This window comes from Cibotium barometz, chromosome 35, assembly GCF_041138505.1.
Source record: "Cibotium barometz isolate CiBa-2024 chromosome 35, ASM4113850v1, whole genome shotgun sequence".
Classification (NCBI taxonomy): domain Eukaryota; kingdom Viridiplantae; phylum Streptophyta; class Polypodiopsida; order Cyatheales; family Cibotiaceae; genus Cibotium; species Cibotium barometz.
Genome location: NC_141080.1, coordinates 6,503,841 through 6,648,019, shown reverse-complemented (window position 1 = coordinate 6,648,019; position 144,179 = coordinate 6,503,841). Strand labels below are relative to the sequence as shown.

Here is a 144,179-nt window from a genome sequence, read left to right as displayed (position 1 = left end):
GCAATACACACCCATCCATTGTGGAATAAGCTTATATGGAGATCGTGTAGGAATTCACGCAAACACCACCCATGGAGAAGGAAGCAGCCCCTACCTTGGTCATTCCCTCAACGACCATACCTTCAAAGGCAACAAGTGAGGGGGTCTACCCAACCCAAGGTTAGTAATTTACGTCGGGAGGCAATGTTGGCAGGGGCAAAGGTGGAAATCACCCTTCCTCAATTATGTGGTTTGAGCTAAGAAATAGGAGAGAAACTGCTAGGCTTGGTGAATTCCCATGACAATTGGAACCTAATCCTTAAATGAGGAAAAGAGAAATTTTAGGCTTATTTAAAAAAATGGATAATTGTATTTAATTAAAAGAATAATTTTTATGATATTTAAGTAGAGAAAGATTTGATTAATTTTTAATGACAAAAGAAGAATTTTCACCATAATTCCACTTAGGGAATTAAGGTTGAGAAATTAAATGGTAGAAAGAATATCTTTAGATATTTTGTGTGGTTAAATCACCAAACTGCTATTTACCCTTGAATAATAGATTAAATGAAAGAAGAGTATTTTCATTAAAACTTAATATTCTCTAATAAAACCATTTCTTAATCTTCTATGGAAAAGAAAGAATGAAATTCACAAAGTTGGAATTTCCTTATGACGATTAGAAGTTCAATAGTTGTTTATCTGAGACGATCTGAATCAAGAAAAAACTTCGTGACCAATTACAATTCCTAAATACAAAGAATAGACTACAGTTGAACTAAACTAGTTTTCCTTTGACCGAAATCACCAAGAATCTAGTTGGACAATCAGTCAAATGATGGGTAGATTACCCTGATGAGAGATCAAGGATTCTCATTGCAAAATTGGGAATCAAGGAAAAAGGGGTTTTGTGGAACCAATCTCAAACTATAAGTTTAATTGCATAGAACCTCTATTTTCATTTAAAGAACTGTTTTACGCCAGAATGCTAGAGGAAGCATTTGGCATTTGTTTTTCTAAGAGGACCTGTGTTGTAATAGCTGGCGGTGGGGAGTCATCAAGGGACGTCGCTCGCGGGGGCTGACAAAGCCTGTCGAGGTCTTGATCAGCCTTGGTATGGTTAAAATGGTGCACTTCTGGTACGATGGGCAAGGACTGAGAAGCGATCCCTAAGTGAAGTGCTAGGACACCTAAGTAGGATCTTAGAGGGTTCTGACTAGGTGATGCATGGGCTCGTGGTTGCTAGGACACCCATGCGTGTGTCGAGGAAGATTCGGATGGACTAAGAAGAATGACTTTTGTGAATCAAATTTTGATATTGGATTTCGTTGGTTGGCCAGCTAGTCTTTAATGGAGAGTCCAGAGGACACATTTTGTAATACAATGGACTCATAAATTTGGACGATGATGAGTAATATTTTGATTTATATTGAAGGATTGTTTTAAAGACAACCGAGTCTGTTATAAATGGCAATTTCATATTGGGTGTGTATGTGGAATGCCGACTAGGGGGCCTGGGAACTCTTTTCCTCGGTACCTGGGCAAAACATAACCAAATCTTTATAAAGGAATCCCACCAATATAGTGGTCATGTGGTTGGCTAACCCATGGGCCACTGATCGGAGGATTCTTGCGATTTCATTAAGATAAGAATTGTTGCATTAGTTAGATTAAGTCCTAAGAAGACCCTTGTTTTGTGGGAGGGAATCAGCGGCGGCTGTGCCTCGTTAAAGCAGGAAAAAAGCGATGATTCTATGGACCAAGTGCAAGTCTCTTCTTTGATTTGACCATGTGACTTCAAGTTTGGTCGGATCAGTTTGAATAGTTAAGACCTTGACTCGTTAGATTAATTCTCCCGTTCGAAGATTTTTGCTAGAGAGGAATCACCCATGCCTTTTGGGCAAGGGAAGTTTTTCCAGGCTCAATTTTGGAGGAACTGCCAGACTAGTCTCTTGTTCGGATATCCACGGGGGCGAGGCCCCGAGTGTGGATCCCTGCCCCATGCGAGAGGCTGACGCTGCTTCCACTGCCAGCACCTTGGAAGGGGATCTCATAGCTGTTATCAGAGCTTTGTTGAAAGCTAATAAGGACAAATGAATTCTTATCAGAAATTTGTAGTAAAAACTCACCAAGAGCATTTACATATTGTATTTTCATTCCTTAAGCTTCATTAACGAAGAATTTTAATCAAAGAATTTGGTTTTATAAATGGAAGTTCCGCACTTATCTGGTGTTCCCGAGACCTCACCCAGTCACAAGACATAACTACATTCGCCTTCGAGCATCTCATCTCTTCCGCTACAACTCAAACGAGACGAGCCAGACTCATAGGCCATTTCGAGGATCTTTATTTTATTGACAGATGGCAGCACAAGTGGTTTGTAGGAGGGCAGTATGTCCACACCTCTTGCAACCAATGTGTGCGATGTTGAGGCAGAATCTTTCATTGATTATGATTTTGATGAAGCTGCAAGTGATACATGGTGTTATTTTATATCACTCAAGGCCTCAAAATTTTAGACTTTCCTGCCAAATCTATAGACTCCTTAGTCGCTTTATTCCTAATGAGAAGATAGTAGCTCCCTTGGCAGTAAGGGAACATTTGTATCAGGGCATGTTTATAGCCTAATACCGTCATCTTATACGTCTTCCAAGGAGATTTTGACTTCTGGAGCCAAGCTGCTCCATGTACATATTGCAACCTTTCTATAAATAAAGAAATGTTTTGTGCAAAAATTCCCTGTTGTATAAGTGATTGTGAATTGATGAAGTAAAATCTATTACCGAACATATGTCATAGATCTCCAATAAGATCATTTATCTTGTTTAAAAATTAATTTTTTGAACCTCTTAAGTCTTAGGATCTCGTGGACGATATCAAAATAAAAATTTAATAATATATCATTTTTGGCATAATCATGAGGCGAGGAAACCATGGCCATTAGCCAGACCTCGGGGGGGGGGGGGGGGGGGGGGGGGGGTCACTATATGTAAATCCTCTATATCACGTGCATTCAAGGCCTATTTAAAAAGTCCCTTATCTGTGAATTTTTAAGTGAATATAATGTATCCGTTCCTATTCAAATCTGTAATTTTTTTTAAAAATACAATAAATAAATCCCCTCTGTGAATATATTTCTGTAAGTTTTAAATATTTAAAATGTCCTTCTGTTGAACCCACATGATACTTACATATTTATATGAGTGACCCCCCCCGAGAGCCAGACCCTCTCTTTGAAGAAGAAGAGCTTGATCAAAGACAACCACGTCGCCCGATCAATTGGATATATGAATTCGACATGTAGCAGTTTGTCCAGATCCTCCTTGACCCATTTTGCATAGTTAGGATTCATCTGGTGTCTTTGTTGTCAGATGGGACTACATCCTCCCTAAGATTGATCCGATGTTGGTAGAATCAGGGGCCAATTTCTTTCATCTCGATGTAGCTCCATGAAAAAACATCCTTGAAGGATGTGAGAAATACCATAATCACTTCCTAGAATGGAGCATCCAATTTAGCACTAATTCGGACAATCTTTGGGTCGACATTTGTACCCAGATTCATTTCAATTAGCTCATCTTCCTTGGCTCATTTGGATTGCTTTAGGTCCCTTTCAAAGGCCTTCTATGCTGCAATGATTTGTTGGAGGCTCCGTATACTGCCATCATCGGCGGCTAAGTCTTCATAACAATATTGGGGCTCATCACTCAGGAGATTCCCCTTTGCTCAACAGATTTGCTGATCTGCCAGCTTCATTCTTGTGATTATGGACTGGGTGGTATTTCTCCATGATACGGACCACATCAACCTCAAACAAGCTAATCAAGTTTGCATTCTGGCTGGAGATATTCCTTTTCTTTATATCAAGTCGAGTCCCTCCAACATGTTTACTCCATCTACTTTTGGTCGAGAAGAGTTCACTTTCCTACGGCCACTGAAATCCTGACTTTCTTCTTGTCTCTTTGGATGGTTATTCTATTTGCATCCTAGTCTTGCTTAATATGTGCCTACCTGAGCCATGGTCTTCCCAATAACATCAGGTAGGCACCTTTTATATCCTCCATGCGGAGCACCACCACTACAATCTGGAAGGTGAATCCAGATACTTCCATTGTGAGCCCACGAATTAATCCAAATGGCTGGACTCGCCCACTGATCTACCATTTTTATCGTGAACGGGGGTAGATCCTAGCTTCTCAATCCAAGCTTTTGGCATGTCGTATCCGACAAAATGTTGACTCTAGATCCACCATCCAGTAGTACTGTTGCTACGTCCCCACTCCAGAGAGCTTGACTTGTATCATCGAGATGGCTTCATCATAGATTGGGGCTTCCTTTGTCAGAGTCTCTGTCTTCTCAATGTGCATGGCTTCCAGAGTCTGTGATGGCCCCTTCCTCTCCTCCTTAGGCATCAAACAGTGTACCAACTACTCTCTGAAGTTCGGCACTAGTGTGAGGAGCTATTCCACCAACATATGGATTATTTACTACTTTAGATCTTCCCATAGATCATATGGTAGCATTTCATCCTCTACGAGCCTGATCCAACCTTCCTCCTTCCTCGGTTCCTCTGTAATCTCTAAGTTTTTCCTTTGCTCATGTTGATGACACTTCTCCTCCCTAGTTTGTGGTTTGTTGGATTATAGTAATTGGTTGTTTGGTGACTTCTCCATCTTACCAAACGGATCGGCCGGGGACTTTCTGGCCCCTTCTTTTGGAGCACTTCCCGAGCTTGCTGCTTCTCCACCCAATCGGACACCTCAGTGCAAACCTTGTGTTGCTCCTCTTAGGTGACCACCTTTTGCTTCCCCTTCTTATCTGAGGTCACCGCCTTCAGAGTCTCAGGTTGCGTGGACCAGGTCGCTTACCATGGCTAATGATTCCGCCACCTCTATGGTTAGCCTAATTCCTTTGTTCTCATCCAGAGCTAGGATTTTCATGGCATTAACTATCGACGACGGTAGGCTTCGTGTTGAAGCTTAAGCTTCTTCCACCTCGGCCCTATGCTTTCTCTAGATCTCATATTTTGATGACCTGGTGCTTGGCAATAGAAGCATGTGAAAGAGGGATATTAAGCACTTAGTACATCATTGACAGGGAAATTCCCATGTGGGCGGAATGGTGGCCTTCTCTGCAGATCCTGTGAAGCCATCAATGGGGCGGGTTGAACTACGACCCACCACTAGGGCTTGTATCGCAGGTTGCTGAGGCGCTCTCCTCCCATTGTATCCGCATGCATCGATGTTGTGTGTGGATGTCTTGCAAATGGCACATCAAAGCTCATGTAGGCCATATTCTGCAACTCCATGTCCATGATTCCAACACCTCGAGCACCAAGTGCCTGACCGGACTTTGGGAGGGGACTTCGCTCCACTGGTCAACTAAGTCATAGCTACAGCCATCTTCTTGGCTATTTTTCCTGCCTTCTTGCTCTTTGACCTTGTTTTGTGATCTCCATCCTCCTCTTCCAATTCCTCACTTGAATTTGAGAGAATCATCGTCCTCCTCCTTGGAAGAGTCAAAAGTGGACCTTTTTGACTTCCTCTTGGTTTTTTCTCTTGCCTTTGCTCTTGACAAACCCCACCAACACTCTCTCTACCCTTAGAGTTTATTCAACCAGTTGCTCTATGTAAGATTCCTCCCTCTAGCCTTTGAGGTGTACTGGTGTAAGAACCTTCCCTCTTGATCTTGTAATTATTCCCTGAAAAGATGCAGGGGGAAGAGAGCTTGAGCTCTTGCAAGCACACACACACACACACACAAAACCCTAATAGAGAACACACAAGGTGAGAGGCTGAAAGTCTTCTTCTTCTTTACTCAACACTCAACGCACCATTTACAAGATAAGAGTTCTCATAATATGAAAGGTACTCAACCAATACATACACAGGTTCTCTATAGTGTGAACCCAACTAAATGAGCTGGCGCTATAACTATGCCAGTCTCTAGAATGGCTGTCACACAACCTGTCATCCCACTGGCCACATATCACCCACGATCTCACCAACCATGCCAGTGGTGTAAGTGTGGGGCCTATCCCCCAGGCGGGTCATCAGTGTCCACCGCCTCACTAGACGAGCTTGATATCTCAACACTCCCCCTCGAGCTCAACTCCATCTCATGTACACCAAGTGAAGCTCTAAATCTGCAGAGCTTCTCTGTACACCCAATGCTTTGGTGAAGATGTCAACTACTTGATCCTCTGTGCTGACATAAACAAGGTCAAGGTCTCCTGCCAATACCTTCTCTCTGACGAAATGGTAATGGACCTCTATATGCTTCGTGCAAGCATGAAAGACTAGGTTCCTAGCCAACTGTATACTGCTAATGTTGTCACAGAAAATGACAACTTGTCTATCCACTGATAGACCCAAATCTACAAGTAGCGTTCTCAACCAAGCTACCTCACATGATGCCATAGCAGCTCCTCTGTACTCGGCCTCTATACTCGATAGAGCAACCGTGAGGCAACCGTAGGCTGTTTCTTGCTGCTCCAAGTCACAGCAGCACTCCCCAAAGAAAACATGAATCCACTAGTAGATCTTCTATCTGAGATACTACCAGCCCAATCAGCATCTGTGTACCCATGTACACATATCTCTGTCGTCCCAGTCTCATAGAATAGTCCACAATGCAAAGTAGACCTCACATACCTCAGTATGCGTCTCAATGCATCCAAATGCGGTGAGGCAGTCCGGGGCGGGCAACAAGAAGAGCGGCCTCTAAGCATTCCTCAAGGCTCCCGTGTTACTCAATGGGCTTGGGGCACAACGCAACATAAACATAAGAACCCCAAAACCACACACTCAACAAGAAAGGGGCACCACCTAGTTATGTGTGTGAACTAGGACACCAAAGATCTTTCCTTGTAGCAAATCAATACAAGCTAACCATATACATCAATCAAAAGGCACACACACCTTCAACAAACATTCAAAACATATGGTATTGTGTGTGGAGGAGACTAGCATAACACAAATAGATGCATACCAAACTTGGAGAAGAATTTAGAGAGACAATATAAGCTTGATTTTGTTGTCGGCATACGCACGGTCTTAAGGTTACGGGAGCCCTCTCACCATACAATCCTCTTACCATGGAATGAAAGGCAACAAATCAAAAATAGGCCCTCAATCTGCCAAGCATAAAATCACACCACAAAATACAAGGATCAAATTTACCTTAAATCAAACATCGGACTGCTTTGCTAAATCAACTTTGGAGATGTAGGAGTCCAAGATTTTGTACACAATTGCACCCAAACTACTAATCTTATTTATGCACAAAGGTAAGATACAATTATGATATGGAGTATGGCATCACTCAAGCCCTCACAATAACATAACTAGCTTCAAGCTTCAAGCTTCTCTATGCAATCAAAGGTATTGATGTATAGAGACAGCTCACAAGTTCACTATCTCCTTACACACTAAAGTTGGGAGTGGTGTACAATGTGTGTAATCTCCTCCTTACAAAAGGAATGGAGGGGGCTCTATTTATAGGTTTGAGAAGCCCCAATTAGGATTAAGCCTAATCAATCTTATTATGAAAAATCATAGATTATGGATTTTTTATTTTGAAATGAGAGTGGGCCTCTTCTTATCCCTTGAGTCACATGGATGTGGGCTCAAGGTGAGATAATTATTGAAGATGAGAGGAGAGTGTGAAGTAGAGGTTTGAGCAAATAACTTGTAGTAATGCTTACTCCAAAAGTAGTAGAGTGGGTGCTTATTTACAAATGTTAGTGGTTAGTAGTTAGTAATCACTATAAGAGGTTAGTAGTACAATGTACAAATGGGTGAGAAGGGCTGAGAGGTTGAGTAAGAAGAGTAAAGATTTGGAAGGATCCTTTGTGTGGTTGAAAGCTCGAAGAAGCTTGGATTCTCCCATGTGTAGATCTTTAATTTAACCGCCGATCTCCTTCTTGCATTTGATGCCACAAAAGTTGAGCTGAAGAACATGGGGGTTTTTGTAGATGGAAACCCCATATTTGCAGAGGTTAATATGATACATTCATGCTAAATTTTTATGTATTTTTTGAGATTGGGAAAATAATTTAGTAATATGGGAGTAGTAGGGAAAGAAATGGAGATAAAGTATGGGTGTAGAGTAGATATGAGAGCAAATGGAGATGGAAGGAGAGGGGAAGCATATGTACAATGATGGTTCGATCCCATTAAATCAAAGTATCAGAGTATTGCTGAAGCTTTAAAAAGGAAAAATAAACCTTATCAGAATTTTATAGTAGTAAAAACTCAAAAAGAGCATTTACGTATTATGTTTTCATTCCTTAAGCTTCATTTAATGAGGATTTAATCTAAACTTCCGTCTTCTTATTGGATCCTCCCAGGGATTCTAGATTCCCTTTTCTGATTAAGAAATTATCTAAATTTTCTCGATGGATACTTTCACATTCTTTCTTAAATTTCTCAAATAAGATATATTCAATAATCTTCTTTTTGAATAAAAGATTCATGGGATTTACAAAAATCAATTCTATCCATATTTCTCAATAAAATGATAATACTCACAATTTCACTTTTGATAAATACTCATTTTTTGAATTATGCCAAAAATTCCTCTTTTAACATTTACTCGTTTGGATCTCGAATATCATGGGAATTCCTCTTTTACATAAAAATATATTTATCAAAAATTACTCTTTTCTCTTAATTAAATATTTATGCATAAATACTAAAAAATTATTTCCCATGAATATGATGAAAATCATTCTTTCTGCATAAGATGTCTAATCCTAGAATATGGTAGGAATTCCTCTTTTAGAATTATGCATAAAAATAAGATATGTATTATTTTCTGAAAAATTTACCTAGCTTCGCTGCTATTACTAATAATTCTCAATTTTTCTAAAAGAATAAAAGCTTGTAATGCAAATATGATAGAAGCTCTTCTTTTAAGCTTAAAATCAAACTATGTATACATATCATAATTTTAACCATAATTATAAGCATAATTATGATTATTCGTGTAGGCTAACTTAAACATTCCTCTTTTTCCAATTTGTTGGGATAATCCTCTTCTCGTTTAGAATGAGTTAAAGTAACTTTTTATCTACTCGTAAACAATCTAAAAAGAAATAACCATATTTTTACTAACTCAAAATCATGAAAATATCAATTCTTATTCTCTAGCTCATCAAGCCTAGAGTTTAGATTTGAAATAAGAGACTATCATTGAGAAGCATCCTTCTCCAAAAGATTTAGCCATAAAGATGACTACTCTTTTTAAGAGAGAGATTTACTTAAGGAAAGCATTATAAATAAGCATAAAGATTAACTTAATTCTAATTAGACATTAAAAATCTTAGGAAAAGCTTGATTTGAATAAAAACCATCATTTTGAAAGCTTCTCAAGCTCGAGAGGGGTTGAGAAGAAGAAAGTCATTGAGATAATTGAAAAACCATAAAAAGTAGTTTTACCTCCAAGTTTGGCTTGATTGTTAATTAGCAATGAAGCCCCCAGCAGCCAATCGATTGATCCACCAGAGGAGAAGAGGAAACTTCAAGAGCTATTGGAGGGAGAGAGAAGCTCCAAGCTCCCAAGAGAGGAAAATTTAAGGGATAATAGAATTATGATTATTTGAAGATAATACTGGAATCATAATACTGTATAGCTCCAATATGAAAATACAAAGGAATGAGGGTCTATTTACAGGTGAGGGAGGCCACTAAGCAAATCCAACTGGGTTCTAGAATTTTTCAGCTTCAATTTGACTCAATTTGGACAAGATTTGGACCATTTTGGCTCCCTTTTTGATGTAGTTTGATCCAGGAGAGAGGAGAGATAAAAATATCATATTTTTTTTATTAAAAAACCCAACCATACATGTGAAAAGGCACCTACCTCAAGAGTCTCCCTCTCCTTACCAAGGTGTAAAAAATGCATCATTTCTCCAAAACATCTCACTTTTTTATTAATATCTCTTAATTTTTAACTAATAAACCTTGTACTCAGTCAACTCTTCATCTTATGTGAGCATTTACTCAATTTTGGATATTTTCTTGTATTCTTTGGATTTATCTTATCCTAACACTTGGATTAAGTCCATTGGAACCTTAATTGGAACATAATCCAAAAATCTAAAAATGTAGACTCTTAGGCTAAGGTCCCTTATACACATTTTCAATTAATTTCCAATGCACATTGAAAGATCATTTTTGAACTTTTGTTTCAGGGGAATCCATTTAATACACTAGCAAAATTTTTGTATCCAAAGATATCTCAATTTTGAATTATCTCTCTCTAGATATTTTCTCTCTCTAGGCCAAAACAATGTAAAACAAGATCTTTCTTCTATTTTAGAGAGGGGATGATTACAAGAACATAAGGGGAGGTTCTTACACCTTTACATCTCAAAAGCTGGAGGGAGGAATCTCACAGATGTTAAGTGACGTCGTTCAATGGTCTTTGTTCCTCCCAAAGGAATAAGAAAAGTTAGTTAATGAATGAATAGGTTAGTGGTGTATTGGGAATTCCTAACGGGGTGGGGGTGGGGTTTTTTACGAATGATTGCATTGTTACATTTGTGTGAGTCCCTTTTTTTAGCTTAATTTATTTTTAGAAATCATCAGCAAGGTTACACGTGATTTTTGTTAGTGGGGACCCTAAGAGATGTTAATAATGGGAGAGAAGAGAGAGAAGGATACGGAGGAACGTAGACTTAATCATTAGAATGAGATGGTGATTCTCAGTTTCTCATTTGATTCATTGAAGCGATATTTATCATTTGAAGTAATTGGCTTGTGATGATGTCCCTTTGTGTGGCAGGATTCTTGTCAAATGTTATTAAGTAGGATCTTATCATGTCTTCTTCTATCCATGTGCTTTTTATGTTTTTATGCATATTTAAGTGCTCTTATGAAGCAAATTTATATGAAGTACAAGAATTGAGTCATATAGACTCTTATTGAACTGCTCTGTGTATAGATATCTTTACTAAGGATGGAAGATCATTGATTTGTGATGGTGGCGTCGTTTGGAGAGGTTTGTAGTTTGAAGGAAAATTCCAGGCAATGGGTTGTACCATTGACCAGGCTTTCACCCACCATGGCCCCCCATCCACGGATGTACCTGGAAGGTGTTGATGGTGAGGCTTTGGTGCATATGAGTAGTCGAAATTGGTGTTTTTGATTGTTTTGAGAGCATCTAGATGCATCAAAACACCTAATCACATCAATTTTTTCATCGATTGGAGAAATTTGACTTTCTTTGCTTAAATTTTTCTTAAAAGAAGAGACTATAATCAAGAGTCTAATTAATCTCCTACTTTAAATTAATTTACACAATTGTTGATGCACAAAGATTAGCATTCCCTTGCTCTATCCAATGCTATGTGCAATTGTGTGAATTAATTAGGGATTAATGGTTAATTAGAGTCCTTGATTAGTGTAAAAAGAGAGAAAAAGATTAGTGAAATAGTTAATCTTGGATTAATCTTTAATCACTTTTTTACATAACTCATTAAGGCTAATGAGCATTCAATGAGTAGATGCTCATGAGTTGGCAAAATTGTCCATTTTGGGGATCATTTATGAAGGGTGTAAGGGGTGTCATTAAAAGGTTGACTTTTTTTATTCCCACTTACTTTTTTGGAAAAATGTCCATATCCCTTTCATTTTAAATTCAAAAATATTCCCCTCCAAAAAGGAAAATTCTTATTTCCCACTAGACTCAAAAAAAAAATTTTGACTGTGCCAAAAAATTCCGTCGTGAACTGAAATTCGACCGTGAACAGAAAAATTCTAGCCGTGAACGGAAATCCCTGACCGTGAACGGAAACCCAGCTGTGAACGGGAAAATTTCGACCGTGAACGGAAATCCGGCCATGAAAGTTCAGACGTGAAAAAAAAATTAATATTCCATGGAGTCCGGTTCACGACATGAATCATTTTCTGTAATTTCATGGAACTAGAGTTCACGCGCAAAAAAAATGAATTTAATATTTCGTAGAGTCCGGTTCTCGGCGTGAACCATTTTCTACAATTTCACAGAACTAGAGTTCATGCGCAAAAAAAAATGAATTTAATAATCTGTGGAGTCCGGTTCACGACGTGAACCATTTTCTGCAAATTCACGGAACTAGAGTTCACGCGCCCAAAAAAAAATCAAAATTTGTAAAACTCGTGAAGTCCGTTGATGTGAAAAGAGGTCCGTCTCGGCCCAAAAAAACTCTTGAAAACACCCCTGTTTGGAGGCCTGTATCTCCTAAACCGTATATCCAATGAAGGCGCTCTAGGGCTCATCGGAAAGCTGACATTGAGCTCTTCGACTTTGGACTTGGTCATCCGAAGTTAAAATTGACTATTTTGGCCTCTGACCAATAGTCTCAAAATTCAGCCCGAAAATCGAGGTAAAAAACAACTCAAAACTACGAAAAATCGTTTTTTAAAAAAATAGCGCGAAAACAACGACGAGCCATAACCGGGTTACTTTTTGAGAGTCTAAACGACAAAATCATGGACGACTCAAGGAAACAAAGTTGTAGTACTCCAAAAATACTACAACTCCCTCATACAAAGTTTTTCAAAATTCCTTTTGAAACACCCTCAAAAACATTTGGTCCCTTGCCTAGCATTCCCGTAAGTCCTATAACTACCAGCCCTTTCCTGGATGCCCACACCTTGGATATACTAACTAGTCTAAGAAGGGCGGTGGCCAAAGGACTCACTGAGTATCTTCCAACAAGAGCACTCCAATATGCCCTCAGTGACTCATATAGCAATACGACCGTACAAATTTCTAAAATTATAGGCAAATATGACGAAACAACGTTCCCTGTTCAATTCATTCCAATGTTTGAATAGAGATGTGAAGCCTTTGGAAATCCCAACTGCCCCACTAAGGTACATGCGTTGAGCTTATGCTTAGAGAGAAAAGCTAGTCGATGGTTCATCACATTGATGCCGACGATCAAGACCAACGTCAAAACCTTGAAATCAACCTTTATACATGGCTTTTCCAGACAAGGTGATTGGTGGAGTGCAATAACAAACCTCTATTCACAATTGAGCGTCAACCAAATGAATCCATTAGATTTTTTATCCTTAGGATAAAACTCTTGGACTCACGTTATGAGTCATGGGAAAAATTAAACGATGTTTAATTGAAGAGATGTTTCATGATGGGCTTAAAGAATAACAGCTTATAGAACTTGATCATTGTAACCAATCCGGAAACATTTGATCAATGTTGCACAGAAGTAATATGTTTAGATGACAACAAGCTAGAAGATGATCATGCTATGAGGTGTTCCTCATCTAGCAAAAGAAAGATCGATCTCAGAACTGACATTCCCAAAATTTTATGCAGCCTTGCTTAAAACCTTACAACCAAAATCTCTAAGAGAGGATGAAAACCTTCAAAACTAGACATCCTTAATGCCTCTAAAAGTAAGGAGCAAAATGCCTTGTGTTTAATGCAATCACTACGACCATCCCAATCCTCATTTGTGCATACAAAGCACCTGTTCTTCTATACTGCATATATTATAAAAACTTTGACCATGATACAAAAAAATGTCCCCCTTCATCCACAATGTACTCAAAACCTCCATCTCCCATGCACCAAACAGAAACAATCTAAGAGGTAGAAACTGCTCAAGAAGCAGTTAATTGAACACTTTAGTGTTTCTATTGTTGTAGACCTCACAAGGTGGCAAACTACACAGTTTGGAATACTTTCATGCTGCCCAGTGTCATGCTTCAAAATAGAACCCAAAAGAAGGAGCAAAACCTTCTAAAACCAAGAAAAACAAAGGACAACAAACTATTGAAACCAAGGTCGAATTAAAAGACAAGGAAAAGGAGCATGCTAGTGAGTGTGTGAGTGATGTGAGGTGAGAGGAGGGACGAGTACCCATAATGCAACGCGACGATGTGACAACGCTCACGGGAGGTGTGGTGAAATCGCTTCTCAAGGATTTCTAGAGCTTGGAGACCTCAAGGGTTACGAGCTTGGTCATTGGAAAGATCCTCACGATAGTTACGGTTCACTAGAGGTAATCGCTTGTTGGATGTGTTTCAACAAGGGGGGTTAGTGTGAGCCATATCATTTTTGACATCGCTTGTTGGATGTGTTTCAAGGGGGGTTAGTGTGAGCCATAACATTTTTGACAGTGTTGTTCGAGGGAACCATCCCTTGGCTTTTTCCATCATTTTTTCTTTAATCTGTGGATTACCCATTGCCTATTATCTTGATTGGTTTCCCATGAAAAAGATGTGGATTTGATGGTGATTTGTGTGGCTCTTTTTTTTTAATTATAAAGAATGCTTTTTGCTTAATTTGTTGTTTTTGTTGTTGTTAATGTTTTTAATGTTCTTAGGGTTACACATAGTTTGTATTAGGCTTAGTTTGCATCCATTGCATCAAACAAGGCAATAGATTGTAATTTTTAGTGAATATTAGCTCTTTTTAGTGTTAAACATAGAACTAAAATCATTAATTTTAGTTTAATTTGTGTGTTTTTTGTTAAAAATTTTTGCATTAGAGTGTTAGTAAGCATTATGAGTAGCTTAATTCTTTAAATTTTTGTTCAAAACCATAAAAAAACCCTTGAATTCGACTTATTTCTCTTAATGGATTGGTTTTTATCATTAAAAGTGATTAATCTTGTTGAAAAAGTAAAAATTTTAGAAAATGTATTGATCAAGGTCCAAATTGATCATGTAAGTAGTTGAAATTTGTATTTTTGAGTGTCTTAAGAGCATCTACATGCTTTAAAACACCTAATTACATTAATTGAAGGAATTTGACTCTTTTTGCTTAATTTTGCCTTGAAAGAAGAGACCAAAATTAAGAGTCTAATTAACCTCCTATTTTAGATTAATTTACACATTTGTTGATGCACATAGCTTAGCATTTCCTTGCTCTATCCAACGATGTGCTTAATTGTGTGAATTAATTAAGAATTAGTGGTTAATTAAAAGGCCTTGATTGGTGTAAAAGAGGGAAAGATTAATCTTTGATTAATTCTTAATCACTTTTTTAAATAACTCATTAAGGCTAATGTGCATTAAATGAGTAGATGCTCGTGAGTTGTCAAATTGTCCATTTTGGGGGTCATTTATGAAGGGTGTAAGGGGGTGTCATAAAAAGGTTGACTTTTTGATTCTCATTTATCTTTTTGGGAAAATGCTCATATCTCCTTAATTTTAAATTAAAAAAATAACCCCCCTAATAAGGAAATTCATATTTCCCACTAGACTCCCAATTTTTTTTCGAAAAAATGGTTCACGTATGAACCATTTTATGCACTCTCACACCTTAAGGTCTCACAGCCTAAGGGTTCACGCCTCCCAAAAAAAAATTCAAAAAGGTTCATGCGTGAACCATTTTCTGCACTCTCACACCTTAAGGTCTCACAGCCTAAAGGTTCACGCCAAAAAAAAATCAAAAAAATGGTTCACACCGCGTGAACCATTTTCTGCAATCTTATGCCTTAAGGTCTCACAGATTTACGCCCAAAAAATAAAAATAAAAATCGGTTCACGTCCTAAGTAGTTCACGACATGAACCCTTAAGTGTGTCACGGCATGAAACACTAAGCATTTTACGGTGTGAAGCACTAGGTATCTTACGGCATGAAACAGTAAATTTAAAAAAAAATCCATAAAGTTCGCTTCATGCTGCGAACTGCACTCTACTAGTTCACGATGTGAAAGGTGGTCCGTTGGCCCAAAAAAAAGGACTCTAGAAAACACCCTTGTTTGGAGGCTCGTATCTCCTAAACCGTGAATCCGATGAAGATGTTGTGGGCTCATTGGAAAGCCGACGTCGAGCTCTTTAAATTTGGTCTTGGCCGTCAGTCAAAATCGATCGTTTTAGCCTCCGACCAGTAGCTTCAAAATTCAACCCAAAAATCAAGGAAAAAAATAGCTCGAAAAGCACTAAAAATTGTAAAAAACGGCGCGAATACTTCGAACCATATTCGGGCTACTTTTTGAGGGTCTAAATAACAAAATCACGAACGACTCAAAGAGACAAAGTTGTACTTCAAAAATACTATAACTCTCTTATATAGACTTTTTCCAAATTTCTTTTGGAACACCCTAAAAACGTGCTGTGAAACAGGGGGAAAAATTTCCCAGAAAAATTTTTCATCTTGAGACAGTGATGGAAAATAGGTTTTAGGACCTCGTTTTCCATTTGGGAAGTTACTAGCATGCACTTTTTCTATAAAAATATCCCTAATAGGCCATTCACGTGCGTGTAGCGTTTAAGCTAATTAGGAGAGTTGGCATAAACAACTTATTGAACTCCATCAATGTAGATAGACAGAATCCTCTGCAAAAATGACATCCCTAACATTCCCACAAATCCTATAGGTACCAACCCTTTCCATCCCTTGGTGGATACCCACACCTTGGACATACTAACTAGTCTAGGAAGGGGGGTAGCCCAAGGACTAAGTGACCATCAAGAGCACTCACATATGGCCTCAGTGACTCTATTATGGCTCACCCTAACCCCCCTTGAAACACATCCAAAAAGAGATTACCTAGTGAACCGCAACTGTCGTGTGAGGATCTTTTCAATGGCCGAGCTCGTAACCCTTGAGCCCTCCAAGCTCTACAAATCCTTGAGAAGCAATTCCATCGTGTCTCCTGTGAGCGTTGTCACAAGGCTGCATTACACTACGGGTCCTCGTCCCTCCTCTCACCTCACTTCACTCACACACACTCATTGGCATGCATTAGGGAGAGAGACTAGCAAGAGTAAGACTCAATTGCACAATGGGAGAGTATATTGTATTATGAGATAAATTCACTTATATACATGGCCATAAGTGTTCACACTCACTTAAACTATGGTCGGCCAGGCACTTTAGGCTCATAAGAGGCCTAATTCTATTACAATGACTACTCTCATAATATATCCATGAAGTACATCACTCAGGACTTCATCCTATCTTGCTACCACTCGCTCTTGAAGCGAGAATCGTCATAAATACTTCGTCACACCATTACGGGAGCTGTTAATCCTAGAAATGGATTAACATCCCCCCTTCCTGATGGCGACCGCATACTCATGATCACGTTGAAGACCTTTGTGTGGGGAGAATGAACAAGATTTGTCGATGGCGTTGATGTTGAGTGACGTTCAATGGTCTTTGTTCCTTAGGAAGGAATAAGAAAAGCTAGTGAAAGAATGAATAGATTAGTGGTGTATTGGGAATTCCTAACGGGGTGGGGTTTTTTACAAATGATTGCATTTTTACATTAGTTTCTTGATTGCTCTATGTGGTGCACTGAGCAAAGCGTAAGAACTTGTTTCATTCTCACTTAGTGATATACTAGAACTTGTTTCATTCTCTTACTTTCTCTGGTTTGTTAGTTTTTCATTATGTTTACCTATGCAACGAGATTGAAATTTCTTTTGGGTTTTTATATCCTGTGTCGCACGTATGGGTGTTGTGGTTTGCGTGGTGGTCTTTAATGTGGCTTTTGCATCCACATTAAAGTGGTGGTCTTTAATGTGGATGCTTTTGCATCTTGTATAGCTTTTGGCTCTTTTGTGTTTATGTCCCCTTTTGGGTTTATTTCTCTGCTCGTCCAAGTTATAGCTTTGGACACCATTGCTTTATATCTTGAATGTATGACCCTTTGGTGTATCTACCTTGACTCCTTGTGATGTAAGATAATGGCAGTAGCTCTTGTTAACCCTAGGAATGGGTTAGCAATCCTTTGCCAACTCCAAGGACAGACTTGAATTAGGGAGGACAGACTTGAATTAGGGAGGGGGATATGTTAACTACTCTTATTAACATCATTTTTTAAACGTGGTTACGCTTCTTGTAATCTACCATTTTTTAACCATGCTAAGTGCTTATTGATAAATGATATATGGGATGATAGAGCTTACGGCTTGTGTAATGGCGGTCATAGTAAGCTAGATGTACATAGAGCTAGGAAGTCAGTTTTGGGCCCCTAATTGTAAATGGGCGGTCGGCCATTGTAAAAAGTGAGCTCATGTATATATATGATTTTATGGAATATGAAAAGAGACAATCCCATTTGTCTCAATTGAGTCTCTCTCTTTCTCTCTCTCTCTCTCTCTCTCTCTCTCTCACCTTATGGTTGCATGCTGTGTTTGTGAATGCTTGCTTGCTTGATTGTTGTGTATGCTTGGAGTGGACGGTGTTAATCTAGCTTCTCTTCTCTTGTCTTTCTCTTAAGATCCCTCTTGCATGCACATTGGCATTGAGTGGAGGTGAAGCTCTCCATAACTCCCTTCTTCTTTACTAATTACCTAGCTTGTAGATCTCCACTTGGGTGACATAAGTGGTGGTAGAGTTAGCCCTTAGCGGCCTCACATAGGGAAGAACCCCCTCATTAGGGTTGGCTAAATGCAAGTCTCTAAATCAACCCTTGCATGGCTTCATTCTCTTCTTCTCTCCCTCTCTTGTTCAAGGTAGTATGTTTTGGTTAAGGAGGAAGGGATGATGGTGCAGCTTGTAACATGGATCTATTGGCCCTAACCCTTTGGAGGAGTGGCAGGTGCAATTGTGCCAGGGCAAGGTTCATCACCACTTATAGGACCCCATAAGCCCTTTGCAACAAGGACATTTCTGACCATAAAACTCTATAAGGAGTAATTAAACCCATCTAATTTATTCTTTTAAGAAAGAATACCAAACAAATCACTTGTAGAGTTGTTGGCCATACTTGATTTTACTAATGAATTTAAGAAGGGAAGATGCATAAAGTAGGATTGAATTTAAATCACCTAGTATTAAGATGAACCATTTACAAACTGCTAAAAATTAGCAGTAGAATTGGACGATCCTTAAAGATGTAACTAGATAACCTGAGAAAGTGAAATCGAACAATCCACAAGAAAGTCGAACGATCCTTGAAAGTAGAGTTAGGTGATTCAAGAAGTTAAATTGATCGATCCAAGAAATAGAAATGGATGATTCTAAAAAGAAAAATTGGATAATCCTTGAAAGTGGAATCAGTTGATCCCAAAAACTAGAATCGGTTGATCTGAAAAGTTGAATTGGTTGATCTAAGAAAGTTCAATCAGACGATCAAAAAAGTGGAATCGCCAAGGATCGTCAAAAATGGATCACTGGTGTAGGATCATTGAAGTAGGATCACCGAGACAAGGATCGCTACAGTTGGATCACTGAACGATCTGACTTTTGGAATTGACGAAAAGTAGAATCGATCAATTTGACCAGTTGGATTGATCGATTGTAAACATAAAAATGATCACAAAATCAAACAATCATAGAAACAAAGAAGATCACACAGTTGAGCATTTCCAAAATCAGGCGATTCTATCTGTCATGTGTCACCTGTAGATGAAGCGCTGGAGAACTGGAGTCACATCGTTTGGCGACTGCACTACTGAAACGATGTGATTAAGATCAAAACGATCCAACTATGAAAAAAAGGAGTCAACTACTGCTGGCTAAATTTCTTGGTGAGGAGTTGAATCCCTTGTATAAATCGACTACAATGTAGTTGTTTCTTGAAGTGGAAGAGTCGAATTAAGATGTAGAAGCCTTCTTCATCACTACACAGAGAGAAAGAAAGCTCCAAGCAGCACCTTAATTAGCACCTCAAATGGGCCGGATGGGTTGGGTGTGGAATCAGTGGAGTTTTAATAATTAAATTGAAATACTAGGAATACGCTTAGAATCCGAGTAGTTAAATAAAAACCTGAAGAATTTCTCAAATGAGTAGATCAACGGCTTTGCTTGATTTCGGTTAGGAAAAAAGCGTTGATTTCCTCAAATGATTAGATCAACGGTTGTGCCTGATTTCGGTTAGGAAAAAGCGTTGATTTCTTCAAAATAAGTCAGTGTTAGTTTTCCTTCTATCTAGTTTAATCAGGTGAAGGATAGTTTAGTCTCTTAACCCCGTTAAAAAATTCGTTAAGAAGATCAAAAAGGTGGAATCGTCTCTGTTTTTTGGGCAAGGAAAAATTTCCCGGTTTCGGTTTCAAAATGACCACCATATTAGCCTCGTGTCCGGACATTCGAGGGCGAGGCCCCAAGTGGGAAACCCTGCCCCGCACAAGAGGAAGCTACTTTCGTTGCTAGCAACTAGGAATTCGGTGCGTGGAGGGGGCAGAGGGGTCTCACATATATACTAGCTAACCCTAAGGTGCTTGTTCACACACTTGGATGGCCATGGGGAAAAACCTAGTGGGACAAAAGTGCCCATGGGATAAGTGCACGACCTCATAGAGTAGTACTACCATATGTCTAATAAATGGTAGGTTCCTCTAATTAAGAGATTGCTAAAACTTCTAAATCTCCCACCCCTCCTAGCACCAAGGATTCCCCTCATTCTCTAATAGAGCCTAGCTGCTTAACTGAGGTACCTTATAAGCCCAAGTTGACTCCATGCAGTCTAGATCTCTAACAAAACCATAGTATTTAGGAGGAAGATAGCCCCATGAAAGACAACTTGCTCTTTGAGTGATTAGGATCTTGAAACTTAAAATATTTTCCTCCCCTAAACTAGTGCTCCCAGACTCCTCTGATCTTACCTACTCAGGGACATGATGCTCCTTGTCACGTAGGCTGTAATGCCTGTGAGACCGACGGGCAGACCGGATGGCCATGTCCGGGGTTCAGTGGGAGAGGACGCCCATGCGGAGACATGGGCGGCCAGGCTAGTGTGGACGGTAGGCCACACACTATATAGCCCGGGGGATGAGGGGCAATCCTCATTCTTCCTCTATGTGGCTGGGTGGTGAGCCAGAGGTCGTCCCCTCTTGTGGTAATGCCCGTAGCGGCGTTACGGATATGTAACACTGGTATCAGAGCGTGGTTCGATGGGATTGTCAGAGCCCGCGCGTGACCGGGGGACCGGAGCCCACTCGATGGTTTTCGACCATTCGTCTCCTTATCCTTATCTCGAATGGAGGGTGTGGAGCGAGGCGGCCATGGAAGAATGGAGGGGAAGAACTCTATCTCTCTCTCTCTCCCCGTCACACACAGCAAGCAAAATCAAGTAAGCGATTTGAGTTTTGCTTTTTTTTCTATGCGATTGAAATTGTCTGCAACTATGGAGCGGCCGAAGACAGTGAAGGTGGAAGTTGGGAGCGAGGACGAGTGGAAGGCGGCGAAGCTGTTCATGGCCAAGGGACCCTCGGCCACTCTGCAGTATCTCAAAGAGGATCCCAAGGCCATTCTGTACTCGCTCGTCGATGCCCAGGCCATGGACGGCCCCCTCTCACACCAGGCAACGCCCGTCACCGCCTCCAGCACGCTCATGGACCCGGCCCTTGCCAGGAAGCAGGAAAGAGGAAGCCTAAGGCTCCACACGTGTCTCAGCCATGGCTCCCTCACCCATGAGGAAAGGACGCTCCGAAGTGGTGGTCATCGTCTGAGTAGGGCGAAGACCTGCTGGCATTGATGGGCGGGTAGGCGGGCGGGCGGAATTGAACGCCCTGCTGAGGCCCAGCCAGGCGGCCAGGCCAGCCACCAGACGGCGGCGGCCAGCCAGCCAACCAGCCAGCCAGCCAACCAGCGGCGGCGGCCAGGCGGCCACCAACGACCACCAGGCAGCCGACCAGCGCACGAGCAAAATATATATATATATATATATAATAATTATTCATTTTTTTTATTAAAAATGAAACGGGCGGCTAGCCCAGCAGGCGGCAAACCAGCGGTGGCGGCCAGACTCGGCCCTAAGGACACTCCCGGCGGGCGGCCACGCCCGAAGCGGCGAAGGCCGGCCCGGCCCGTTATTATTTTATTTTATTTTATTTTTTAAAAAAAACAAAACAAAACAAAACAACGGCACACCCCACGAAACAAACCCAACACGACCGTCGCGCCGTGTGGCCGCAATGCTTATTTTCCACGAAAGAGACCCACCGCACACGACCGTAGCGTCGCGTGCTAAGAGAGAGACAAATCCCACGGCCGTAGTGCCGAGTCCTTTGAGAGAGCCGTTCTATGGCCGTTGTGCCTAGTGGACACGTCTATGACCGTAGCACCTCGAGGGTAGCACATGTGGTGATTACACATTTGGTTCAGAAACTAAATTTAAGCTGAGCATAGACTTAGTGTTGACCATCAAAGTCACGTAGTTTGGCTAGTGTAAATCTAAAACTGAGGTGTGTTTTACTTGGGCTAAGAGGACCGGCAATGGTGTCGGTTGTGCCCAAATTAGACGAAGTGCTTATCACGAGAATTCAAGGTAAGCCTAATTGAGCCGTAGTGCTCATAACCCTTCACAATCTTTTAACAGTTTCTAGAAGATTGTGATAAACTTTGGCAAATGAGAACCATGTACAAGCGTAGTCTTGATGTGGTTATGCCTTGTATCCAAACAAGTTGCTTACTGTTTGTAGCAACAAGAGAGCCTTGGCCCGTAGAGGCAAGCTGGCCCTTTTTTTGGTAGTAACAAAATAGTGTCACTACTTGGGCCTAGAGCGTAGTGACTAGTTTGATTTAGTCACGTAGATTACCTTGTAAAAGTAATCCCTAAAGTGTGTATTACTTGGGATAAAGGGGCTAGCAGTGCTGCTAGCAGTACTCAATTAAATGGTTTATCTAGGAGTACTAATCTGAGGGATTAGCATACGCCTAGATAATAATAGCAGATTTAAGATTGATTTGTAGAAATCAAAGGTAAATCTGAAGGGGTATAGTCTTGAGATGTAATGCTCAATACCCTTATAGAAATTGATCGAAGAGAACTGTTCTTAAATTTACTAGCATGGTTTTCTCTTCTTTTTGTTGCCATGCGTCGAACAGAGTAATTTAGTTCCTGTTACCATATTATAGTAGTGATGTGTGTGAACACACTTAGGACCGCCGGGGCACTTTTTCCCTCACTAGGAGGTTTTTTCCCCCGTGCATTGTATATACGCCCATTATCTTCTAGGGCTTGTTATCTTTCTTTTTTGGCACTCATAATACACTACTGTGTTGTGCTCAAGCTTCCTCATCTTCTTGAAGTTGTGTGTGCATTCCTGCAACCCTAATTCCAACAATTGGTATCAGAGCAGGCTTCCTCCTCCCGGGCAGCATCACCGGCACCTGCCGCTTCATCTCCTCCGATTGCGACGAGGTTTCACGAGCGTCTACAGGTTAGTATATGCCGTGGGACAGCCCGTAGGGCTTGTTCGTTTCAGAATTTTGATCTGAAGTCATTTCGCCCTCCGTTTTTGCATTCCAAGTACTGCGCAGGCAAAATCGTCCTACTGTGCAGATTTTCTGTCAAGATTAAAATCTGCAGGACAAGTGCCCATTCGTCTGTTTTGGGCTGTGCTACATAGCACAGGTCGATTTTATACAGGTTTACCTCTTACAGACAGCATTTACATCTAGTAGTACAGTCATTGGCCATGGCTGACAACAATGATGTATTCCGCATGTTGGCTGCTGAGGATAAGTTGGATGGCACCAACTATCCATTGTGGGCATATATGATGCGACATGTATTGGTAGCAAAGGGGTTATGGAACATTGTGCAGGGTATTGATGCACGTCCTATTGTGGCTGGGAATGCTGCAAACACATCGGAAACAGGTACTGTTGATGATGGTGCAGGCACAAGTGCTATAGCAGCTGTTCGAGAACCACCACTTTCAGCAGAGCAGATTCGTTGGGATGGTAGAGATGCGCAGGCTCATGCCTTGATTGCGCTGTCTGTCAAACGTACCATTATCCCACATATTCGCTCCTGCAGGACTTCTAAGGATGCTTGGGATGTACTTGCCACATTGTATCAGGCAAGAAATGAGGCTCGTGTTGCTTATCTCCGAAAACAGTTGGAGAGTGAGCATATGAACGAAGGTGATTCTATGGATAGCTTTTTGACAAAGATCAAGGATTTCAAAGAGCAGCTCATTTCTGCAGATGAAATCCTGTCAGACAGTTCACTTGTGCAGACTGTTTTGAATGGTCTACCAGATTCTTATCAGGGTTTTGCTTCCACTCTTCGCTTGATGATGAAAGGCAATCCCAATGCCTTATCATTTGAGGAGTTAGTTTCTGTTTTGCTGCAAGAAGACCAGTCAAGGCAAAACAGGAATATTATGCGTGTCGCTGATCAAGCTTTTGTTGCTAGTCAGAGAAGCGGGAAAGGTAAAGCTGGCTTTTCTTCTAGTAAGCAGAAATCTGCAAATGCTGCGCAACCAAAGAAGGAAGACAAAGATGAGAAGAAGGGTGACAAACAGAAGACATTTTGCAAGTACTGTAAGGGAAATGATCATGTCATCAAAGCGTGTCCTAAGCTGGCTGCGAAAGAGGCTAAGAAGAAAGAGGCTGGTATGGCTGTTGCAGATGCCTCTCCTTCTAACAATGAATCTGCTAATGTTGTGCTAGATACAGAATGGGCATTCAATGCGCAGTGCAGTTATGACCCATCTTTGCATGACACATGTATGTCTGCAGTAGATTCAGATGTATGGTACTTTGACAGTGGTGCCACTAAGCATATCACCTCGCAGCGCAGTTTATTCACTTTCCTTGAGTCTGCTCCCACAGGGAATACTGTCACTTGTGCCAATAACTCCTCTTATCTCGTTAAAGGAGTTGGAAAGATTGTGCTGAATGTTGCAAATGGCAACACCTTTACACTTTTTGATGCATTGTATGTGCCAGGGATCAAAAAGAATCTGCTGTCAGTCTCCGCATTTGCCAAAACAGGTTTGGTTGTAAAATTTGTGGATGACAGATGTACTGTTCATGATCTCTCTTGTGGTGACATCATTGTAGCATCTGGTTCACTATGTCGAGGGCTGTATAAGCTCAATATGGATGGCAAATGTGTAGAGGATTCAGCATGTGCTATTATGGATACGCAGGCTATTTCAGATGCAAAACTGTGGCATGCACGTTTTGGTCATCTGAATTTTGCAAGTTTGCTGCGCCTGCAGAAATCTGAAATGGTGTCTTCTTTGCCTAAGCTTGAGGCACCTGTCAAGCATGTTTGTGAGGGCTGCATATTGGGTAAAATGCAGCGTGCTTCCTTTCCCAAAGATGGATCAGTGAGAGCTGAACGCAGATTGCAGCTTGTTCACAGTGATGTTTGTGGTCCCATGCAAACTCCATCATTTGGAAACTACCTTTACTTCGTGACTTTCATTGATGATTTTACCAGGCATGCATGGGTATATCCTTTGAAGGCAAAGTCCGAAGTGTTTTTGTGCTTCAAACAGTTTTTGGTTATGGCTGAAAATGTGTCAGAAAGTAAGATGGGCACCCTCCGTTCAGATCGAGGGGGAGAGTATATGTCTTCAGAATTTAATGCATTTCTGGCTGAGCGTGGGATAAAACACCAATGTACAGTGCCGTATACACCACAGCAAAATGGTGTGGCTGAGAGAAAAAACAGGTCTCTCATGGAAATGGCAAGATGTATGGTTAAGAGTCAAAGTCTACCACATGGTTTTTGGCTTGAGGCTGTCATGTGTGCCACTTATGTACTAAACAGGTGTCCCACCAAAGCATTACAGGTTGTCACTCCATATGAGGCTTGGCATAGCCGCAAGCCATCTGTTGGCCATTTACGTGTTTTTGGTTGCCTGGCATATGCATTAGTGCCTGTGCAACATCGCAGAAAATTGGATGACAAAGCTGTCAAATGTATTTTTGTTGGATATAGTGCTGAGAGCAAAGGCTATCGTTTGTATCATCCACAGACAAAGCGCATTTTGGTTAGCCGTGATGTTGTATTTGTGGAAGATGCAGTTCAGCCCTTGGTTTCATGTACTAAGGAGACAGATATCAGCTCACGTGATGTCTATGATACATTGTTGCCTCTTTTCAGTGGTGCACAGTCAAGTGCAATACCTCATGAGGCAGTTTTTCAGCCTATGCAGGTTTTAAATGATGGCACAGATCAGCCTATATCTGATGCAGATGTGCATGATGCACTTGAGGATGAGAGACAAGAGATTGAGGGCTCTAGGAATATGCCTAGATGGCTGGTGCAGACTTTGCGTGACAGCAAGTTGGATGCCCCTTTGTCTAGTCGCACTCGTTCTGGCTCTCATGGTGCCTCTTATGCGTCAGATTGTTATGCATTGGCTGTTTCTAGTATGTGCGATGAAAGTGAGCCTGTTTCATTTGATGAGGCACAAAGTTCAGAAAATTGGATGGCTGCTATGCAAGCAGAATACGATGCTATTATGAAGAATGGTACATGGTCTTTATGTGACTTGCCCCCTGGCAAGAAGGCCATTGGCACTAAGTGGGTATACAAATTGAAGCGTAAGCCTGATGGCACAGTGGATCGCCATAAGGCTAGGCTTGTTGCAAAAGGTTATGCTCAAGAGAAGGGCATTGATTTTGATGAAACTTTTGCTCCCACATGTCGTATGACCACTGTTCGTAGCATCTGTGCATTAGCAGCTCATAATGGTTGGAATGTACATCAGCTGGACATAAAGACTGCGTTCTTAAATGGAGATTTGCATGAGGAGGTGTATGTATCGCAGCCTCGTGGTTTTGTTCAAAGAGGGCAGGAAAACAAAGTGTGCAGGTTAAAAAAGGCTTTATATGGTTTAAAGCAAGCTCCACGAGCTTGGTATGAAAAAATACATGCATATTTGACTGCACATGGGTTTCAGAATAGTCCAACAGAAAGCACTTTGTATGCTAAACGTGTGGATGGTGTACATCTAATCATTGCTCTCTATGTCGATGACATGCTGCTCACAGGACCAAATGAGAGTCATATTGCTGATTTTAAGGCTGATTTGAATGCCTCTTTTGAAATGTCAGATTTGGGGCATTTGCATCATTATTTGGGGATACAATTTAAGCAGTGTGATGGAGGTATTGCTTTGTGTCAAACAAAGTATATTGAAACATTGTTGCGGAGATTTGGCCTTGAAGACTGCAAGCCTATTGCTACTCCAATGGAGACAGGTTTGAAGTTGAGTCTTCATGATGCTGGAGATTATTTTGATGTCACACTCTATCAGACAGCTGTTGGTTGCCTCATTTATGTATGCATTACGAGGCCAGACATTCAGTTTGCAGTCTCACAGGTGAGCAGATTTATGCATAGCCCAGGCATTAAGCATTGGCAGGCAGTGAAGCGTATCTTTCGCTATTTGAGTGGTACTCGGCATCTTGGGTTGTTTTATCCCAAGGGGGGATCATTGCCGCCAGATTTACATGCTTTTTCAGATTCTGACTGGGCTGGTTGTTATGACACACGCGTGTCCACGAGTGGTTTTTGCTTCATGCTTGGAAGCTCATGCATATCATGGTTGAGCAAGAAGCAGCCTACTGTGGCCACTTCTAATTGTGAAGCTGAGTACAGGGCAGCTTTCACAGCTACGGTTGAGTGTGTGTGGCTCAGACGCCTTATGGCTGATTTGGGTGTTGGGCAGCCATCTGCCACCACCATCTTCACTGACAGTCAGAGCGCATTGGCAGTTGCGCGGAACCCAGTGTTCCATGCTCGTACGAAGCACATTGAGGTGCACTACCATTATGTCAGGGAGAGACTCTCTGCAGGAGAGATCAGTTTGGCTTATGTGCCAACACAGGATAACCTTGCAGACCTTTTCACAAAGGCTCTGCCTCGTGAGAAGTTCGAAGCTTTTCGCAAAGCTTTGGGCTTACTCCCTTTTGTGGATTCGTCCACATAGCTAGACACTTCCCTATACATGAGTGCTAGCTCTTGTTCACCGCATCACTCCAGGGGGGATTTGTTACCATATTATAGTAGTGATGTGTGTGAACACACTTAGGACCGCCGGGGCACTTTTTCCCTCACTAGGAGGTTTTTTCCCCCGTGCATTGTATATACGCCCATTATCTTCTAGGGCTTGTTATCTTTCTTTTTTGGCACTCATAATACACTACTGTGTTGTGCTCAAGCTTCCTCATCTTCTTGAAGTTGTGTGTGCATTCCTGCAACCCTAATTCCAACAGTTCCGGAGTGATCTAAATCTAGAGGTTAGCAGTAAGACTAGTTTGGTTGGACAGTTTCATGCATGGGGGACGCCCTATAGCATTTTGCAAGCGTAGTCTTGCCTATGTTCAACATAAGTGTGCGATTGTGAGCACATTTTAGTTGCTACCATATGAATTTGGGAAATATATTACTTTCCTACATAAGCAATTGTAATATTGCATGACCGGCTATTTTGCTTACAAGTTCATGTGCGTGTAAACCCTATAAGTCGTAAGACCCCTTGGGAATGAGTGGAGCATTCCATGGATTTAATAAGGTTTTACATGGCAATAGTGAGTAGTATCTCACTCCAGATGAGCCTGGTTGTTGTTAGTATCGGATCCGACATATGTAGTGTACATAAACTCGGGTTGAGTTAGGATAGAAGGCTAAGCCGGAGAGCTTAGTGGTAAATCCTACTATATCTGGTGAGTTTTGACTTAACCGGAGTGTTAAGAAGTAAACTCAAAGTCTGGGGCTGAACTGGAGTGTTCGGAGGCAGACATATCTTTTGTTAGATCGGAGAATTTAGCAAAAGATGAGCTTGGGGTAAACCATGGTACCCAGGAAAAAAGCTCTTCACACTAAAATAGTGCACAATGATTTTAGGGTGATAAATATCCATCGCAGGAATGTTTTACAACTTTCCATAGATGATAGTAAAGACCATGTACTTTACGGAGTTAAAGTACATAGGTGGTGACTTCGGCGCCACATTTTTTGTAGGAAGTCACCAGTGGTGTGGTTAGGTCAGCCGAGACTCCACAAGACCTATGCACTACTTTTTAAGTTGAACTCTATGATAAGGACGTCCAAAAATTCGTGTTGTAATACCAAAAATTGTACTGCAATGTGCAATGGAGGGGTCAATTTGTGTAGTCACTTCTTAGCAGCAAGTGACTTAAGCATCTTGTTATAGATGGTTGTATATGGTACTCCCACTCGGGGGAGGTACGCCATTGGGTACGGAGTTACTCACAGACTAGTATGGAGCTACTAATGTGATGATAGTGGGTACGTAGTTACTCACTACTAATACATAACTGCTAATAACATTAAGATCCTTGAGTGAAAGATACTCTAGATCAACGTTTTAAATTACCGAACCACATTCATGAGTATCGAGGTACTCATAAATATGTTGACGTTGCTCAAATCGAGGGACCGATTTGTTCGATGGTATGGAATAAGCAAGGAGAATGGAGTAACTTAAAAGTTGCACATCACTAGTCCTAGTGAGTTGTCGGGGTCATCCGTAGTTTGATGATCCCCTCTACCTATCAGATAACATTCAATTTTGCAAGCCCTGGCATTTAATCCGTAGTGATTATGAGTTTGGTGCGAGATATGGTCATGAAGAACTTACAAGAGTACTCATTTATTTGCTTGTCATTGGTTATAGCTTGGTAGAGATTGCCACCTGTGATGAGTAGGTAGCTTTGCCGCTATAATGAGGAGGCAGCAAATAATGTTCTCATAGTTATACTTCATACCAACACCAAACAAGGTTAGGATGAAATTCCTAAGTTCATCATCACGAAGTACTGTGATGTTTGCATTTATATTGAATGTATGATGTAATGAGACATTGGGCTTGCGTAATTACCATCAATTATCTAGCAACCTATGGCTTCGCAGCAAGCTCAGTCATTATCTGTGGATTGATAATGTGGTTATTAGTAGTTTGGAATTTTTCTTGATAGATAATACAACCCACCCAAATGATTCATAAGTGTGTAACCGCTTATGAAGGGTAGTAATATGCAACAATGAAGCACTTTGTTACAAGTGTGAAACCACTGATCTGTTGCAAAGCAGTTTATCAATAGTACCACCATATGTGCGTAGACACTATACCACATCTTCGTTGCAAGATGTTTAAAAGTTTCTTGGAAGGACTCAAGAATATAACATATGATACTAAACACGGTCTAGATTTGTTCTTGGACCTATGACACTAGCGCGTAGTCCGCTTGAGAGTAGAGTTTTTGAGGACAAAAACCTTTCTTGAGGGAAAGGAGGGATATCCTCAAATATCACATAAACTCGAATAGTTGAGTGAGTCCAGACAATACTTGAAGGGATGTGTCTGGTAATAGCAACAAAGAGTTGTAAGTGATTGGATGTAATTCCAGACACCCGTAGTGGTGCAAGAATCTTTATCAAACATCTCCACATACTATATGGTCTACCCACATATATAGTATGGCATAAGAGATAGGAAGTTTGATTGTTATATTTGAAGGGAAATCTTCAAAAGTTACATTTACTCTGAGTTAGAGTGGAGTTTAACCATCCGTAGATTGATGGTAGTTAGAAACTCAACAAGATTCTAGAGCATATGCTTGTGCAAAGATGTTACTCTAAGAGAGAAAGTATCTCTCAGCTTTGGAACTAATCCTTGTGATGCATGATTAGATTGACTCTAGTTTATTTCTCCTATGGCCGTAGAGCTTTCCAAGGAGAAGTTTTAACAAGTTGGTGATGCAACATGGTAGCGTAGTCTACAAATATCTAGTAGCATAGTCTAAGAACTTGCGCTACTAGAGTGCTCTCCAGTACATTAGCTTCTGTGCTAATGACATGATGCAAAATAAGGCATGAAATTTGCCTTAAGATTTTGGTTGAAATACCAAATCATGGCTTGTGTGAGCATGATCCTGTCTTTACAGAAGTCTAGCGTGCTGTACGCGTACGCACTTTGTCATAGCCGTGCCCACCTTCCTCGCCGGCACGTAATGCTAGTCCGCGAAAAAACTGGCCGTAGGTGCGGTGGGTAGTGAGGCGAGAGTTAGTCCGGAGAGGCTAGCCGAGTCTTCGGGGTATAGTTTTGATAGTCCAAGTGTGGGTCATTCTAGGATTCAGAAGACCTATGCACTAGTAAAAAAGACAGTTTTATTGGCCTAGTTTGTTTAAGGACATCCAGACTTACGTGCTCAAATGCAGTAAGTGCCGAGCAATAAACATGAACGTCTTAAGTTGGAAAACTACTCCATCCACTGGAGATTCCTCAAGGGAAATGGGAAAGCATTTCCATGGATTTCATTATCGGTTTACCCAAGACGAGTCGACGGAATGACTCGGTGTGGGTAGTAGTGGACAACTAAAATGGCAAAGTTTATTGCCACGAAGAAAACTGTAAAAATGCCAGAGTTGGCAAAACTCTTTATTGAACATCTCTACAAGCTATATGGCCTGCCCGCAGATATAGTGTCGGATAGAGATAGAAAGTTCAACAGTCATTTTTGGAGGGAAGTCTTCAAAAAGCTGGATACTACTCTGAGTATGAGTACGGCAGATCATCCGGAGTTTGATGGTCAAACTGAAAAAGTTAACCAAATTCTAGAGGATATGTTGCGTTCTTATGTTAGTAAGAAGCAATCTAATTGGGAAGAGTACTTGCCCTTATTGGAGTTTGCTTATAACAGCTCCAAGCATTCAGCGAACGACTGGATTTACACCATTCATGTTAATGTATGGATTCCAGCCGCGATCTCCGATGGCTGTAGGCCTAGAAAAGGAGAAGATTCAATCTGTTAAGGATTTCCTTGAAGATATGAATGATATGCTCAGAGCTGCACGCGAGAGCATTCGTAGCGCACAGGATCGCGCTAAAACATTTTCCGATAAAGGACGCAGACAAGTGACCTTTGCAGAAGGTGACTTTGTATTTTTAAAGGTTCTTGCGCAGTCAGTAACCATGAAAACGGGAAAGTGTGATAAACTTTCTCCTAGATATTGCGGTCATTTTAAAATCCTTAAGAAGATTGGGGACGTAGCTTACAAACTTGAGTTACCGGAGAGTTCTCAAGTTCATCCTGTCTTCCATGTCAGTAAACTGAAGAAATCAATTCACGGGTTAGAGAACGCAATTTCTCCAGAGATTTTGGTGGACTTGATAGAGCCACCAAAGATACCACATGAATCTGAAAAGATTCTATAGTATCATGACAGACAAACCCGACATAAAGTGTACCAGGAGGTACTTGTTAAATGGACAGATAGGGATGAGGAGTAACAACCTGGGAACGCCGTAGTGCAATTTCCAAAAGGTTTCCCCAGCTTGTTTTCGAGGACGAAAACTCTTCTTAAGGGGGGGGGGTAATGTCACGTAGGCTGTAATGCCTGTGTGACCGACGGCAGACCGGATGGCCATGTCCGGGGTTCAGTGGGAGAGGACGCCCATGCGGAGACATGGGCGGCCAGGCTAGTGTGGACGGCAGGCCACACACTATATAGCCTGGGGGATGAGGGGCAATCCTCATTCTTCCTCTGGGTGGTGAGCCAGAGGCTGTCCCCTCTTGTGGTAATGCCCGTAGCGGCGTTACAGATATGTAACACTCCTCTTACCCTTCTCTCAAATCTTTTATTGAAGTAGAAATGTAGCAGTTGATGGCGAAAATATGGGATGATAGTTTGGACGAGGGGGGTTCTAAGGAGGCTGACATCCTCAAACCCATCCCCCCCTTCACCTATCAAAATGGATGTGGATGTGGACAAAAGTAAGAATAAAAGACCTACAAACTAGTCCACGAGATGTTTCTTTGAGCAGTAGGCTCTAGGCAAGAAGAAGTCTAAGATCATCAAAACCAAGAAGCCTAAATGATCAAGATTCTATCTTTGAATTAAAGGGTTTAATGACCCTCTCATCTTTGTAAAATTAGACAATGGATAATGGTTTGTATAACCATACACTCCTAGAAAAAAATTCTTTCCAAGAGGGCACGATTGTTATTAAACCTCCTAAATGAAAGCGTTAGTCCTTTCGCCCCATGATTTATTCTTGTCACCTCCAAAGAAGAGAGGGTGGTTTTGGGAATTAAAATTTATCTAGTTATTCTAAATGTGGAGGAGGATATACATCCTTAGGTAAGAGACAACACCTCTTTTATAAGCCAAATTATCTATCTTCCTAGTTATGTCCCTAACACTGTACCGACTTTTGCTAAACTTTGAGACATCATCCTCTTAGCAAGTTCCATCATAATGGGAGACTTCGAATCTTGCATTAGAACTGTGATTGGGGTTATTTGACCTTGCACTAATAAAATCCTTTCTTTGCACAACTCTCTTAAATGATACCTCTCACAAACATGCTAGATTTGACTATCTTTACATCTCTTGTGAATGCTCTACCCACTTCCCCTTTACCTCATCGTTTACTTTAACTCCTTAGCTTTTGTCTAATCACTCTAGAGGATCTTAACAAATCCAAGGAGGCATACTTCAATGCAATACTTCTCCCTTTAGATACTCTTGGGTGAGGAGAAGGATTCTTTAGATATGGGCTAACCCAAAGTTTTCTCTCCTCGCTCTCTTGAGGATTTATGGGCTACTTCCATCTATTACACCTAAGAAGCTCTCAAAGCTTGTGGGCTAAGAGGTGGTAAGCTAGACCCTATCATATCGAAGAGATATTCTTCAAATGCAATACTTCTCCCTTTAGATACTCTTGGGTGAGGAGAAGGATTCTCTAGATATGGGCTAACCCTATGTTTTCTCTCCTCACTCTTGGGTGACGAGAAGGATTCTCTAGATATGGGCTAGCCCTAAGTTTTATCTCCTCGCTCTTAAGGATTTCTAGGTTGCTTCATCTATTACACCCAAGAAGCTCTCAAGGCTTGTGATAGAGAGGTGGTAAGAGCTAGACCCTATCTATAAAGGCTTGTGATAGAGAGGTGGTAAGAGCTAGACCCTATCTATAAAGAAGCTCTAAGAGGAGATCCAAAAATTACAACTGGATATTGAGCGAGGAGAGCGGAGGAGGGGGGGGGGGGAAATTATGTTGTTTAGGAGTTAAACTAGTAAAAATCCTAAGAGAAAACATTGGAAGCAATTGCACTTTTAAAAAAGAGGGTCCAAGGTTAGAGATTAGTGGAGTGGAATTGGAGATATGCCTATAAGCTCCTCAAACAAAAAACCCAAAGAAATCACATTCCTCTCCTATCATTTCTGTTCCTGCTACTCCCATAAAGAATCCAAACCTTAATTTTAAGCATTTTTATAGCATCTAGCATCTTAAGTAAAAAGAAAGAACTTAGTTTTCCTAAGGTTAATACTAAAATTCATCGTTATAGGATAGAAGTTCTATAATACTTGGATACATCAATAGAATATCAAATAAGTATGTGCCCTTAATGGAGTTGGAGCACCTGTTCACTCCTTAGCTCTCATAAGAGGACCTTGGGCTAATGAGGTTTTGGCAAATGATATGAATTCCAATGCAAAGAATCATCCCCGATGCCTTCATGAAGACCCACAATCTTGCCTAGAAACCTTATGTCTAGCCTTGGTAACCATGCTCACGTTTCATTAAGGGTGGACATATATTGGAAGATAGCATTGAGGGAGGGAATGGAATCTACATTATAGTCTTGTTAAGGCATTGCATTTATCACACGACATATATTGGAAGTTGTCATCGAGGGAGGGAATGGAATGGGCATCATAGTCTGGTCAAGACAGTGTATTTATCAAGATTGACTTTGATAAGGCCTATGATGATAGGCTATAGTGGGACTTTATTACTTAATCTCCAAAAGATGTTAATGAGGTTTTTGCAAATGATATGAATTCCAATGCAAAGAACCATCCCCAATGCCTTCACGAAGACCAATCTTGCCTACAAACCTTATGTTTAGCCTTTGTAAACCATGCCCACAAGAGTGAAGGATGTTTTGTCCAACGGGTAAGTCTCTTCCATCGAGAGGAGGAGACATATACAAGACTTTCTAAGAACAAGCAATTTCATCGATAGAGGAGACATATAAAGAACAAGCGCAATTTCATGGTTAAAAACCTTGAAAGGAATACAGTTTCAGTTTCCAGTGGATGATGCTAAAATCCTTGGACTCGAAAAGGAATGGTGCAACTAAACGAAAAATGTAAAAGAAAAGAGAAGAAAAAAAGCTATGCTATAAATAAGAAAACCATGTGCAGCCAAACATAATACACAGAGCTATGGCGGAGGGGCCGCCGCCGTCGGCGCTTCGTTCACGACAGCCTTTCCGTCCATTAGAAGAAAGATCCGCTTCTGCTTCTGCTTCTGCGAGTGCAGATAAACAAGCAGCTCAAGAGAGCGCTGATCAATCGCGCGGCGCTTGCCCACCTGATGAGGACTCCGGCCACGCCCCGGCCTGCCTCGGCCTCGCCATTGCTATGTGCTTTGTGGCCATCGTACTCTACTTCGCATCGGATCCCGTCATCCGCCCTGTACGTTGCCGTTGCGCCCCCCCCCCCCCCCCTCCCCCCGGTCCCTCTCCTCTTTTCTCCCTTTTTTCTCTAGTGCGTGTGTGTTGTTGAATTTTTACTTTACCACATTCGCAGAGGTTATGGACCAAAGAAGAGCTCTCAAAGCACAATGCAAGCGATGAAGAGCTGCCCATCCTTCTTGGAATCCTAGGGTAATTGGAAATTAATCGCATGCTTTTTGTGTGTGTGTGTGTGTGTGTGTGTGTGTCTCACACGAAAATGCGTTTACATGGGTGCGGGAGTTTGCATCCTTCGGCCCAAAGAAAAAACTTGCATTTACATCTTCACATGCTGGTGATGTAGGAGCGTTTTTGATGTTACTAAAGGTAGAACGCATTATGGAGTTGGGGGATCTTACCACCATTTCGCTGGAAGGTATGTCCACAAGAATTTCTGTGTTTGTTAAGGTGCTGTTTTGAAACAGGTGTGCGTGCGCACGCATGCATGCGCGTGTTTGCTAAGGTGCTTTTTGAAACATGTCAGGTCATGTAAGCTCTCCATTTAGTATCAGTAGTGCGGTTTTCTAGTTGGATATAATGTATCAACAATGCAAGCGAGGATCGGCTCAAGGAAAGGATTAGGTTGAGGCTAGATTGGGCATCTATCCTATAAATATTGGAAGTGTTCTTATTTAGTTGAGGCTAGAGGATATGCATGGAGCGCCATGTATATTATGTGCATTCTCTCCCGGTTTTGGAGAACCTTCCATGTTGATGGCCTTGTAGAGCAAGCTGTGGGGCTCGTTTGAGTAGTATGAGTTGGATATGTATCTTGAACAGGTATAGGTCCAGTGAGATATGGGAGAGGGCCACTGATTGGAAGCCAAAGAATAATAGACAGGAGATGCTACCAGGAACTTAAGACGTGCATTGCACATGTTGGATTTGTAGTGGGACTGATGTTCATGTGGCTTGTGGTCACATGCTTGTGAGTGCCCTACATGTTTCTACATTCTTGGTTAAACATGGGTATGCTAGGGTGACCTACATGAACTGATTGTTCTCCAAGTGGGTTAAGTGACAGACTCTTACACCTAAGGCTTGGAAAGACCTATGTAGCTCGTGCTTGTCATGTCCCTGGACCAGGGCTCACAATGGGGTCACAATGTATGACAAATAATCCTAAAAAGGGACTAAATCTGTACAGGTATAGTATTGATGATGAACCAGTGTGTCACATGGCGCCTCACTGCATGGGCATGTGACAAGGGATTGATAGCTTGGTGTGAGCATCACCAAAAGGCGATACACTGGCTGAAAAGCAGGACGGTCGTGTGGAGGTGAGTTTATGCGAGTGGGTTGGATGTGCCTATGAGTTCACATGAGTAGGACATAAGTGCGTGTGAGTCCATGTGAGCAGGATCAAGGGGCCTGTGAGTTCATGTGAGCTGGGCGGTGAGCCCAATTTGGGACGAGTCAGCCAGGGTTCCTCTCTATGTGTTCGAGGTCAGGTGTGCATTGGCTTGCACATGAAGCAGTGCTAGTTCGTAGTACTGTGATTCTCTCTCTGGAATGATGTCAGGTGATCTGAGTATATGGTCTGCGAGACCCAGTGCTGGATATTTGTAGATGAATGTAGGTTTGCATGTAGAGAAGGGGCCAACCCATAGGGCTACCCCAGAGTAGAGCCTAAGGCTCTTGCCATGGGCATGGGGGAGGTGTAGAACCACCCCCAAGGGGCCAGGAGGGCCCTAGGTTGTGCCCACCAGCCTTGGCTTGGGCTGGAAGGGCTGTTCGCCAGCCGTTGTGGCCAGGCAACCGACAGGGTCCTAGGCCCTAGAGAGCCTGTCGGCTGTCAGAATATGCAGCGGAGATGATGACCAAATCTGGGAACACAAGAGCAAAAACGCAGGCAGAAAAAACAGCACAAAAAGAGAGAGATGTAGGCGTGTAACTCTGCTCTGATATACACAAGAAGATCCCGAATATGATACAAATGAGGTATGGGGGCTAAGGGCCTATATATACTCCCCCTAGAGGGCAGTCGGCCAGCACTGGAAGAGGCCCACGACTGGACAAAACCCACGATTGCTGAAAAACAGCAGTCGGCCAGCATCTGGTGCCCCATGTCTGCACAGAACAAGTCGGCCAGCACTCAGACAGCCCACGACTGCTACAGATGCAGTCGGCCAGCTTCAGAGTGCTCCTGGCATCACCTGGCAGCCCTCCCAAGCCTCAGAAAAATGGGAAAAAATAGGGGAAAAATACGGAGAGTGGGGAAAAATGGGAAAACACCTCATAAGGGCGGGCACACCCACAACAAAGGCCCTGGTGTATAAAACTGGACAGGAGATGACTTCTAACACCCCCTCTCAGCTCCTGGCTGTGTGACCAACCACTGGGAGCTGGGGTGCCGCCTGAGCAAATCCTGAGAGCGACTTCGTGAAGAGGTCCACCGTACTGTCCTCCGTCGAACAGAACTCCAGCAAGATGTCATCAGCAACAATCTGTTCACGAACAAAGTGCCTCTGGATGACCAAGGGTTCCTCCAGTGGAAGCCCAAACCTGCAATGTAACCTCCTCATGCTCCGTAAAACTGCTCCTCGGGCATAAGTAGATCTCCTCGTGTCCGGATCTCCTCCCCAAACCGAGTCACTCCAACCGTGGAGTCGGACTCCATCCAACAATCCCCCTCCTGTGTACAAGAGTCCATGATCCTTCGCATGCCGCAGAAACCACAGGAAACGCAATCCTGCCTCACAAAGAGACATCTGCAACCAAGAGCTCAACTGCCTCATCAGGAAGCTCCCGTCCAATCCGGTGTCCATCAACCAGATCAATGAACCATACAACTTCTGAGTCACAGAGACATCACACTGCTCACAAGGATCAACACCTGTTACGGTGCACAAACAAGTCCTGGAAGCCTGATGAAACCTGTCAACAACCCCCTCTGAATCCGGAACCACAAAGCCTGGAGTAACCACCTCCTTCTGCAAGTAAGCACCTGTCACCTGCCTGGCTTTCCGAAAGGTCCCCGTGGAAAGAACATCCTCAACTGCTGGAAGTTCTATGTCCCGAACACGACGAGACATCAGAGCATAAGTGACCTGTTCAGCTTCCTCTGACTCACGAACACAAGAACTACCAACCTCAGTACTGGAAAGTTCCTGCCAACTGCTGCCATCTACTGGTAAGCTATCCACCATCTGGTCTCGGAAAGCCCGCACCTGCAGCGTATCCACACCTGAGTAGCCATTACCACACTGCCACTCATCACAATCCTGAGGACCTGGGAGAGAGAGTGCTGAAAGCCTGTAGACTCCATTCTCCACTCCACCTTCCCAAACCACTTGGCCTGTTGCTTTGTCCCGGAGAGCAACAAAATGCTCATCAAACTCCACCCGTACGCCAGTCTTGCAAACCTGATGCACTGACAACAGATGAAAACCAAGTGCCGGAACATACAACACCTGGGAGGAATGCTTCCCCCCTCTGCCATCGGGAACTATCTCCATCCTGCCCTCACTGTGAACTGGGATAGTGGACGTATCCCCAGTAAGAATATGACCAGAAAGCCTGCAGAGATCCTGTAAACCGGAACGGGAAGGAGTCATGTGCCTGGAAGCACCACTATCGAGAATCCACTCCCGAGTATCCGTTGCGGAGAGTCCTCCAATCTCCTCCCTGCCTGAAGAAAATGAAGCATCGGTGTCCATCACCTCCAGGTGCACAAAAGCCGGAGTCTTCATGATTGCTGAGGAGTCTTCACCCTTCTCGGTCTTCCGCTTGGGACACTGCCTCCAATAGTGGCCTTTCTTGCCACAATCATTACAGGTCCTCTCTGCCTTCAGTTTCTCGCGGTCAGCGTCGGACATCTTCTCAGAAGACTTCTCCGATGAAGCCTTCCCCTTGCCCGAGTTACGGCCTTTCGATCGTTGGCCAGTTAAGGCCTCCGAACCTCCACCCTGAGGAGGGTTCGTGAATCGTTCCTCCTGGTCCAGGACCATGGGCACAAGCTCCTCCCAAGTAATGGTGCTGAGCCTGCCACTGGTAATCAACGACGAGTAGAATGCTGAGTACGAAGAGGGCAAATGTGACAGCAACGTGATGGCCATGTCCTCTGACGATATCTCCTTCCCAGCCTGAAGAACCTCCTGCTGAAGAGCCTGCAGCTTGTTAATATGCTCCCGCATCGTCGACGACTTTGCAGGGCTCATAACCCGCATCTGTACTTCCAAGGAAATCCTCTTCATGGGCGATACCCTGTTATAAAGTGAGGCCAAATGCTGCCATATACCTCTGGCCAGCGTCATATGCTTTATATGATTAATTACCTGTGGTGTGCAGTTGAGGAAAATAAACGAACGGACCCTGGCGTTGACACGATCCCACATCTGTGTCTGGGCCTCCCGGTCCTTTCGGGTTGACGGTAACTCCCCTTCCTCTACTTCCGGCCGTGGAACACCAACAACGACGAAATCGGCGAGATCGTAGGACTCCAGAACGGATTCCATCATCACCTTCCATATGCCGTAGTTGCTCCCGTCCAACTGACGGTCCACCGGGAACGTGGGGAGTGTCGGGATCTTCACATGTCTCTCCGCCATCTCAAACAGATCTGCCATAGCGGGGATGTACTCTGAAAAAGGGTGGGTGGGTGGGAACAAAGAAGAACTGATACTTGCAAGTGGCTGTCCAGCAAATCAGCCCGCCTTCCTCTTGCTTCTCCTCTTCCCGATCAGCCCGAAACAGTCCACCAATCAGCCACAAAACAGCCCCCTCTTGCTCACACAAATCCCAAGACCTATCTAGAGCCTAGGCTCTGATACCATGTCAGAATATGCAGCGGAGATGATGACCAAATCTGGGAACACGAGCAAAAACGCAGGCAGAAAAAACAGCACAAAAAGAGAGAGATGTAGGCGTGTAACTCTGCTCTGATATACACAAGAAGATCCCGAATATGATACAAATGAGGTATGGGGGCTAAGGGCCTATATATACTCCCCCTAGAAGGCAGTCGGCCAGCACTGGAAGAGGCCCACGACTGGACAAAACCCACGACTGCTGAAAAACAGCAGTCGGCCAGCATCTGGTGCCCCATGTCTGCACAGAACAAGTCGGCCAGCACTCAGACAGCCCACGACTGCTACAGATGCAGTCGGCCAGCTTCAGAGTGCTCCTGGCATCACCTGGCAGCCCTCCCAAGCCTCAGAAAAATGGGAAAAAATAGGGGAAAAATACGGAGAGTGGGGAAAAATGGGAAAACACCTCATAAGGGCGGGCACACCCACAACAAAGGCCCTGGTGTATAAAACTGGACAGGAGATGACTTCTAACATCGGCCAGCTGTGGGACATGCCACACAGTCAGCCCAGATGCTACCTAGTATTCAGTAGGTATGCTTGGGGTGGCTAGCTAGCACATGGTGCGAAAGCAATGGATATTATAGCATTAAATGCTATTTTTCCTGGTCATGGAGGAAACTGCTATTGTAATAGGCGGAAGCTTCGGAGAAGGATCGGTACTTCAAAACTCAGAAATCAGCACTCTTTTCGTGACGGAATTAACGCACAAACTGAAAGACGATGTGCAAAAAATAGAGAGAGAAGGGGGAGATGGAGAGGACACAGTATTGGGTCCCAATTACCCTCTGTAGGGCCCCCACCACGGATGGTGTATTTGCTTTATTAGAATGATGTAAATCTGAAAACAAATACAGAAAACTTGACCTTTTCTTGCCCTTGACCTTCAGTCCTTCACCCCTTTGCTTTAGCAAGTTCTTGGCTGTCCTGGCCCTTGTTTGCTTGGAGCACTTGGTGAATTATGAGATGAGATCATTGAGATCTTGGCTGGGCTTTTATACCCCACATAGCATCCAGTCGGCCTGTTTCATGAAGCCCCACGACTAGATATTTTCCAATAAAATGCTTGCACACTAATAATAAATGCTTTCACACTATGCCACCCTGCTGTCCAGCCTGCGCATGCTTCTGGGGCAGCATCCTGGCTGCTGGGCAATCAACGCATGGGTGTGGGACTGCCCCCCACACCTGGCCGCCTGGCTGGGTAGGGTTTTTGACCCTGTCGGCTGCCTGTCCAGCAGCAGTACAGCTGGCCGACAGCCCCTCCAGCCCATGCCATGGCTGGTGGGCACAATGTGGGCCCTCTTGGCCCCTTGGGGGTGGTTCTATACCTCCCCCATGCCCACACTAAGAGTGCAAATGCAAATCCTCGCACTGGGGTAGCCCTATGGGCTGGCCCCATCTCTACATGCAAACCTACATGCCTACAGAGGTCTGGCATCCAGTTGCAAACCAGATACTCAGCACATCTGACATCATTCCAGAGGGAGACTCACAGCGCGGACTGGCACTGTTTCATGTGCAGGACAGTGCACACCTGACCTTAGACTTCTGTGCAGGACAATGCACACCTGACATCGGACATCTGAGATGGATCCTTGGCTGACTCGTCCCGGACTGGGCTCACATGGGACCAGTTCACCATCCCAGGTCCTGCACCTTCTGTACAGAAATGTCTACGTGGCATCCAAGTGCGGGATGCACGTGACATCCCCTTCTGCTTAACTTGACGGAAGTTGCATAGCCTCCAAATAATCCGTCAATAATGCCGTATAGTCTTCGAAAAATTCTTTGTCGAGCCATACCGCTTCATGAGTTCCTCGGTCCTGAAACTTCGTGAGAAACTGTCGTAGTCTTCGGCTTGAGCCATGCTTGAAACGGTGCAGAAGGATCTGTTCTGGAACCATTACTTCTGCTTCATCAATAATGTCTGGTTCCGCTTCGTCTTTGACCTCTGAAGGGGGTGGACCTGCATATGGCTTTAACCAACTGACATGAAATACATCGTGCATCGTCCAACTCGGAGGTAGCTTTAACTGCATAGACACCTCATTAATCTTTTTCCGGATGGGAAATGGTCCGAAGCTCCTGAAAGACAACTTTGTCATCGCTTGCCCACCTGCTTCAATCTTTGCTTCATAATCCGAAGATACACCCAATCCCCTTCCGAAAACTTCATGTCCCTTCGGTCTTTATTGGCCTGTCGAGTGTAGGCCTCTTGCGCTTTAGCCAGTCTGTCTTTAACGGACTCTAGGATCTCCTGGTAAGACTTCGTCACTCTGTTCGCCTCCGGTACTGAAGACGAAGTCCTGGTTAACAACGACTGGAAAGGCCTTCCAAACGCTGCCTCATATGGAGTCCTGCCAATAGCTTGCTGATCGTGGACATAACACTTCAGCACATCAAAGGCCAACTGGTTGTATATCTCTGTCTGGCCATCTGTCTGTGGATGGAATGCACTGGAAAAATTCAACTTAGTACCAAAATTATCAAACAATGCCCTCCAAAAATGACTGGTAAACTTGGCATCTCGGTCTGACACTATGGTCCTAGGAATCCCACCAATCGGGTACCAATGCCGAATGAATAGCTGGGCAACATCTTCGGCGGTCACATTGGCCCTGCAAGGAATAAGCATAACAAATTTGCGGAACCTATCAACAATAGTTAAACACTGTGTATTACGCTTACTCGGACTGGGAGGCAGATTTGTGACAAAGTCCATCGAAATGTCCTGGAAAGGACCCTCAGGAATTGGCAAAGGCTGTAACAACCCTATCTTCTTTCCACGAGGAGCTTTCACCTTTTGACAAATGTCACAGCGTTGTACATATGTAAACACATCACGCCTCATCTTTGGCCAATAGTATTGCCGTTCTAATTTCTCCAGAGTCGAATTCATGCCCCTATGACCACCTATAATGGCGTCATGGGCATCATGGAGAAGAGCTGCCCGGAATGATTTCATGACACACAGTCGGCCTTTGTAGAAAAGCCAACCATCGCGTATCAGAAAATGGCATGGTCCTGTGGCATCCAATGCCTGTTCCCACTGTGTACCGAATTCCTCGGAATCCGCGTACGTGTGCTTCATGTCTTCTAGTCCTGTACCAACAAGGTCAAGTCTAGTGGCATGGTCCTGTGGCATCCAATGCCTGTTCCCACTGTGTACCGAATTCCTCGGAATCCGCGTACGTGTGCTTCATGTCTTCTAGTCCTGTACCAACAAGGTCAAGTCTAGTGGTTTGAATCGCAGATACTTGTCCCTTCCTGCTCAAAGCATCGGCCACTGGATTGGCCTTTCCTGGAAGGTACTCAATCATGCCACTGAATTGCTGGAATATCCGACTCCAGCGGTGTTGTCGATCACTCCACTGTGCACTTGGCATCGTCTGAATCCAGCGCAATGCCTGATGGTCAGTGCGAACCTCGAAGTCACGGCCATACAGGAAATGTTTCCAATGTTTCAAGGCCTGTATAACTGCTAGGAGTTCACGATCATAGACTGAGTAGTTCTTTTCGGCAGGTAGTAACTTACGAGACATGTAAGCTACTGGATGACCATTCTGTTGTAATACACCTCCAATTGCGATGTTACTCGTATCGGTGATCACCTGAAATGGTTCGTCCCATGAGGCAAGGGCTAAACAAGGCGCTTCAGACAAAGCCACCTTGAGGTTCTGGAATGCCTCCAACGCTCTTGGAGTCATTCGAATCTTTTGTCTCCTTGTTTTCACTCCTTTTAGCAGATCGGTGAGGTCTGCCGAGAGATCAGAAAACTTGTCAATGTGGGTGGAATATGCCTGGCATATACCCACAAATGATCTAATGTCATAAGCGGTCTGAGGTACTTCCCAGTTGACAATCTCGGCCACTTTAGCCGGATCAAGTCGAATTCCTTCGGCACTGATTATATATCCCAAGTAATGTACCTGGAACAGATAAAATTCTGACTTCTTTTCATTGACATAGAGCTCGTTGCTTTCCAGCAACTTAAGGACTTTCTCCACATCAATGTCGTGCTGCTCAACTGTAGCTGAAAATATGAGTATGTCGTCTAGAAATATGAACACACACACTCCAATCAACTCCCGGAAAATACGCATCATCATGCGGTTAAAGGTAGCTGGGGCGTTCGTCAATCCAAATGGCATAACCACAAATTCATAGTGGGCCCGTTCTGTACGGAAAGCTGTCTTGGGGATGTCCCCCTCAACAATCCGAACCTGGTGGTACCCACTCTTTAAATCCAGTTTGGAGAACACCTTAGCTCCATTCAGCCTTTCGAGAATATAGTCAATCCGAGGCATCGGGAATCTGCTCTTGATAGTCAGCTTGTTGAGTGCACGATAATCGACACACAACCGAGAAGACCCATCTTTCTTCTTGACAAACAAGATCGGTGCTGCAAATGGCGACACACTGGGGCGGATGAAGCCAGCTTGCAACAATTCTTGGAGTTGGCGGTCCAACTCCGACTCCATTGCCTTAGAAAGGCGATACGAAAACTTGCTCGGGGGTTCCGAGCCTGGGAGGAGGTCAATCTTGTGATCCTCCGGTCTGGACGGGGGAAGCTGGGGAGGGAGACTGTCCCGAAGAAAAATCTTCTGGAACTTTTCATGGAGAACCGAGTACTTCTCGGAAGCACTGGCCACCGTCTGGGCTGTCTGGATGTAAATCATCGCACACTGTGCGCCTTTCCTGACTGCTCGCTTAGCCTGCAAGTGGCTTATGAGCGGAAAATTTGGAATACCTGGCTCACACTTAATGGTCACAGGGGTGTTTGACACATTCTGATCGATCTGGAACGTGTGCTTGTCCCACTTGACATCAGGAAGAAACTTGTGAAACCACTGGATACCCAAAATTATGTCTGCTCCTACAAGAGGGGCAACCATAAAGTCACACACAAACTCTATGCCCTGAATCACTAATTTAGCACCTAGAGCTTCATACTTGACGCTCGTAGTCATACCTGTGCTAAAACCCTCCACCTGTTTGTCCATCGGAGTCAGCTCGAAACGGGCACGCCTAGCGGCCTCTTCCGTGATCACATCCTCCGTGCTGCCGCTGTCAAACAAGACGACTCTCTGGCCACCTATGTAGCCAAAGGACTTGAGCAATTCGTTGCGCTCATACTCCTGGTCATGGGCGCTCTTCTGCTTATCTTCAAGCTCCCGGCTAATAATTGCTCCAACTGAAGCACCGGGGGCTGAAGAACTAAGGGTAGCCGCTGGGGTCTGTGTGGGAGCTGTGCTCACCACGGAAGCTGTGGAGGCGGCGGCGGCCTTTGGAGGCTTCTTCGGACAATCCCGAGAAGTATGTCCTTTTGTGTGACAAAAGTAACATCTACCCTCCTTCCTGTACTGAGCAAGCTCCACAGCACTCAACTTGCCACCTGTCTTGCCTGCCTCCGCTTTCTGGTCTGGAGTAAGCTTAGACGCATTGTTCGAGTTCTTGGAGCCAGAGGCTCCCGGGCTCTGTCCTGGGGAAGACCCCGTCTGGTTCTGGCTTTTGCCCCCCGAGGCGTTAGCCTTGGGAGAAGCCGGCTGGGAAGTCTTGGGCTTGCCACCATTGTGTTTCATTTTTGCACTCTGCGCAAGCGAGAGTGCGTCCTCAAAGGTGGCTGGTCTAAACATACGCACCTCTCATTGGATTTGCATGTCCAGGCCATACAAAAACTGCCCTTTCTTGTCCGAATCAGATAAGCCTAATTGCAGACACAAGGTCGAAATTCTATTGGCAAACTGAAGGACTGGTTGCGCGTTCTGACGCGCTCCCTTGAACTCGTCTTCGAGTCGCTCAAGGTAGTGGGGCGGTAGAAACCGCTGCTTAAGGTCACGGACGAACTCGTCCCACACATAAGCTGCCATACCTGCTCTGGTGTGGGCATGAGCCCACTGAGTCCACCAAGGAATGGCCTCACCTTCCAAGTACCAACTAGCTAAGATCACTTTGTCAATATCTGTTTTCCTAACTGCAGCAAAGTAAGCTTCAAATTGATGTAACCATGAATACAGAGTAGTGGGATCGAGTTTACCATTATACTTACTGAAATTCATTTTCTCGGGAAAATGATTCGAGGGCGCCGCCGGTGTCAATCTGGCGTCCAAAGCTCTGAGGTAACGCTCGTGTTCCACTCGTCGCATGGCGTTGTCTTCTCGTTGTCGAATCTCCAATGCACGCATCTGCATCTCAAGCAAGGAGCTTGGCTGCGGCTGTGATCCCGCGAGAGGGTCCCTGTGATGAGGATCTGGTATCTGGGATACGGAAGGAGAGGGAGGAGGAGATGGAAAACGCGACGCTGGAGAGCGAGAACGCTCCTCCAGAGCCAAAATCCGCGCCTTCTGCTCATCCAACTTGGTTGTCTGGTCTGTGATTGCTCGCATCTTCTGCTGGAACATGTCTTGTACACTCAAGCCGGGTGCCCTAGCTGGGCTGCCTGGTGCACTCTGGTCCCATGGTTCTGGTTCTCTCTCGTCGCCAAAGTTCGCCATAGCGGGAAAATGCAATTCCTTTCCGGAACGCAATCTGACCATCCACTATCTGTGTGGGAGACTTCCGGAGGCTTCTGGAGGCTAAAAACCAACCGTCCTTCGAGGGACAGGAGTCACTCCGAAAGGGGTAGTCCACCGGCGTCTAAACACCAACCACACGAGCGAAAAAATTTTCTGGTTTTCTTTGCTGAACCTTTGTCCTTGAAGTGAGCTCTGATACCACTGTAATAGGCGGAAGCTTCGGAGAAGGATCGGTACTTCAAAACTCAGAAATCAGCACTCTTTTTGCGACGGAATTAACACACAAACTGAAAGACGATGTGCAGAAAATAGAGAGAGAAGGGGGAGATGGAGAGGACACAGTATTGGGTCCCAATTACCCTCTGTAGGGCCCCCACCACGGATGGTGTATTTGCTTTATTAGAATGATGTAATTCTGAAAACAAATACAGAAAACTTGACCTTTTCTTGGCTGGAAAACCTGCCCTTGACCTTCAGTCCTTCACCCCTTTGCTTTAGCAAGTTCTTGGCTGTCCTGGCCCTTGTTTGCTTGGAGCACTTGGTGAATTATGAGATGAGATCATTGAGATCTTGGCTGGGCTTTTATACCCCACATAGCATCCAGTCGGCCTGTTTCATGAAGCCCCACGACTAGATATTTTCCAATAAAATGCTTGCACACTAATAATAAATGCTTTCACACTATGCCACCCTGCTGTCCAGCCTGCGCATGCTTCTGGGGCAGCATCCTGGCTGCTGGGCAATCAACGCATGGGTGTGGGACTGCCCCCCACACCTGGCCGCCTGGTTGGGTAGTGTTTCTGACCCTGTCGGCTGCCTGTCCAGCAGCAGTACAGCTGGCCGACAGCCCCTCCAGCCCATGCCATGGCTGGTGGGCACAATGTGGGCCCTCCTGGCCCCTTGGGGGTGGTTCTATACCTCTCCCATGCCCACACTAAGAGTGCAAATGCAAATCCTCGCACTGGGGTAGCCCTATGGGCTGGCCCCATCTCTACATGCAAACCTACATGCCTACAGAGGTCTGGCATCCAGTTGCAAACCAGATACTCAGCACATCTGACATCATTCCAGAGGGAGACTCACAGCGCGGACTGGCACTGTTTCATGTGCAGGACAGTGCACACCTGACCTTAGACTCCTGTGCAGGACAATGCACACCTGGCATCGGACATCTGAGATGGATCCTTGGCTGACTCGTCCCGGACTGGGCTCACATGGGACCAGTTCACCATCCCAGGTCCTGCACCTTCTGTACAGAAATGTCTACGTGGCATCCAAGTGCGGGATGCACGTGACAGCTACATAGTCTGACTTCTAGAAGCTGGCTGACTTGGAGCTTGAGGGGGTATTTAAAGCCCAGCCCGAATTCAGGTTTGCTGTCTCATAATTCACAATGGGTTGCTGCATTTCGGGGGCCAGGACAGCCGAGGGGAAATCTTCAATCAAGGTGAAAATTGCAGGTCAAGTGTCCATAGTGACAGGGGGACGGAGGGACGCCCACGTGGGACGTGGGAACGCCGTCGTGAGCAGAGAGACCTGCACACTGGGCTGGGGACGGCCAGGGGGACGGGACGGAGGGGACGTGACGAGGGGACGGGCGTTCCCCCCGTGGGAACGGGGGGACGTTGTCTACAGGGGACGGGGACGGTTGCAACAACAGCTAAATCTTCAGGCGTTTTTTTTCAAATAAACGACTACTAGCCATTAACACTGGCCATTTGAGAGAGAGAGAGAGAGAGAGAGAGAGAGAGAGAGAGGCGTGGGAAGCTTTTGCAGCAAGGTCGCTAAAACAAGACATGTGGTCTTGGTTGCATTCAGATGAAAGGGGTTACACTTATGCCTCACAACAGTTTCGGGGCACTTATGCTAGATTGGATAGGATGTATATTTTACATCAAGATCTCTTTTTGCCAGAGGTTCTTACTATGATGGTTGATCAGCAACAGGTTTTGTCAGATCATTGGCCGCTTGTGTTTGAAATGATCTATCATCCTGTGGATGCATATAAAGGCTTGTTGGGACGCTTACCTTTGCGCTTAAATCACACTTTTTTGGAGCATGAAGTTTTTGATGTTTATATGCGTCAGTTGATACGACATTTCTCCACAAGAGTGTCCATGGCTGATTATCATGCTTGGCTAGTGTTCCTTACCAACACTCGGAAATTAGCACGGCATTATGGTCTTGCTAATGCCTCTATACAAAAACAGCATGTGGCCCTCCTTGAGTCGCTTTTAAAGGGCTTGCAGGCGTTCATGTTTACTGACTCTATGGATGCAGAAGTTGTGGATGCCATAGAATGGCTGAAAAAGGAGCTATCTAGGGTGCAGGAAGCACAATATGTTCGCTTTAAACTACTTGCACGTCTTGATGCTTTGCGGGATGCTAACTGTCAATCTCATCGCTTCTATGATAAGTTGCATCAAAAACATATGCGTGAGAATATTGTTAGGCTGATGGATGCCAAAGGCAACCTTGTTACTCAACCTTCTGAGGTTATTCAGCATTGCATCAGGTTTTATGAAGATTTGCTTGCCCCTCGAGAGGATGTCTCACCGGCTGTCCTGGCTGCAAGGGAGTCATTGTTTGCTGAAGTACGATATCAAGTTGACCCTGATGTGGCGGTTCAGCTTGATGCTCCTGTTACTCAAGGGGAAGTGGAAGCTGTTCTCTCCAAACTTCCCATGGGAAAGAGCCCTGGTTGGGATGGTTTGACAAATGAGTTTTTCCGAAAATATGCTGATCAGCTTGCAGAGCCTTTGACGCTTATTTGTCAAAGGGTTTGGGATGAGGGATATATGCTTGCCGATTGGAAGTTGGGCATACTTCGTTTGTCGCCCAAAGTCCCTTCGCCTACTTCTTTGGCTCAATGGCGCCCGATCTCACTTATGGGTATTATGTATAAAATCTTTACAAAGATTTTTGTCAATCGCTTGCAGAAGGTGCTTCCTACTCTTGTTCATCCATATCAATATGGATTTGTGCATGGCAGGAATATTTTGCATAATATTCTTAATGTTCAAATTGGAGTGGATTATGCCAAGGCAAAGAAGCAAGAGATTGTGATGGTGCAGCTGGATCTTGAAAAAGCTTTTGATCATGTCAGCTGGTCTTTCCTTTCTCAGTTAATGACAGCCATGGGCTTTGGTCCCAAAATGGCTAATTTGGTGCATTTACTTGGCTCTGGCTCTATCACGCGGATTATGCTCAATGGAGGACTTTTGGATGGTATTTCTCTCACCCGTTCTCTCCGGCAGGGCTGTCCTCTTAGCCTTTGCCATTGCCACTCATCCTATGTTATCTCGCCTAGATGCTATGGCATCGCATGGTGAAGTGGTTGGTTTGCATCTCCCTCATGGCATGTGAATGCGGCTCATCCTGTCCATATTCGCTCATCACACATTTTATCGCATATTCTCCTTTCTTGGCATGAAGTTCTACTGTTGGCTCGGTGGGATCCTGGTCATGAAAGACTACTTTTGAACTCTTTGCAGTTCGAAACATTTGTGGAGTCGCGTGTCATTGTTTGGCCAGACAGAGATGCTTCACGCATACGACTCAACCGCATGGTCAGGCTAGGCTTGGTTAGAATCCGAGATGCTGTGATACCTGGTCGTGACAGGCCATATTCATTTCGTCGTATGCGGCAACACTTTAGGGTTCCTCGGACATTTCAGCCACTATGGGTTGACATCATGCATGCAGTTGAGCCTTTTACTCCATTGCCTCGGCCATCTGCAGATCAGCCTTGGCTTGATTGGGCACTATGTAAATCTGGTGACTTGATATCACTCTCAGCTAACCAGGTCTATCATAAGCTTGTATCAGAGAAAGATTGGGTTTCAGCCAAGGCCAATAAGGTGTGGGGATTGCACAAGTCTAAATCATGGTGGCAGAAAACTCTTATGCGTGGTTGGCAGTCTAAACTTCCTTACCAAGGTAAGGTTTTCATTTGGAGGATGTTGGTGGGAGGGTTACCTACACGGGATCAGCTGAGCCGTCGTAAAATTACACTGGCCTCTTGCTTCTTCTGCACGACATGCACTGAAACAGTTATGCATCTGTTCATGAGTTGTCCAGTGGCCCGTCAGATTTGGTCTTTTGTCTCTCGCGTTTGGGAGGCAGTAGAGAGGTCTACTGTTTCGGCTCATCAGTGGATATTTGGGATTTGTCCTCAAGTCATTACTTCAGACAGCCACCTTGTGATATTCCATTTCCTTAGATGGACAGGACTTTGGCATATTTGGACTACACGGAATGGGTTCATTTTTGATTCCTTGTCTGGAATACATGGGCACATTCTACGTATCTGTGGTTTGCTGCTTTGGCAGTTTTCTTCTCTTCTCTCAGCTCAGCTACTGGATGCAGATGTTATTTCGTTATGGTCTACGGCGGCTCGGCTGGCTCATCTTTGATGCTTTTATCTGGGATGCTTATTTGGCTAGGAGGCTTTCTTATTAGTGTACAGGTTTGCATGGTCATGATCCTTTAGAGGATCTTTTGTGGGGGTTTTGTTTGGGGCCATAGGTTCTGTGTGAGCCATGTGGCTGATGTACATTTTACATATAATATAAAACACCATTTCACGAAAAAAAAAGAAAAAAGAGAGAGAGAGAGAGAGAGAGAGAGAGAGAGAGCAACACAAATATGTAATGGGCTTGGAGCCACTCCTCTTCTACTCAAGCCTTCCAAGACTTGAGTTCCTCTCCACGATCTCCCTCTCCTACTCAAGCTTTCCTCTCCACTATCTCCCTCTCCTACTCCACGGTCCATCACCTTCCTCTCCACCCTCTCCTACTCACTACACCGTCCCCACCCCCCGGTCCCCGTTCCCTACCTTTAGCCGTCCCCGTCCCCGTTCCCGTCCCCCGTCCCCATCCCCGTCCCCGTCCCTTGGTAACTATGCAAGTGTCATGCACTCTGCACTGTAGTGCATGGTGACAAGATGACTCATCATCATCAGTGCAACATTGTACATTATTAGTACCCTTTAGGATGATATTTGTCGTACGCCGTGACCCCATTGTAATCCTCAGTCCAAGATAAGTCAAGCACAAGCTACGTAGGTCATTCCTCAGCCTTAGACAGCTAGTTAGTCAGTCCCAAATCCCTTAACCCACTTGAAGAGATGCATTCATGTGTGTAGAGTCAGTAGAAACCTTAGGGTTTGCATTAGAAAGCACTCTGCATATTGCATATCATTCATCCATTGCATATAGACCATTGGAGAAGCCTTCAAATAACATCTAGTATTTATTAGTATTTATCTGGCATTTTTTCCATAATTTCCAACATTTAATACCATTTATTTATCATGAACAAGTCGTGTAGAGCATTTAGTGTCCAGTCGGCCAGTCCTTTAGCCAACCGACCAGCCACTTAGAAGCATATAAATAGGTTGCTTTTGCACCATTCACTCATTCATATCATTATTCAGCCAACAAGCCTTCAACGCTTGGAGCCTTCAGCCCAAGGAGCATAAGCGATTGGAGCATTCAGCATATCAGCCATCAACGTTTCATCCATCAGCATATAGGAGCATCAACGCTTGAGCATTCAGCTTCATTCATCAAAATGCAGCATCTATAGCATTCAACCCTACAGATCACCTTGCATTTTCAGCATACATACAATTTTCAGCATCCTTATCTACATCGTTTGGCTACAGCTACTTGGTGAAGGTAAAACTCAGCATTCATATTCATTTTCAGCATTCATACATAGCCTAGAACAGTCCCAAATAGTCCACACCTCAGCCTCAAATTTGTAGCCTTCCCTCATTCCATTGGGAAGAGTGCATAGGCTCGAGATTGGTCATCATTGGTGCTTCTACAGCCGTGTACAGTTCAACTCAACTCTTGGTCCTCAGTGATCTTGCGTTTGGCTTATCGTAGTGCTCAGTCAGTTGCTTCAAAGTAATAAAGCAAATACTATTCCGGTAATAGGATAGGGGACCCTTCAGTGGATAATTTAGGACCCCATACGGTGTATAGTTTCTCTCTCTCTCTCTCTCTCTCTCTCTCTCTCTTTCTTTCTTTCTCTCTCTCTCTCTCTCAAATCTCTTAAAGTTTGAAGCATAGTAGCACGAAACGGCGTTTCCGCCCCCAGGAAACGGTTCGGGCGTTTCCGGAAACGGCAGGCCGGCGGAAACGCCGTTTCCGCGTATTTTTTTTTTTCAGGTTTTGACGGGGGGGGGGCCGCGTGCGTTTTTTCATTTTCGCTCTCCTTTCCTGCAGCGCTGCGCTTCTTCGAACCTTGCGCCTTTTCACCACAAAGGGCCAAGGCTCAAGGCCAAGGCCCTAAGGCTCAAGCCTTTGCCCCCAGTGCCCCCCACAAGGCTCCAAGGCCTGTACTCTGCAGGCAGCTTGCTCCAGTGCTCTCCAATCTCACAGGTGGCTGCCCATTCTTCAAGGCTTCAAGGCCCAACTTCCAAGCCTCCAAGGGCAAGTGTTCTCGAGGGTAAGTGCTTTCAACTTCAAGTCTCACTATGCCTACAGATCCCTATTGGCAGTATGCAACAAAAGGGGATGGATATGTCGGAGGTGGGGGTTCCCGCAAGTGGAAATGTAATTTTTGTGGATATGAAAAAACAGGTTCAGTGACCCGGGTAAAAGACCATTTGGGGCATGTCCCAGGCAGAGATGTCGCTTTATGTCAAAATGTGCCGCCCGATGTATTGGCATCACTTGAGGGTTGGAGAAAGCAACGCCTTGGTTTGGATGTTGGTGAGCAACATATGGCAGCACATGCAACAGGTGAAGCATCCTCGAGCCAAGTGGCCTCTTCAAAGAGGACTAGAGTTGAGAGCCAGACAGATGTATCTTCGAGTGTGGGTGAGGGCCCTAGTGCAAAGAGGACACCTTTACCTAGTGTGGAAGTGCCTGCAAAGGGTTCATTGCAAAGAGCAAGCATTACAGCAGGCTTGCAAAAGCAAGCCATGAAGGAGGCAACAAGGGAGGTCACGCGCTTGTTTATACGGTGTGCTATCTCTTTCAATGTGGCTCGCACCATACAATGGAAGAAGACCATGCGGGCCGTTAGCCGCATTGGCTGTGAGTGGGAGGGTCCCTCGGCTGAGACAATCCGCACACGAGAATTAAAGAAGGAGAAACTCAACGTAGAAGGCCAGCTTGAGTTTTTGAAAGAAACATGGAAGAAATATGGCTGCACTATCTTATGTGATGGATGGTCAGATGTACGCAAGAGGAATGTGTATAATGTGCTTATCTCCTCTTGCAAAGGCACCATGTTTTACAAGGCCATTGATGCATCGGCTGCGGGTCTCACCGTTACAGGTCTCTTTATTTGGACACACATCAAGAAGGTGATTGAGGAGATTGGCCCACAAAATGTTGTGCAGGTTATTACGGATAATGGAAGCAATTGTGTCTCCATGGGGAGTATGTTGGAGGATGCATTCCCAACAATTGTGTGGACCCCTTGTGCCTCCCATAGTCTTGATTTATTGATTGAGGATTTGGGGAGAATTTTTTGGGTCAGTGAAATCTTTGCCACCGCGAGGAGCATTGTCAAATTTGTGACACAAAGACCAAAGGTTTTGAGCATGTACAGGGCTAATAGTACCTTGGAGCTTCTCAAGCCATCCACTACGAGGTTTGCATACATGTTCATAGTGCTTGAGCGGCTTCTTCGTGTGCGGCCAAATCTGATTCGCACTATTAGTTGTGATGCATGGATCCAGTCGGGTAAGAGTATGACCCCAAAGTTTGTGGATTTTAGACGCAAGATCCTCAATGAAGCATGGTGGGAAGAGGCAGAGGCATTAGTGAAGACCTTAAATCTCATCTACACGGTCTTGCGCATCACGGACATGGAGGGGAGTACACTAGGCCTCATTTATGAGTACATGGATAGGATCGGGAAGGCACTAGACAACAATGCCTACCTATCTGTAGAGAGGTACGTACTTCTTCGCTCATGACTCATGGCTCATGAGCCTTTGCCAAATTGCCTTTTTGTCTTGGCTCTTTTCTAAGTTATAACTTTAAAGTCTTTCTTTGGTTTTGTTTGTTACTTGTAACTTGTAGAATCGCGGAGATCAAGCAGATTTGGCAAAACCGTTGGGTTTGGTTTCATAGACCAATCCATGCTGTGGCTCATGTGTTGCATCCTCTATGGCGTAGCGAGGATCAGCTTGAGTGTGAGGAGCTAAACGATGACTTCCAAACCTATGTGGAGAAATGGTGTGGTGGCAATTTGCAGATGTTGCGATGCTTAGAGGATGATCTCCTTGCTTTCCGCAACAACACTGGCTACTTCACAAGACCTACTGCAAAACTTCGAGAAACGCAGCTTCAGCCGGTCTCATGGTGGGAGAAATATGGACATGGTGTGCCTACGTTGGTGAGTAAGAAGTCCCTCCGCTTAAGCTTTAACGGCGACACCTTATTTGTATAATGTACTAATCCTAAATCTGCTCTTTGAACAGAGACGTCTTGCCATTCGAGTCCTCTCACAAGATTGCAGCTCTGGAACTTGTGAGAGGAATTGGAGCACATGGGCGCTCTACCATACGAAGAGGAGGAACAAGTTGACTACAGCCCAACTTGAGCGTCTTGTTTTCTGCAATTGTAACTTGAAGCTTCTTGAGCGGGCAGCTATGGGTCCTGAGCCAATGCAAGTGAATGTCGACAAGATTGACATTGAGAAGGTGCGGGATATTCCCACAATTCTACAAGAGGACCGAGATCTTTACACTTTGCTTTACGAGGAGGCCACAACACCAGTTCACGACACACGTGGTGGTCGTCGTAGGAGAGGGAGGCCGGCTGCAGCTAGTACTAGTGCTGCTAGAGAGGAGGCTACTGGAGAGGACTCATCTTCTTGCAGTGAGGACACACGCGAGAGCCATGAGGACTCTCAGGAGGATTCAGACTCCTCGGGTGCTTCAGATGAGGCTCAGCAGTGATCACTGATTCACTGATGTTCCATGTTTTTTGTTTAGTTCTTCTTATCCTTAGGGATTATGGACAGCCGGCATGTCGGTTATTTTGTAGTTTTTGAACCTCTGACTCCCAAGTTTGATGATCATTGCTGATATGTATGATGTATTATGATCACAATTTGCAGCTTGCTATGTATGCTTCGGCCTTCAGCCTTTAGTTTTTTATGGTTCACATGAATTTGCCGCGACATCATACATGTCCATTTGGCATTATCTACATTCTGTTAAGTGTTATGATTCTAATGTCCACTTGAGTCTTTGATGTGTCTTGTTTGAGGTCTCTATGCATGTTTTTTGCATCTCTTGACATAAGTTTATTTAATAGGATGTCTCTATGCATGTTTTTTACATGTCTAAAATAAATTCAAAAGAAACTCCGTTTCTTGCCGTTTCCGACCTCGCGGAAACTCGGAAACTCCGTTTCCGACCCGGTCCGAACCGACCGTTTCTGCCGGTCCAGGTTACTATGGTTTGAAGTCATAAAGTGGATTGCTAAACTCGCGAAACTTAGGATACAGAAGATGGTGTGAGAATTTGTGTGACAGGATCCTTAATTACGAATACTTTCGTTGCATGTTACATTGGTATTAGATTCAGCTTGTCCACACACACCGTATTCTAGTGTGAGGGCATCCTTGGATGGTCAGATTGCGTTCCGGCACGACCATCGACTTCAGCATCATGTCGACAAAGGAGAGTATCCATCAGCCGGAATTCGTCTTCCCCGAAGGAGACCTTGCTCTTCCGACTACAGCAGACACCATAGCTCTACTCAGAGCTCAGAATGAGCTTCTCATGGAGTGTCTCCAACTCTTGGAGGCAACATCAGCACGTCCTCCTCCGCCTCCAGCGACCCCCAACTTCATCTCCCTCTTCTTTCAGATGGAACAACAAAGAAGAGAAGACGAGGCTCGACGGAGAGAAGAAAAAGTAGAAGTTGAAGCAAGAAAGCAACAAGAAAAAGTAGATAGACGGGACTATGAGGAAGCCCAACGCAGGATCAAAGAAGACCAGCGTCAGGGTGAACTTGCCGCTCGGAACCACCAACGAGAGCTCGATCAAGAACGTTTGTTACTCGAACACCAAAGGGAAAAGGAGGCCATGCATCTTAGATATCAGCACCTCTCTTCAGTTTCCCCACCCTTAGGTGCCACCGGTCAGCAGCCCGCGACATTGACTATCGTCATTCGAAGTCAACCAAATTTTAGTAAGTATGATGGTGAGTGATCATTTAGGAGTTAATCAGTTTATTCATCAATTTACTGCTCATTTTTCATTAGCTAGGATTACAGATCCTTAGGATAGAGTCCACGTAGCAGCTCCCCACCTTACGGGTGAGGCTATCACTTGGTGGCAGCATCGGTCTAGTCTTCATACAAACCAGACCACAGGTGTCACAGCTTTTAGCTGGGATACATTTGTTGATGACCAGATTTCTCCCGTCCAAGTATATGATCGGCCTGGTAGATGAGTTCTATGGACTCAGACAGAACGGGTCTCCAGTGCTTCAGTTTTCCAGAAAGGTTATAACTTTAGCACAATAGTTAGGGTTATCTGAGCAGGCCAAGATGGATCAATTCATTCGAGGATTAGATTCTAACATCCGGTTCACAGTTTGCAACTTTGAACCCAGTACATATGACCGGGCTTTGACTCTTGCTCAAAATGAATATGAACGGAGGCAAGCCCAAGCAATCGTCACAGTCCATTACCAAACCCCAGCAACAACAATCTGCTATGTAGCCAGGGAAAGATAATGTATCTTCTAAAGATGCTAAGAAGGATAGCAGTAATAGCTCTAGTTCAGGGGGGGTAAGAAGGATAAGAAATCCAAGCCTAAGAAAACCCCCGAGGAAAAGGCTAAAGTAGGCATCACTGGAGGCTATCTTCCTCCAGAGGAGCAAAGGAAATACCAGTTAGAAAATAGATACTTTTTTTGTCATGCCATAGGGCATGGTAAGAAGGATTGCCACAAATGGCAAGCGGAGCAAGCCTCCAAAGCTCCTTCTGCCACAGTTGCCACAGAATCTCCAGCTTCTCCAGCCCCACCTACTACCACAAATGCAGTTCAGCTTTTACCTTCTATGCATCTTATGCCATCCGTGGTATTTGATGCTAAGCAGGAGGGTGAGAGTGATGCCGCACTGAAAAGCCTCATCCGAGCTTATGGCTCTGCCAAGGGCCGACAGCTTGTAGTCCTATTCGACATGGGCAGTTCTGAGGACGCCATCTCTTCCGAGTTGGCTAACAAGATGAGCTGCACATTAGTGCCATATCATTTGGATGTGGACGGGTTCACACCTAGTCTCCGCATCCACATATCTCAGAAGGCACAACAATTTGCCTTTGAAGTTCAAAAAGCCTCATTCCAATGAGATTTCATTCTTGCCTCTTCTGGGGTGTGACATGATCTCAAGAATCCAGTGGTTTCGTCATAGTCACAGGGGACGGAGGGGACGGAGGCTTGGAACGTCGGGACGGCGCACGGACGGGGACAGCGCACGGACGTCCCCCACGAAACCTTTCTCACAGGGGACGGCGCAGGGACGGGGACGGCGCTGTGCGGGGACGACAGAGAGCTGTTGCGCCTGCCGTTTTTGGCTGTTGCGCCTGCCCGTTTCTAGCCGTTTATGGTTGTTGGCTCTTTGAGGCTTGGCCCTCTCTCTCTCTCTTGCCCTTGAGGCTTTCCTCTCTCTCTCTCTCTCTCGCCTTTCTATATAAGAACAAGCCTCTACAAGGCTACAAGCACACACAAGTTCACAAGTTTCAAGGCTCAAGCTTTCAAGGCTCAAGCTTCTTCTCTCTTCCAACTTCCAAGTTCCAAGCTCTAGGGCCTAGGCTCTCACCTCTCCCTCAAGCCTCGAGTCTTGACTCTTCCAACTTCCAAGCCTCTAGGCTCTCTCTCAAGCCTCGAGTCTTGACTCTTCCAACTTCCAAGCCTCTAGGCATTTGACACAGTACCACGAGAGAGGCTCTTTCAGCGCCTGCAGTCTCTTGGCATACCAGCAGATATGACATGGGGCATCTATGCATTATATGAGCAGGTTTTTGGGCGAGTCAGATGTCCAGGAGGTATGTCCGAGACTATTGCTAGCACCATTGGTGTGAAGCAAGGATGCCCACTTTCCCCCACGCTATTTGGGTTATACATTGATGAGGTGGCTGACTTCATTACACGGGGAGGCGGAGATGGAGTTGATTTAGCAGGTACCTCAGTACATATTATGCTCTATGCTGATGATATTGTATTAGTGTCTGAGTCCCCAGGTGGTCTACAGCAGCATCTACATGCACTCCATGATTTCTGCACACAGAGGGGTCTTACTGTGAACCTAGGGAAAACCAAGGTTATGGTCTTTCATACATCGAGACAGGGCAGGAGTCAGCTGACATTCACTCTCGCCGGATGCCAGGTGGAGGTGGTGACATCATACGTGTACCTAGGGGTTACCTTCTCTGCAGCAGCCACACGCTTTACCATGGGTTCAGCAGCCAGAGCTAGATTGACACGGGGATATGCAGCATTGGCTATGCTAGAGAGACAGTGCCACCAGGCGCATTTTCAGGAGCCCCGGACGAAGGGGTGGCTATTTGACACATTAGTCACACCGGCATTGATGTATGGAGCAGCAGTATGGGCGCCAGGCCTTGCTACCCATTGGTGGACACAGATAGAGAGACCACAGGCTCTCATGATGGCACGCATGATACGCAGCAAACCGTCAGTACCTCATGACATTATCCGAGCAGAGTTTGCTACGCCTCCTATGATGGTAGAGGCCATATTTCAGACTATATGCCTGCTAGACAGATTCAGAGAGATGCCACAGGACAGATTATCATACAGAGCTTTTCAGGCATCTAGACAGTTGGCTGAGGCAGGAGACAGAGGATCATGGTATGCACAGGTCACACATTGGTTCTCACAGCATGGCCTAGACATGGATCATCTACCACCATTCCAGTATGACAGGGATGCACCACATATCCGTCTCTCTCATAGTGAGAGGAACAGAGTATTGAGACAGGATCTATGGCAGCTCTATACACGAGAGACATGGATATCGCCTACACAGCCTCTTCCACCAAAGATGCTATACTACAGAGATCACTTCATGAGTATCACTGATGATGGATTTATAGAGAGGCCTAGATACATGGAGGGCTTTTTACCACACGGCTCCCGAGTGGCTATTGGTCAGCTCAGAGTTTCATCACACCGATTGGAGATTGAGACTGGCAGAGCAGCACGGATCCCCCGAGAGGAGAGGGTATGCAGATTGTGCAGAGAGGAGGTGGAGAGTGAGGAGCATTATGTATGCAGATGCAGAGCATATACAGCCATCAGAGAGAGATATCCCATTTTATTCAGAGAGCCACATTCCCTACGCCAGATCTTTGAGACAGCAGACCAGCGCATACTGGGGAGATACATTCTAGACATACAGCGCCACAGAGAGACATTATTGCAGGCTCAGACAGCTCCAGAGGGGGGGCGACAGACACAGATTACTACATTTTTTCAGAGATCCATACCCCTCCCAGCCCCTACACGGCAGGGAATTACTCTCCAGAGAGCAGAGACACTTAGAGCCCGCAGGAGACAGAGGACACCTGGCTTTCGGACACCACGCCTATACCAGAGAGAGATGACAGAGATCAGAGCTCAGTTTCACAGAGAGGGTGCGGAGCGACTGGCTCGCTTCAGAGCACACCCAGGCATGTTCTTCAGGGAGCTGTGGACACCCCCTTCACTGATGTATACCATTTTATACCCCCAGTATGGTACAGGATGGGGCTAGCTAGGTTGCATATCATGATTGTATACTCCATGCATATAGCTTTGCATTCTCCTAGTAATAGAGCTCCATCCCCTGCACACCCAGATTCAGCTTTTTTATTCAGTACTTTTTCATTTTGTTGGGATGACAGAGGATAACCCCATACAGGTACTCCGATTTGTCTCATAGGCCGAGTTCGGTCTTTTGGAAGACGTTAATAAAATCTTTCTTTCTTTCTTTCTTTCTCTCTCTCTCTCTCTCTCTCTCTCTCTCTCTCTCATTCCTCAAGGCTCTCTCTCTCTCTCTCTCTCATTCCTCAAGGCTCAAGAGTCAAGCCATCTTCAACCATGGCATCCTCCTCACGTGCCGGGTTTCTCGTAGAAGGACAACGGGATGGACATGGTGGGAGGAGGTTAACTACACCACATCCGTTCATGGAGGCGGTTCTCGGCCATGGGTATGCAAGCTTTGCCCGTGCCGGCGAACGGGTGGCGCCGACAAAGTGCGAGCCCACCTCTTGCATGAGAGTGGGCATGAGGTGAGGTTTTGCACGAATGTCACGCCTAAGAAGAGACGGGAACTTCTTGACAAGCTTAGCATCTACGAAGCGGTCGAAGCGACAAGAACGACACCACGAGTGGCCGTGGATCCTGCGACGATGGGGAGAGGAACTCAAGCCTCTACAATGGAGTCGTGGTGGATCTGGATCATGCACACCATCACCTTCACCACCAAGTCGGAATGTTACTCCATCCACGACACCGGCACCCTCCATCTCCACGGCCTCTCAATCATTACGTGGCCCACGACGACAATCTACACTTGGGGAGAATTGGAACCCCAAGTTGAAGGAGGAGGTGGATATGGCGGTGGCCCGCTTCTTCTTCCACGACCACATTGCCTTTCAAGCGGCTAGGTAAGTGCAATCGATCATTGCCAATTCATCATTCATGTTTTCATCATCCTAGTCCCCTTCTCATTAGTAAATTACTTTCTTGAATAGGTCGGAATACTTCAAGGTCATGGTTAAGAAGATTGCGCACTACATTGCTCGAGAAGGAGAAGCGCATTGTAGAGCAAGCGGTCGACAACACAAAGCGGCAATGGGAGAGGAACGGAGTCTCCCTCATTATGGATGGATGGAGTGACACTCGCAAGAGGAGTATTCACGGCATGGTTGCATATTCCCGCGGAGAGATGTACTTCATCTCATCTCATGATGCATCCGGCACTGGGAAGAGCGCGGATGTGCTTGCGGCGGAGTGGGCTACCACCATGGAGATCGTTGGCCCCGAGCATGTAGTGGGCTTTGTTGCGGATGGGGAGCCTTCCAATAGGGCGGCGGGAGCTATTCTCCAAGGTATGTATGGACATGTCACGGTGTCCTTTTGTATGGCTCATTGCCTAAACAACCTCCTCAAGGACATCGGGGCATTACCATGGATCAGCCCGCTCATTGAGGAGGCCAACACCATGGTCTCCTTTGTCCTCAACCACCAAAGACTTCGGCATGAGTTCAACAAGAGGTCCTGTCTCTCTCTCTCCTCAAATATTCCGACACCCGGTTTGCCTACAACTTTCTCATGTTGGGCCGGTTGAAGGATTGTAGCGGTGCTTTGAGGGGGCTTTTCCTTAGCGACGAGTTTGTCGCCATGCAAGAGTCCCATACAAACACTGGCCAAGAGTGTAGGCTACGGGCGGATGACGCCTCTTGGTGGGAGCGTGTGAAGACCACAGATGCTATGGTGAGGCCCATAGTCCACCTATTGAGGATTGTAGACGCTATGCAACCATGCATAGGCAAGGTCTACGAGGCCATGGATCGCATGATAGAGAAGTTGAAAGACTTCGTGCCTGACGAAGACAGATACGAGGAGATCCATGCCTTGTGTCTAGGAAGGTGGAATTCCTACTACTCTCCATTGCATGCAGCAGCTTATGTGGTGGACCCAGAATTCCAAGGCAACAAGCAGGAGAGCGACCGGGAGGTGAGCGCTGGATGGAGGATCATCTTGGATCGTCTTGTGCTGCCTGATGCATCGGTTAGGCGCAAGATCAGCTACCAGCTTTGGATGTACAAGTCATTTCATGGCTCCTATGGCTGTCATGATGCACAGGTTGACCGCTCCAAAGTTGGTGCTGCTCTATGGTGGGAGGACTTTGGTTCAGATGGACCGGAGCTGCAGCAGCTTGCCATCCGCATACTTAGCCAGGCCGTTAGCTCCTCTTGCTTGGAGCAACTTTGGAGTACCTACAGCCACATTGCCTCTAGGAAGAGGAACCGACTCGGGGTAGAGCGTGCCAATGACCTTGTCTTCGTTAGCATGAACTTGCGAATGCTTTGCAAGAGCGTGACCAAGAAGGCAGATTCCTTCACTGAGTGGGAGATGAGTCAACAAGAAGAGCAACAAGAGGATGAGGTGCAGGAGCAGCATGCCAGTGAGGATGAGACTGAGGATGAGCTTGATGCTTCTTTGGCACAAGCTACCCATGACCATGAGGCGAGCACTTCACGTGGATGATCATTCATGGATCATGATTCATGGGCCTTACTACTTAGCTCTAGCCTCTAGCCTCTAGCCTCTAGTCTTCAGCACTTTTTTGTCATTGACTCATTTGAGTCCGTCCATGTATTTTGCCTCCTTAAGGCTTAGTCTTGACTCCTGAGTCTTGACCGTTGAGTCATGACTCATTTTGTATCTACCTAATTATTAATATGACTCAAAAGCTTACCATTTTAGTGTAAATTTGTGCTCATTTTGATGTACTTCCAAAGTAGAATAAGTGTAGAGTAGAAAATTTAAAAAAAAAAGGTACTTTTTGAGTGTCGTTCCCTTCCCTGTCCATGTTCCCTACTTATGGCCGTCCCCCGTCCCGTCCCGTCCCCGTCCCCCGTCCCTTGTGACTATGGGTTTCGTCAATTGAGCCTATTTCCGATCAGGGGCAGGACACTTTTACTATCTGTAAAGGTTTTCCTGAGCCCGTCATGATTCGTGGGAATAGAAGCATTCTTGGCATCCCATTGATTTCGCATCTCTAGGCCCGACGAGCTATCCACAAGGGAGCGGAAGGGGCACTACTTTATGTTCGTGCTCAGATAGCCTCTACCTCATTGGTAGCACCTATCTCATCCTCAGTCCCACAGTTAGTAGACCTCCTGTCTAGACATCATGACATCATGCTCAGGGACGATCTTCCACCCAGTCTCCCTCCATCACGTCCTGAGGACCATCATATCGATTTGGTCCTTGGATCGGAACCTCCTAGCAGGTTCCCCTATCGTCTTTCCAAGACTTTAGAGGGCGAGCTAGAAAGACAGCTATTTGAGCTCCTCCGAGCCGGATTTGTTAGGCCTTGTTCCTCACCATTTGCTGCACCTATCCTATTTGTCCAAAAGAAGGACAAGTCTGCACGCCTTTGTGTAGACTATAGGGCATTGAATAAACTCACCATTAAGAATAAGTTTCCTATGCCAAGGATTGATGAGTACATTTTGGAGCGTTTAGATGGTGCAAAATTTTTCACCAAAAACAGCTTTCCAGACAGAGTGTGGTCACTACGAGTTCGTAGTCATGCCTTTTGTGCTTACCAATGCACCCACAACCTTCTATAAAACGATGTCTAGGATTTTCGTAGTCCTCATTGGTAAGTGTGTCTTCATCTTTTTTGATGACATACTTGTATTCTCAGCCACTGCGGAGCAGCATGAGAAAGATGTGGAGAAAGTCTTTGTCAAATGCACTCTGCACTCAGTGCACGGTGACGAACTGGCTCATCATCAGCAGTGCAACAGTTGTACAATATTAGAACCCAATAGGATGATATTTGTCGTACGCCGTGACCCCATTGTACATCCTCAGTCCAGGATAAGTCAGGCACTTCATGCATGTAGAGTTAGTAGAAGCCTTAGGGTTTGCATCAGAAAGCACTCTGCATCTTGCATAATATGCATTCATATGCCTGTGCATCATTTAGAACATCCCAGAAGCCTTAGGAAATTTATCTGGTATTTTTTCCATATTTTATAGTATTTATTTAGCATTTATTGTCATTTATAAATATAAACTTTATAAAATGACCAGCCAACTTGACCAGCCTCTAGTTAGTATAAATAGGCTTGAATAGGGCTTAGTTTCTCATTCAGTCTTCAGTGTGCTAAGAGCTTTCCTCCTCAGCCCTAGGAGTTCCCTTGCCTTCAGCACTAGACTAGTCTCATCCAGCCCTTGGAGTGCTTGAGGTTGCTTCAGCCAGCCTTGTTCATCCAACACCTGCAAGTCAGCAGTCCCTACAGCCCTAGGGGCCCGCATCCAGCATCAAATCAGCCCTGATTCAGCATACAGTCCAGCCTCAGTTCAACGCCAGAATTCAGCCAGTGTTTTCTGCATCTGTCCAGCCGTACACCTGTGCGTTTACAGTTCTGTCCAGCAGTAGTACACGCCTGCGTTTCTGTCCAGCAGCAGCAATACACTTATGCGTTTCTGTCCAGCAGCAGAACAGCCTGCGTTTTCAGTCTTGCAATTCACTACTTGGGCTATATCATCGGTTCCGATGGGATTCGATTGGACCCCTCAAAGGTTAAAGAGATATTGGATTGGGACATCCCTCAGACCGCCCAAGAGATCCGTTCTTTCGTAGGTCTTTGTCAAGCCTACAGCACCCATGTTCACCAGTTTTCCAACCTGGCAGCACCTCTCACCGACTTGCTGAAGGGGGTGAAGACTTGTAAACAAAATGTCTCAGTCACAGGCAAGGCGCTTGATGCATTTTGTGCACTCTAGAAAGCTGCCTCAGAAGCGCTTGTTTTGAAGTTAGCATCTTGGAACCTTTTGAGGTCATTACCGATGCAAGCAATGTAGCCATAGGTGCAGTTCTCCAGTAGGACAATAGATCCGTGGCCTACTACAATCGAAAGTTGGATGTCGCCGAAAAGAATTATAAGTGGCTTCAAACCATGCCAAGTGCCCCGTGGAGTGATCGGCAAGCCAGGTGGAGTCAACTCTTCCAACAATTTGGAGGAATGATTGAGTACATCTCTGGTAAGTATAACCCAGATGCAGATGCTCTTAGTCGAAAGCCAGCATCCAGGCAGTGCAGGGGTCTACCATTCTCGAAATCACGGGGAAGGACTTAGATAGCATGAAAGACCAGTATGTCGACACCCCTGAGTTTGGTACTCAATACAATTTGGCCCTCACTTCTGAGCCTGGCTATTATTCAGTGCATAACGGTTGGTTGTCTTCAAGAATCAACTCTATGTCATTTGGGAAAAGCGATCAGCTCTTCTCCATGATGCTCATGACTCCTTAGTTAGAGGACATAGAGGTATCAACAGGACCCTCGAGAAACTACAACGGTTCTTTTATTGGCCAAAAATGAGGTGTGATGTGTATTCACATGTTCAAGCCTGTAAGATTTGTCAAAAAGTTAAGGTTCCACATACAAAGAAGGTTGGGTTACTTCAACCTTTACCTATTCCCGATGGACCTTTCATCGAAATTTCTATGGACTTTGTAGGGCCTCTACCAACATTCACCGGATCCCGTAACACTCAGTGTTTTACCATTGTGGATTGCTTCAGTAAGTTCTACATGCTCATCCCATGTAAGCATACGGCCACATTTGAGAACGTAGCTTGTCTTTTTCTCAAACAATGGTAAAACACTCAGTGTTTTACCATTGTGGATTGCTTCAGTAAGTTCTACATGCTCATCCCATGTAAGCATACGGCCACATTTGAGAACGTAGCTTGTCTTTTTCTCAAACATTGTTACCCCATTTGTGGTTTGCCTAGCACCATCACCTCACACAGAGATTCCAAGTTTACCTCGCATTTTTGGAGTGCATTATTTGAAAACTTTGGAACTAAGTTACAATTGTCTAGTGCATTCCATCCATAGACAGATGGCCAGACAGAAATCTATAAACAGTTGGTCTTTGATGTTCTCAAGTCATATTGTCATGACCAGCAGTCCAAATGGGAACATTATGTTCCGTTGCTACAAGCCATCTTGAACGATACTCATTCATCCAATGTCGGACGGACTCCGTATGAAGCAGTCTTTGGTCTTTGTTTCTCTTCTCTTTTGATGAGATTGGTGTCTCCATCTCTTGAGGCTAACAAAATGACGGAAGCATTTTCTGAAATCATTGAGTCAGTTAAGGACCGCTTGACCAAAGCACATGAAGCTTATAGCAGACAGGCTAATAAGTCTAGACGAGATGTCCACTTCAAGGATGGGGATTGGGTCTATCTACGCATCATGAAACAGAGATTGAAACAAGTGGGCAAACGTTGTCCCAAGCTTTCTTTACGTAGTTTTGGACCCTTTCCAATAGTTAAAAAGATAGTGATGTCTCCATGAAGTTGAAGTTGCCTAACAGTTGGACAATGCATGATGTTTTTCATGATTCTTAGCTAAAACCATATGTTGGACCAGAAGTTTTTCATGTTTCAGATGAACAGCTGGTAGGCGAAGCAGAAGTCATTGAGCCTGAGCAGATTCTTCTTCATCGTTGGAAGCATGTTTCCAATCGAAGAATATGTTAGTTCTACATGAAGTTTCGAGATCGAGGTATCCACGAAGCCGTTTGGCTAGACGAGGAGTTCTTTCAAGAGTATCCCCAGTTGTTGGCTGACTACTTGGAAGCCACGAACCTGCCGCCAAGCTAAGCAGGAGGAATGTCACATGCACTCTGCACTGTAGTGCATGGTGACAAGATGGCTCATCATCATCAGTGCAACATTGTACATTATTAGTACCCTTTAGGATGATATTTGTCGTACGTCATGACCCCATTGTAATCCTCAGTCCAAGATAAGCTAGGCACGAGCTACGTAGGTCATTCCTCAGTCTTAGATAGTCAGTCAGTCAGTCAGTCAGTCAGTCAGTCCAAGTCCCTTAACCCACTTAAAGAGATGCATTCATGCGTGTAGAGTCAGTAGAAACCTTAGGGTTTGCATTAGAAAGCACTCTGTATATTGCATATCATTCATCCATTGCATATAGACCATTGCAGAAGCCTTCAAATAACATCTAGTATTTATTAGTATTTATTTGGCATTTTTCCCATAATTTTCCGCATTTAATACCATTTATTTATCATGAACAAGTCGTGTAGAGCATTTAGTGTCCAATTGGCAAGCCCTTCAGCCAACCGACCAGCCACTTAGAAGCATATAAATAGGTTGCTTTTGCACCATTCACTCATTCATATAAGCCTTCAACGCTTGGAGCCTTCAGCCCAAGGAGCATAAGCGATTGGAGCATTCAGCATATCAGCCACCATCAGTGTTTCATCCATCAGCATATAGGAGCATCAACGCTTGAGCATTCAGCCTTCATTCATCAAAACGCAGTATCTACAGCATTCAGCCCTACAGGTCACCTTGCTTTTCAGCATACATACAGTTTTTAGCATCCTTATCTACATCGTTTGGCTACAACTACTTGGTGAAGGTAAAATTCAGCATTCATACATAGCCTAGAACAGTCCCAAACAATCCACACCTCAGCCTCAGATTTGCAGCCTTCGCTCATTCCATTGGGAAGAGTGCATAGGCTTGAGATTGGTCATCATTGGTGCTTCTACAGCCGTGTACAATTCAGCCCGACTCTTGGTCCTCAGAGATCTTGCGTTTGGCTTATCGTCACTGCACAGTCAGTCTCTTCAAAGTAATAAAGCAAATACTATTTCGGTAACAAGATAGGAGGCCCTTCAGTGGGTAATTCAGGACCCCATACAGTGTATAGTTTCTCTCTCTCTCTCTCTCAAATCTCTTAAAGTTTGAAGTCAGAAAGTGGATTGTTAAACTCGCGAAACTCAGGATACAGAAGATGATGTGAGAATTTGTGTGACAGGATCCTTAATCACAAATACTTTTGTTGCATGTTACATCAAGATTTTGTCTTTATTTTTTGATTTACATCATTCTACTAAAGCAAATACACCATTCGTGGTGGGGTCCTATAGAGGGTATTTGGGACCCAATACTGTGTCCTCTTCTCCCTCTCTCTCTCTCTCTCTCTCTCTCTCTCTCTCTCTCTCTATTTTTTGCACATCTACTTTAGTCTTGTGCGTTATATTCGTCGTGAAAGATTGCGGAATTTGAGCATTGAAGTTACCGATTCGACCATGAAGCTTCCACATGTTACATTGGTATCAGAGTCTTCTTCAAGTGTGAAGTTTCAGCCAGAAAAACTAGAAAAAAAGAAAGAAAGAAATTTTGACGCTTGTGTGGTTGGTTTCTGGACTCTGGTGGACCGCCCCTTTCGGTGTGACTCCTCTCCCTAGCGACAGTTGGTTTTTAGTCTCCAGAAGTCTCCCACATGCATAGTGGATGGTTAGATTGCGCTTTGGAAAGGAAGTGCATTTTCCTGATATAGCGATCTTTGACGAAGAGAGAGAGCGACAAACTTCGGAACAAAGTGCACCAGGCAGTCCTTCGAGGGCGGCAGACATGTGTACAAGAGATGTTCCAGTAGAGATGATGCAAGTAATCGCCAAACAGGGTACCAAATTGGAAGAACAGAAGGCGTAGATCTTGGCCTTGGAAGAGCGCATCCATTCTCTAGCTCCTCTTTTTCCGTCTCCTCCTCTCTCTCCTTTCGTTTCCCAGATTCCAAATTCTCTACAGCATGACCCTTTTGAAGGGGTATGACTGCAACCGAGTTCCATGCTTGAGTTGCAGATGCAAGCAATGGAGATTCGACAAATGGAAGACCGTGCGACAGTATCCTGTATTGTTGCATGCCAGGCGACGCGTGGAACACGAAAGATACCTTGTTGCTTTAGACGCAAGAATAACACCAGCGGCTTCCTCGAGTCATTTTCTTGAGAAAATGAACTTCAGTAAGTATAATGGTAAACTCGACCCCACAACCCTTTATTCTTGGTTGCATCAGTTTGAAGCTTATTTTGCTGCAATTAGAAAAAGTGATAGTGACAGAGTGATCTTGGCTAGTTGGTACTTGGAAGGTGAGGCCATTCCTTGGTGGACCCAGTGGGCTCATGGCCACACCAGATTAGGTATGGCGGCTTATGTTTGGGATGAGTTTATCCTAAACCTTAAGGAGCGGTTTCTACTGTCCCATTACCTTGAGCGACTCAAAGACGAGTTCAGGGGAGTAAGTCAAAACACGCAACTAGTCCTTCAGTTTGCCAATAAAATTTGAAACTTGTGTTTGCGGTTGGGCTTATCTGACAAGGACAGTTTCTTTATGGCCTTGGCATGCAAATCTAGTGGGAGGTTGTAACTGTTTGGCCCTCCTAGGTCTATTTCACATGATGAAATCCATGCCCAGACACTAGACAGGTGGAAGAAGACATGGGGACAGGGTCCATAAGGTTTGATTAAGAAAAAGCACGATTCTTGGTCAAAAAGCAAGAAAAAACAAAAAGTCAAACAAGCTTGACCGCAAGCCAAGGGCACCATTGGAAAGAGGAGACTGAGCCGGACCAAAAAGCTAAAAGGCGTTCTCTCAAAAAGTAGCTCTAAGGCCAAAAGCAAGGCCTTAAAGCCAGAAAAACAAAGCACCAAAAGTTGAGTAATATTTTATTAATAAAAGTAAAAAGAGCAAAAGCAAAGCATAAAAAAGGCAAATCAAAAGCATGAAGGCTTTTTGGCAAAAAGCAGGGTCTCTTACAATTTTAAAAAGGATTGGACTTCTCTTGTAGTACCATGAACAAGATCATTGAAGATTCAAGGAGATCGTGGAGTGTGTGTGGGCATCATTATGATCATGGAGAGTTTCTTCTTTGCCATCAACACCTTCTCCAACTTGCTTTTCAGACGTACAGTTTGTCCTAGACTTGTATGGACATATGCATGGGCAATACAGATGCATGTATGGATATGTACGGACAGAAATTTCAGAAATCCTAAAAAATTCAAAAACCCTAAAATTGCTGTAAAAACCCTAAAAACTACTTTTTGAAGGTTTTTATTGCCCAAAAACCATTAAAACAGGTTTTATATCAGTTTTCTTGCCAGAAAGAGCTTTTTCATGGTTTTCTTCATTAACAAGGTTGTAGGAGTTGTGGAGATTACTCATGGGAACTTGGACTACTTGAACTTGGATTTGAACTTGGATATGAACTTGGGCATAGAGCTTGGACATGGAACATAGAACTTGGACATGAACATGGAGAACTTGGACATAGAGCTTAGGCATGGAACTTGGACATGAACATGGAATCTGGACTTGGATCTGGATCTAGACTTGGAATTGGACTTGGACTTGGATTTGGACTTGGACTTTGGATTCATTGGATTTGGATTTGGATATTAGATTTGGTACTAGCCCGGTGAGAGATACTTGTGGGTCATCCCCGTTTGTGGTGTACTCGGCATCAGAGATCTCGTGCCTTGACATCGACATTGATTTGGATATCCTACATTGGCATATTTGTTTGTTTTGTATTCATTGAATGTATTGATTTTGGCCATCGTGCCCGTGGATTGTTCCTGAATAAATTCATGAAAGGGGGCGGGACCTGTTTCCCGCTCAGTGTGGTGTATTGTGCAAGATTCCCATTCCTTTTTCTCTCTCCTCTCTCTCTCTCTCTCTTTATATCTTTATCTCTTGGACACATGGTTGAGTCTATCACTGCACGCCTTGCTGGGCTTACAATGGTATCAGAGTAGGATTTCCCTTGAAGAAACTTTCTTGGGGTGCCAGAGCCATGTCGAGAGCAGAGGGAGAGTAAGGGCCTAACGAAGGGAAAAACTATAAGGCCAATACAAGACTTCAAAATGGGACCCAAGATTGTCAATCTATTTATCATGAAACCACGAGCATGACATCAGAAGAGTACCATGACTTTTAGCAGATCAAACGACCTCTCAGAGACGAAGAATTTCTTTCTTGGAGAACCAAGAGAGAACAGGACCAAAGAAGGGCTTAAATGTTTGTAGATTTAATCAAGGATTGAGCCACTGAAGTCGAAGGGGTTGAAGCTGCTAAAGCCTATCTTCGAGTCACCATTGGAGAAGGATCTAGAGCCAGCCGTTCTATTTCTTATGGAGGAAATAGGGAAGCTACTCCTAGGCTTGCTCTCTCATTTAGCTTCCTCGAGACAAGTAAGGGAAAGGAAGGCAAAGATGCCAGAGAGATTTGGAGATCATTAGATTGACATCATGCCAGGAAGTTCGACGAGTGGTTTGCAGTGGTGTTTAGCCCATTGCATATTTCGACAAATAAAGCCATGGAATCTTTGTGGACCAAAGTTGAAACAAAACTCTTTTGAAGCATTGAGGCTTTATGCTAGCAAAGGACCGGTGTTGTTTATTCTAGATCTTTTTGTGGTTGAACATGATGAGATTGCATTGGAGTAGTCTTGAACCAAGTAGGCCATGTTGTGGCCGATGAATGTCAAAGACAACAAGGAAGCAGATGCATTATCTCGGGGACCCTTGAGCCATGCGGTTTCTATGGGTTACCATATGGATTTCACTTTGATGAAGGATCCTTATGCTACCAAAGAGGATTTCAAAGATGCTTTGGAACAAATTGCAGATAAGAGATTTGGTGACTTTTTATGTCATCAAGTAGGGTTTTCTTATGATGCAAACCCAAGTTGTGTGTGACACAAGGAATTGAGGCCAAAGGATTGGAAGAGTGCCATGCTCCTCCCTACATGGGACATAGAGACAGCTTGATTACACTTCAAGCTTTGGAGAGCTGCTTTTTATTGACCTAGTATGAGAAAGGGCATTGAGTTATATATTCGAGAATGTTTGGTTTTGTCAGATGGTCAAGTTTTGATCGACAAAAGCTAGCAGGATTATTGCATCCATTGAAAGAGTATTGCTATGGATTTACCTTTGGATTACCAAAGTCAGGAAATGGAAATGATGGTATATGGACCTTTTCAGGATACCGAGAAGATTAACCATGTATGTCATCAGTTGGACCTTTCAGATCATAGGAGGATATATAATGTTTTCCATGACAGTTTATTGAAACCATGTACAGGTTTACCCCCCCCCCCCCCCCCCCCCCCCCCCCCCCGCGCCCTGCCCCTTCCTCCAGAGGAACTCGTTTTGAAGGATCCACCAAGGGTGGAAGAGTTGGAACAGATTGGGTTTCATTTTGTGAGAAAAAGAGAAAAGACTGTGGTCAAAAAGTTCCTCTTGGAATTCGAGAATTATTTGCTATTGAATGCCAAATGGATCCCAGAGACGTGCTTCAAGGACTATTTAGATATACTTCGAGCTTATGAGGAAGTGGTTGGTCCAGATGTATTTGAAGTACATATATAGACGTCTTGCCATCAAGACATATTCAAGAGGAAGGGATTGTGTCTCTAGCTCCCTTCATTGTATATATATTGGACTAGAATTGATCATTGTTTTGCTTATGATGATTATTTGGACATGCTCTAGTTTGGTGGCAATGATGCCAGATAGCCCAAGGAGTGAGATTTGTATATGGGAGGCAATGATGCTAGATATATTGGACTTCGTAGTCGGGTAGTCATTACATCTTCGAAGACGCACTTTCGCTTGCACAAAGTGCTGAAATGAAGCACAATGGCAGAAAGCCGAAGACTTCCTAGCCTACCACTCCCAAGGCAACTGCCTCAGGGGAAAAAGGCTAGAACTAGACGGGGTCTCTCCCAAGACAGAGCACGGGAGCCTCTGGCTCCAAGAACTCGACCAATGCACCCAAGCTTACTCCAGACCATAAAACTCAGGCAGGTAAGATTGGTGGTAAATTGAGTGCTGAGGAGACATCTCAGTACGAGGAGGAGGGTAGGTGCTTCTTTTGTCATACAAAAGGACACACTTCTAGGGGGTGCCCTAAGAAGACTACCACTCCATAGACAACCATGCCAACCTCCATGGCTTCCATGGTGAGCCCAGCTCCTGTCTCTAGTTCTTCGGGTCCCAGTGCTTTGGTTGTACAATCGTCAGCTGGGAGTCTGCCCATGATGAGGAGTATGAGTGCAACGAATTGCTCAAGACCTTTGGCTACATATGTGGCCAGAGAGTCATTGTCTTGTTTGACAACGACAGCACGAAGGATGTGGTCACGGAACAGGCCGCTCCGCGAGCCCGTTTCGTCACGCAGGGGGTTTATGGCTGATGGCCGTCGCGCTTATGATTCTGCTCCTTTGCATGCACCCCAGCATGGGGACTATGTTGATATGGGTGATGCCTTGCCCGTGCCACCGAGCACTTCCTTGTTTGATGCCAGGCCGCCATTCGGCTCACAGATTTCATTGGCTGAGCCATCCATTCTGGGCCGGCCTACTGGCACATTTCCGCCTACGGCGAGCATGCCTGGATTAAGTGTTGGTTTTCAGGGCAGTTGGGAGAGAGGCCATTCCTCTTCTCAGCCTTTTTCTATGCCACCCAGTCACCGTGATGTTTTTGGCAGGCAAACTCAGCAGGGTCTGCATGCTTCGATGACACCTCCTGTGAACACATTCAGTCAGACTCAGCCTGCGTATCAAGGAGGTCATGCTTCCAGCCAGCCGCATTTTGTGCAGCAGGGGAGTGTTTCTCCTAACCAGCAGGATGCTGGAATTGGGCAGCATGCAAACATGGATGATATGCTCTCAGATGCCTTACATTCATACAGGGCCTTGCCTGAGGATGTACGTGAGGAAATGCCCTTTTCCCAGTATGTGAGCTTTAAGCGTGAGGATGCTAGATATGCTGGTGGTCACTCCAGGAATAATGCAGCCAAAGATGTGAAAGACAAGCTCTCTGTGCACAAGTTCAAGGGGGACACTCGCACTCGCAATGAGTTGGAGGAGTGGCTCACGAAGCTGGAAGATTATTTCCGCTTCTACCCTAAGAACGATGAAGAGAGGATCATTTTTGCTGGTATGCATTTACAGGATTATGCACACACATGGTGGCGTTACATGAGAGAGTCACCTCAGAAGCCGACCACATGGAAACAGTTCAAGGAGCTTATGGTCACGACTCTTGTCTCGGCCCTAATCCTTGAGCAATACCTTGCTGATTTTTATGCACTCTCTCAGACGGGTACGGTCCAGGAGTACTTGCAGCGTTTTTGGAGACTTTCCTTGTTTGTACAGGATATTTCCGAGAAGGGGAAGTTGCTGCGTTTCATCCAAGGCTTAAATTCCCCTCTGGCTGCTGATGTGAGAGCTCACAACCCTCAAACCATTGAGCGAGCAGCCCAGCTTGCTGAGGTGTTTGAGCCCAAATATGCTGGCAAGTACAAGTACGTGTCAGGCAACTCTTATGGTACTGTTTACGAGGCTGGCAGGAAGCCAAAGTTTGCTGATTGGGCAGATAAGAAACCAGCAGGTACCCCCTTTCCACGATATCCTACGGTTACAGGGAGTAAAATGCCTTATGCCAAGCCATACAGGCCCACGGATGCAAAGCCAGGTGTCAAACCCAGTGCTGGTTTTGACAAATCAGATGTTAAACAACACTCCAGGGCCATAATGGACGGTAGGAAGAAGGCTAATTTATGTTTCAGATGTGGAGAGAAATGGACACCTGAGCATCGAGAGTTGTGCAAGATGAAGAATGTCAACTCAGCCAAACTCAGCATGATAATCGAATTCTCAGACGATGATGAAGTGGCTGACGTGACAGACTCCCATGATGCCTCTCATGAGGAATTGACAGGAGCTCATGATGCAGATGAAGCTCCTGACACAGGTGCCGACTGCATTTCCCTTTGATCCGGGTGGGGCTACTGAGCAAGCCACTCATGTGATGCATGAGATTGACATTCAGCTTGCATGTGACAGGAGAGACCGTAAGTCAACACCCTCTCGGGTGGAACATCAAGTCACAATGCCTTTTCATGTCAGAGACGATGCTATTGGTAATGCTCCTGTGGATGATGAGCAGATTTGTTGGGAAACCCAGTCTACACTGTATACCATCTCACTTCATGCCTTGATGGGTGCCAAAAGTGCTGACACGATCAGATTGAAAGGAATCATCAAGGGCAGACCTGTTCATGTGTTGGTAGACAGCGGTAGCACTCACAGTTTCATTAATTGCAGGACAGTGCAAAGAGTGGGGTTAATTGCTACAGAGATAGACCATGGCCTGAAAGTGGAGATAGCTAATGGACAGCATATGATCAACAGGCATTGCTGCCACGATGCCAGAATCAAGTTCTCTGATGACTATGAGTTTGCAGGAGACCTTTTGGCATTGGATATGGGGCCAATAGATGCTGTCCTGGGATGTGATTGGCTCCAATCATTGGGGAAAATCAGCATAGATTTGAATGCCTTATCTCTTGAATTTTGCCACAGGGGTAAAATGGTTACATTGCAGGGCATTGTGACTCGGAAATTGCAGGTCATTTCAGCAAGGCAGCTAGCCAGAGAGCTCAAGAAAGAGAGTGCCATATATGCATTGAATGTTTCTATACCTCGGGAGGGTGGCATTCCCCATGTGGATGATTGTGATATGCAGAAATTGCTCTTAGAGTTTGCAGATGTGTTTGCTGATATGCCATCTCAGTTGCCCCCAAAAAGAGACGTTGATCATGCCATAGTCCTGGAACATGGTAGCAAACCAATAAACAAGGCCGCGTACCGACTCCCTAAGGTTGAACGGGAAGAAGTGGCAACATAGGTGCGAGAATTGCTTGAGAAAAACTTCATTGCTCATGGCCCTTCATCTTTTGCATCTCCAGTACTCCTGGTGAAAAAGAAGGATGGCTCTTTCCGTATGTGCATTGACTACAGGGACTTGAATAAAGCCACCATTAAGAACAGGTTTCCTATTCCCAGGATTGATGACCTGTTGGATGAACTCAAGGGGTCTCAGCATTTCACGAAGATTGATTTGAGGTCAGGGTACCATCAGATCAGGATGAGAGAGGGTGATGAGCATAAGACTGCCTTTCGTACAGAAAGAGGATTATATGAGTTCAAGGTGATGCCTTTTGGTTTGACTAATGCACCAGCCACCTTCCAAGCACTCATGAACAAGATTCTACAACCCCTTCTTTTCAAATGTGTGCTGGTATTTTTTGATGACATACTTATTTACAGTAAGGATGCACAGGAGCACATAGGTCATGTCCGGCAAGTGCTGGAAATCTTGAGGATGCATCAGCTGTATGCTAAGGCCAGCAAGTGCACATTTATGGCAGGAGAGGTTGAATATCTTGGACATGTGGTAAGCAGGAACGGAATAAGAGTAGACCCAGCTAAGGTGAAATGCATTAAGGAGTGGCCGCAACCACACAATACCACGCAGCTCAGGGGTTTTTTGGGTCTTGCTTCTTTTTACAGGAGGTTCATCAGGCACTTTGCCAGAAGGGCTGCTCCTCTCACTGATTTACTGAAAAAGGATGCCTTCCAATGGTCAAAAGAAGCACAACTCAGTTTCGAGAATCTCAAGGATGCCCTTAGTAGTGCGCCTATATTGGTGTGCCCTGATTTCTCACGGTCCTTCATTGTTGAGACGGATGCCAGTGGCAAAGGTTTAGGGGCTCTCCTAAGACAGGAACATGGTGTGATTGCTTTTGAAAGCAGGAAGTTTAATGCCAGGGAAATGAATTATCATGTCTATGATCAGGAGATGCTGGCAATCTTGCATGCTTTTGCAAAATGGCACCACTACCTGTACGGTAGCAAGATTAAGGTCAAAACGGATCACAGGACACTCAAGTACTTTCTAACGCAGCCAAATTTATCCATGAAGCAAAAGAGATGGTTGGCTATAGTTCAGTCCTATGACTTTGACATTGAGTACAGGAAAGGGAAAGAGAATGTGGTTGCTGATGCCTTGTCCAAGATGTGGTCATGCAGACTGTCTGCCATTTCCACGCTTCATCAGGAATGGATACTTGGGATTCAGGAAGAATACATGCAGAATTCTGATGCAGCCAACATCTTTGTGGAGTTACAAAGCCCGTCCAGCCACGGACATAATCGATTTCATCTCCGTCACGGGCTGTTATGGTGCAAGGACAGAATTTATCTTGTACCAGACTCCAAATACAGGTTGTTGGTCCTACAGGAAATGCACTCATCTCCTATGTCAGGGCATGCTGGCATCACCAAAACATATGAAAAGGTAAAAGAGAGCTTTATTTGGGATGGCTTGTGGCGTGATGTGGTTAAGTTTGTCAGTGAATGTTTGCCCTGCCAGCAAAATAAAGTGGACAGTCGGCTGCCTGCGGGTCTTTTGCAACCCCTGCCCATTCCTGAAGGCAAATGGACCCACATTGCCATGGATTTCATTACAGGACTGCCTTCTACAGAGAAGGGTTGGGATAGCATATTCGTGGTGGTTGACAGGATGACCAAGCAGGCCCATTTTATACCAACTAAGACTCGGTACGCAGCATCACAGGTTGCCTGGCAATTCATTGAAAATGTATTCAAGCATCATGGTTTTCCTCGAGAGATTGTCAGTGACAGGGATGCCAAGTTTATGGGTCACTTTTGGCAGGAGTTATTTACTGCAGTTGGTACTTCCCTTGCGCCTAGTACTGCTTATCATCCCCAAACGGATGGGCAATCAGAGAGGGTGAACAAATGGCTGGAGGAGTACTTACGGCATTACTGTCATGACACACAGAAGTCTTGGGACAAATGGTTGGCATTGGCTGAATTTTGTTACAACAGCACCAAACACCTTTCTATTGGCATGAGTCCATTTGAGGTTATGTATGGATGCAAAGTGGGAATGCCTTCCAGGGTTGCAGACTTAGCCGTGAAAAATCAGCAAGCGAGAAATGACTTGGAGAGTATGGATGCCCTTCTGCAGTTGGCTAAGAAGAATATGCAGGATGCCCAAGCCAAGCAGAAGAAGTATGCGGATGAACACAGGAGGTACTTATCTTTTGAAGAAGGGGATTATGTGCATTTACGTCTCTATAAGAATCGATATGCCTCGCTGAAAGGTAATACCAACACAAAGCTTGCCCACCGGTATTACGGTCCCTACAAAATCATCCGCAGAGTTGGGAAGGTAGCATATCAGCTGGAGCTACCCAGAACCTCCAAGATCCATGATGTTTTCCATGTATCCTTGCTGAAACCACATGTCGAACAGCATGTCCAGGTTCTTCCTGAGTTGCCGCCTATGGATGAAGAGGGCCACATCGTTTATGTGCCAGAGCAAATCAAAGGTTTCAGAGATCATATGCTCAGGCATAAGGCTTACATAGAATATCTCATCAAATGGAAAGGTTTATCTGAAGATGAGAATTCTTGGCAACCCGAGAGTATTGTGCAGGACTACCCCTATCTCCTACAGAGCTGATTTGGTATCTGCTGTATTTTTCCCCATTTCGGGCAGCCTCATGGGAATTTTGAGGGCAAAATTCTTTGGGAAGGGATGGCTGTAATGAAGGTGGGAATTGGAAGAGTTTATGTGGGAAATAAGTGGGAGATTAGTAGGGGACTTATGGGATTTAAAGGGGACTATATAAGTCAACCCTGATTCATTTGTAGGCACTTTTTGATGTGACACTCCTAATCTACTTCGATCCCTGCACCTTATCCTCTCCCTGTGTCCTCCCCCTTGTCTCTCTCTCTCCTTCTCCCCTCCTTCTCCTCCCTTCTCCCCCAGTCCTCCGTGACTCTTCCTATCCCTTCCCGTCCTCTTCATTTCAGTTTGCAGGTTTCGAGTCTCGTACCAGGAGCGTTCCAGGAGGAGATCCGGTGGGGTTTTGACATCATACGACACCAGAGGGGAAGTCGGTAGCATTAAATGAAGATTTGGCTTGTCCTGTGTTGGTCGATAGTAGCAGTCGGGTATTTGTAGGGGCATTCTACGAGAGCCTTTAAAATAGCAAGGCTTATTTTAGTCATTAGTCATTTGCTCCCCAGTAACAGTCAGTCCATATTGAGTCTTAGTTTACCATTTCGGAAGGCCAAAGGCCACAAAAGTTGTACAATCAAAGGCATCTTTTTGTATCATACCAACACTCTCTCCTCTCTTCATCTAATCATTGCTTTTGCATTAGTGTTCCTAATAAGTCGATGCTTCCGCGTGTCACATTGGTATCAAAGCATCAGGCTTAACCAAGCTAAGCACTAGAAGTCCCAGGAAGGTGCACAAATCCATAGTAAGAAACGCAGCCAGAGTAGCAGTTGTGGGCTGGTCGGTAGTAGCAAAACGACAAGGAAGCAGCCTTGGGAGTTGTATGCTTGAAGGGGCATACTAGAGACTCTCGAGAATAATTCCAAGGGTGGAGCAAAGGCATGATCGTGCTCGGAAAGAAGACCATCGTTGTGTTAAATGCTTTAAGTCATGGAAAAAATGCAAGATAAATGCTTATAAATATTCTAAAAATACTAGATGCTATTTCAAGGCTTCTGCAATGGTCTATATACAATGGATGAATGATATGCAATATGCAGAGTGCTTTCTAATGCAAACCCTAAGGTTTCTACTGACTCTATATGCATGAATGAATCTCTTTAAGTGGGTTAAGGGACTTGAGTGACTGATTGACTCACTATGGCTGAGGAATGACCTACGTAGCTCGTGCTTGACTTATCCTGGACTGAGGATTACACACGGTATACGACAAATATCATCCTAAAGGGTGCTAATATTGTACAATGTTGCATTCATGACGAGCCATCTTGTCACCATGCACTACAGTGCAGAGTGCATGTGACATTCCCTTCTGTGTAGCCTGGCGACAGGTTCATGGCTTCCAAGTAGTCCGCCAATAACTGGGATACTCATGAAAGAACTCGTTGTCTAGCCTAACAGCTTCGTGGGTGCCTTGATCTCGGAACTTCGTATAGAACTAACGTATTCGTCAACCGAAACCATGCTTCTAACAATGAAGAAGGATTTGCTTAGGCCCAATGACTTTTGCTTCGTCTACCACGTCTGGTTGCCTGCTGTTGATCTGAAACATCAAACACTTCTGGTCCAACATATGGTTTTAGCCAAGAAACATGGAAAACATCATGCATACAAGGAGACCAAGCGGAACATATGCATAGTTTTCAACATTAGACGTGGAGTCGAATCTAAGGAATTTCAGTCAAGGTTGCGTAAAAGGAAGGATGACAAGTTTTGGAGTCAATTTGCAGCGAAGGGATGATGACAGTCATCCAATCTAAAGGTCGGAATTTAGACCTCCTTTGTGCTTGTGTTAATGTCGCGTGCATCCCGCACTTGGATGCCACGTAGATATAGGTGGAGGACTTGGAGTGGAAACTGGTCCCATGTGAGCCTAGTCCGGGACGAGTCAACCAAGGTTCCACTCTACGCGTCCGAGGTCAGGTGTGCATTGTTCTACACATGAAGCAGTGCTAGTCCGTACAGTGAGTCTCCGTTTGGAATGATGTCAAGTGATCTGAGGATCTGGTTTGCGACCGGGTGCTGGACATTTGTAGATGCATGTAGGTTTGCATGTCCAGCCCATAGGGCTACCCCAGAGCTGAGCCTAAGGCTCTTGCTGTGGGCATGGGGGGAGGTGTAGAACCACCTCCAAGGGGCTAGGAGGGCCCCATGCTGTACCCACCAGCCTTGGCTTGGGTTGGGAGGGCTGTCGACCAGCTCTAGGGGCCCTGGCGAGGCAGTCGACAGGGGCAGCTCACACAGCCAGCACAGAGGCTGCCCAGCAGCCAGTAGGTGTGCTTGGGAGGCCAGCCAATACCAGGTGTGAAAACGATGGATATTATAAGTATTTAATGCTTATTAATCAGGTCGTGAGGATTTAATCAGCAGTATCTCAGTATATAAAGCCCAGCCATAAATCAGGTCTAGTATCTCAGTATTCACAAAGGGTTGCCGTGTTCCAAGGGCCAGGACATTCAAGGGGGGTGATCCCACCAAGGTGAACATTGCAGGTCAAGATTCGGTCCTTATTTTTTGATTTGCATCATTCTAATACAGCAAATACACCATTTGTGGTGGGACCCTAGAGAGGGTATTTGGGACCCAAAACTGTGTCCTCCTCTCTCTCTCTCTCTCTCTCTCTCTCTCTCTCTCTCTCTCTCTCTCTCTGTGCACATCTACTTTAGTATTGTGTGATAATCATCGTGAAAGATTGTTGAATTTTGAGCATTGAAGTTACCGATTTCGACCACAAAGCTTCCACATGTTTACATTGGTATCAAAGCCTTCTTCTAGTGTGAAGATTCAACCATAAAAACCAAAAAGAAAAGAAAGATTTTTTTTTCTCGCTTGTGTAGTTGGTTTCTAGACTCCAGTGGACCACCCCTTCCGGTGTGACTCTTGTCCCTCGAAGGACGGTTGGTTTTCACCCTCCAGATGTCTCCCACTCGCATAGTGGATGGTTAGATTGCACTCCGGAAAGTGCATTTTCTTGCTATGGTGAGCTACGACGAAGACCGAACGACAAACTTCGGAATAGAGTGCATAGGCAGTCCTTCGAGGCCGGCAAACATGAGTGTACAGGAGATGCTCTAGCAGATGATGTGAGTAATCGCAGAATAGGGTACCAAATTGGAAGAGCAGAAGGTGCAAATCTTGGCCCTGGAAGAGTGCACTCCTTCTCTAGCCCCTCCTTTTCTGTCTCCACCTCCCAGATCCTCTACAAAATGACCCTTTTGAAGGGTTATGACCGTAGCCAAGTTCGATGCTCGAGTTGTAGATGTGAGCAATGGAGATTCGACATATGGAAGACTGTGAGGCAGCATCCTGTACTGCTGTACAAGAAGACGCTAGGCGATGTGTGGAACACAAAAGATACCTTGCGGTTTTGGACGCAAGAATGACACCAACTGCTTCCTTGAGTCATGTTCTTGAGAAAATGAACTTCAGTAAGTATAACGGTAAACTTGTAAACTTGAACCCACAACTCTCAGTATGTAAGTAGCAGTGGGCAGATACTAGGGTATATAGAAGGGCATAAAAAATACACAGAAGCAGTGTGGACAGAAAATGCAAGCATGTGAGAGGTTCTTGGCAGTTTGCAGGTAGGAGAGCGGTGGGCTGATGTGGCAGCTGTTAGAAGTCATCTCCTGTCTTTATGTTGACACTAGGGCCTTTGTTGTGGGTGTGCTCGCCCTTGTAGGTGTTTTTCTCATTTTTCCTCACTCCCCGTATTTTCCCCATATTTTTTTCCATTTTTATGTGGCTTGGATGGCAGTCGTGAGTTGGTAGGAGGCTCTATCTTCTGGCCGACTGTACCTGCAAGTACCCGACCTCAGTTGAGTGCTGGCCGACTTAGGACAGCTGGCCGACTGGTATATGTGGCTGGTCGTGGAGATTCTGAGCCTGTAGGCTGCCTTTGCTGCAGGCCGACTGCTGTATGGGGGCCATATAAAATGGCCCCACAGCCCTTGCCACATTGTGTATCATTTCGGGATCTTCTTTGTGTATATAGAGCAGAGTTACACGCCTCTCTCTCTCTCTCTCTCTCTCTCTCTCTTGTGTTGTTGTTTTGTGCATTGCGTTTGCTCGTGTTCCCAGATCTTGTCATCATCTCCGCTGCGTATTCTGACATGGTATCAGAGCCCTAGGCTCTTGATTGTTCTTGGGATTTGTGTGAGCAAGAGGGGGACTGTTGTGTTGCTGATTGGTGGACTGTACGGGACTGTTTGGGAAGAGGAGAAGCAAGGGGACGGCGGGCTGATTTGCTGGACAGCCACTTGCAGGTGTAAGTTCTTCTTTGTTCCCACCCACCCACCGTTTTTCAGAGTACATCCCTGCAATGGCAGATCTATTAGAGATGGCCGACAGGCATGTGAAGATCCCTACACTCCCCACGTTCCCGGTGGACCGTCAGTTGGACGGGAAGAACTACTGCATACGGAAGGTTATGATGGAATATGTTCTGGAGTCTTACGACCTCGTTGATTTCATCGTTGTTGGGGTTCCATGGCCGGAAGTAGAGGAAGGGGAGTTACCGTCGATCCGAAAGGACCGAGAGGCACATGCACAGATGTGGGATCGTGTCAACGTCAGGGTCTGTTCGTTTATCTTCTTCAACTGCACACCGCAGGTAATCAATCATGTAAAGCATATGACGCAAGCCAGAGGTATATGGCAGCATTTGGCTTCTCTTTACAACAGGGTATCGCCCATGAAGAGGATTTCCTTGGAAGTACAGATGTGGGTTATGAGCCCTGCAAAGTCGTTGACGATGCGGGAGCATATTAACAAGCTGCAGGCTCTTCAGTAGGAAGTTCTTGAGGTTGGGAAGGAGATATCGTGAGAGGACATGGCCATAACGTTGCTGTCGCATTTGCCCTCTCAGTACTTAGCATTTTACTTGTCTTTGATTACCAGTGGTAGGCTCAGCACCATCACGTGGGAGGAGCTTGTGCCCATGGTCTTGGACCAGGAGGAACGATTCATGAACCCTTCTCAGGGTGGAGGTTCGGAGGCCTTAATTGGCCAACAGTCGAAAGGTCGTAACACGGGCAAAGGGAAGGCTTCATCGGAGAGTCTTTTGAGAAGAAGTCCGTTGCTGACCGTGAGAAACTAAGGCATGATTGTGGCGAGAAAGGGCACTATTGGAGGCAGTGTCCCAAGCAGAAGACCGTGAAGATTCCTCAGCAGCAATCATGAAGACTCCGGCTTTTGTGCACCTGGAGGTGATGGACACCGATGTTTCATTTTCTTCAGGCAAGGAGGAGGTTGGAGGATTCTTCGCAACAACGGATACTCGGGAGTGGATTCTAGACAGTGGTGCCTTCCAGGCACATGACTCCTTCCCGTTCAGATTTACAGGATCTCTGCAGGTATTCTGGTCACATTCTTACTGGGGATACATCCACTATCCCAGTTCACAGTGAGGGCACGATGGAGATAGTTCCTGATGGTAGAGGGGAGAAGCATTCCTCCTAGGTGTTGTATGGTCCGTCACTTGGTTTTCATCTATTGTCAGTGCGTCAGGTTTGCAAGACTAGCGTACGGGTGGAGTTTGATGAGCATTTTGTTGCTCTCCAGGACAAAGCAGCAGGCCAGGTGGTTTGGGAAGGCGGAGTGGAGAATGGAGTTCACAAGCTTTCAGCACTCTCTCGAGTCTCTCCTAGGTCCTCAGGTTTGTGATGAGTGGTAGTGTGGTAATGGCCACTTAAGTGTGGATACGCTGCAGGTGCAGGCTTTCCGGGACCAGATAGTGGATAGCTTGCCAGTTGATGGCAGCAGTTGGCAGGAACTTTCCAGTATTGATGTTGGTGGTTCTTGTGTTCGTCAGTCAGAGGAAACTAAACAGGTAACTTATGCTCTGATGTCTCGAAGTATTCGGGACAAAGAAACTCCTGTAGATGAGGATGTTCTTTCCACGGGAACCTCTCAGAAAGCCAGGTAGGTGGCAGTTGATTACTTGCAGAAGGAGGTGGTTTCTCCAGGCTTTGTGGTCCCGGATTCAGAGGGGGTGGTTGTCAGGTTTCAGAAGGCCTTGCGTGGTCTTCAGTAGGTTTCTTGGTTGATGGACACTAGATTGGACGTGTGATGAGGTAGTTGAGCTCATGGTTGCAGATGACTCTTTGGGAGGCAGGATTGCGTATCTTGTGGTTTCTGGAGCTTCCGAAGGATCATGGACTCTTTTACACAGGAGGGGGATTGATGGATGGAGTCCGACTCCACGGTTGGAGTGACTCAGATTGGGGAGGAGATCCGGACACGAGGAGACCTACTTTAGGCCCAGGAGCAGTTTTATGGAGCAGTAAGAGGCAGTCATCTTTTGCCTTGTCGTTGACAGAGGCAGAGTACCGGGCTGCTTGTAATGCTGCTTGTGAGGTGGTGCGGGCGTAGAGGTTGCATTGCAGGATTGGGCTTCCACTGGAGGAACCCATGGTCATCCAAAGGCACTTTGTTCGTGAGCAGATCGTTGCTGATGACATCTTGCTAGAGTTCTGTTCGACGGAGGACAGTACGGTGGACCTCTTCACGAAGTCGCTATCTCAGGATTTGCTCAGGTAGCACCCCAACTCCCTGTGGTTGGTTTCACAGCAAGGAGCTAAGAGGGGGTGTTAGAAGTCATCTCCTGTCTTTATGTTGACACCAGGGCCTCTGTTGTGGGTATGCCTGCCGTTGTAGGTGTTTTGTCATTTTTCCTCACTCCCCGTTTTTTTCCCCATATTTTTTTCCATTTTTATGTGGCTTGGATGGCAGTCCTGAGCTGGGAGGAGGCTCTATCTTCTGGCCGACTGTACCTGCAAGTACCTGACCTTAGTTGAGTGCTGGCCGACTCAGGACAGTTGGCCAACTGGTATAGGTGGTTGGTCGTGGAGATTCTGAGCCTGTCGGCTGCCTTTGCTGCAGGTCGACTGCTGTATGGGGGCCATATAAAATGGCTCGACAGCCCTTGCCACATTGTGTATCATTTCGGGATCTTTTTTGTTTATATAGAGCAGAGTTACACGCCTCTATCTCTCTCTCTCTTGTGCTGTTGTTTTGTGCATTGCGTTTGCTCGTGTTCCCAGATCTGGTCATCATCTCCGCTGCGTATTCTGACATGGTATCAGAGCCCTAGGCTCTTGATTGTTCTTGGGATTTGTGTGAGCAAGAGGGGAACTGTTGTGTCGCTGATTGGTGGACTGTACGAGACTGTTTGGGAAGAGGAGAAGCAAGAGGACGGCGGGCTGATTTGCTGGACAGCCACTTGCAGGTGTACGTTCTTCTTTGTTCCCACCCACCCACTGTTTTTCAGAGTACATCCTTGCAATGGTAGATCTCTTATAGATGGCCGAGAGGCATGTGAAGATCCCTACACTCCCCACGTTCCCAAGGGACCGTCAGTTGGATGGGAACTGCTATGGCATATGGAAGGTTATGATGGAATCTGTTTTGGAGTCTTACGCCTCAGTGATTTCATCGTTGTTGGGATTCCACGGCCGGAAGTAGAGGAAGGGGAGTTACCGTGGATCCGAAAGGACTGGGAGGCACAGGCATAGATGTGGGATCATGTCAACGCCAGGGTCCGTTCGTTTATCTTCCTCAACTGCACACCGTAGGTAATCAATCATGTAAAGCATATGACGCTGGCTAGAGCTATATGGCAGCATTTGGCTTCTCTTTACAACAAGGTATCGCCCATGAAGAGGATTTCCTTGGATGTACAGATGCGGGTTATGAGCCCTGCAAAGTCGTTGACGATGCGGGAGCATATTAATAAGCTGTAGGCTCTTCAGCAAGAAGTTCTTGAGGTTGGGAAGGAGATATCGTCAGAGGACATGGCCATAACGTTACTGTCGCATTTGCCCTTTTAGTACTCAGCATTTTACTCGTCTTTGATTACCAGTGGCAGGCTCAGCACCATCACGTGGGAAGAGCTTGTGCCCATGGTCTTGGACCAGGAGGAACGATTCACGAACCCTTCTCAGGGTGGAGGTTCAGAGGTCTTAATTGGCCAACGGTTGAAAGGCCGTAACACAGGCCAATGGAAGGCTTCATCGGAGAAGTCTTCTGAGAAGAAGTCCGTCGCTGACCGGGAGAAACTAAAGGCATGATTGTGGCGAGAAAGGCCACTATTGGAGGCAGTGTCCCAAGCGGAAGACCGAGAAGGGTGAAGATTTCTCCGCAGCAATCATGAAGACTCCGGCTTTTGTGCACCTAGAGGTGATTTCATTTTCTTCAGGCAGGGAGGACGTTGGAGGATTCTCCGCAGCGGATACTTGCGAGCAGATTCTAGACAGTGGTGCTTCCAGGCACATCACATAGGACGTTCCTCGTAGAACGCTCCTGGTACGAGACTCGAAACCTGCAAACAAACCAAACAAACAAGAAGGGGGTGCAGGACTGACTCACCACCCAACCATGACAGCCGTGGGCAAGCCCACAGAGTATGTCATGTGCACAGTGTGTATCTACCGTGTGCTACACGCACACAAGACTAGCTTCAAGGTTTGGGGAAGCTTGGAGCTAGGTAGGTTGATTGGCGAGCTGAGTTAGGGATAGACTAACGGGCGGGCACCCAAGTATGGACGGACGGGCGCCCAAGTGTGGACGCCGGATGACCGGCCAAGAGCCTATAAAAGGGTGGCCAAGGTTAGTCATTTGTCATATAGAGTCTCGCGTGATTTGTGAGAGCTCTATGGTCTAGAGCCTGGATCTAGTGCCGAAGTGCACCTGCTTTACGTAGCCGAGGCCGGCAGCAATCTCGAGGCCTGCGAGGGTAGCTTCGTGGCGGTATGGGACATCGCGAGGTAGAGATTGGTCGGTACGTCAACCTAGTTAGCTCAGCTTGTGGCTCTAGGCTTGCCCACGGCTGCCATGGTTGGGTGGTGTGTGAGGCCTACACCCCCTACTTGTTTGGTTGGTTTGTTTGCAGGTTTCGTGTCTCGTACTAGGAGCGTTCTACGAGGAGATCCTATGTGGATTTGACAACAGCTGGCCGACTGGTATACGTGGCTGGTCGTGGAGATTCTGAGCCTGTCGGTTGCCTTTGCTGCAGGTCGATTGCTGTATGGGGGCCATATAAAATGGCCCCACATCCCTTGCCACATTGTGTATCATTTGGGGATCTTCTTTGTGTATATAGAGCAGAGTTACACGCCTCTCTCTCTCTCTCTCTTGTGCTGTTGTTTTTTGCATTGCGTTTGCTCGTGTCCCCAGATCTGGTCATCATCTCCGCTGCGTATTCTGACATGGTATCAGAGCCCTAGGCTCTTGATTGTTCTTGGGATTTGTGTGAGCCATAGAAACATGGGACGGGGAACGGGAACGGGGACGGGGATGGGGAACGGGACGGGAACGGGGCAAAAGGCCGTCCCGGGGACGGTGGAAAAAACGGCAATCTGAAAACGATTGTTTTTTTGCAATTTTTTTTAACACACTTGATTTACACTTAGAAACCAAGACATTAAGCACAAAATTGCACCAAAAAGAGGAGAAATGCATAGTCGTATTAGCAAAAAACTATAATGGGGCGCCGATGGCGTGATAAACAAAAGTGAGTGTACAATGATCAATCTAAACAAAAATGCCAAATGGCATAATGAAAGGCCCAAGGAGGGTGTACACTCAAGGCAAAATGACTAAGTGCCAAGATACAAGACTCAAGAGACTAGGCAAGAGGCTGAAAAGGGTGAAGATCAATCGTGACCTCCTCGGTGAAGTCCTCCATAGGCTGGTCCTCAAGTGGGAGGGGAGGGGGAGGTGGGGGGGACAATGCCTCGGGCACAACCTCAAGCTCCTCTAAAATCTCGGCCCTCTGCTGATCAGAGAGATGTGGGTCCTGCTGTGCCTGCTCCCATTCGGTGAAAGGATCTGCCTTCTTTGTCAAGCCCTTGCAAAGCATTCGCAAGTTGGCACTGACAAACACCAAATCATTTGCACGCTGTACACCAAGGCGGTTCCTCTTCTTAGAGGCAATGTGGCTATAAACTGACCAGAGTTGCTCTAGGCAACTGCTACTGCAAGCCTGTGAGAGTACGCGCACAGCAAATTCCTGCAACTTTGGAGTTTCCGCACCATAATCCTCCCACCAAAGTGCAGACCCTACCTTGAAGCGGTCCGCCTGTGCATCTGCCAAACCAAAAGCCCCCCGCTTCTCTCTATAAATCTGCAATTGGTCCTTGATTGTGCGGCGATCCTCCTCACTAGTGTAAAGGCGATCCAAGGTTTGTCGAAGGCCTTTGCTCACCTCTTTGTCCTTGTGTTGCCCTTTGCCTTGAAACTCAGGATCAACAATGTAGGCAGCAGCATGGAGGGGAGAGTGGTAGGCTTGCCACCTTTTCAAACATAGGGATTTGACCTGTTTATAGTGAGGCTTGACTTTGAACATTGCTTTTAGCTTCTCTGTCATGCGATCCATTGCCTCGTACACTTTGCCAATGCATGGTTGAGTGGAATCCACCACCCTAAGGAGATCAATAATCGGTTGCACCATCTCCACAAGCGCCTTGGCCTCCTCCCACCATGCCGCGTCATCCGCCCTTTCCCTGCAAAATTTGCCGACCGTCGTGGAAGCCTCTGAAGTGCGTGCAAACTCATCACTGAGGAAGAGTCCCCTCAATGCCCCGCTACATGTACACAAGCGGCCTAGCATGAGAAAGTTGAATGCAAACCTCGTCTCGGAATACTTAAGAAGAGAGAGGCTTGACTTCTTGGAAAACTCGTGCTGCACCCTGTGATGGTTGAGGACAAAGGTCACTATTTTGTTGGCACCCTCAATGACAGGTGCAACCCAATCCAAGGCCCCTATGTCTTTGATAAGGTTGTTGAGGCAATGGGCCATGCAAAAGCACACGGTGATGCGAGGATAAGTTGCTTGGAGAATTGTCCCCGCCGCCCTATTTGCCGGTTCTCCATCCGCACATATGGCAATGACATTCTCCGCCCCCACCGTCTCTAGTGTTGTTGCCCACTCCGCAGCAAGTATCTCGGCACTCTTCCCCGTCCCGGAAGCATCATGGGAGTCGACAAAGTATGTCTCCCCTCGTGAGTAGGCAACAACTCCATGGATGGAGCGCTTTCTAGTGTCACTCCACCCATCAACGACGAGGGTAACACCATTTTCAGCCCATTGCTCTTTCATGTGGTTGGCCGCCACCTCCACGCTTGCCTTCTCCTTGTCAAGGAGAGAGGTGCGGATGGTCTCCGAAGAGGGGGGAACATAAGAGGGTCCATACTCCGCTATCAATTTGCACATGGCCCGAAAGTATGGAGATCTATCCAAAACACCATATGCAAAACACAAACAAAATTCAGATTTTTACCATCATTTAGTCTTTTAAGTTTTAGTCTTTAAAGTTTAGAGCATGATATTTGAATTTTGAATAGTACATGAGCATAGTGCCAAGGACTTACCGTGCCGCCCGAAATGCTATGTGGTCATGAAAGAAGAATCGTGCCACCGCCATGTCCACCTCCTCTTTCAATTGAGGGTTCCAATTCTCATCAAGAGTACTTTGGCGTCCCCGGGAAGCGGATGCCTCTCTTGATGAACGAGGTACATGCGGCGTTGATGTCCTCACAAAGGATGTGGGGTCGACGGCCACTTGAGGATTGCGTTTTGCCAACTCGGCCGCCTCATAAACCACAAGCTTTTCAAGGAGCTCCTTCTTCTTCTCGGCCGAAACCTCCTTGCAAAATTGCACTTCGTTGCCGGGCTCATGCAAGAAGTGAGCACGCACTTTGTGGGCACCGCCGGCTCGCTTGTAGCCGCAAAGCTTACATACCCATGGTCTTGAACCACCCCCTTGACCGTATTGTGAGCACTCTACCTCATCCCACCAACTCCATCGATGTACGGCAGGCCTCCTTCTTCGTGATGGAGCGGGTGTTGAAGTGGTGGAGGCGGCGGCGGACCCGGGTTGAGGAGAGGAAGGGGTTTGAGAAGAGGATGCCATAGTGATAGAGACTAGAGTAGAGCTTGAGATGGATGGTAGAGCTTGAGAAAGAGTCAAGATGGAGAATTGGGATGGAGATGTTGGAGAAGGAGAGCTTGGACAATGGAGAGGGTGAGCTTGGAGAGGGTGAGCTTGGATGTTGGAGAAGGAGAGCTTGAAGAGGGTGAGCTTGGAGAGAGAGAGCTTGGATGTTGGAGAAGGAGAGCTTGGAGAGGGAGAGCTTGAGCCTTGAGCCTTGGGTCTTGGAGAGGGAGAGCTTGGAGAGGAGATGGCTTGAGGAGAGCATGGAGGTCTCTTGTATAGAAGATGGGGAGCCATGTGGGAGAGCTTCAGCCTTGAGGAGGAGTTGCGCATCACCAAACGGCTAGGAGAGACAGCCGTTGAAGCCCCGCCCAACGGTCAAAAACTGCGCCAACGGTCAGTTTGACCGTCCCCGTACGGACAGGGAACGCCGTTCCCGGAACGTTCCCGGGACGCGTTCCCGGCGTCCCCGTTCCGCTGTTTGGCTGCCGTCCCCGTCCCTCCGTCCCGCGGACGTCCCGCCCCCGTCCCAGGCGTTCCCCGTCCCTAGGGTCCGTTCCCCCCGTCCCATGTCACTATGGTGTGAGCAAGAGGGGGACTGTTGTGTTGCTGATTGGTGGACTGTACGGGACTGTTTGGGAAGAGGAGAAGCAAGAGGACTGCGGGCTGATTTGCTGGACAGCACTTGCAGGTGTTAGTTCTTCTTTGTTCCCACCCACCCACCGTTTTTCAGAGTACATCCCTGCAATGGCAGATCTGTTAGAGATGGCCGAGAGGCATGTGAAGATCCCTACACTCCCCACGTTCCCGGTGGACCGTCAGTTGGATGGGAACTACTACGGCATATGGAAGGTTATGATGGAATCTGTTCTGGAGTCTTACGAGCTCGTTGATTTCATCGTTGTTGGGGTTCCACGGCCGGAAGTAGAGGAAGGGGAGTTACCGTCGATCCGAAAGGTTCGAGAGGCACAGGCACAGATGTGGGATCGTGTCAACGTCAGGGTTCGTTCGTTTATCTTCTTCAACTGTACACCGCAGGTAATCAATCATGTAAAGCATATGACGCTGGCCAGAGCTATATGGGAGCATTTGGCTTCTCTTTGCAACAGGGTATCGCCCATGAAGAGGATTTCCTTGGAAGTACAGATGCGGGTTATGAGCCTTGCAAAGTTCGTGACGATGCAAGAGCATATTAACAAGCTGTAGGCTCTTGAGTAGGAAGTTCTTGAGGCTGGGAAGGAGATATCGTTAGAGGACATGGCCATAACGTTGCTGTCGCATTTGCCCTCTCAGTACTCACCATTTTACTTGTCTCTGATTATCAGTGGTAGGCTCAGCACCATCCCGTGGGAGGAGCTTGTGCCCATGGTCGTGGACCAGGAGGAACGATTCACAAACCCTTCTCAGGGTGGAGGTTCGGAGGCCTTAACTGGCCAACGGTTGAAAGGCCGTAACACGGGCAAATGGAAGGCTTTATCGGAGAAGTCTTCTGAGAAGAAGTCCGTCGCTGACCGCGAGAAACTAAAGGCATGATTGTGGCGAGAAAGGCCACTATTGGAGGCAGTGTCCCAAGCGGAAGACCGAGAAGGGTGAAGATTCCTCAGTAGCAATCATGAAGACTCCGGCTTTTGTGCACCTGGAGGTGATGGACACCGATGTTTCATTTTCTTCAGGCAGGGAGGAGGTTGGAGGATTCTTCGCAACGGATACTCGGGAGTGGATTCTGGGCAGTGGTGCTTCCAGGCACACGACTCCTTCAGATTTACAGGATCTCTGCAGGTATTCTGGTCACATTCTTACTGGGGATACATCCACTATCCCAGTTCACAGTGGGGGCAGGCTGGAGATAGTTCCCGATGGCAGAGGGGAGAAGCATTCCTCCTAGGTGTTGTATGGTCCGTCACTTGGTTTTCATCTGTTGTCAGTGCATCAGGTTTGCAAGACTAGCGTACGGGTGGAGTGTTTATTAGCTCTCCGGGACAAAGCAACAGGCGAGGTGGTTTGGGAAGGCGGAGTGGAGAATGGAGTTCACAAGCTTTCAGCACTCTCTCTCCTAGGTCCTCAGGTTTGTGATGAGTGGCAGTGTGGTAATGGCCACTTAAGTGTGGATACGCTGCAGGTGCAGGCTTTTCGGGAGCAGATGGTGGATAGCTTGCCAGTTGATGGCAACAGTTGGCAGGAACTTTCCAGTATTGATGTTGGTGGTTCTTGGGTTCACTAGCTAGAGGAAACTGAACAGGTAACTTATGCTCTCATGTCTCGTAGTATTCGAGACAAAGAAACTCCTGTAGATGAGGATGTTCTTTCCACGGGGACCCTCTCGAAAAGCCAGGTAGGTGGCAGTTGATTACTTGCAAAAGGAGGTGGTTTCTCAAGCTTTGTGGTTCCGGATTCAGAGGGAGTGGTTGACAGGTTTCAGAAGGCCTTGCGTGGTCTTCAGCAGGTTTCCAGGACTTGGCTTTGCACCAAAACAGGTGTTGATCCTTGTGAGCTGTGTGATACCTCTTTGACTCGGAAGTAGAATGGTTCATTGATTTGGTTGATGGACACCAGATTGGACGTGAGCTTCCCGATGAGGCAGTTGAGCTCATGGTTGCATATGACTCTTTGGGAGGCAGGATTGCGTATCTTGTGGTTTCTGCGGCATGCGAAGGATCATGGACTCTTTTACACAGGAGGGGGATTGATGGATGGAGTCCGACTCCACGGTTGGAGTGACTCAGATTGGGGAGGAGATCCGGACACTAGGAGATCTTCTTAAGGCCCAGGAGGAGTTTTATGGAGCAGTAAGAGGCAGTCATCTTTTGCCTTGTCGTTGACAGAGGCAAAGTACCCGGTTGCTTGTGATGCTGCTTGTGAGGTGGTGCAGCTGCAGAGGTTGCATTGCAGGATTGGTCTTCCAGTTGAGGAACCCATGGTGATCCAGAGGCACTTTGTTCGTGAACAGATCGTTGCTGATGAGATCTTGCTAGAGTTCTGTTCGACGGAGGACAGTACGGTGGACCTCTTCACGAAGTCGCTATCTCAGGATTTGCTCAGGCGGCACCCCAGCTCCCTATGGTTGGTTTCACAGCCAGGAGCTGAGAGGGGGTGTTAGAAGTCATCTCCTGTCTTTATGTTGACACCAGGACCTTTGTTGTGGGTGTGCCCGCCCTTGTAGGTGTTTTCTCATCTTTCCCCACTCCCCGTATTTTTCCCCATATTTTTTTCCATTTTTATGTGGCTTGGATGGCAGTCCTGAGCTGGCAGGAGGCTCTATCTTCTGGCCGACTGTACCTGCAAGTACCCGACCTCAGTTGAGTGCTGGCCGACTCAGGACAGCTGGCCGATTGGTATATGTGGCTGGTTGTGGAGATTCTGAGCGTGTCGGCTGCCTTTGCTGCAGGCCGACTGCTGTATGGGGGCCATATAAAATGGTCCCACAGCCCTTGCCACATTGTGTATCATTTCGGGATCTTCTTTGTGTATATAGAGCAGAGTTACACGCCTCTATCTCTCTCTCTCTCGTGCTGTTGTTTTGTGCATTGCGTTTGCTCGTGTTCCAACTTCCCAGATCTGGTCATCATCTCCGCTGTGTATTCTGACAGCAGCTACATCAAAGTGAGGTTAGGTAGAAAAAAAACGCATAAAAAAATGCAATCATGTGGCTGCAAAAAAAGCAAGGGGAAGGTCACCCAAGCTTTGATGCGATGTTGAGATCACACAGTGCTTGAGAGAGAGAGAAAGAGAGAGAGAGAGAGAGAGGAGAAAGAAAGATATATTAAGCGTCTGCTAAAGACCCAAGGGGCCTATGAGACCAAAGTGGTACAATAATGTCCATGGCATATCTCATCATGGAATGGAAAATAAAACAGAATGAAAACATAAATATATCTATCTCATTGGGGTGATACAAAACTGTCCATGGAAAGTCGTCATGGAATACTAAGAACATAAAAACATGGGAGCAACATCAGCTCCGAGTAGATGGTATACCACTCTCCAAAATGTCAACGAGTATGGTCGAGAGGTCTCCCTCAGCTACGTCACGTGGAAAGGTAGCTCGATGGGGGTGGAGCATGTCTTGGATCTGGGGCTGATGAGGTGATTGTGGCTGACGGGGGGGTCGAGGGCGTCGGGCACGTTGGAGTGCAGAGGCTTGGTCCGAGGTAACTCCTCTTGGGCGAGGTAGGTCCATAGCAGCTCGTGGAGGGTCCACAAGATCCACTATGTCGGTGTCCACCTCCTGGGTCCGGAAGAAACTGGTGATGGTTGGCCCTCAAGGGAGGGGGTGGCGTGGCTGGGGCGTGTGTCTCAAGAAGGTGTCCCTGTGTCTGTGGAGCTCAAGCAGGAAGAGGCCCAGGCAACGCTGGTCGTGGAAGTCAATGGGAGCACAATGGAGAGAGTGAGTGGACAACACAATGATGAATGAATTATGATAATACTTCCACCATGTACGATGCTTTTATAGGCACCATTGCCCTTATCTTTTATTTCTTAATAAGAGTGTGTTCACACCATTGAACACACTACTAGACTCCGAAAATATTGAACATCCCTGCCCTGCCCATGATTTCATAAATGCAGTTTGAGCTGGTTAGTTGGTGATGGAATTAAGGATGAGTGTGGTTTGGTTGAATTGGCTCTTTCGATAATGTATAATATATATTTATAACAAGGTAGCGGAAAGACTTAAACATATGATTAACTCTTGACGCAAATCAAAACTTAGCAAGACACAATAGAGAAGTAGAGATGAACCTAATCTACTATGTTGGATCTTGGATGACAAAGTTGGATCTTGGATGAGATCTTGCTGATGCATACCTATCTACTAATGCACATAAGGTAACTTGCTGATTCACAGCTTTTGTGATGATGATGATCTCTAGATGCTTCTTCAATGGTTGAGGACTGCATCCAATAGTTGTATCCACCATGTACGTGTGCAAGACTGAGATGTGAGTGCACACTAAACTGCCTATTTATAGGGTGTCATGATGGTGGTTGGTTTCAGGTCGGCCAGCCCTTTTATGACCCCAAAAAGTTATCCTAAAGGTCATCTATTGTGTTTATATTGTGCCCAACTTGTGTCCTAACTATTGGTGCATGTCTTGGGCACCCCAAAACGGCCCCAAACTGGCGTTACTCTGCCACGTACCTTGCGTAGAAAGTGACAAGAAGTAGGAAGCATGTCCACGTGGCACTCACATGTGTGATGCACGCGAAAGTTGGTGCGTTTAAGTCGGTCAAATTGTCAGTGTTATCTCCAGTTATTTGAAAATATGAAGCAAGTAGTGGAATCAATCTTGACAATTTCAACCTAGTCACATCAGGCTTATCTTGAGGATATGCATTGGGCCGGTTATGTTCTTGGGCATGCAGCTACCTACTGTTTGTTGATTTGTGAATCAGACTAACATCCTTAAAAAAATAGAGCACCTTAATTTTTCTTTTTAGAAAATTTCAACATATAGGCTTAAAGGATACATTCGTTCACTCATGTTTCTAAACTCTGGCTGTTGGGGATTTCCAGGGATGCAACTCGTGCTTTTGTTTCCGGAAACTTTACTGGTAATGTCTGAGAATATCTCACTCTCTTGGAGTATGTACATATTTACTTACATAATTCTGTACACTACTAAGGAAAAAATCAGATTTGAAGCTCATGGATACTTGTTCCATCTCATGGACCTATTTGATTGATCAAATTCACACATGTAACTATGAGGACTTATGGAGCATTTAGAACAAAAAGTGTACATACTGGTACGAGTAGTGTACGCAATTATGACCCTTTTTGCCTCTTGGAAGACCTATTATTCTCTCTCTCTCTCTCTCTCTCTCTCTCTCTCTCTCTCTCTCTCTCTCTCTCTCATGCTGTCTTGACATCCAATTTACTCATGGACCACATGTACCAACTTTTTGGTCTCATAGACCCTTTGGGTCTTTTGTAGATGTTGATAAAATCAATCTTTCTATCTCCCTGACCTGTCACACTGTGCTAGGTGCACTCTACAGAAAGTTTTTGTAAGTCTTGTCTCATGGAGAAGGTGAGAGAAAAAACAGTTGAGCGCATGCTTACTCTGGATTATTGCCAAATTATGTCAGACTTGTTTGCCATGTGTTTTGCATCAGGTGATGGTTTGACAGACTCGGTGGTTGGGCTTTCTACCATGGAAGTAAGATCTATGCTTTAATCTCTTAATGAGAGTTATCATGTTTTGTGTGCATCAAACATTTTGAACATTCGAATTAACCCTCGGGAGTCAGAGCAATGCTAGATGAAGGTGGTGTGCTTATGTGTACCCTTTACTGTTGCAGATCAAAAGTCTTGTGGATTGGAGAAGTTTTTACAACAAGACATATATGTAATCTCTCTCTCTCTCTGGACACGACACCCCCCCCCCCCTTTGTGCAGACGTGCATGCACACTTAAATACATGCTTGAGTGAGTGAGGGGGGAGGGCAAGCCAGAGGGTGATCATGTACCACTGTATTACAAGCTAGAGTGTGATCATATATGAGATGCTTGCATGAGGGAGGTAGGAACTGCAAATCCAGAGGGTGATCTCATATATGTATGTGTACTGGCTCTCATGCACGCACACACCCACGTGCACAGGCACGTGTGTGTATGCACCACCAGGCAGGCTCACAGCACACGTGCACGTACACGCAGCACATGTGCACATGCTCAGACACATCCACATACAGTCCATGCACATCCGTAGGAATGCACATGCACGCACACACTCGCACAATGCATGTTTGCAGTCACAGGCACTGAAATACACGCCTGTGAGTAAAAAACAAAGTGGAAGCGGGAGGGTGGTCATATTCCAATATGTTGATGTCTTTCATTGGGATGAATTGAATCTGTACAACAGTTACATAATGGGTCGGTTATGAAATGAAAGCCCTGAGACAATGTTCGTAATATCGATGAGGTTCTTCTAGTGAGTGCAACTTTGCAACAAGAATTTCAATACTTGTATTTGATGTCTTGAATATTCCTTTTTATGCACGTATTTTGATCTCTTGTGAGATGAATACAACAGATATGTGGGCAAGCTGGTAGGCACCTATTATGATGGCAATGGCAACGGAACAAAGGAGTTGAGAAAGGTTGAAGCCAAAGCGAAGCTTGGAGAAAAGCTGCTCAAGCAGCAGGAGACAGAAGAGAAAAAATATCCTGTTTGCAATTCAAGATGGAGCCAACAGCATGGGGGTGAGGTAAAGGTCAATGCTAACCAATGATTTTTGATTTTGTGTGCGTGTGCGCGCACACGTACATGCTACTAGTGTTTCGAAGAGGGACTTGTCCAATGCATTGTTTCTTGCTTGTGTTGATGCATTATGGAGGGCATTGTAGCTTATTTGTATGATGGAGGGCATTGTAGCTTATTTTTTCGCCACTGTAGGTATGGTGTGACTCCGGCTACCCTCGACTGGTTGATAAGGCGGGGGAATTGCCACTGACCGGGAAAAAGGATAAGCGGTGCGCATGCTTTGCAACTGAGCAAATGGGCAAGGCTGGCCTTCAAGTGTATGAAGGGTGTGATCCTTTTCAGTCTACGTGCAAGGTTTCATAATGGTAGTGCACAAGATTCTTAGCATTAATGCGTTGCAACCTCCCTCCATATGATTGAAGCAATGGTAAACATGTTACAGATTAGAAAGTATCCTAGAGTTCCTCATGGAGCTATAATCAAAACAAAGTACTGCAAAATGCATGCCATATAGCGCACGTTTATCATACAAAGGAAAGATGCATATCATCAACGCCCAACTACCTGTTGCATGCTGACACATGCTATTTGCCACTATGAAAATGAGAGGAAGCATAAATGAGAGGGCTCATGGTAGTCAACATGCGGTGTTGTGCACAGTAGAGAGGCCATATTTATTAGCCACCTTTTGTAAATATGTACGAGACAGTTGATTGGCATCTTGTGTTTTCAAATAAACATAAGATGATTGATTGTCGTTTTGTGCTTTCTTTTGATATATGATTTGGTCCAAAGACTAGCCTCCTTGTTCATGAAGGTACAAATCAAGGAATACTTCCAAGTAGAACTATAAAAGAGAGTGTGCGCAGACTGTGCATCGCCAACTTTGTGAGTATGTTGCTGTGCTGGATTCGATATCAATGTATGGTACTGACTAGTGAAAGTGGATAAATGTCAGTACTAGCACAAATGCCATGTTAAATTCTAGCTAGTAGCTAGGAAGAATGCTAAAATCCTCACGTGTCCATTATGACTCTCATGAGAGAATCAGTAATTTCAAGTTTCATTTACCATTATTATGCAGCTTGATGATGTGCTTTGTATGAAATATATGTTGCATTCTCCATTATGCTGGCCCCACCTTAATATATGCAAGGGCACAAATTTTTTTGATATGGAGCTTGAACCCATGGGCTAGAACCTCGTAGCAGTACCGATGTGCACAGGTACAAGTTCAAACCTTGGGGAACCTGCATACATATATTTACTCTCGCAAAAGGATGCTTTCTTATAAGAAAAAACATCAAAAATTTGAAGTTACCTCAACCATTCCACACTTCTCTAATTAGAAAACGGGTGAGTATGCTGTTGGCACTAGAATTCCATTAGAGTGAAGTAAGCAAGCGAGTATGCTGTTGAGAGTTAAGAAACCATAAGAGTGAATTCTATTTCATGGTAGCATGGATAGTAGTATTATGGCTAGATTGAGACGAGGACAAGCTTCATAAAAAGCAAAAGAAAATGCATTCATTGTGACTAAAAGTGTGCGCTTTATTTAAAAAGCTGATTAAACACTAATCTATAATAGCAATCATTCTTTAACAAAGAGATGACATTGTCATTACTCAAGCTGCCAACACTATCATGTGCACGCAATATCTACAATATAATCATCATCTGTCACAACATTAGTGGCACAACTTAACATTTTTTGATTCGGATGTAAAAATGGTATAATCAAGAAGTACTTAGTTAATTGTAAAAGCCTCACTGTACAAATTTTATCAAGATTATGAGAACTTGCATTGCGTGTAGCAGGATATCATGTGCATAGGAGAGGTATATCATGTATACAAGCACACATACCTAGCTCAATTTTTGGAGAGCTATAGCATTTATATTTTTCAGTTATATAGTTGACTTACATTAGGGGTCTTGATAATTATGGAATTTGAGAGCTCTCCTTAAAGCCTTGGGCATGCAAACGTGGGTACAATTTGGTTGGAAAAATAACATGACAGGCTATCTCAGTGTAAATTCTTAGAAAGTTTATGCTCGTCAACCCCACAACTTGGAAAAGTCTTTTAATCACTCTCAACCATCTAAAATGGAGAATTTTAAGCACAAATAAATTGATGATTATTAGAGTTTAGTTGTGTTTTGGAGGGGATTTTAAGTACCAAAATTGAGCTTGATTTTTCCAACTTGATGGAGAACAACACAATTAGTTGTTCTACAAGAAATCTTGATAATCTTCATACTAAGCTAAAGAAAGAGTATAAACTATAGTGTCAGATAAAAGTCATGTGATTGCAAGGTAAGAAAAATATCGATCTTGGATTGATGTTCTTTGTATTTTGAAGATCCATTGATACAACGCATTTTCCAATCCAAGTTCTAGGATGAAATTTGACTTGTTTAGGAATTATTAGTAAATGAGATGCCAAAGCATAGATATCATATGCCAAGGGATAAGATGCCATGCAAGCACACAAAGTTGACCCATAGCCAAACCTCCAAAATATAAATTGCTTTTCTAAACATTATAGTTTTAAAATCCAAAGGAATGAATTAAAAACCCTCTTCTGTACCTTGGGAGAACCTTACAAGCTTGGGATACAATTTTTGCATCTATAGAGCACTTGTTACTCAGGCCCCTATGAGGGCACTTGTTTAATCTTCTGTGCAAACACCAACCTTTGAATAATAAGGTTGGCAATAACTATTCTCACCAACAAATTAATAGATTTCTAATTTACCCCCATGGGCCCCTATTATAAAGCTTTGTTAAAATGAAAGGACACTCGCAAATTGTAAAATCCGAGATCACACCACTGAACTCAATTCGTTGATTGCACATTTCTTGCTTTGAATAACTAAAAAATTGATACTAATAACTTTGAAGAAGTAATGAAAGAAAATGCATTTTGATTTCTATTAAGAGTTAGTTGGCTATCATTCCATAAATTTATGCAACTTTGCTTCTTTTCAGTGCTTGATGTCTTGCTTCTTACTTCTCCACGTTGTTAATATGTAGTCTTTCTCCTATACTTTGAAATTCTTTCTTAGTTAAAAGACTACCTTTCTAATAATCATTAGCTTCTTTGAACAAGCTGTTACATGTTAACCACTTCGTTGGTTAACATCGTTTTTTTCACTCGACCTACTGTAAGGTGCTTGGCCATCTTACCTGCTTGAACGAGCACTTATCTTTTGTAAGATGGCCGTGGAACACATAAAACGGCCTTACATGTGCTTAATGTCAAATAGAAAAAGTGTATGGATTCCATAGTTACTTAAGACTAGTAATAGAGGTCCAACCATTTTTGCATGTGCTTAATGTCGAATAGGGAAAGCCTATGGACTATGTATACATAGTTGCTTAAGACAAGTAATAGAGGTGGGACCATTTTTAAGTTTGGCTAACTTAGTGTAAAAACTAGTCACTTGTATATGTGTCTTTTTTGACAATAAGCAATACACAATCATTTCCTTATAATAGTTTACTTATGAGCTTCCCTTCTTCCCTCTTCTTGCTTTGTTGCATACTATTGGATTCTTACATGCTAGATGGATGTTTGTTTGAATAGGTTTGATTGTAGGTTTCCATCTTCCAAAAGCTTCTTCTTCCCTTCCCTCTTGTGGGAGAGAACCATTGTGACCATCTCTTGTTGCCTCCATCTAGGCATAGAGCATACTATTGCCATCCCTTTGCCTCGTGTTGATTATGAGGTTATGCTCCAAGAAACATACGATTTTGGAGTCTTGGATGTGTTTAGTTGTTAATTTTTTGTTTTTATTTTAAGTATATTTGTATTAGGGCATTCTATTTTCATATCTTGGAAGGAAAAAACTATGGTTTCTTGGTGATTTGCATGACTTTGGAGCCCACAAGGCTTAGATTTCATTGCCATAAGCTAACGCAAAACTTAGTAATTGTGATTAGGAGTGGAATCCACTCCGAAAACATGAGTATTAAGCTTCATTAGGATGGATTAGAGTGGGATAGTGAATTTTTGTTCATGCATTTTATATTTTTTGATAGTTTTTCAACTATTATTAAATTGGTAACTTAGAAGCATGCAAAACCAACAAAAAACAAATAAAAAGCACTTAGTTACTTATATAACAACTATTAGCTAGGATTAAGACTCTTAATTCCTTCTTATTAAGTCTAAAAAACATAAAAAAACTCTTAAAACAGGCTTAACGAGCTTTCGGGTTGGGAGCCATGAGCCCATATTCCTATGAAAAAAGGTGTGAGTCAAATACATGAGTCCACACACATGAGTCTGGGGACATGAGCCATGAGCCATGAGCCATGAGCCTATAATCATCACTATATGAGTTGATATCTACTTCGATATTGCATTGGTATTTACCACTCTCCATCTATAGCTCATTATAGAAGCATGTTATCCATGGAACCAAGTTCTAGTTCTTCTCCATATTCATTCAAACAAGGAACAAGGAACATGGGGAAGGGTAAAGAGTCAATATCTAGGACTACCTTAAACCAAAAGGATCCACAAGGTCATAAGTTGTCCGCCCCACCAACGAGTCTATAGTCCACACACATGAGTATGGGGACATGAGCCATGAGCCATGAGCCATGAGCCTATAATCATCACTATATGAGTTGATATCTACTTCGATATTGCATTGGTATTTACCACTCTCCATCTATAGCTCATTATAGAAGCATGTTAACCATGGAACCAAGTTCTGGTTCTTCTCCATATTCATTCAAACAAGGAACAAGGAACATGGGGAAGGGTAAAAAGAAAAAACCTAGGACTACCTTAAACCAAAAGGATCCACAAAGTCATAAGGTGTCCTTCGCCCCACCAACGAGTCTATAGTCTTAAAGCTAGGCCGACAGGATAGGACAAGTGCCATTGGAAATCGCACAGTCCAAATCCACACGGGGCAAGAAATCCCAAACCCTGAAATAAAGGGTTTTGTGCAACCACGTCTTGACGTTCTATCGCCAAGTATACATGCTTAGGATGACATTTGAAATGGAAAGTGGAGTTAGGACCAATATAAAACATAGAGCCTCAGAGTTGGGAAAAACAAAGCCTATGATCACAACACCCTTATCACTCTTGCGCACATACAAAGAGTGATCTGCATCTGCCATATGAGAACCAATAGTGACAAGATACTCAACAATCTTGTCATGCCTTGCTCGTGGGGCTTGCTTCAGCCCATACAAAGCATTATGAAGCTTACATACATACTCTGGGTGACCTGTATCCTCAAAACCTGGTGGCCAATCTATATACACCTCTTCTTGCAAGTCACCATGCAAGAACACATTTTTTCCATCCATTTGATGTAAAAACCAGCCTTTAACTGTAGCCACCGCAATCACAACTCTCACAAGTACCATCTTTGCAACTAGGGCAAATGTCTCCTCGTAATTAATTCCATGTGTCTGCGCATATCCCTTGGCTACCAATCTAGCCTTGTACCTACTTATGCTACCATCACTATTATGTTTCACCTTATACACCCACTTACAACCAATAACTTTCTTGCTTTCAGGCCATGGCACCAAATCCCAAGTCTCATTTCCATAAAATGCATCCATCTCCTCATTCATAGCCTTCTCCCAACACACATTTCCAATAGCCTCATCAAAACATGTGGGTTCTACAACCTACAACTTTTACCATATAAGCATAGTGATGTGCAACATAACCATCATAAGTCAACCTCGCACTCTTAGTAGCTTTGCATTCATGGCTTCCATAGCCTTCTTTACACGAAGTGTCCTCATTGTTGGAATCCCAAGCTCCTCATCAAGGCTCATCTCCGAGCCACTAGACTCTCCATTAACAAGAGAATGCCCTACAGAAATATCAGACATACCAAGGGGCTCAACCACTTTCTCTTTGCCTTTATGTGATGTATTGACTACATTTTTCAGGACAGGTATTATGACGCAGCTTGCCACTCCATGGTCTATCAACAACAGAACAACTGGATGAGGACTCTCCTGGTCCACTCAATGACTATGATTGGTGACTTGCATTCTGTGCAACCACATTTCCACTTACATCAGCCCTAACAACATCTCTTTCAACAGCATACCAGCTATTTTATCTCATCAAATACAACATCCTTGCTTACTCTCAATTCACGTGTAGTAGGATTATAACATCTATATCCCTTTTGCTCAAGGGAATACCCAATAATACACATTTTTCTGCTTTTGGATCCAGCTTAGTACACAACTCACCTGGCACATGCACATATGCAATACATCCACCAAAAACTTTCAAGGGAGACAAATCAGGTTTCTTACCAGTAAACTTCTACATTATGGCCACTCTATTGACTTTTGCACCAACCTGCACTTATCTTTAAAATCTTTTACATGGCAGCTATCAGGGTTAAACTGGACCTGAAAACCCTATTCAATCATCTGTCCAACATAAACGAGATTCTTTGTAATGTTCGAAGCATGAAATACATCTACAAGAAGGTACTTCACCTTACCATCCTGCATTGATAATATCACATCCCCAACATGGGCAATCGGATGAGTAGTGTCATCCCCTATTTCAACAAAACCTGATCTTTTAAGACTCTTCATTTCCTTGAACCACTCACCATGAATTGTCATGTGGTTTGAAGCACCTGAATCAACATACCATACATCATCCTTACATGTTGCTAGATCATTTCCAGTAGACACAGCAGTAACCACATGTTGCATAACAAACAACCTCTCATTATCCTCATTATTTTTGCTAGAGGATACATAGTTAATTTGCTGCACTTTTTCATTTCGCATGTCACTCTGCTTGTTATAGTAAAATGCCTGCACATGTCTAGACTTACCACACTAAAAACACCCTCGTGTATCATTATGCTGCCTTTTCCAACGTACCACGACCTCTTTGACTTAAACTAGCCTCTTCCACCTGTGTGTTGTTGTTGTGAATCCTGGGGCTGACCATAATTCTGATTACATGTTCGGCCACCACCTTGGCCACATCCACGACCTCTACCTCGTCCTCTACCTGCACTTGTGTAGAAGGCCTGCTGCTCTGAACTGTTTTTGTTTTGTGAAGACTGTTGATCTTCACCGAAGTTCTTCTTTTCAATGATCAACATTGACACCAAATCTATGAAGTTGTGAATTTTCTCTTGAGTTTGAATAGACGTCTTGAACGCCTTGTAACCACGTAGACACACTTTCACCTTATTATCATCATCAATAGAAACACCAACTGATGCAAGGGATTCCACAATATCCTTGATTTTCAAGGCATAATCATTCACATACATATTCTTGTTCTCCATAGTATGAAGCTCATTCTTCAACTGAATCTTTCGTGCCTTGGTGTTGAAACGCCTACGAACTGAAAAACGGAGGTCTAGACGTGCCCGAAACCTTTTTCGACTTGGAAATTTTTATCCAATGGGCGGACGTTATAGTTACCTTGTACCTCTCCTCCCCTGCGAAGAAAGCTCCTCAGTTAATGTTAATTTGCTGGTGTTTCCCGAAGAGCTCCCGACAAGGGTGTAGTAGCCAACACAGGGGGGGAAGAGTAGATGAAGCTCTTACCCTCGTACCACTTCTTGTGATTATTTTTCTTGCCGCTCAACCCTTAGCGTGAGCTAGGCTTTGATACCATGAAAAGATGCAGGGGAGAAGAGAGCTTGAGCTCTTGCAAGCACACACACACTCACAAAAACCCTAGAAGAGAACGCACAAGGTGAGAGGTTGAAAATTCTTCTTCTTGTTTCCACAACAAAAGAGGTATACAAAGAAGATAAAGTGACTAACACACATAATAGAGTATATATAAGTGGTCCATAATGTGAACACGCTTAGAGGAGTGGGTAGATGTGGACTAGTCGATGTAGTCTAGTTGTAGAATCTCTGGCGAAGATATGTCGGTGCCAGCTACCAAATCGACCAGTGATATAAATGTCGAATGGTCATGCAGGCGCCTCATGAGTGTGAGCTCATGTTGAGCTTGATATCTCAACAGTTCTTGTCAAGCTTCTTTGCAACAACCTGGTGTATTTCATCATTTTACATCTTGTATGCAACACAAATGTACCAAAAATAGCACTCTTGTTTGATCTACACAAACTGCTGTATTTTTCGCAGTGGTACTATACTGCACCCAAACTATCACAACCAATGACCTCAATTTGCATACATACACCCAATGGCAAATTTAAGACCTCTTTGTAGTACAAACAGTGTCTACACACAACCAATCGCCCTTCTTGCAGTTGCAAGAATAGAGTTCTACATACAGTGTTTGCACAACCAATCACCCTTCTTGCAGTTGCAAGAATAGAGCTCTACATACAGTGTTTGCACAACCAATCACCCTTCTTGCAGTTGCAAAAATAGAGTTCTTTACAATACACACAGTGTTTGCACAACCAATCGCCCTTCTTGCAATTGCAAGAATAGAGTTCTACATACAGTGTTTGCACAACCAATCACCCTTCTTGCAGTTGCAAAAATAGAGTTCTTTACAATACACATAGTGTTTGCGGCACAACTAATCACCCTTCCTGAAATTGCAAAAATAGAGTTCTACAAAGAATCGAAACTTACTCCGCAATGCCCGCCGCGTGAACGCCTGCGAATTGAAAAGCAGAGGTGACGTGCCCAAAATGCTTTTTCGGCCCAGAATTTTTTGTCCAATAGGTCCAGGTATAGTTGGCCTATAGCTCTGCTCCCGCGAAGAAAGCTCCTCAATCGGAGTTCATTTGCTGGTACCAAAGAGCTCCCAACAAGGGTGTAGTAGCCAACACACACAGGGGGAAGAGTAGATGAAGCTCTTACCCTTGTACCGCTTCCTGTGCTTCTCTTGCTTGCCACTCAACCCTTAAAATGAACCAGGCTTTGATACCATGAAAAGATGCAGGGGAGAAGAGAGCTTGAGCTCTTGCAAGCACACACACACACACACACACACACTTACACAAACCCTAGAAGAGAACACACAAGGTGAGAGGCTGAAAATTCTTCTTCTTGTTCACACAACAAAAGAGGTCTACAAAGAAGATAAAGTGACTAACACACATAATAGAGTATATACAAGTGGTCCATAATGTGAACACACTAACATGAGTGGTTAGGTGTGGACTAATCGCTGTAGTCTAGCTATAGAATCTCTGGCGAAGATATGACGGTGCCAGCTACCAAATCGGCCAGTGACGTAAATGCCGAATGGTCATGTAGGCGTCTCATGAGTGTGAGCTCATGTTGAGCTTGACATCTCAACACTTGAAGCCTTATAACATTTAGGCTTCCATATGGGTTGGGTATCCATATAAAAGTGCTCACATCCATGTCCACCAAGCAAAGGAATGACTCATGTGAGAACATTTCCAAGTGATCCATGGCTGTAAATTCACATGAATTACTCACCTATCAGGAGTTTCTTTTGGCTAGGTAAGATAAAGAACGCTTTGAATTCTGTTAAAAGATGCTTGGTTTGTCGAAAAATTAAGGTAGAAAGAATCAAATTAATTGGATCCCTCCAACCACTATATTTACTGTAAATGAAGTGGGAGAGTATGGACTTTGTCACTCGAATTTCCAGAGTTCAAGGTGGGTATAATGTAATCATTGTAGTAGTTGATAGACCGAATAAAGTAGCACATATTCTTTTTGTAAAGAAGTTATACTCAGTTGTTGTTATAGCTAAATTATTTCTTATTTTAATAAAGAAGGCATACTCTAGTATTTGTTAAAGAAATATTTTAATCTTCTCACATAGAATAGTCAGTGAGACGAAGATCGAGACTCTAGATTTACTTCTAGATTTTGGGACTACTATATTTGAGTCCATAGGAACACATTTAGATATGAGCTCGAGAAAATGGAAAGAGTAAATCAAGTGAAAGATATGCTAGCTAATATAGCTAGATTATTTCTTAAAGAAATAGTTTGATCTTCTCACACAGAATAGTCAGTGAGACGAAGATCGAGACTCTAGATTCACTTCTAGATTTTGGGACTACTCTATTTGAGTCCATAGGAACACTTTTAGATATGAGCTCGAGAAAATGGGAAGAATAAATCAAGTGATTGAAGATATGCTTAGGCTTATTTAGTCAAGAACCTCGTAATGGTTCACTTAGTTGAATTTTCTTAGAATGCTTCATTTCATAGGAGCTTGAGCATGTCACCATTTTAAGGCCTTATATGGACAAGAATGCATCACACCACTGACTTGATCTAACCCTTTATCAGAGTTGAAGCCACCAAACAAATGCTAGAAGACATGGAAGTTCAAATGAAAAATATCCGTCAAAATTTACAGATAGCTCAAGACCATCATAAGAGTTATGTTGATCTAAAGAGATCCGTCGGAACTTTTGAAGAGGGAGACCACAATAAAACCCAAGAAAAGTAGTATCTTAGCATCAGGAAAAATTAAGAAGTTGGCAAATAGAAATTGTGTCCCATATGTGGTAACAAGAAAGGTAGGAGAACAAGCATACAAACTTTTATTACCTCCTCATCTCTGAATACACAATGTGTTCCATGTCAGTCTACACAAAGAGTATATTCTCAAAAAAACTCATGTATTCACAAATGATGAGCATATTGAGCTTATTTTTGGATTGAATAGTTTTAATTTAAGGTTAATTACTTTGTAAAATGATCACAACAATTAGAGACTGTTTAAGGGGAAATAATTAAATTTTTTGTGGGGATCTACGCATGGTTAAATCACATGAATTTACAAAGGCAAAGAAGTAAAACTTGATCAAGAAACCATGCATCACTCATACATTCAGTCTAGTAAACCATTGTAATCTCTTAGTGAAATTTCCACAGTCCTTGAGTCACAAACTCTGCATAGATCATCTAGCCACAAGTCTAGGCAAGGTCTCCGCCATTCCACAAGCATATTCTAATGTACCAAGATCATCCATATTCATCATGAATTTCTTATTATTCTTCAGGTTTAAATGGTCTCTACTAGACTTTCTAGTCAAAAGCTAGACTTTCTAGGCAAGGTCTCCGCCATTCCACAAGCATATTCTAATGTACCAAGATCATCCATATTCATCATGAATTTCTTATTATTCTTCAGGTTTAAATGGTCTCTACTAGACTTTCTTCAGGTTTAAATGGTCTCTACTAGACTTTCTAGTCAAAAGCTAGAGTCTTCCTATGATAAAGACTCTTGGTCTTTATTATTCTAATGTCCCAAGATCATCCAAATCCATCAAGAATTCCTTATGATTCTTCAGGTATAAATGGTCTCTACTAGACTTTCTAGCCACAAGTCTAGGCAAGGTCTATGCCATTCCATAAACATATTCTAATGTCCCAAGGTCATCCAAATCCATCAAGAACTCCTTACTATTCTTTGGGTATAAATGGTCTCTAGTAGACTTTGTCATCAAAGCTAGAGTCTTCCTATGATAAAGGCTCTTGATCTTTATTATTCCACAAATCAACTAATGCTTGAATCTTACCTTTTTACTTTGTTTCTTCTAATGGATTAAATTTGATCTTTAAGACTGAAGTTGATGCAATCTCAAATCTAAGGATGGGGATTTGTAGATAGTTCCTCATTCACAGAGCTTTTTCTTGGGGTTTGGCCTAGTGCATGTGCTTGATACTCTATGCTCGGCATGTTTTGCCAAAGGAGTGGCTCGTTGTGCTAGCAGTCTACTCCTCTCTTTGGATTGGTGTAGATCACCAGATAGCCATGTATATCACCTATAGACTTCTATACTCCTTCTATAGGTACCCATTCCAGATTGATAAGCGCTCATGAAAATTAACAAACGCACTCTCACTTTATCTTACTCTCTCTCTCTCTCTCTCAATGCAAGACACGATCAATGAAGCTTGATAATATATTTATGGGTGGATTCATTGTACATTTGAATGATAGTGTTACAATTATAGCGAGAATACAATCAGCCAAGAAGGCTCATTACTCAAATTGCTTAACTAGAAAGATCTCCAAATAGATAGTATAGACTTAAACCCTTTTTACAAAGTTTGCGGGGTTTTTTATCCTTCTAGGATCTTGGTAGCCCACTAGTCGAATTGCCTAACTAGAAAGAGCTCCAAATAGATAGTACAGACTCAAACCCTTTTTACAAAGTTTGTGGGATTTTTTAACCCTTCTAGGATCTTGGCCGAGCCCCTATCAGCTTGCCACATGTCATTTTAGGACTGGATATATATTAGACGCATGATCCTATTTCATTAGCTTTTGCCTAATTTTGTGATTTTCTTGTGCTTCTTGGTGTTTTTTTTTTGTGTTTCTTCTTGGTCTTCATATTCTCAAGTCAACCTAAGCATGTAGGTTTGCGAGAGTAGACTCAGTCTCATGGTCTTGATCTTCTTACTATGGCTGCTTGCAAACATGCCCTAGTTATACCCATCCATCCCACTCACTCGACTGGCTCGTTGTTTCATCCTTGGGCTTGGAAAAATTCTTTAGCTTCCTGAGTGAGATTTTCATTTTCCTAGGTCTTCATTCTTTGCACTATTCTCAGGGTAACTTCTCATGCTATGATTTTCAACTTGTTGGTTTGTTGTTGCATCAACTCCTTGGCTTTTATCCATTTTTGCACAATATCTCGGATCATCTTGTATGCTCAGCTCCAACAAGGCCTCAATCATGTGATGTGCATATCTGAATAACTGTGTGGGTGTACATAAATCTTTGTATGGCTTGAAGCATACAGTGAGAGCATGGCATGATAAGATTACACACAATATCTTACACCATTGGCTGTTATATGGCATATATTCACTTTATGTGCAAAAGAGCGATAAGGGGATTGTGTTCATCACCATCTATGCAGATGACTTGATTATTGGGGGTTACAATTAAGAGGAAGTTGAGAATGTAAAGGGTCTACTCAAGAAGAAGTTTGATATGAAAGATTTGGGTGAGCTGAGATACTTTCTTAACATTGAGGTCATCAAGACTTCTGAGGGCATATGGATATCACAGAGACAGTATGCATTGGACATGTTGTCCAAGTATGGTATGGATGGTAGTAAGCCCATTTTTGTACTGTTGAATCATAATGGCAAACTATAGGTGAGATTTTGGAGAATGTCACTATGTACAGGAAGATAATTGGCAACTTGATCTACATGAAGATCACCACAAGCCAGACATGAACTACATAGTTGGGTTACAAAGCTAGTTCATGCAGGTTTCCCAAAAATGACTTTGGATAGTGTGAGACACAACCTACAATACGTGAGGTCCACAATGGATTATGGCCTCTTTTTTGAGTTTGGTATTTACAGTTTCAAAGTGCATGGATACACTGATGGAGATTGGGCTGGTAGCATCTTGGACAGAAGATCTAATAGCAAATTTATGTTTTTTTTGGGAGTGGTGTTACATGGAGTAGTAAGAAGTAGCTACTTGTCAACGAGTATAGAAGCAGAGTACAAGGGTGCTATGATGGTGGCAGCATGTGAGGTAGCTTGGATATGTAAGCTACTTGAGGTAGTCCACTTTGGATGGTGTGAGACACACACTACTCTAGTGAGGTTCGTAGTGGATTATGGCCTCTTTTATGAGTCTGGTATATACACAGTTACAAAGTGTATGGATACATTGATGAAGATTGGGCTAGTAGCATCTTGGACAGAAGATCTACTAGAGCAAGAATATGTTTTTATTTGGGAGTGGTGCTATTACATGGAGTAGTAGCTGCTTGTCGAGTATAGAAGCAGAGTACCAAGGTGCTGTGATGGTGGTAGCATGTGAGGTAGCTTGGGTATGTAAGTTACTTGTTGGAGATTTGGGGCTACATGTGGACTTGAAAGTTGTCATCTATTTAGAGACAACCTTAATAACATATAATTGGCCAGGAACCTATTGTTTCATGGATGGACGAAACACATAGAGGTCCATTATCACTTCATCAGCAGAGAGAAGGTCTTGGTAGGAGATGTTGATCTTGTGTACATGAGCACAGAGGAGGAGGTAGTTGGTAGGAGATGTTGATCTTGTGTACATGAGCACAAAGGAGGAGGTAGTTGGACATTTTCACCTAGACCTTTAGAGTAGAGAAGCTTTGCAGATTCCTTACTGTGCTTGGAGTCTTAGAGATGGAGTTGAGCTTGAGAGCGAGTGTTAAGATGTCAAGTGCAACACGAGGTGACACTCATGAGACGTGCCAAGGTGACCATTTCACCTTTACACTACTGGCATGTATATGGAACCCTCCTCAAACTCTAAGCCTTATCTTTTTCAAAAAATAACCCTCTCTTTTCTATAGTATGATATAGATATTAGTGAAGATCTAATTGCCAGGGGGGATATTGCGTTAGTACAATAGAACCCCGATAGAGATGCTGACCCCATTATGATCATGGTCATCTTCCGTGATGATGTTATAGATTATAATGCCATCTATACCTATACTCTACACCCCCAATAGTACTAAACTTTAGATCATGGTGCAAAGTATTAATGAACTCCCTCATTCTAGATGAGCGAGAGGACAAGATTGAATTATTTATGCCCCTAACCTTCCCTCAACTTATATAAAATTTGATACCCTTACTAACTCCTTTGCTTGGTTTCAAGCTCAAGGCCACCGGCTAGAAGCGTATGACACCTATGAGTATTTAAGCTATGGAGAGCCATCTATATCGCCTCTATGGAATACTAAAACTCTATAAAAAAATCTAGAACATGTTTTAGTATTTGTTGTATATGATATTGTTATTGATCTTATTGAATACCTTGCTATCTAACACATGCATAATAATAAGATCTCAATATATCCATTAATAGCAATAACCCCCCTCCCCCCCTACTCCGAATGTTTGACAAAGTTAGGGAGGGAGAAAATGCACACAACAATACATATCCCCTTTATATAGGCCTCTAACCTCCAACCTCCTCTAACCTTCACTCCGAATGTTTGACAAAGTTAGGGAGGGAGAAAATGCACACAACAATACATATCCCCTTTATATAGGCCTCTAACCTCCAACCTCCTCTAACCTTCAAACTTCTTCCTAGGTGCATATTTTTGTGTGTGTTATGATATGTGAGAAGTGAAAAAATTGTGATGCCTATAGAGAAATCTGTAGATGATGTGGATGGGAAATGGACGGCGACGACTGTTGAGAGATGTAATCGTTGTGTTGTGTGTATGTGGGAAAGCACCCTAGAGGTGCAAGATATTGTGGCAAGATAGGAATGCCACATGTAATATTGAATGGTGTGTGAGTGTTGACCAAAGAAGTGGAAAAGGAAGTGCCACATGGATGATGATGTGTAAAGTGGGATAAGGCTAGAAAGCCTATATCATTGTATGGTTTATTTTGAGATAGGCAATAGAGCTTGTGTCTTGAGTGTGCAATCTCTGTCTCTCTCTCATGGAGTTCTTAGTGTGGTTTAATCCACCTTAATTATGTTGCTTGTGTCTTGAGTGTGCAATCTCTGTCTCTCTCTCATGGAGTTCTTAGTGTGGTTTAATCCACCTTAATTATGTTGCTTAATCTTGTGTCGATCACCATGATCAATCCCATTTTTGGATTGTTAACAGCGAGTGACAAGAATGCATGAGTGGGTGCACTTCTCCAACATAAAGAATTTTGCAACTCAACTTCTTTCTTTGACTCTCTTTGCTACTTTTTTCAACATTTACTAGACATCCCCCTTTTCTTGGGGAGTCAAGATTATTACATTGTTCGAGGCATGGCAATGGACTTATGCATGGCTATGCCCCCACAACTATAATGAAGCTAGGGTGCTTGAGGGATTTGGCATTGTCAAGAATTTAGGATAAAGGCAGTGGCAACCAAATGAGTGGTATGGTCAAAGATGAGGCTATGTAAGATTGTTTGTAGGAAGGTCTAGGGAATGGGTCATCGTACCATCATGGGTCAGGCTTGTCCTCACCATCCTTCCAAAAACGTACCTAGAACGGCTATCTTGATGGTGATGAAGCTCAACACACATAGGTTTATGAAAGAAAATAGTGCCTACGTGTCCGTTACATTTATAGCCCATGTATATATTGTAGGTGGTGTATATGGGCATTAGACAAAAGAAGGTGGGTTGTGTAGAAGCTTCTTCCTCTAAAACCTCCACCAACACTCTTCTTTCTTCAACACTTTTTACTCTCATTTCTTGGACTCTCTCTCTCTCTCTCTCTCTCTCTCTCTCTCTCTCTCTCTCTCTCTCTCTCTCTCTCTCTCTCTCTCTCTGTGTAGTACACCCTTCCAGGGTTTTATAATGACCAATGGGCCCATAAACGATTGGACATGTACTAGACCAGTGGGGTGAGACTTATTTACCACAACCTACATTGGCTACCAACTTGGATTAGTTACCTCATAGAAAGATGCGATGAAGGGCTTGTGGGAAAGCCATCAAATCAGCATGCATAATATCAAAGGGCTTCCAAAACCCTAATCTTTCATGTATGGAAGTATTTGACCATGCCATCTTGAAAGGGACTTGTATTGAGATCAAAGACTACTAGCCACTCTTTCTTGTCTATTAGTTCTTGGGCACCTCCTCTAAGATGAGGATGATGAGCAAGAAGAAGAAGCAACATGTGGCAACAATAGCAAGGTTGGGGACCTTGCTACAGTAAAGGTCATTGAAGTTATTCATTTGAAGCTGCATATTTATGGTGGTGAGGGGTGTGGGGTCATCAATGCAGGAACTTGTGTCAAGACCACCTCCTTGAACTCAGGGTCACTCTGTAGATTTCTTTGGGTGTAGCCATGTATTCCTACCACATTTGGTGATGAGAAAAGAGATAGGGCATGCACCACTTGGGTTGGACTACTCCTATGTGACCTGGAACTGGGTAGTCCTTGTGTGACATATGTGGTAGAACTTCCACTAGGCAAATAAGGAATCCATGTATTGGTTCACCTGATATATTTGAACCATTTTGAATGGTGTATCTAGGTGACTATGAAAGTTTCCTTGGAATGTGAGATCCCACACAGCTTCTAGGTATGTGAGTTATTGTTCAAGGATAGGCAAGGACACCCCTAGGTCCTTTATGTTTTCTTCATTGGCTTCTTCCTAAGAATGCTATGGTTCCTCATTGAGATCTAGTCCCTTGTTGAATTATTTGAGGATGTGGGTATTAAGAGACTAAGGTTATGTAGAAGGGGGAGAGAAGGGTGTGTGTGTGAATGGACCTATGGTCCACTAGCTCACCTATTTAAAGGTGGAGCTAGAAGGCAATTTGTGTGGAGCAAGAAGCCTAGTTGTATTTGAGCAACTTAATAAGCAAGATATTTTCTTGTATTTTGTGAGTCCCTCTCCTCCACATACTTGATCTAGCATGATCACCACAAATTTTATCATGGTATCAGAGCTTTGGTTGATTAGGTCCCCTTTGTGGTGTAGAATAGGTTAATTTTCCTTATCTTCTCCTTTGTGGAGTTGAACCCCCTACCAGTGGAGGACCTCTAGCTACTCGTGGAGGCAATATCTTGGTGAGCTTTCATCAAGGGAAATGAAGAGGAGGTCCGGGTGCACACGTTCGTACAACTAATCAGCTGAATCGTCATCATTTCGACACGGCATTGTCGAAATGAGCAGGCCGGCACATGAAACCTGCAGTAGCTGCTGTCGTACCGCTATTCGTCGCTGTATACAGGTGATTTGAAGCAGCATGGGCTTAGAGCTTTTGAATCCCAATGTCTCAAAAAGCTACAGCTTGAATTTCAGCTTCAATGATGGCCCGAATCATGCGCTACAGTCAAAAGACTAGCACTGCCCTCTTGAAATCCATTTTTTCTTGCTCAAATACAATAGGCTTCTTGCTCCACACAAATTGCCTTCTAGCAGCCTAAATATCATAAATTTTTGGTTTCTTCTTCTTCATAAATCAGCCCATTACTCTCTAGTAATCTCCTTCAATACTCAATGTCAATACTCAATGTCAAAGGACAACACCCAAATTAAGAAGTTCTCAGGAGAGGGCTTCCACACTTGGCAAGTCCTTATCAAATACAAGATGATGTCCAAAGGTTTTTGGCCATTCATCTCCGGCACTAAGGTTATTGACTAAGGCTGAAGATATTGAAGATGATGAGAGGGCACAAGCCATCATCATGCTTCATCTTGATGAGGCTCTTATTCACCATGTGGACCAGCTTCCGACTGCAAAGGAGAAATGGGATGAGCTTGATAAGCTCTATGGAGCTCGGTAAGAATTCCAAGATCTCACTTAAAATTGAAATTTTCAGCTTGGAACTCAAAGAGGGAGACGGCATTGGTGCCTTCATCTCTCACTTGAAGGGCCTTATGGCTCAACTTGCATCAGTGAATGCGAGAATGGATGAAGATGATGCAGTGGCTGTTTTGCTAAAAGCAGTCAAGAAGGTGTACCCCACTTTAGTCACCACCATGAAGAACATACCTAATCCCACCCCTGAAGGAGTCATTCAATCTTGTCTTGATGAAGAAAAGAGGCCAAAGGGAGAAGCTGAATCTTCAAATGTAACCACTTCATCGAATATCGAACAAGCTTTGTTACATCAAGTGGTCAAAGTAAGATGTGCCCATTGCAAAAAGGTGGGTCATTTGGCAAATAATTGTTGGATCAAATAGCCCAACAAAATGAAATGTAATAAGTGTAAACAAACAGGACATATCACTTCTAAATGTCCTAACAAAGAGTCAGAGGCTAACTTTGTATCAGCCTCTAACTCCACTGAGAAATTGTTTTAAACTCAATATAATCACACCTATATTCCCAACCTTGTACGCCTAATGTTATAAAGGCAACCTATGTCCAATACCACCTATTCCAATTCTTTCATAGTTGGTATTGAGGGGGGGTATTAAGAGACTAAGGTTATGTAGAAGGGGAAGAGAAGGGTGTGTGTGTGAATGGACCTATGGTCCACTAGCTCACCTATTTAAAGGTGGAGCTAGAAGGCAATTTGTGTGGAGCAAGAAGCCTAGTTGTATTTGAGCAACTTAATAAGCAAGATATTTTCTTGTATTTTGTGAGTCCCTCTCCTCCACATACTTGATCTAGCATGAGCACCACGAATTTTATCAGTGGGGGGCTGATGGATGTGGGTAATGAGGGGGTTGAGTTGTTTGAGAAGGTCGAGGATTTGGGGATGAGTGCTGGATGTGCAAGGGGATCGCATGGAAGATGTTGAGGTTAGCTTGATAGGAGGGCTATGGGTGGGAGTTGGGTTGGTTGGAGAGGTGGGTGGGTTTGGATGTGGGGGGATTTTCTTTGTTACCCAAATTGTTTGTTGATGAGAGGGCTTAAGTGGTTTGTAGGGCTTCTTCTCTAGAGTACCGGTGTGCCCAACATGGGTTCCTCGTGATAAATTGCCAAGGTCCTCCTCCTCATCTTTAGGCCTATGGCTTTGGAAAAAGGAAAAGGCCTCCTCCTCATCTTGTGCACCTTGTCCATGGATATTTCCTACTATAGGTAAGGATGGTCTGGATGGTGGTATCATTGATGGCTAAGAGCTTGTTAGAGGTAAGATTAGACTAATGATATGGTTAAATTATTGGGCATGTTACAAAGCTTGTAAAAAATATGCTTGGCTATCATGACAACGAAGTGAGTTTGTATGAATGGGGTGGTTGAGGTTGGATGATGCTGTGAGGTTGAGGAAATTATCTTTCTGAGTAAAGAGTGTGGAATTCACAAATAGGTGACACCAAGTGGCTAGGTTGGACACAAGGAGATGGGATTCTATGGAGTATAATAGCATAGTGTCCACCATGAATGAGATGGCTTGGTTGAAGAACATGGTGACAAGGGTGCGTTTCCTCTTGATGTTGATATATCGGCTAAGATGGCATGGAAGGTGGGGCATTAAAGTTCATCTGCTTCAAAGTACTGCCCACCCCATGACCTTGGTTAGTTCATGCATTCTTTCTATGGTGCAAGGGCTTCCCATAAATGGTACCGCTGCTAGGGAATAGCCCCACCGCATAGCTACAGTGCATCTTGAATGCTTGTGTGAGGTTCATATTTGTGAAAATTCTATTTTTTGTCCAAGAAATCTATCAAGAAAGGAAGGAACATATGAAAAATCTTAGAATTTATCTATTTTGCTGCATTAGTTATGTTTTTTATTGTTATAATTGCCAATTTGTGTTAAGTTTTGGTCGATTTTTGCAAAAACAGCGTGTTTTTCAATTTTCCATTTCATGTTTTAATTGATTTCTACATTTTTTTGGTTTTTTATATTTTTCTAATTTCAAAAATAAAAATATCAAATTGGGCATGAAATTGAATTAATCGAGGTAAAGAGACCTCAAAATTGGTTATCGAGCATAGGGTTTATCCCAATTTAGACTTCTTACATTGGGAAATTGTGACAAACAAAAATTTGGAGAGGATTTGCAACACACAAAAATTTCTGTGTTTCCTTCACATTATGTTTTTTTGCATTAGTGTAATTAATGTGAGTTAATTATACTTAATCCTCTCTCTAATTTCAAGCATCTTGATTAGCTGTTCGCATTTAATGTGTGCAAGATTTTAGGCCACTAGCCAAAACAATCCAAAAGTCTGTTATGAGTGGCATTTAATGCATGTAGGTCCCAAGTCAAAGATTCTAGGAAAACCCAATTTTGGTAAAACCAAAAATTGAAATCGTAAATAGTAAACCGAAAACCTAAAAAACAAAAAAGTAAAAAATGGAAAAGTAAAAAGTAAAAAGTAAAATTTTAAAAATAAAAAGTGAAAAGGTCAAGAGAAAAGGTAAGAGGTTTGTGGGAAAAAAAAAAGAAAAAAAGTATAGAAATTTTTCAAAAAGTGCTCGCACAAACTTGCCTAATTTATGTTTTAGGCTGTTGTGATTGTGTTGATGCAACTTGTGTGACACCCGAAAAATTTACATTTTTACATATTTAAGGAGCTTCCTTAACTATGGTAGCCAGCACCCGTTAGTGCTTGATTGACCTGGAAAAAATACACTATTTCTGGTGCTAGACAGTTTAAGAAACACAAAAGACGTGTTTCAAAAACTTTGGACAATCCAATTTTTTTTTCAAAAAAAAAGGAAATTTTAAAAATTTCCAAACTTGTCTGAGGCATCTCTAGGACCTTCTAACACCCCATATTTACATGCACTTATGATCTGGGCGTGTAGTATTAGAGGTCGATATAGACGATAGTGCATCTATTGAGCTAGGTGCATACTAGCCTCAAGACCTTCGGTTGGAACCCAGTTTAGCATTGCACAAGGACCTATACTAGGAGTCAGTGATACTTCATCACATTTTGAGTCAATGGAAGGATCCCTAGTCCCAAGAAGTGAGAACCTTAACCAGGCCTCACTAGGCAAGGTAGCTCTACCAGCCTTTTTGACCATGTTTAGCTACCTTAGAGGTTCGGCCTCAACCGTTATCTCTAAACCAAATCTTACTACATATTGACCATATGATGGAGTTGAGGTAGATTCTAGAGAGACACCTGGTGTACTCTCATCGTTGCAAGCAAGGAGCGTTCACATTGATATCCATGTCCATAAAGCTCCTGGTGCTTGAGCTGCAACTGTGACCATCGAACCACCCAGTGCACAAGTGCTTATACCCGATGGTAGGATATTAGATGAAGTGCAGGCAATAGAGGCACTAATTCAGGCTACTTGAGTCAAGGAAGAAGAGAATTTGCAAGTGGTACAACAACGATTAGCTGCCCAAACAGCCTAGTATGCCCAAAACGAGTCCCAAGCTAGGACTACGCAAGTAATGCCCGCCTCATCGTCGATAGTCTCGATATAAGAAATAACATTATGTCTACCTCAAGGAAAGATTTAGGATTGAAAATAATGGATCAATGCATCAACATAGACTCTTGTGGATTTCGCCCCATAGGCTAAGCTTATGGTGTTAGTCGGGAAGGGACTGTCCAATCAATATCTAGGGTCACAACAAAGGAGGAACAATTGTAGGGTATCTGCGATTGCAAATATAGAGTCATTGAACATGAAAGGATCCAAAGACCTATGGCGCAAGTTGCAATATCCAAAGCAAGAATGCCCATAATGAGTGAAATGGTAACACCTCTTGTGAGACCAATGTATCCTACTTTTGTAGTATCACCCGACTATACCATATGGACCAACCCATATCTTCTAGCCCACAAGGCCATGTTGCAGGGACTCAAGAGCATACTAGCTAAGCTTCACCTTCTTAGATCCTAGAGCTGCCTCCACCCAAGACAATACTAGTACACTGCCTCATCTAGCAAGCACCACTGATGCAGAATTACCTTTGAGCCACATGCCCACAGCTACCATGATGGCTAACACCACTTCACATATGGAACCCCCGACACTTGGCATATATAGTATTACCATTCCTCTAGGAAATGCACCCATGAAACATCCATCCCCTAGAATGAGTGTGCTACCAACTCCTGCTACTGTTGCGAGACCGGTTGCACCTAATGCCCACATGACTAAAGCACCTATTGGGGTGCGAGTAGGACACATACCTTATGTAGCACTTCTACCCTCACTAGGGTTTAGACTAATGCATCCTCATGTAGTGCCATGTGTTTCACCTCCACCTACTCCTATCATTGCTCCTTTTATGCCATCACTAGCTCTACCCATAGACCCACTTGCTTTTGCATAGGCCCTGGGAAGAGTGGTACAGCAGAAAGCATAGAACATGTTGTGAGAGATGGTGGTCAATAGATGTAGGTGGGTCCAGCTACTCATTGGCCAAGGTCTAATGGACGAAGAGACGGAAGCAATCAAAGAATGGGCAGATCCAAATTCCTTGGAAATAATGTACCCGAAGGAATGGGTTGAGAGAGGGGTTTCTGATTGGGAATATAAGAGATGTCCTTGGTGGTTGGACTATCCTCTAAATCATTTGCCTCCAAGTGAGGAGCTCGTAGACAAAGGTACTTACATATTAGATACATATACATACATATATATACATATACAAATACATATACATATGCACATATATATATATATATATATGTATATATATGTACATATATATACATATATATACATATACAAATACATATGTAAACATATATGTACATATACATATGCATACATAAATACATACCTACATACATACACTAAATTATATACTACATTCCTACATACATACAAAGTTCATGTTACATTTAAGACTTGGCATGTTAGATTTTAAAGAAACATTGTTAAGTTTTGAAGTTTATTTTGGGATTTTTTAGAAAATGCAAAGGAGATGTTGTCCAAATTTTTTGTAAATTTGTACATACATACATACATACATACATACATACATACATACATAGTTCATGTTACATTTAAGGTTTGGTATATCAGATTTTAAAGAAATGTTAAGTTTTGATATATACATACCTACATACATATACATATAAATAGATACATATACCTACATACATACACATACATATACATAGATACATACCTACATACATATACATATACATATGCATATACACATACATATACATGTACATATACATGTACATATACATATACATATACATATACATATACATATACATACATACATATACATATGTTATATATATATACATATACATATATATATACATATACATATACATAGATACATATACATATGTTATATATATACATACATACATACATACATACATACATACATACATACATATATATATATATATATATATATATATATATATATATTATATACATACATATATACACATATACATACATATATATATATATACATACATATACACATATACATACATATATATATACATGCATATAAACCTACATACATATACATATACAAAAAGGTCTGGGGATTTCTACCTTTTTACTAAATTATCTTGATCTATTTCTTAAAGAATTTAAGAATTACCAATCTGAGCTTGAAAGAGAGTCCCCAACTCAAGAAGACTCTAGAATACCTTCCCCGCAGCCAACAAACTTGACCTAGTCTCTAGTAGTTGGATCCTCACGCGCGTGGCCCCAAAACCATCCACACCACTGTCACGAGTGCCACAATCACACCAAGAGCATACATCTACATCATCTCAAGTGCAACATGAGAGGCGAACAAAGAGACGTCTTGACATTATGCATGATGTTCAAGAGGGAGACCCCACAAATGAAGATCAAGAGAGAGACCCTCCAGAGCATCTTCAAGAGGGGGAGGTGTTAGGACAACGTGACATCATGGACATGACTAGTAAGAGTACTTTCCATCGCAAATTTATTTTGAGAAGTGTGTGCTTTGGAAATGCATCTCATTTTTCATCTTGTTTACTTGTAGGTGAGAGATGTTCTTCACACATATTGCTGGTAGACGTCCACACTCTTTCGGAGGGCTCAGATAGGTAAAAAGAATAATTTCACCATATAATTAGTTTTCCAAGTTATACTTACCAAAACCAAACATCATAAATCTTTTATGTAGTGTGGAAGAATTCTTGATGAAGATTCCCAAGGCTCTATCTCATAGAGGTGCTCCCTTAGATACAGTGGCTCACCTCTTATGGGCTGACTTTCCTATAGGTTTACAGGTTGTTGATGTAGATACGGATGGGTGTCCCTCATGGAATCAAGTTTCTTCATCATTGATACGTGCCACACTCAGTTTTGTTGGTTTGTTTGTGGGGCTGATGAGGGTTGGTTTGTGTGTTTGAGTCTAATGGATCAACTTCCTAAAATATATTCCATGGGAAAGAAAGTTGGATTGGTCATGAACAATGTCTGTTCATGTGGAATCAAGTTATTTGTATGAGAATGGAGAACGGGTAAGTCATAATCTCTCAAATATTTCCCTTTATGTATACATGTTATGTGGTATGGATATCCAAACATAATGTTTTCTCGTTATGGTAGGTGGATACATTGGCGCTTAGTATGTTCTATCGAGTAAATTGCCATGTCCCTAATTGATCATTCGCGAGGCTGGGTAAAATGTTTCAAAGAAGTTATTCAACGCTCAACAAAATTTCATTTTTGAGAAGAATAAGAAGCATCTATTCCAACGCATGATGGTCTTGGAGCGCTACATTTGAGGTGGTGCAGAAAGATCTCCTATGTTCTTTAGGTGAGACAATTTTCATTCTGTTCATTTTCATAGCTACTTTTTCAAAATACTTAGATGCACGTTTATGATTGCATTTCATTGTAGGTGGCTAGTGGAGACCTTCTCAAGTGAAGGAGATGGTGTCTTGGACATTTTTGCGGGATGTGGAGGCTTGGGACGTGCATGCCAAGAGTTAAAAAGGCACTATATGGGGATAGAGAATGACATGGAGGTAGCCAAAGCTTGTCTGCTGGGAGATTTCTCATTAGGTCGGGATGACACGTAGAAGAATGCTATAATTTGCGGATCAAAAGACTTTGTAATCGAGATTGTCATGGTTTGGAAGTTTAAAGATTGATATATACATTTTTGATCTTTAAAAGATTGTGTTTTATATTTAAGTAAGTAAGAAAGTATGTATATATGTTAGTGCATAGGTAGCTCTTGTATGTATGCATGTATATGTATATGTACGAGGTGTATGAATTTAGGTAGATATATGTATATATATAATTATATCAATAAGTATGATGTGGATCAAAAGACTTTGTAATCGAGATTTTCATGGTTTGGAACTTTAAAGATCGGTATATACATTTTTTATCTTTAAAGGATTGTTTTTTATATTTAAGTAAGTAAGAAAGTATGTATGTATGTATATATGTTAGTATGTAGGTAGCTCTTGCATGCATGTATGTATATGTATATTTTATATGTGTATATGTATGAGGTGCATGAATTTAGATAGGTATATGTATATATGTAATTATATCAATAAGTATGATGTGGATCAAAAGACTTTGGAATTAATATTTTTATAGACTAGATCTTTAAAAGACTGAAATTTATATTGTTGATCTTTCAAAGCAAGTAAGTTCTTGGTCCTTTAAAAAACTCATAGTAAGTTCTTGGTCCTTTGCAAAGCTCGGACTACTTGTTCATTGCTCCAAAAAGCTCGGCAAAAAAAGCTCGCAAAAAAAATCCCCTGTTTTACCGACCACTATATTGGTGGGATTCCTTTATAAAGATTTGGTTATTAAAAATTATCAGTAATAGCGGAGCTATGGTAAATTTTTTGGGAAATTAATACATAGATCATTTTTATGCATAATGTGAAAAGAGGACTTCCTACCATATTCTAGGATTAGTCATCCTATGTTAAAAGAATGATTTTCATCACATCCATGGAAAACTAAATTTTAATGTTTATGCATAAATAATTAATTAGAGAAAAAGAGAAATTTTTGGTAATTTTATTTTTATGTAGAAAGAGGAATTTCCATTATATTTGGAATTCAATCACTTAAATAAGAAAAGTGAAATTCTTAGTATAATTGAATTAATGGATATTTTTATTTAAAATTAAAGAGAAATTTTAGATAAATTATTTTATGGATGAATAAATTTAAATGATGAAACAAGAATTCCCATCATATTTGGAATTCAATCATTTAAATAAGAAAAGTGGAATTCTTAGTATTATTGAATTAATGGATATTTTTCTTTAAAATTAAAGAGAAATTTTAGATAAATTATTTTATGCTTGAATAAATTTAAATGATGAAAGAGGAATTCCCATCATATTTGGAATTCAATCATTTAAATAAGAAAAGTGGATTTCTTAGTATAATTGAATTAATGGATATTTTTATTTAAAATTAAAGAGAAAATTTAGATAAATTATTTTATGCATGAATAAATTTAAATGATGAAAGAGGAATTCCCATCATATTTGGAATTCAATCAATTAAATGGTAAAAGTGGAATTCTTGATATATTTGGAATAATGCATATTTTTATTTAATTTGAAAGGGAATTTTAGATAATTTCATTTTATGATAAAAGAGGAATTCCCATGACAATTGGAATCCAATTATTAAATGAGGAAAAGAGGAATTTTAAGCTTACTTATAAAAAATGGGTAATTGTATTTAATTAAAAGAAAATTTTTAATGATATTTAGGTAGAGAAAGATTTGAATTCATTTTGGGTGACAAAAGAGGAATTTTTACCAAAATTCCACCTAGAGAATTAGGGTTGATAAATTAAATAGTAGAAAGAATATATTTAGACATTTTATGTGGTTAAATCACTAAATTGGTATTTACCCAAAAATAGATTAAATGGAAGAAGAGTATTTTCATTAATATCCAATATTCTCTAATAAAACCATTTCTTAATCTACTATGGAAAAAAAGGAATGAAATTCACAAAGTTGGAATTTCCTTATGATTAGAAGTTCTATCTAAAGAAAATCCTTGTTAGAACTAAACCGAATGATTTTGGTTAGACTATGAGAGGGACGGACAGTAAACCTACCTGTGCATCTCTCGATCTGAATCAAGCAAAAACTTCGTGACCAATTCCAGTTCTTAATACAAGGAATAGACTGCCGTTGAATTAACCTAGTTTTCCATTGACTGAAATCACCAAGAATCTAGTTTTCCATTGACTAAAATCACCAAGAATCTAGTTGGACAGTCAGTCAAATGATGGGTAGATTACCCTGATGAGAGATCAAGGATTCTCATTATGAAATTGGGGATTAAAGAAAAAGGGTTTTGTGGAACCAATCTCAAACTGGGAACTTTACTTGCATAGAACCTTTGTTTTCATTTAAAGGACTGTTTTACGCCAGAATGCTGGAGGAAGTATGTGGCATGTGTTTTACTAAGAGGAGGTTTGTTGCAACAGCTGGGGCGGGGAGTCATCGAGGGACATCGCTCTCCCGACAAAGCTTGCGTAGGTCTTGACGTGTCTTGGTACGATTAAAATGGTGCGCTTTCGGTACGATGGGCGAGGACCGACGAAGCGGTCCCTGAGTGAAGTGCTAGGACACCTAAGTAGGATCCTACAGGGTTCTGACCAGGTGATGCATGGGCTCGTGGTTGCTAGGACACCCATGCGTGCGTCGAGGAAGATTCGGATGGACTAAAAAAGAACAACTTTTGTGAATCAAATTTTGATATTTTGTAATACAATGGACTCACAATTTTGGAGGATGATGATCAGTAATATTATGATTTTCATTGAAGGATTGTTTTAAAAGAATAAGACTTAGTAATACGATTATGATAGAGTAACTATCATTTGGACCTAATTCTCATTTATGGAATTAATCATAGGTTTATCATAATTTTATTAGCATATAAGCATTAAAAAGCCATTTTCTAACCTCTAGCTTAACTAGCATAGAGTTTGATCTTTGAATTTGAGAATTTATCAATGAGAAGCTTCATTTGAATAAGAATTGGTCATAGGAATGACCATTCTTTTGGGGAGAGGGAGAGAGAGATATACATTAAAAAAACATCCTAAATTAAGCATAAAGATAAACTTTTTGTGATTAATCATTAGAATTCTTTAGAAAGCTTCATTTACATTGAAAAACTATTCATTTGAATACTTCTCAAGTTTGAGAAGTGAAAACATTGAGAATATTAGAGAAAAAACCATGAAATCACATCTTACCTCTTGATTTACTTGCTTCTCTTTCTTAGAAGAAGCCCCCAACCAATCAATTGGCTAGTTTGTCTAGAGAAAGTTCCAAGGATGGTTGAAGAGAGAGAAAAGCTCCAATGTCTCCAAAATGTAGAGGATTTTTAAAGGATAATAGAAAATATGCTTATTTCAATGTAATACTAGCATGGTCTAGCTCACAGATGAGAATACAAAAGAATGAGGGTCTATTTATAGGTGAGGGAGGCCACTAATTGAGTCCAACTAAGTTCTAAAATTTTTCAGGTTCAGTTTGGCTAAATTTGGACAAGATTTGGACCAGTTTAGCTCCCATTTTGATTTAGTTTGATCTAGGAGAGAGGAGAGATAAAAATATCTTAATATTTTTTAATTAAAAACTCATCCACATGTGTGAAATAGGCACCTACCTCAAAGTCTCCCCCCTTCTTACCACCAAGGTGTCAAAATGGTATCATTATTCCAAAATATCTCATTTTTTTTAGTAATATCTCATAGTTTTTAACTAATAAATCTTGTACTCAGTCAACTCTTCATCTTATGTGGGCATTTACTCATTTTTGGGTATTTTCTTTTATTCATTGGATTTATCTCATCCCAACACTTGGATTAATCTTATTGGCCCATAGGAACCTTAATTGGATCATAATCCAAAAATTTCAGAAAATCTTGACCCTTAGGCGGCTAAGGTCTTTTAAATCATTTTTAATTGATTCCTAATGCACCTTAGAGAATTTTTTTTGAATTTATATTTCAAGAAAATATATTTTTGATATTTGTAGAATTTTTATATCTAAAAATATCTCAATATTGAATTACCTTCTCTAGAAATTTTCATCTCTCTACGCAAAAACAAGGAAAAATAATATTTTCTTGTATTCAAAAATAGAAACTTATTATAGCGGATTGAAGTAAAAGTTTATTCATTATTCAGGCTGAGGAGGAGGAATCTTACATTATAGTTGCATTCTTACAGTTTCCCTGTGTAGAGACCTTGACAGAACCAGTGAATTGTTTCGACCATAACTCTCTGATAAAAACTCAGAATATAGTCATGTAACCACTCAAAAGAACCGGAATGTATATGATCTATAAGCCAACATAAGTAGAATAGGCAAAAACATCTTTATATAGTTACAAACGTGCCATCTTTAAAAACAACATAAGTTCGGCCTCATAATAGTCAAGTAGATAAGACTACCAACCATTTTTCTATACATGGTGACATCTTCCAGTTCATCACCCAAATCAGCCACCATAAGCTTCATATTCTGCTCCAAAGGTGTCATCATAGGCTTACAACCTGTCATTCCATACTTTGCTAACATGTCTAAGGCATACTGCCTTTGCACCAGTCATATACCATGAGATGCCCTGATCACCTCAATACCAAGAAAGAATCTGAGTTCACCCAAATCCTTCATATCAAACTGTGTGCTTAAAGATGTCTTCACATCCTCAATGTCTTTCCCATGATCACCTATACAATCAAGTCATCCACATAAATGACTATCATAACCAATCCATTCTGTGTCTTCTTGACATAAAGTGAAGAATCAGAGTTTCCCACATGAAAACCAATGCTCATAAGATACTTGCTTATTTTGTCACTCCAAGCTCTTGGTGCCTGATTTAAACCATACAATGCTTTCTTCAATCTGCATACACGAGTGGGATACTTAGGGTATGCATACCTCTCTGGCTGTTCCATAAATACTTCCTCTTGTAGCTCACCATTGAGGAAGGCATTCTTCATATCCATTTGAAACAGATTCCATCCACAAGAAGCAGCCATAGATATCACAGACCTAACTGTAGCCATCTTAGCCACTGGGCTAAATATCTCATCATAATCCAAACCATGTGTCTATGCATATCCTTTTGCAACCAACCTTGCTTTATGCCTCTCTATTGAACCATCTGATTTACACTTCACTTTGTAAACCCATTTACAGCCAATCACATTCTTGCCATCTGGTAAATCTACCAAATCCCATGTGTCATTATGCACCAAGGCATCCATCTCCTCATCCATGGCTCTATCCCATGTCTCTTTGCCAATAGCCTCTTCAAAACATGAAGGCTCTACATGCTTTACCACCACTGATGTCATATATGCATAATGCATAGCATTTATAACCCTTGTATGTCAACCTCTGGTACTGGGTATCTCACTCTCTGTGATCTCCTCCTGGTTATAGCTCACTACGAGCTTCATGTATTCTAGCATGTGGTGGCACATACCTGTCATTTCTAACACTTGGAGTTCTTATTTTTGGAATCCCCACATCAAGGCTTTCTAAGCTTGATGAATCATAACCTATAGTACCAATACCTTCCACTTTCTTCTTTCCTTTGTCCACAGCACTACTCTCAGTGCTCACATCATGTCTTAATCTTCCTGACCATGGACTCACATTATCACTGGATGACTCAAGTGGTCCACTCATACTCGTAGATTCTTGCATATAGGAAGATTCACATCCTCATTTGTATCTATGTCATCAACTATGACATGCTCACTTTCTTTGTACCAAGTTCCCATCTCATCAAAGATCACATCTCTACTAATGGCAACCTGTTTTGTCACTGGATTATAGCATTCGTATGATTTTCTCTCTTGCGCATACCCAATGAAAACACATTTTTCAGCCTTTGGATCCAATTTCCTTTTTCTCTCATCTGGTACATGAACATATGCAACACATCCAAAGACTTTCAAGTGACCAATATCCAGCCAAAATCCTGTCATCCTCATAATAGGTGTACTCTCATGTATAGCTCTGTTAGAAGTCCTGTTCCAACAAGTACATTGCAGTAGCACATGCTTCTTCCCAAAAATAATTTGGCATAGACTTCTCATTAAGCATAGCTCTTGCAATCTCACCCCAATGATCCTATTTTTTGTCTCAGTAACACCATTCTGCTGAGGTGTGTACCTGCATGTAATTTGTCTTCTTATCCCATGCTCTCTCAAGAAGGCATCAAATGTATTTGATGTGTACTTACCACCACCATCTGTCCTCAAACACTTGATCCATTGACCATATTGTTTTTCCACCAATGCTTTTGAAGTCAATGAACTTCCCAAGTGCTTCACTCTTCTCTTTCAAGAAGTAAAATCATTAATAAATGTGACATAATACCTACAACCATTGATAGTTGAAGTCTGTGTTGGACCCCATATGTCACTGTGAATGATTTCCAATGGTCTTCTACTGATTTGACCATCTTTTGAAATGGAAACCTTGCCTACTTCCCAAATCTACATGCTTCACATATATGATTACTACTATCATATTTGAACTTGGGCCAAACCACCAACTATACCTTTTTGCTTGCATAGATTTCAGCTTTTGAATATTCACATGCCCAACTCTCTTATGCCAAGTATCAATGTCTGGCACAACCCCTTGACTTTTTGAAAACATGGCAGACTTCAACTCTGGAATGCCTACACTCAATTTGAACAATCTACCTTCTTTCTCCCCCTTTGCAATTAACTTGTTGCAACCATTTTTGAAGTCCTCAACAAAATAGCCATGTTGATTGAACACCTAACTTGCATTCCTTGATCCACCATTTGACCAATCAATGCAAGACTCTTTGTAATTGTTGGCACATACAACACATCTGACTTTGCCATCATGCCTGACTTGCATTCCTTGATCCACCATTCGACCAACCGATGCAAGACTCTTTGTAATTGTTGGCACATACAACACATCTGACATGGCTTTTACTCTACCATTTTTGAAGTCCTCAACAAAATAGCCATGTTGATTGAACACCTGACTTGCATTCCTCCTTGATCCACCATTTGACCAACCGATGCAAGACTCTTTGTAATTGTTGGCACATACAACACATCTGACATGGCTTTTACTCATGCGTACGCAATGGCACACTACCAACATGTGTAATAGGATGTTGAGCATCATCCCCAGTAGCAACATAGCCTTGATGTGTAGGTGTCATCCTGTCAAACCACTCACCATGGCATGTCATGTGGTTTGATGCTCCAGAATCCATATACCAAATATCATCACTCTCCCTTTGTGATGTCATAGTACCTATTACATGTTTCATGGCAAACAAGTGCTCCTCATGTTTTGCATTACTAAATGATGCATAATTCCCATGCTGCAATCTTCCACCAATGGAAGTCATTTTGCCTTTTATAGTAGTCTCTAGCCATATGTCCCATTTTACCACAATAGTGACACTCAATATGCTACTAGCATTTTGTTGCGGTGTTTGCCATCTCCCCTGCCTCTAGATACAGATCTTCCTCTCGCATGAGGGTGAAAACCACAACCACCTCTAGCACCGAATGATGGCTAAAAATTCTGTTTTGAGACTGTGGTGATCGATCCTGCCAGCCACGACCACTTGCACGTCCTCTTGGGCTGAATCTCCCCATGCCTCTAGCACCACGATGAGTGAAAAATGCTTGATCCCTTGAATTTTCATTTGTGCTAGATGAGGCACCTGTTCCAAGTTTCATCTCTTCCACAATAAGCAATGGAATCAACTCATCAAAGTATGGGGGGTCTCCACCTCTAACCCTGATAGAGGTTTCGAATGCCTTGTACTCTTTACCCAAGCCATTCAATGTAATGGCTACCAAGTCATCATCATCCATAGGAGCACCAATAGATGCTAGTGCATCAGCACATTCTTTGATCTCTTGCACATAATCATCTACACTTCTATTGCTTCGAGTCACACCATGAATCTTCTGCTTTAATTACATCTTCTTTGGTGCTATAGTCATATCATACAACTTTACCAAAGTATCCCATGCATCCTTGGGATTTTGTATGTCATGTATATGGCATAACATGGTGTTTGTAACACATATCAAGAAGTAATGCAACACTTTGAAGGCTCTCTCTATCCAATTTTGATGTGCTGTAAGTTGGGCAGGTGTTGTATTCATTTGGGGAACCCTTGGCTCCACCTTATTGCCTGTCACCAAGTTCCATAGGCCTTTGCCTTTGAGAAAATTTGTCATACGATACTTCCAAATGCGGAAGTTGTGCCTGTCAAGCTTCTCACCAATAATTTTATCAGGATTGACACTCATTTTGTTTACCACAATGTTCACTGAGGATTTCCAATAATCAACTCAGACATGCACATACACACATAAACCTTGGCACCAATGCTGTCCACACAACCCAAAATTTTTATGGTAATAACTTCTTGGACTCAAAAACATTGTTTGCAAATGCTAAAAACAACCTGGCGCCACTCACAAATTCTAAGAAATGCATCCAAAATAGTCCTCCACTTTTGCAGAAACCTTCAATTTGCTCATATTATGCATACAAGATCATCCACATAGCATTTGAGCTCAACTATGTACAAACAGTCCACTTTGCCTTGTTGTGATGGGTTTTTTTTAGCCTTCCAATCTTCCAAAACACTAGGAAATGATCAAATCAAGTGTGGACGATATACATTCACATCCATACATATCCTCCATGTAGCATATAAAATCATCCAAGCTCACAAAGTGCCAAGTACATGCCAAACATAGCTCTCTATTTTGGTCAGGAACCTATAAACTGTTAATTATTGGCACTAATCCACTTCTAATCCACTCGATATGCATCCAAATCTTAGGCCCAGGCATTCATTGACTTTGTAGTATCAATGTGCTCTAACTTTGTATGCAAGAAATTAGCCCAATTTTGAAAGAGGAGAGAGTAATTACTAATTTAGTGAAGCTCTGTTCAGTAATCTCAATTAACAGCTCTGCTTAACCTATTTAATCCAGCTTGTTTTGTTTCATTGCACCCAAATTAGTGCTTCTGGGTTCTAACAAAAGATACATACATATGTAGGGTCCAATTGCTAAGCTCATTATGCATGATGTGCATCCATTTGGGCTTGCTTCAATTTTTCTCCTCCACAGTGGATTTCTGCACTGATTTCTGGCCCCTTTGTTGACGGTTTAATTACTCCACAATGGCATGGTTGAGTGTGGCAAGAATGTGGGATGAGATATGGGACCTTGCACTATACCCTAATCACACCAATGTGCATAGGTTGACCCTCCACAATGGCTCCAATTTCTTACATACATCCTGTGTTCTTGTGTAGCTCAAAAACCAGAATTTGACCTCTCTTTAATATCACATATATTTGCTCCAAAATCAAGCAAGGGATTGCATATGCATTACTATTCCATTCATCAATGCTAGATACATGTTCCCTTCAACTAATACATGCATTTTCCTACAAAAAACTATAATTTTCACTTGCTTTGGGCAACTCAAATCCTGCTTTGCTTGTGTCAAATCACCTACAATCCGCTCAAGGGTGTTTAGCTTTGCTTACCCGTGGTCCTTAACTTTTAGATCTGTTGAGTAGGGGTGTGCTTTGATCCAAGCTCCAAGCTCCAATGGATAGCTCCAAAACAGAATTTTTCACTCTTCTTTACTCACTCACAAAACCCTAATAGAGAGCACCAGGCTCTGATACCATGATAAAAGACTGATAAAGAGAGAGAACACACACAAGAGAGAAAACCCTAATCCATTAGTGTAACCCTAACAAAAGAGGGAAGCCATATCCACTCTCACACAATGCATCATAGAAGAAAACTACACACCACACACTAAAATGTGATGTGTTCACACACCAAATAACCCTATCTAATGTCCACACATTGTGGCTAGCTGGATGCGGCCATTTATTGTCACACACATGCTGCTATCTATCATGCTGGCACATATCGTGCTTAGCTCTAGCTATCATCGAGCTTGTAATCTCAACAAATTCCACCACAAAAAAGGGAAGTAAAAGCTTCACGGTGACACTATAACCCATTCTATCACCGCCCGAAAGAGTTGAATAATGATATACCCTCAACGTCGGCAACTCCTCCACCTATCATTGTTGTCAGGCTGCAAAATGGAGTACTACCACGCCATTACCAACTCCTTCAATCTCAAGTACTCCTTTGTCAACAGCTTCTTCCGAATCCCCTACCTCGCCATCGTCGAATTGGAATCGACTTTTCACCTTGGCGAATTGGGCATGCAATCAGTACAAAACCCATGATGGGGTGATAGCAGTATAGCCTATGGGTACAAAACCTGATTCAAGGTGCCCACCAAAAAAAAAACCACGGCCATACCACAACTACGATGGCTGTACCAACCTACTTTTGCCACGAGCGTTCCAAATTCACCCCACGGCCTACTCTTTACAAGTTGTAATTTTCCACGGCCATTCCAAGTTCGCCACAGCCGTTCCAACCCACATAGTGAAATGCCCCGACCGTTCCATCCTCAACCATCTACCCCACGGGCATTCGGAATTTGCCATAGTCATACCAACTTTTCATCAAGAGGCCCCGCCCATTCCCTTCTCAACCCGTTTGGTACATCCGTTCCTTTCAACTTTTGGAAGTGAATGCCCATTTGCTTTCATTTTCCACATGCCACGGCCGTTCGCTTGAGATCACGTGACCGTTTGGCCATGGCCCTTCACTAGTGATGCCACAACCGTACCCTTCTGAAAACTATAAATATGGGCCCCACCCCCTCATTTCCTCACTTTCAGCTCTCCTTGTAGCCAAACTCTTGCAAAATTTTCTCTTATGCCTTCACATCCTCCCACCCCTTTTACCCCACGATTGACACTTTTGACTCCTCCAGGGAGGTTCTCCACCATACCTCCATCAGGAGAAAGCAGTCGGATTTGAGGAGTATGCCCGCCACCCCACACAATTATCCCATCTGGGGGAGGCCTTGATGAAGCAAGTGAATGGCCACACCATGCACTCCCTGAATGAAGAATAACCACAAGGTGGAGCACAAGCTCCTATATTTCATCGGGCCATGCTACAGGAGGGCAATAGCAAGCGACCCTATAGTTGTACAGAAGCTTGAGCAACTGGGCCTGGGGAGATTGCCTACTTTGGAGCCATGGGGGCCAGATCTCGACAACAACTTGTATTTTATAGAGACCTATGATGCCAACATGCATAAGTGCAAGGTTTTGGACAATGAAGGCTAGAGACACAGGGTCCAGCTCAGCATTGAGCTCATCAGAGATGCCTTGCAACTCCCCAGCCTGGACCAGCCCTATGTCAACTCACCAATGCCCCCAAGATGACCAAGGGAGTATATAGAGGCAACCCAAACAAATATGGGGTGGAGTGGTCAAACATCACACAAGAGGATTTGATCATGCCAACCCGGGTCCTGTAGTACCACTTCTTGAACAGATAGGTTTAACAGGTGCAGCGCATGACCACATTGGCCCATGTGCACCAAGGCCAAATGGTGAATATAGAGGCAAGGGAGTATATAGAGGCAACCCAAACAAATATGGGGTGGAGTGGTCAAACATCACACAAGAGGATTTGATCATGCCAACCCGGGCCCTGTACCAAGGGAGTATATAGAGGCAACCCAAACAAATATGGGGTGGAGTGGTCAAACATCACACAAGAGGATTTGATCATGCCAACCCGGGCCCTGTACCACTTCTTGAACAGATAGGTTTAACAGGTGCAGCGCATGACCACATTGGCCCATGTGCACCAAGGCCAAATGGTGAATTGGGCAGGCTACCTCTTCAAAGAGCTGCATGGGGTATGTTCAAACCCACAGGGGGGAAGCTAGCAGTGGCCACACTACTTACAAAGGTACTCTATCATATGGCCGGGTGGGAGGAGTTGCCTCATGCCATAAAGCTAAGTGGCCCTAATGCGGTGATCACGTTTCTACCCCCACCAAAGATCTCTCTCCACTCCCCACCAAAACAACAAGAGGCACCACGAGGAGCCCCCCCCACCGCCCAGTCCAGGACCTACCAAAGACAAGCATGCAGCTCAAGAAGCATGCAGAAAGGCAGAGGAGGAGGAAAATTAGAAACAAGATTTCTTCCAGCAAAACTTATTTGAGATGACACCTCCGGAACATTTTTCCCTCCATTCTCAGAAAAGTTGGACCCTCCTACCCCAATGCAGCTCAGTAGAATACAGTGAATACCCTCCATTGGGTGCAATCAGGCAGAAGTTTCCAGTCTAGCCAGGCCTACGCTAAAAACGTTCATGCAGCCCATGGCGACATGCCAAATTTTGCTTTGGGATTTTCACATATGGCCAGAGAGCTGATCACACAAATGATGGATTGCATCTACCGTTAATAAGAGGTTATTGTTGCCATTTCATAGAGGGAGATGCTGCTAGCTAAAGCACAGGAGAGAGACAGGTGTTTGAAGACCTCTATTAAGCCAACTTTCATAACATGCAACTCCAGGGCAAGTTTGATGAACAAACACAACAACTCAGGCATGCCTTGCCAGAATCACTAGCCTCCACACGATGAACTTTCAATCGTGGAGAATCTTGCCCCCATGAAGCCCAAGATTTCAAAGGAGGCCCTTGAGCAAACCCAGCTAGACTTTCAGGCAGTGAGATAGAGGGATGTTTCACAATACGCCATCCACCAAATGGAGGAGCAACTAGGCGAAGTAGAAGCCCGAGGAACACAGCCCCCTTCCACCCCCTCAGCTCCCTTCTCTAGCGTTATGGATCAAAAAGTGGATGCCTTAATAGATACAGATGGAGATCCCTGTCCTTTCCCTCCCCCCACACAAAGCCCATACTAGTGTTGAGATGTCAAGCTCAACATGAGCTGACACTCATCACGAGGCGCCTGCATGACCGTTTGACATTTATATCACTGGCGGGTTTAATAGCTGGCACCGACATATCTTTTCCAGAGATTCTATAACTAGACTACACCAACTAGTCCACATCTATCCACTCCTCTTAGCGTGTTCACATTATAGACTGCTTGTATATACTCTATTACGTGTGTAAGTTGCTTTCTCTTCTTTGTAGATCCCTTTTGTTGTGTGAACAAGAAGAAGAATTTTCAGCCTCTCACCTTGTGTGTTCTCTTCTAGGGTTTGTGTGTGTGTGTGTGTGCTTGCAAGAGCTCAAGCTCTTGCATCTTCTCATGGTATCAAATCATCCTGGTTCATGCTAAGGAAAGCAAGAGAAGCACAAGAAGTGGTATGAGGGTAAGAGCTTCATCTACTCTTCCCCCTTTGTGTTGGCACTACTACACCCTTGTCGGGAGCTCTTCTAGAGGCACCGGCAAATGAACTCCGATTGAGGAGCTTTCTTTGTGGGAGGAAAGCTACAGGGCAACTATACAGGAGATTTCTTTGTATAAAAGATGTCAAATGATGGAATAAACTAGATTGTTACAGAGAATCTTGACAAGAACAACTTCCATGCTTGGAGGTTTAGATTGACAAATTTCGTAATGGGAAAAGGTTATTAGGACTACATTGAAGGTGCACATGAGGAGGCACCGGAGATACCACATATAAGATTCCTCCCCAGCCTCTCAAGATGTCCAGCATCTTCTCCTGTAACCAAATCCCTCTTCAGAAATATAAAAGATCTTGTTTCTACCAGTTTTGGCCTAGAGAGAGAAAATCTTCTAGAGAGTGATAATTCAGTTTTTAAATATTTTTGGTGGATGGAAAAATATCACTTCTTATTAAAATAAGTTCCCCCAAAATAGAAGTTCAAAAAGATTTTCAGAAGGTGCATTAGAAATTAAGTATAATCTGTTCAAGAGGCATTATCCTAGGGGTCAAGATTTTTTCGAAATTTTAAATTAAGGTTCCTATATGGACCAATAAGATTCATCCAAATGTAGGGAGGAGATAAATAGAAGAATAAAAATAAAATCCCCCAAAAATGAGTAAATACTCATATAAGATGAAGAGTTGACTAAGGACAAGGTTAATAGTTAAAAAAGAGATATTTAGATGAAATGATGCATTTTTGACACCTCAGTATGGGGGAATTCCCCTCATGAAGGAGGCGCCTATTTCACATGTGTGGGAGAGTTTTAAACTCCCAAATAATGAGATATTTTTATCTCTCCTCTCTCTTGTTTCAACTAAATCCAAAAAGTGGACTAAACTGACCCAAAAATGGTCAAAAATTGACCAAACTGATTTGGAAAATTCTAGAATCAGTTGGCTTGGTTAGAAGCTCACTTTTTCCTATAAATAGAAGCCTTCCACTTTGTTGAAGATTAATAGTGTTTTTGCACTGTTACCCTACTTCTCCCAAGAGCCAAAAAACTGTGAATTTACTCATAATTCATTAGTTTTTTGACCTTCCCTCTCCTAAAGATTGGTGGCCACTCTTGTTTCAAACAAGAGTAGAACGTTCAAACCATCAAGCCAAAGGAAAGCTTCCAAATTCCTTCGTAAGTTGGAGATTCTTCTCTTTTCTATTCATTTATGGTTTTTATGATTTTTGTCTTCTCTAAATTGAATATGATGTTATGCCTCATTGAAAAAAAAAGGCATTCCCCTCTCTTCTTTAGTAAATCCAACCATTCTTTATCCTAGATGAATGATTCATGGATAAAATCAAGCTTTTCATAATGTTTCTCTTTGAGTAGAAAATATTTACATTAGAATGATTTAAATACTTTTGGTGAACTTCTAATTAATTTTAGAGAGTTAAAAATTGAAAAATGGTCAGCCATACAAAGGAGGTTATGGCAAAATTTTTCTAAAATTACAAAAAATAAGTTTTACTTTTTTATTCAAAAAGAGTAATTTCCATCGTATATGTATTCTTAAAGTGTTATTTTTCATCCTAGGTATAAAAACATGCATACTAAAAATATTTTATTAAAAAAATGTTACTTTTTTAAGAATTAAATTCTATGTATAGAAGGAAGCATATTGAAATTTTTATTTTGATTATAAAAGTGTTATTTTCATTAAAAATTTTTTTTAATACATGCATGGATGCATAAAAGAAATTCTTTTATATTAAAAGAGTGATTTTCATCACAAATGATTTGTATGCATAAACATATGCATAAAAGATATTCTTTTTATATTAAAAGTGTGATTTTTATCATAACTGATTTTTATGCATAAATGGATGCATAAAAGAAATTCTTTTATATTAAAAGAGTGATTTTCATCATAAATGACTGTATGCATAAACATATGCATAAAAGATATTTTTTGTATATTAAAAGTGTGATTTTCATAGTAAATGATTTTTATGCATAAATGGATGCATAAAAGAAATTCTTTTATATTAAAAGAGTGATTTTCATCATAAATGATTTGTATGCATAAACATATGCATAAAAGATAAATGTTTTATATTAAAAGTGTGATTTTCATCATAAATGATTTTTATCCATAAATGGATGCATAAAAGTAATTCTTTTATATTAAAAGAGTGATTTTCATCATAAATGATTTGTATGCATAAACATATGCATAAAAGATATTTTTTTATATTAAAAGTGTGATTTTCATCATAAATGATTTTTATGCATAAATGGATGCATAAAAGAAATTCTTTTATATTAAAAGAGTGATTTTCATCATAAATGATTTGTATGCATAAACATATGCATAAAAGATATTTTTTATATATTAAAAGTGTGATTTTCATCATAAATGATTTTTATGCATAAATGGAATTCTTTTATATTAAAAGAGTGATTTTCATCATAAATGATTTGTATGCATAAAAGATATTTTTTTAATATTAAAAGTGTGATTTTCATCATGAATGATTTTTATGCATAAATGGATGCATAAAAGAAATTCTTTTATATTAAAAGAGTGATTTTCATCATAAATGATTTGTATGCATAAACATATGCATAAAAGATATTTTTTTATTAAAAGTGTGATTTTCATCATAAATGATTTTTATGCATAAATGGATGCATAAAAGAAATTCTTTTATATTAAAAGAGTGATTTTCATCATAAATGATTTGTATGCATAAACATATGCATAAAAGATATTTTTTTATATTAAAAGTGTGACTTTCATCATAAATGATTTTTATGCATAAAAGAAATTCTGTTATATTAAAAGAGTGATTTTCATCATAAATGATTTGTATGCATAAAAGATATTTTTTAATATTAAAAGTGTGATTTTCATCATAAATGATTTTTATGCATAAATGGATGCATAAAAGAAATTCTTTTATATTAAAAGAGTGATTTTCATCATAAATGATTTGTATGCATAAACATATGCATAAAAGATATTTTTTATATTAAAAGTGTGATTTTCATCATAAATGAGTTTTATGCATAAAAGAAATTCTTTTATATTAAAAGAGTGATTTTCATCTTAAATGTTTTTTATGATGATAAAAGTGTGACTTTCATCAGAATTAGATTTTATGCATAAATAGATGCATATAGAATTTTTATATTTAAATAAGGTTCTCTTAATCCTCTGTTTAATTTTTGTAAAAATTGAAAAAACGAATAAGTAGATAATTTGTGGAGAAGAAATGCTACCGTTTCATATTCACTAAGATGGTAATGAGAAAATTCAATTAAACTATCGAAGTTGGAGATCGAGATAAATGATTATTTTATTCCTCATAGGAAATTCATGTTTTAGAAATCTGTAATAAGCAAATATTCAACGGGCGAAATTTAGAAAAAAAAAGAAATTGAAATATTACCTTTCGAGAAAGATAGTTTAAGAAGAACCTTTCCAGACCTAAACTTTGATTCAGACTTTTGCCTAAGACCTAATTCCTTTGTCAGTTTTGATCAATGACGCTGTGCCCAGTTTAGGAAAAATGCACTCAAATCCCCCACCGAATCTGAAACTAAGTTAAGACTTTTGATTTTGATTTGAGGATCAAGTTAATAGAATTCGAGGAATTATGTTTGGAATTCAGTCCTGGATCTAGAAGTATTGGAATACGGATTAAAGATTTATTCATGGTATTCAAACAAAATCAAAATTGAAAACTTGCATAGAAATCCTATTTTCTTAAAGGACTGTCTTACGCCAGAATGCTGGAGGGAGCATTTGGTATATGTGTTTAACTAAGGGAAGTTCGGTTGCAACAGTTGGCGGGGAGTGTTCAAAGGACACCTCATGCGGCAAAAACCTGCCCAGGTCTTGACCAGCCTAGGTATGGTGAAAAATGGTGTGCTTCCGGTACGATGGGCAAGGGCCGATGAAGCGGTCCCTGAGTGAAGTACCAAGACACTCCACATCCATCCATCCATTCATTCCCATCTATCTAATTTGCATCCCATCTCATCACATCTATTTAGCTCTCATTCTCATCACATCTATCCATCCATTCATTCTCATCTATTTGATTCATATCACATATCATCACATCTAACTAACCTCTCATTCTCATTACTTCAATTTTCATCACATCTATTCTCTATTCATTCTCATCTATATGATTCACATCCCATCTCATCACATCCATTCTTAGAATGCAAGAGAATCCTTATTTTTTTATATAAAGATTCTTTACACATCTATTTATGCATAATTTCAATTTTAAGAAGAATAACACTTTCGAAATAAAAATAAATCTTTTATGCATCTTTCTATGCATAAATTCAATTTTAATGAGAATAACTCTTTTGAAATAAAAGTAAATTTCTTTATGCATCATTCTATGCATAAAAACAAAACTGATGAGAATAACTATTTTGAAATAAAAATAAATTCTTTATGCACCTATTTATGCATAAAATCAAAATTGATGAGAATAACTCTTTTGAAATAAAAATAAATTTCTTTATGCACCTTTCTATGCATAAAATGAAAAATGATGGAAATAACTCTTTTTTGAAATAAAAATAAATTTCTTTATGCATCTTTCTATGCATAAAATGAAAATTGATGAAAATAACTCTTTATTTCTTTATGCATCTTTCTATGCATAAAATGAAAATTGATGAGAATAACTCTTTTGGAATAAAAATAATTTCTTTATGCATCTTTCTATGCATAAAATGAAAATTGATGAGAATAACTCTTTTGGAATAAAAATAAATTTCTTTATGCATCTTTCTATGCATAAAATGAAAATTGATGAAAATAACTCTTGAAATAAAAATAAATTTCTTTATGCATTTTTCTATGCATAAAATCAAAATTGATGAGAATAACTCTTTTGGAATAAAAATAAATTTCTTTATGCATCTTTCTATGCATAAAATCAAAATTGATGAGAATAACTCTTTTGAAATAAAAATACATTTCTTTATGCATCTTTCTATGCATAAAATCAAAATTGATGAGAATAACTCTTTTGAAATAAAAATACATTTCTTTATGCATCTTTCTATGCATAAAATTAAAATTACACTTTTAGAATATACAATTGGTGGGGATTACTCTTTTTTGGATAATAAAAGATAAAACTTATTTCACCAATTTTTAGAAAATTTTGCCATAACCTCCTTTGTATGGCTGACCATTTTTTAAATTTTCCTAACTTAAAATTACTTAAAAATGATCCCCAATTGGTTTTAAGCACTCTAAAATAATCAAATTTCACTTTTAAAAGAGAAACAATATGAAAAGTTTAATTCCAACAATTAGATTACTTAACTAGGATAAAGAAGGGCTGAATTTAAGAATGAGAGAGGGGGAAAGCCTTTCCAAGAAGGCATAGCATCTGTTTATCATTTTAAGATTACAAACAATTTAGAAAACCATTAAACGAATAAGAAAAAGTAAGATTTCTTACTTACATGAAATTATGGGAGCTTTCCTTTGGCTTGATGGTTTGAGGGATCTACTCTTGTATGCAACAAGAGTGGCCACCAATTCTTTAGAAGAGGAAATGGTCAAAAACTAGTGATTTATTAAGAAGTTCACAGTTCTTGGCTCTTGGGGGAGGAGTAGAGTAACAGTGCATAAAACACTATTTTTCAACAAAGGGTGTTGCTTCTATTTAAGGGAAAAAGTGAGCTTCTAACCAAGCAAACTGATTCTAGAATTTTTCAGATCAGTTTGGTCAATTTTTGACCATTTTTAGGTCAGTTTAGCTTACTTTTTGAAACTAGACTTGAATTAGGAGAGAGGAGAGATGAAATATCTCAATTTTAGATAATTTTAAACTCCACCACACATGTGAAGTCCTTCATGAGGGGGGAATTCCCATTGTGAGGTGTCAAAAATCCATTTTTTTAGTAATTCCTTTGGTCCTTAGTCCACTCTTCATCTTACGTGAGTATTTACTCATTTTTGGGGGGATTTTCTTTATTTCTTCTATTTATCTTCTCCACACATTTGGATGAATCTGATTGGTCCCTCAAAACCTTAATTTATATTTTTTCAAAAATCTGGACCCCTAGGATAAGGCCTCTTGAACAGATTATACTTGATTTCTAATGCACCTTCTGAAAATCTTTTTGAACTTCTGTTTCGGGGGAACTTATTTTAACAAAAAGAGATAAAAGAGTTCTAATGATTAATCACAAAAAGTTTATCTTTATGCTTAATTTAGGATGTTTTTTATGTATATCTCTCTCTCCCCAAAAGGATGGTCATTCCTATGACCAGTTCTTATTCAAATGAAGCTTCTCATTCTCAAATTCTCAAATTCAAAGATCAAACTCTATGCGAGTTAAGCTAGAGGTTAGAAAATGGCTTTCTAATGCTTATATGCTAATAAAACTATGATAAACCTATGATTAATTCCATAAATTGGAATTAGGTCCAAATGATAGTTCCTCTATCATAATCATATTACTAAGTCTTATTCTTTTAGAAAATATTAAAAATTATCAGTAATAGCAGCGGAGCTATGGTAATTTTTTTTGGAAATCAATACATAAATCATTTTTATGCATAATGTGAAAAGACGACTTCCTACCATATTCTAGGATTAGTCATCCTATGTTAAAAGAATGATTTTCATCACATCCATAAAAAACTAAATTTTAATGTTTATGCATAAATAATTAATTAGATAAAAAGATAAATTTTTGGTAATTTTATTTTTATGTAGAAAGATGAATTCCCATCATATTTGGAATTCAATCATTTAAATAAGAAAAGTGGAATTCTTAGTATAATTGAATTAATGGATATTTTTATTTAAAATTAAAGAGAAATTTTAGATAAATTAGTTTATGCATGAATAAATTTAAATGATGAAGGAGGAATTTCCATTATATTTGGAATTCAATCATTTGGAATTCTTAGTATAATCAAATTAATGGATATTTTTTTATCTAAAATTAAAGAGAAATTTTAGATAAATTATTTTATGCATGAATAAATTTAAATGATGAAAGAGAAATTCCCATCATATTTGGAATTCAATCATTTAAATAAGAAAAGTGGAATTCTTAGTATAACTAAATTAATGGATATTTTTATTTAAACTTAAAGAGTAATTTTAGATAAATTATTTTATGCATGAAAAAATTTAAATGATGAAAGAGAAATTCCCATTATATTTGGAATTCAATCATTTAAATAAGAAAAGTGGAATTCTTAGTATAATTAAATTAATGGATATTTTTATTTAAAATTAAAGAGAAATTTTAGATAAAGTATTTTATGCATGAAAAAATTAAATGATGAAAGAGAAATTCCCATCATATTTGGAATTCAATCATTTAAATAAGAAAAGTGAAATTCTTAGTATAATTTAATTAATGGATATTTTTATTTAAAATTAAAGAGAAATTTTAGATAAATTATTTTATGCATGAATAAATTTAAATGACAAAATAGGAATTCCCATCATATTTGAAATTCAATCATTTAAATGGTAGAAGTGGAATTTTTGGTATATTTGGAATAATGTATATTTTTATTTAATTTGAAAAAGAATTTCAAATAAATTTATTTTTTGATAAAAGAGGAATTCCCATGACATTTGGAATCCAATCATTAAATGAGGAAAAGAGGAATTTTAAGCTTATTTAAAAAAATGAATAATTGTATTTAATTAAAAGAAAATTTTTAATGATATTTAAGTAGAGAAAGATTTGAATTAGTTATGAGTGACAAAAGAAGAATTTTTACCAAAATTCAACCTAGAGAATTTGGATTGATAAATTAAGTGGTAGAAAGAATATCTTTAGATATTTTATGTGGTTAAATCACTAAATTGGTATTTACCTAAAAATAGATTAAATGAAAGAAGAGCATTTTCATTAAAATCCAATATTCTCTA

General features: G+C 42.7%; 4 protein-coding genes across 4 annotated transcripts; all 4 read left to right on the top strand.

The window, feature by feature from the left end:
• The first annotated feature begins 34,798 nt into the window (after positions 1-34,798).
• On the top strand, positions 34,799-98,443 carry MAPR4 (membrane-associated progesterone binding protein 4). Its single transcript, XM_086775343.1, has 8 exons — positions 34,799-35,100; positions 35,215-35,291; positions 35,443-35,514; positions 95,954-95,991; positions 96,556-96,599; positions 96,742-96,788; positions 97,479-97,653; positions 97,842-98,443. The coding sequence occupies exons 1-8, from the start codon at positions 34,849-34,851 to the stop codon at positions 98,010-98,012; spliced, it is 876 nt and encodes a 291-aa protein (XP_086631469.1). The 5' UTR covers positions 34,799-34,848; the 3' UTR covers positions 98,013-98,443.
• On the top strand, positions 52,675-55,689 carry LOC147618097 (uncharacterized). The gene is made up of 3 exons (XM_086775342.1): positions 52,675-54,384; positions 54,513-54,828; positions 54,914-55,689. The coding sequence occupies exons 1-3, from the start codon at positions 52,952-52,954 to the stop codon at positions 55,391-55,393; spliced, it is 2,229 nt and encodes a 742-aa protein (XP_086631468.1). The 5' UTR covers positions 52,675-52,951; the 3' UTR covers positions 55,394-55,689.
• Positions 73,291-74,883, top strand: LOC147618096 (uncharacterized). The gene has a single exon (XM_086775340.1). The coding sequence runs from the start codon at positions 73,291-73,293 to the stop codon at positions 74,881-74,883; it is 1,593 nt and encodes a 530-aa protein (XP_086631466.1).
• Positions 74,884-75,796, top strand: LOC147618095 (uncharacterized). The gene has a single exon (XM_086775341.1). The coding sequence runs from the start codon at positions 74,918-74,920 to the stop codon at positions 75,794-75,796; it is 879 nt and encodes a 292-aa protein (XP_086631467.1). The 5' UTR covers positions 74,884-74,917.
• Positions 98,444-144,179: the final 45,736 nt, after the last annotated feature.

What these genes read in the sequence shown, in the direction of transcription:
- MAPR4 (XM_086775343.1), top strand. Translation starts at nt 34,849, where the DNA reads ATGGCGGAGGGGCCGCCGCCGTCGGCGCTTCGTTCACGACAGCCTTTC. An exon ending in CGGATCCCGTCATCCGCCCT is followed by an intron (nt 35,101 to 35,214) that starts GTACGTTGCCGT and finishes CCACATTCGCAG; the next exon opens with AGGTTATGGACCAAAGAAGA. An exon ending in ATCCTTCTTGGAATCCTAGG is followed by an intron (nt 35,292 to 35,442) that starts GTAATTGGAAAT and finishes CTGGTGATGTAG; the next exon opens with GAGCGTTTTTGATGTTACTA.
- LOC147618097 (XM_086775342.1), top strand. Translation starts at nt 52,952, where the DNA reads ATGCCTACAGATCCCTATTGGCAGTATGCAACAAAAGGGGATGGATAT. An exon ending in GCCTACCTATCTGTAGAGAG is followed by an intron (nt 54,385 to 54,512) that starts GTACGTACTTCT and finishes TGTAACTTGTAG; the next exon opens with AATCGCGGAGATCAAGCAGA. An exon ending in GACATGGTGTGCCTACGTTG is followed by an intron (nt 54,829 to 54,913) that starts GTGAGTAAGAAG and finishes CTCTTTGAACAG; the next exon opens with AGACGTCTTGCCATTCGAGT.
- LOC147618096 (XM_086775340.1), top strand. Translation starts at nt 73,291, where the DNA reads ATGGCTGATGGCCGTCGCGCTTATGATTCTGCTCCTTTGCATGCACCC.
- LOC147618095 (XM_086775341.1), top strand. Translation starts at nt 74,918, where the DNA reads ATGCATGAGATTGACATTCAGCTTGCATGTGACAGGAGAGACCGTAAG.